General features: G+C 41.8%; 3 protein-coding genes across 4 annotated transcripts in view; all 3 read right to left on the bottom strand.

Moving 5' to 3' along the window:
* Positions 1-2,359, bottom strand: part of LOC116891345 (solute carrier family 22 member 27-like) — a 12,528-nt gene extending 10,169 nt beyond the window's left edge. The window contains exons 1-2 of the mRNA XM_032892337.1: positions 1,436-2,359; positions 299-402 (exon numbers count right to left, since the gene is read on the bottom strand). Coding sequence (XP_032748228.1) covers positions 299-402; positions 1,436-1,837 — 506 coding nt within the window. The 5' untranslated portion in view covers positions 1,838-2,359. The remainder of the gene's footprint in view (positions 1-298; positions 403-1,435) is intronic.
* Positions 2,360-38,722: 36,363 nt separating this feature from the next.
* LOC116893634 (solute carrier family 22 member 19-like) lies at positions 38,723-94,807 on the bottom strand. Of its 2 annotated transcripts, XM_032895346.1 has the most exons (10): positions 94,322-94,807; positions 93,239-93,342; positions 90,690-90,844; positions 90,364-90,532; positions 83,464-83,587; positions 67,983-68,098; positions 44,558-44,772; positions 42,475-42,583; positions 40,858-41,061; positions 38,723-39,627 (listed from the first exon to the last, which is right to left on the bottom strand). In XM_032895346.1, the coding sequence occupies exons 1-10, from the start codon at positions 94,721-94,723 to the stop codon at positions 39,567-39,569; spliced, it is 1,659 nt and encodes a 552-aa protein (XP_032751237.1). In that variant the 5' UTR covers positions 94,724-94,807; the 3' UTR covers positions 38,723-39,566. The 2 variants fall into 2 exon arrangements, with proteins under 2 accessions (XP_032751237.1, XP_032751238.1); XM_032895347.1 differs by lacking the exons at positions 90,364-90,532; positions 90,690-90,844 and having other exon boundaries at positions 39,439-39,627; positions 94,322-94,723.
* A 17,346-nt stretch (positions 94,808-112,153) lies between these two features.
* On the bottom strand, positions 112,154-131,363 carry LOC116891311. Its single transcript, XM_032892225.1, has 4 exons — positions 130,963-131,363; positions 129,824-129,827; positions 129,281-129,425; positions 112,154-112,380 (listed from the first exon to the last, which is right to left on the bottom strand). Exons 1-4 carry the CDS (start codon positions 131,361-131,363, stop codon positions 112,154-112,156), a joined length of 777 nt encoding a protein of 258 aa, XP_032748116.1.
* Between the last annotated feature and the right edge of the window lie 12,816 nt (positions 131,364-144,179).

Raw genomic sequence — 144,179 nt, 5'->3', positions numbered from 1 at the left:
TCTACTCAATTCAATGTTCTGGAGTAAGGGGTAAAAGTGCCTTGATGAAGAACATTTTTTATAATAAAAAATATGAATATGGGGAAATTAATGATATGACATTACTTAATCTTGATTCCATAGTTAACTTTTTCTCTGTTTCTAAACTGTCTTGTGTACCTGCCTCTTGAACACATGTTCATAGATTTTCTTATTGGTTCAGTGGAAGAAGTAGAACAGTATAAGTTACAATCATCTTCAATGAGTCACAGCTGCTAAAAGTACATGGAGTGGACAGGAGAACCCTAAATACACTCACCTGTCTGATAGAGGTCCATTTACAATACCTCCTATAAATGCACCAATCATAAATGAAAATTTAGTGACAGAATTCAGTACCTGAGATTCACACACCAGGTCCCACTAGAAAAAAAAAAGAAGAAGAAAATGGCCAACTCAGAGATTATAGCTACTCAGTATCATTTGCTGTAAGTCTTCACCATAACCTCTGGTTTAACCTTGAAGTCCTATCTTTCTCTTCAACATTTCTTTTGGATATAATAATATTTCTACTATCAGCTAAAGTTACATCTTTCTAAGGACATTCAGCTAACTCTTTGTAGCTTAGGTTAATGATTTGTAAAATGTGCTAAGAAGTACTCTAAACTAGGCCATAAAGTACAGTCATTTGAAATATTTAAAGCATTTTCTAGAATACACATATCAGTGTATAACTCTCACATTCTTCCCCCAGGTATAGATAGAGCCTAGAAATGACTGCATTCTCTTACCCCACCCCTTATTTCTTTCTTTTCTTTTCTTATTTTGCTAAAAGTGAGTATTTAACCAAGTAGGACAGTGTTCTAACAATGAGAAACATTCAAGCCTGTTATAGAGGTAAATATATATCCTTTTTTTTTTTTTTGGCAATGATGAGATTGTACCCTGCATTACTCTAACTTTGAGTAATAGCTTTAGATGGCCTCATGATTTTATATAATCACCCAGTTCTTTTTAAAATTTAAATAAAGACTGAATAACACTGTCTTTTTATAACACATTTAAGAAAGCACGTACGTATTTTCATAAAATAAGTAGTACATTCACTAAGTAGATTTAGGTTGAAGAGACACCAAAGAGAGCATTGAGTTCAGTTCTTAACATACACATAGTGGCTCACAAACTGCTGCAATTTCAGTTTCCTGGGCTAAAACACCCTATTTTTACTTCTTTGTGCATCAAGCACACATGTGGTACTCATACATATATTCTAGAAAACACTGATAAATAAATTAATAATAAACAGTGTTCATGCTTAGAATAAAATACTAGACGAATGAGAAATGTTTCACAGTTATCAATGTTGGCTAACAGTTGAAGACTGAGCTAAATGAATATCCATTATTTCTGCTATAGGTAAAGCCACATCATTACTTCATTTTGGGGAATGACTTACCTTAGTTACAGTGGTAGAATGAAAGTTACTCCTGTCATATACCCAGCCATCCACACAGGGCTCAGTGTCTGCTTCTGTGACACTGGAGAAAGTATCATTCAAATCAAGAAGATGCCACTGTGGCTGGGCAAAACGACGACACTTATCTAGTTTCAGATGGGAGTCCAAGGGGATGGAGATCTTCAGGAGTTTATCTTGGTTCAGGATTCTACTGTGATTATCAGAGACAGTGACATTGTCGAGGATCGGGACCCAGCAGCGATGACTGGGAATGGCTGCAGTAAAGTTCTCAATTGTACCATGAGGTACCACAATAACATTGATTAAAAAAACAAAAGCCATCTGAAAGATCTGGAATCTCCCTAGGCCTCCTACCTGATTCAGGAGTTCCTGAAAGGCCATTGAAGCTGAATAAATATCTCCAATGAGACACAAATAATACTTTCATGTAAATTAGTACAAAGTATTTTAAAAGAATATGTATTTCACAAAGACACCATAACAGGGTTGATCCTGTGCTGTTTGCCCCTCATTACTTCTCCATTGCAGTCAGAGAACCATTACCTTCTAGGGAGCTAAGGGTTCGGCATGGAGTTTCTTGTTTTAAAGTCACCAAGCATATTACTAATGTTTTTATTTCTGCAATAGGATTTGTTAAAGATTTATTTTTAAAGGAATTTTGCTTACACAATCCCCACGGTTAAATATGGACATTGATCTTCAAATCTCAGAAAATAATAAAAGAGTTAATCTATTACATATTATGTACTACAGAAGGTGTAATGAGAAAGTGGACCAGTCTCATCTCTGCCCAAACTAAGACTGTCCCACAGGCGTCCAAACCCAAAATCGGTCTGGAGAGACCTGGTCTCCCAGGAGCACTCTCACTCCTAAGCACACAGGTGAGAGGCCATTTCTGCTCCGTTAATTTTCCAAAGAAAGACCCACCGGGAGCTCACAGGGCACAGGAACCTTGGAGCAGCCTGGGACAGGAACTTTCCCGTCTCCCTCTGCACCAAGAGCTAAGGCTGCCCCACAGCTCCCTCAACTCAAAGCCTGCCCAGAGAGAGCTGGTGTCCCTGGAATGCTCTGATTCTTTTTTTTTTTTCTTTTCTATTTTTCGGAGCTGGGGACCAAACCCAGGGCCTTGCGCTTGGTAGGCAAGCGCTCTACCACTGAGCTAAATCCCCAACCCCAGAATGCTCTGATTCTTAAGATCACAGGCTCACAGGCACAGAGAAGGGACAAACTCCAGCCAGAAACATCAAGACCAACTAACATTAGAGATAACCAGATGGCAAGAGGTAAGTGCAAGAACCTAAGCAACAGAAACCCAGACTATTTGGCATCATCAAAACCCAGTTCTCCGACCACAGCAAATACCAGATACCCAAACACACAGGAAAAGCAAGAGTTGTATTTAAAATCATGTCTCTGATGTTGATAAAGGACTTTAAGAAGGACATAAATAATCCCTTAAAGAAATACAGAAGAACATATGTAAGCAAGTAGAAGACCTGAAAGAGGAAACACAAAAAATCCCTTAAAAACAGTTACAGGAAAACACAACCAAACAGGTAAAGGAATTGAAAATCCTAAAATCTAAAAATGGAAATAGAAAGAATAAAGAAATCACAAAGGGAGACAACACTGGAGATAGAAAACCTAGGGGAAGGATCAGGAGTCATAGATGCAAGCATCACCAACAAAACATGAGAGATTGAAGAAAGAATATCATGGACAAAAGATGCCGTTGAAAACATTGACATGGTAGTAAAAGAAAATGCAAATTGCAAAAAGCTCCTAACACAAAATATCCAGGAGACCCAGGACACAATAAAAAGTCCAGATTATAGGTATAGAAGAGAGTGAAGCTTCCCAACTTAAAGGGCCAGTAAATATCTTCAACAAAATTATAAGAGAAAAGTTCCTAACCTAAAGAAAGAGATGTCCATAAACATACAAGAAGCCTACAGAACTCAAATAGATTGGACCAAAAAGGAATTTCATCCATCACATAAGAGTTGTGATGGTTTTCATATGCTTGGCCCAGGGAGTGGCACTCTGAGAAGGTATGGCCTTGTTGTAGGAAGTGTGTCACTGTGGGCGTGGCCTTGCACACGTCTTCCTGGTTGCCTGCAGATGTTCAATCTATTCCTGGCTTCCTCTGTGAGAGGATGTAGAACCCAGCTCCTCCATGCTTGCCTGGATGCTGCCATGCTCCTGCCTTGATGATAATGGACTGAACCTCTGAACCTGTAAGCCAACCCCAATTAAATGTTGTCCTTTATAAAACTTGTATTGATCATGGTGTCTGTTCACAGCAATAAAATCCTAACTAAGACATTAGTCAAAACACAAAATGCACAAACTAAAGAAAGAATATCAAAAGCAGTAAGGGGAAAAGGCCAAGTAACATATAAAGGCGAACCTATCAGAATTACACCAGACTTCTCAACAGAGACTATGAAAGCCAGACAATCCTGGGCAGGTTTTATACAGACCCTAAAAGAACACAAATGCCAGCCCAGGTTACTAGATCCAGACAAACTCTCAATTATCATACATGGAGAAACCAGGATACTACATGACAGAACCAAATTTACACAATATCTTTACACAGATCCAGCCTTATGAAGGATAATAGATGGAAAACTCCAACACAAGGAGGGAAATTACAACCTAGAAAAAGCAAGAAAGTAATCTCTTTGCAACAAATCAAAAATAAGAGAGCCACACAAATATAATTCTACCTCTAACAATAAAAATATCAGGAAACAACACTCACTATTTCTCTTAACATCAATGGACTCAATTCCCCAATAAAAACATAGACTAATAGACTGGATATGTAAAGAGGACCCAGGATTTTTCTGCACACAGAAAACACACCTCAGGCCAAAATTGGGATACAGCTCAAGGGAAGGTCTCAAGACCTGACACAATTACTGAGGCTATGGGGCATTCATAAATTGGGACCTATCATGAGAGCTGTCCAAAAGACCCAACAAGCAGCTCAGAGTCAGATCCAGATAATTTGCACCCAACCAATGAAGAGAAGCTTATGACCCCTCTGGTTGAATTAGGGAAAAGCTGGATGCCCTGTCTTTTCTTCTTTACAATTTCTCTCTTGTCCCCCACCACAATTTTTCTTTCAAATTTCACATGTGTGCTATTTTTTAATCATTTTTCTTTATTGAATATTTTTATTTACATTTCAAATGTTATCCCCTTTCCTAGTATCCCTTACATAACCCCCTTATCCCATCCCCTCCCCCTTCTTCTATGAGTGTGTTCCCCTACCCAAAAACCCATCCCGCCCTGCATTCCTCTATTCTGGGGCGGGGGTGTCCAGCCTAGGCAGGGCTGAGGGTTTCTCTTCTCATTGGAGCCCAACAAGGCCATCCTCTGCTACATATGCAGCTGGAGCAATGGGTCTGTTCATGTGTACTCTTTGGATGGTGGTTTAGTCCGTGGGAGCTCTGGTTGTTTGGTATCATTGTTCTTATGGGGTTGCAAACTACTTCAGTCTTCAATCTTTCTTTAACTCCTCCAATGGGGACTGCATTCTCAGTTCAATGGTTGGCTGTGAGCATTCACCTCTGTATTTGTCATACTCTGGCAGAGCCTCTCAGGAGAAAGCTATATCAGACTCCTGTCAGCATGCACTTCGTGGCATCAGCAATATTGTCTTGGTTTGGTGGCTGTATGTATATGGGTTGGATCCAGAGGTGGGGCAAGCTCTGAGTAGCCATTCCTTTAGTCTCTGCTCCACAGGTGTTTGCTTCAGGAAATGTTCCCTGGTGCCAATGTGTCCAAGGATCTTTCTCACTTTCTCTTCAACTAGATTCAGCGTATCTGCTTTTATGTGAAGGTCATTGATCTACTTGGACTTCAGCTTTATACAGGGTGATTAAAAAAAACTGTATGGTATTGATACAGAGACAGGAAGACAGACAAGTTGAATAGAATTGAAGACCCAGAAATGAACCCACACACCTATAGTCACTTGATCTTTGACAAAGGAGCTAAAACCATCCAATGGAAAAAAGATAGCATTTTCAGCAAATGGTGCTGGTTCAACTGGAGGACAGCATGTAGAAGAGTGCAGATCGATCCATTCTTATCACCCTGTACAAAGCTTAAGTCCAAGTGGTTCAAGGACCTCCACATCAAAACAGATACACTCAAACTAATAGAAGAAAATGTGGGGAAGCATCTGGAACACATGGGCACTGGAGAAATTTTCCTGAACAAAACACCAATGGCTTATGCTATAAGATCAAGAATCAACATATAAGTTCTCATAAAACTACAAAGCTTCTGTAAGACAAAGGACACTGTTGTTAGGACAAAACAGCAACCAAAAGATTGGGAAAAGATCTTTACCAATCCTGCAACTGATAGAGAGTTCATATCCAAAATATACAAAGAACTCACGAAGTTAGACTGTTGCAGTTTCCTCTCCAACCCGAATCGGCCCGTACAAAGAAAACGCAACTCAATTAATGTGAAAACAATCCAGCGTCTAGATTTGGCAGATCCACCCTACACTGTCCTATTCCTAGCTCCCAAATCTCTCATCCCTTGCACCTTTTATTTGCCAAGTCTCCAGCTTCTTCTTCTGCCACGACGACTCTCTCCTCGCTTCTTCTCTTTCTCCTCCCCTGATTCCTCTAACTTTTCTCAGTTCCCCATCGTGTGCTCAACAGTCCCTTTTCCACCTATCTTCCTTACTCCTCTCCCAACTCTCTTTCTCTCTCAACTCTTCAATCCCCTCCCCCTTCCTCAGGTTCTACTGGCTCAACTGTCACCAACTGTCATCTCTCACCCTATTCTCTGATTCTAATCCCCCTCTCACTCCCGACTTTTCCCTCTGTCCAAATCTCATGCTCTTGCCTTTATTTAACAAATTCAAGGCAAACCACAACATTTCCCCCTTTTGTCCAATTAAAAAACCTTTTCCTAATACATATGTGAACTAAGTTTTATTATTACCATTCTGCAATTTATAAAACCAACAATACACTCATCACCCAGTCCATCAACTTTGTTCATTAACCATGTCATCTATACTAAAAACTATACTTGACTATATCCTGGTTCTAGATCCTATGCCACCCTAAAACTACTCTAACAGATTTATCATCTTTCTCAATACTAAACCGTTTGGGTTGTCTATGAGACTACTAGTCTCCAACCACATCGGAAATCCAAGAATGATTAATATTACCTGAAAATATAGGAAGCACAAAACATGGCTTCCAAGCTTAGCCAATTTATAGAGACTGCTGATCACCTGGACAGTCCCCTTATTCCTTAATATGCCGGAGCATCAGTCTTCAGCCTTCTGGCCCAGAATCATCTGACAGACCTTTGTAATGCAGATTATGAAGGGCTGATCACCCTGCCTTGGCAGAGATTATCAGTCGACTATTCTGCATAATTTGTCCCTTTCTGGACAGTGTCTTGTCTGTAGATGGATTGAAGCAATTTGCTCAGTGGCTGTGTCACCACGATTTGAGCAACTCCATTGATGCTCAATTTCTTCTTCGAGTCTAAGGGGTCCTGTCAGGGGCAGACAAGTCTCTAGTCAAATGATCTAGACGAAGAAATGTCCATAAACGGGTTATTCTTTGGACTTCTGATGCCCTTGAAGATTTCCTATCTACATAGGCGTTTCTGAACTGTTAAGCATAGAATACCGTTGGCCCTCTCTAATCGAAGTATTTACAAAACCCATCTAAACTGACTTAGAACCATGACTTTGCTATCTGACCCTTAGCTGGTACTGGTTAATCAACTAAAAATAATGTATAATAGCAGTTATAGGACTGGGTCCAAGACCTGCATTCCCAGATGCATAGTGGAGGCACAATGCCCATGTTAAAGTAGCAATATTAATCTCAATTATAAATCAATAAGAAAGTATACCAATGAAAACCTCGCATTTGTGTAAAATGCATTCTATACCAATGAAAAGATTGCAGCTTCAACTTTGTATCAATTACAAACATTTCTATCAATGTAAGATATAGCTGTAAAATTTTGTTTAAGAGTAAGTTTGCTAATCTATCCCTGTTTGTCTATTTCTCTAACTTCTATGTATTACTATATCACCCCCCCCTTTTTTTAACTAAGAAGGGTAAAAAAAAGGAAAGGAAAAGTAGCAATCCCTGAGTTTAAATTCTCTAGTTCCCCCTGCCCAAAGCTACATTTGTATTGTATCCCTTAAAAGAAAACATATCCACAGTTCTTAAAATAACCAGAACCATCCACCCCAACATAAGGAACTGGGACGATGGTCTTCCTTGTCTGCTTCCAGCTGAATTAGGGCGAAGAATTCCCTTCTGGGGCCCAAGGGGAATTAGGAAAAGTTGGCTTTGTCGAAGTAGAGCTAGCTGGGATTTGTCTGCCAGTCATTCTGTGCTGAGAAAGTTCATCGCTTAGCTGACCTCTTGACTATGACAGTCTGAAGGGCTGGATAAGTAAGATGGCCATTCTGGAAAAGTTCTGAAAGCAAGCCTTTAAATGAAGCAGCTTCAGTGTAATTGAGGGAGAATCGAACACGAAGTTGGACTGGAAGGTCCCGGAATCTCAGCATCCCAGAGTGTGGATCATTTCAGGGCTGTCTTTCTCTTCTTTCATCCTGCAGCACACAAAACTTTACAAGCATCATATAGTTCTGTAAGCGCATTCACATGGAGTAAGCAGGGTGCACAGTTTGGTAAATAAAGATCCACAAAGAAAGGTGACTACCTTTCTTCAGGTTAGGTTAATCATATAATCAAACTGTAACATAATTTTGTAATACACGTATGTATTACAAGTTATGAGAAATTCGTACTCAAAATGTTACTGGCTGTTTATAGACATTTTAGTCTCAGCCAGTTCATACACGGAGACCTAAACATCCTCATTTATACATTACCTATTTGTTAATTGTCTTAGTCTCCCTTTTCTTCTGTGTTGCCAAGGACTTCAGGAGGTCTCCCCTTGTCATTTCTGATTTTTATCAGCTTGGAAGGAACCCACAGCTTTTCTTCTCCTGTAGAAACATAGGCATAACCCCTTCCCCAGCGTAACACATTTCCCATTTTCCATTCTGACGTCAGAATATCCTTAACATAAGCAGGCTGGTTTAGTTCAGTAGTCTTTTCCACAATCCAATGTCTTTCAGCAGCTGTGCTGTTTTGTTCATCAGCATTTAAAAAATTTAAGGTTAATAAAGCACTATGTAGCCTATCTCTGGGAGTTTTTGTTGCCCCCTTTTGCCTGTTAAGCATCTCCTTTAGACTTCGATTAGTTCTCTCCACAATCGCTTGTCCTGTAGGATTGTGTGGTATACCTGTAACATGTTTTATATTATAATATTCAAAGAAGCGCTTAATCTTGTTAGAGATATATGCTGGACCATTGTCCGTTTTAATTTGTATGGGTATTCCCATTATAGCCATAACTTCTAACAAATGTGTAATTACAGAATCAGCCTTTTCTGACGCTAAGGCAGTTGCCCATTGAAATCCTGAATATTTATCTATAGTATGGTGTATGTATTTCCGCTTACCAAACTCTGTAAAATGGAGAACATCCATTTGCCAAATTTCATTTCTTTGGGTACCCTTAGGGTTAGTTCCTGTAGGCAATGGAGTTTGATTATATAAGAGCAAGTAGGACATTGCTTCACAATCTCCTTGGCTTGTTGCCAAGTGATAGAAAATTCTTTCTTTAAGCCTTTGCTGTTAACATGGTGTTTTTTATGGAATTCTGAAGCATCTAGTACACTTCCTATCAGTAGCTGGTCAATTTCATTATTACCTTGTGCCAGAGGGCCTGGCAGACCTGTATGGGATCTTATGTGTGTTATATATAGTGGGTAACTCCTATTTCTGATCTTTTGTTGTAGCTGAATAAATAGTGATGTCAATTCAGAATAATCCTGAATAAGTTCCGCAGTCTCTATGTGCAAAACAACCCTTTCTGCATATTGAGAGTCAGTTACTATATTAAGAGGCTCTTGAAAATCTGACAACACCATGAGTATTGCATACAGTTCAGATTTTTGAACTGACTTATAGGGACTCTCAGTCACCTTGCTTACATTTTCTGATTTATATCCTGCCTTTCCTGACTTACTGGCATCAGTGTAAAATGTAGGGGCTCCAGATATTGGAGTTCCCTTTATTATATGAAGGAGGATCCAGTTAGTTCGTTTTATGAACTGAAGTCGCTTGCTTTTAGGGTATTTGTTGTTAATGTCTCCTAAGAAGTTACTGCATGCTCTTTGCCAATGTTCATTTTGTACCCACAAAGAGGCAATTTCTGTATTAGTAAAAGGTACCACAATTTCAGCCGGATCCATTCCAACTAATTGTCGAAGTCTCAATTTTCCTTTAATTACCAATTCAGAGACCTTCTCAATGTAGGTTTTCAGTTTCTTACTCTGTTTATGTGCTAAAAATATCCATTCTGAGATATAATCTTCCCTCTGCATGAGAATTCCTGTAGGGGAATGAGTAGAGGGTAAGATGACTAATATGCAGGCCATCTTTGGATCAATACGATCTAGATGTGTGTCCTGCAATTTCCTTTCTACCAAAGCTAGCTCTTTCTCAGCCTCAGCTGATAGTTTCCTAGGGCTATTTAAATCTTTATCGCCTTGTAACGTTTGAAATAAATTGCTCAACTCTTGAGTGGTCAAGCCAATCACAGGCCTCAACCAGTTAATATCTCCCAGTAGTTTCTGAAAATCATTAAGTGTCCTTAATTGATTTCTTTTGATTTGCACCTTTTGTGGCCTAATCCTTTGTAGACTTATTTTATACCCTAGATAATTAATAGAATCCCCTCTTTGTATTTTCTCAGGGGTGATTCGTAATCCCCAGCATGGTAAGGTTTCTTTCACTTCATCAAACATTCTTTCCAGGATATTTATATCTGAATCAGACAATAAAATGTCATCCATGTAATGATAAATAATAGATTGGGGAAATTTTTTGCGAATTATCTCTAATGGCTGCTGTACAAAATATTGACACAAGGTAGGGCTATTTAACATTCCTTGTGGCAGGACTTTCCATTGATATCTTTTTATGGGGCGACCTCTATTAAGGGTAGGCACTGAAAAGGCAAACCTTTCCTTATCGCCTTCATGTAGAGGAATAGTGAAAAAACAATCTTTTAAGTCAATCACTATAATAGGCCACTCCTTAGGCAACAAAGAAGGCAGTGGGATCCCAGGCTGCAGGAACCCATCGGCTGAATAATCTTATTAATTGCTCTGAGATCTGTCAACACCCTCCATTTGCCAGACCGTTTTTTAATGACAAATACTGGAGAATTCCAAGGGCTGGTGGACTCCTCTATGTGCTGAGCCTCCAGCTGCTCCTGGACTAGCTGTTCTAATGCCTGTAGTTTTTCTTTTGCCATAGACCACTGATCAATCCAGATGGGTTGGTCAGTCAGCCACCTTAGTGGCAAGGCTGTTGTTGTCTTAACAGCAGTGGCTCCTTGGGGTAGCACTAAATTGTCAGCCTCTGCTGTATCTTGATTATGGACAGCTTGGACAGTCTCTAACTGTCCTTGATAACATTCCCTGACTGATTTAAAGTTTTTATTAGGAGCCTGATGAATTTCAGGGCCAGAACCTGAAACTGAGGGGATATTAATTTGAGTTTTCCACTGCTGTAGTAGATCTCTTCCCCATAAGTTAATGGCTATATCAGCCACGTATGGCCTTAATTTTCCTACCTGACCTTCTGGTCCTATACATTTAAGCCACCTGGTGCTTTGTTTTATTTGGGATAAAGTGCCAACACCTTGAAACTGCATATCCACTCCTTGAAGTGGCCAACTAGTGGGCCAAGATTTAGGAGAGATGATGGTAACATCTGCTCCAGTGTCAACCATTCCTTCAATTTCGATATTGTCTACCAGTATTTTTAGTTTTGGCCTTTGATCCTCTATAGACGTTAGCCAAAATATTCGTTTTTTGCTCCCCTTGAGGTTTTTGGAATTGTCCATAGGACTTCCCTCAGCCTCCTTTGGTTCTAGAGTATCTATTTTTGAAGTCTTGCTGTTTAATTGTTCTGAGGAGGAGAACTCTCCCTGCCTGGTTTTGGGGCCTGCAAGAGGCCCCCCTGGGAGTTTTTTGGCAAGATGCGGCCCCATCTGTCTGTTATTGCTTTACACTCCTTAGTCAAATGTCCACCTCTGCCACATCTTTGACACATTCTAGGAGGCACAGTCCCCCTTTTGGTGTTACTTTGGTTTTTCTTGCAGTAATATCTGAGATGACCCTGCTCACCACAATTAAAACATTTGAAATCTTGGGTCATCTCTAGCTGTCCAGTGGCAGCTTCTCCTATCACAGTAGTATCAGGAGAACAAGATCCAACATCAGCTGTATATCTAATCCACTCATCTATTGGTGCGGACCTTGCCTTTAGTGGTCTGATTACTTCCCTGCATTTGGTATTTGCATTTTCAAAGGCTAAAGACTCAATTATCGCCTTTCTTGCCGCTGAATCTGATACACTCCTTTCCACAGCTGAGGTAAGCCTTTGTAAAAAGTCAGGGAAGGTTTCTTTAGGACCTTGTATGACTTGAGTGAATGTTTCAAGTCTTTTCCCTGATTCTGCGACTTTGTCCCAGGCCTTTAAGGCTGATAATCGACACCATGACAGAGTTTCTTCATCATATATAGCCTGCACCTCTACTTCAGCAAAGCGTCTTTCACCAAGCAGTTGATCTGTGGAAATCTCTCTGCCCCTAGCTCTATTTTGTCTTGCTATCTCCCTCACTTCTTCTCTCCACCACGAAATCCATTGTAAATTTTCAGCAGGCTCTAGAATTGCTCTTACCATGTCTTTCCAGTCTTGGGGGATTACTCTATTTTTAATAGCCCAAGAAATCAAGATTTGTTTTACAAATGGTGAATGCATTCCAAAATTAGCTACACTTTCCTTAAATTTCCTCAATTCTAACACATCCATGGGTTGCCATTCAAATTCTTCATAACCCTGTGGATGATCATCGTTTGGAGGCCTTTGTTGTACACTAACTGGATAGACTAAAGTTTGTTTCCTAATAACCTTAGGTTAGCTTTCCCTAGTTTTATCTTCTGTCTCTACCTGAGTTTTTTCTTTAGTTGTAATTTTAAATTCCTCTCTTAAAGTCTGTACCCATGCTTCATATTTCTCCTTCTGTCTTTCCCCCTGTTCCTTGAGTTCCTGAATTCTCTGTTCAAGGCTTTGCTTCCACACTTTGAATTTTTCTTTATATTGTACTTCTAATAATTTGTTATCCATTATCTTTTGATTGATTAATTTTAAAAAGTTATTCTCTAAGTCTTGCTTCCAAATCTCATTACTTTCTCTCTGCTGTTCAGTATGATCTGTGAGCTGTTGTATGTTCTGTTCTAACATCCTTTCTAGTTCCTGTCTACCACTTTCATTTTCATCTTTCTGTCTCTTATTCTGATCTATAATTTCCTGTGTCTTCAATTCTAGTGTTCCTTCTAGGTTACATTGCCAAGATTTAATTTTCTCTTTCTGTTGTTCATGTTGTTCCACAATTACCTGTATCTTCTGTTCTAAGGTTAGAAATTTGCTATTTATGGCCCTGTCTTTTGAGAAGATAAAGTAAATCAGAAGAATGAATATTGCAATACTGGTAAATGATAAAGTGTCTTTTTCCTCAAAATTCACAACTGTCAGACCATTCAAAATATCATTCCATAAGGCCCAAAAGATATTCATTGTGTTTCTCATCTTTAAGTATCAAAAAGTTATATATCTCTCTTACATCAAAGTAGTACCTGATCTGAAGCCCCTTGTACCTTTTTCTCCCTCCGCTTCAGAATACACGTGCAGTCCTCTCGATTCTTCGTAGACCCCTCAGACCCAGTCAATTCCAATCCACCAGTACTCCTGCCTAGATCTCTATCAGAGCCCTATTCTGGGGTTGAGAGGGAAGTAAACTTTTATCTCAGGTTAGTTGAGTTCTAATGGATTCGTTGGGCGCCAATTGTTGCAGTTTCCTCTCCAACCCGAACCGGCCCGTACAAAGAAAACGCAACTCAATTAATGTGAAAATAATCCAGCGTCTAGATTTGGCAGATCCACCCTACACTGTCCTATTCCTAGTTCCCAAATCTCTCATCCCTTGCACCTTTTATTTGCCAAGTCTCCAGCTTCTTCTTCTGCCACGGCGACTCTCTCCTCGCTTCTTCTTTTCTCCTCCCTGATTCCTCTAACTTTTCTCAGTTCCCCATCGTGTGCTCAACAGTCCCTTTTCCACCTATCTTCCTTACTCCTCTCCCAACTCTCTCTCTCTCTCTCTCTCAACTCTTCAATCCCCTCCCCCTTCCTCAGGTTCTACTGGCTCAACTGTCACCAACTGTCATCTCTCACCCTATTCTCTGATTCTAATCCCCCTCTCACTTCCGACTTTTCCCTCTGTCCAAATCTCACGCTCTTGCCTTTATTTAACAAATTCAAGGCAAACCACAACATTAGACTGCAGAGAGACAAATAACCCTATTTAATAATGGGTTTCAGAGCTAAACAAAGAATTCACAGCTAAGGAATGCTGAATGGCTGAGAAGCACCTAAAGAAATGCTCAACATCTTTAGTCATAGGGAAATGCAAATCAAAACAACCCTGAGATTCCACCTCACACCAGTCAGAATGGCTAAAAATCAAAAACTCAGGTGACAGCAGATGCTGGCGAGGATGTGAAGAAAATCCTCCATTGTTGGTGGGATTGCAGCCTGGTACAACCATTCTGGAAATCAGTCTGGAGGTTCCTCAGTAAATTGGACTTTGCACTACCTGAGGACCCAGCTACACCTCTCTTGGGCATATACCCAAAAGATGCTTCAACAAATAATAAAGACACATGCTCCACTATGTTCATAGCAGGCTTATTTTTTTCCTCCATCTTTATTAAATTGGGTATTTATTATTTACATTTCAATTGTTATTCCCTTTCCCAATTTCCAAGTGAACATCCCCCTAACCCTCCCCCTCCCCTTCTACATGGGTGTTCCCCTCCCTATTCTACCACCATTACCGCCCTTCCCTCAACAATCCCGTTCACTGGGGTTCAGTCTTGGCAAGACCAAGGGCTTCCCCTTCCACTGGTCCTCTTAATAGGGTATTCATTGCTACCTATGCAGTTGGAACCCAGGGTCAGTCCATGTATAGTCTTTGGCTAATGGCTTAGTCCCTGGACACTCTGGTTGGTTGGCATTGTTGTTCATATGGGGCCTCAAGCCCCTTCAAGCTCTTTCAGTCCTTTCTAAGTTCCTTCAATGGGGGTCCCGTTCTCAGTTCAGTGGTTTGCTGCTGGCATTCACCTATGTATTTGCTGTATTCGGACTGTGTCTCTCAGAAGAGATCTACATCCGGTTCCTGTCAGCCTGCACTTCTTTGCTTCATCCATCTTATCTAGTTTGGTGGCTGTATATGTATGGGCCACATGTGGGGCAGGCTCTGAATGGGTGTTCCTTCTGCCTCTGCTCTAAACTTTGCCTCCCTGTTCCAGGGAATTCATGTTCCCCTTTTAAAGAAGGAGTGAAGCATTCACATTTTGGTCATCCTTGAGTTTCATGTGTTCTGTGTATCTAGGGTAATTTGAGCATTTGGACTAATATCCACTTAACAATGAGTGCATACCATGTGTGTTTTTCTGTGATTGGGTTACCTCACTCAGGATGATATTTTCCAGTTCCATCCATTTGCCTATGAATTTCAAAAAGTCATTGTTTTTGATAGCTAAGTAATATTCCACTGTGTAGATGTACCATCTCCATTATTAGAGTAACAATGAGACTCGGTTGCTAGGGAGGCAATTCGAGTCTCCAATCTTCCAAGGCTAGCCTCTGTGAGGACACTCAGGGTTAGGGCAGTTATAGGTTCTCTTTTCTCCCATACCAGTCCTGTAATTTTTTTCTATTTGTTCAAGGAATTCAAAGTTGTCATTGTACAAAAGCCGGGGCACTTAGTCTGACTAAGACGCAAAATCCCTGGGTCCTGCTTAGAACCTCCAGGTGCACACAGGGGGTTAGTCCAGTGGAACATGTCCACCAGGTGTCCTTGGGAGGGATTAGGTATCCGTCTCTATTGTTTTGGGTGCTATAGGTGTGATTGCATAGGAACTGTTTATCTGGGGGAACTGAACTCATGCATAATCCTTGATCTGGCACCTGCTGTATGGTGAGGGACGCCCAGGACCTCCATCTGCAGGCATCATCTTTGACAGTCTAGCTTACAGAGGTTGTGACAGCGATTCCTTCATAGTAGGGTGGACCAGTATCATAACAGAGCCAGCAAGAGCTGGTGAGGGTGGGCCTAGTAAAGTTTAGGACCAAGAAAGACTTTTCTATTAGGTTCAGAAGCAGGTGCCCTTTGCTCCGGAGGTCCCAATTAATGAGCAGACTCTCAGTTACCTCTTTGAGGGGCACCATGGGAGCAGGCAAAGTGGTTGGTCTGAGGGCCGGAAGTGGCAGGTCCAGAACTAGTTGGGCCCAATGGAGGCAGTCGGGGCCTCAATCCGCAGGCGGATGGTGAGGAGAAGCCCATCATCATAACCAGACTGGTGTAACCGCACTCCCCAAGTTTTCCCCTCTTCCCAACTATGTGCTCCTTTTCCTGCCTCAGTAAATTAGACAGAAAGGGGTTTCAGGACAAGTTAAGGCAAAGTAACTCCCCCTCCCAGGTTCCTGAAGGTTGCTGACTTCTCCAAGTGACAACGGGGCGAGTTCCAAAGGGTAAGGTGCCAGTGGGATTATTACATCCCCCACAGCTGCTGCGTATTAGTCCTTTGCCTGTGGAACCCCTCTTCACGGTTATCAAGTCCCATAAGGAGTGGGGCTTGCAATAGGTGTCATCTATGATTTCACAACCCCACGCACCATAAAAGTAGCTGTCAGCCCCTCCCCACCTGTGAGCCCAGGCCCTGTTTCATCCATTTCGGGGCATACATAAATTGGGGCAAGACGGAGTTCACTTCTCAACTGGTGGTGCCCGCATCCTAATCCTCATCCTAATCCTCCCAGACCACCCCCATGGCAGGACTTTGGAGAGCATGCATGTTTTCCTCTGCATTCAGGTAGTCCCTTCCCTGGTTCCTGGGTGGGGATATCCCACATGTCTAGTCCAGCAGCCAGTTTACAAAAGTGAGGAGTCAGAATTGGCCACCAGGCGTAAGGGGGAGCTTCCGTTGAGATAGACCATATGACATCCCCAGTGGCTGATGAAATCAACCAGGTGAGTCTAGTGGGGGTGTGGGGGTTGGATTTTTCTGTAGGAGATCTAACCAGAGAATAGAAGGTTATAGTCAGGAACCAAGATAGTCTCAACAGGTTCATGATTCTTTGACAATCTTGAGCTTCAAGGGGTTTTCAGTTTTCTGGAGACTCCAAGAAGGATCATTGCCAGGAGGGGATGATTTAGATGTCAGCTGCACATGGGATGCACGGATCCAGGCTGCAATCCCATCAACTTTTACCGCTATGGGAGTGGTGAGCAGCACTAAATATGATCCCTTCCAGTGAGGCTCCAAAGACTGTGCCGGGTACTATCCTGCACCGAACGTATACTGCATCACCCACTGGAAACTGGTGAGGGGTCTCTGGAGTTCCTGGAGTGTAAAGAGCAGAAGGTTTGGAGCAGATCTCCTGTTGCACAGATTGTAGGGCCAGGAGTCTCAAGTAGAGGTCGTGGTTGCCAAAGCAGGTGACTTCTATGTTGTCACCCATGGTTGTCAGAGGTGGTGAAGTGCCATATAGGATTTCAAACGGGGTTAGACTGAAGCAGGAGGGGGTGTTCCAAGCACAGAACAAGGCTAAGGTAAGGAGCACCACCCAGTCTGTGCCAGTCTCTAAGGTCAATTTGGTTAAGGTCTCTTTTAAAGTTCTACTCATCCTTTCTACCTGCCCTGAGCTCTGGGGATGATAGGAACAATGTAGTTTCCAATTGGTCCCCAGTATTTTTGCCGATCCTTGGCTTACCTGTGACACAAAGGCAGGGTTGTTGTCTGACCCAATTACCTTGGGAACCCCAAACCAGGGAAGATCTTCTAGGATCTTCTTTGCCACCACTGTAGCTGTTTCTTGTTTAATGGGGAAGGCTTCAACCCATCCTGAGAAAGTATCTATAAATACTAGAAGATACTTGTAGCCATATTTCCCAGGCTTAACCTTAGTGAAATTGACTTCCCAGTAAACTCCCAGTCTATTGCTCCTAGGTCTCTTTCCTTTTTCTATCTTAGTCTTGTAAGCATTTACTTTTTGACAAACTTCGCATTGTCCACTCTCTCCGTTAGAGCTCTAAAGTCCATAATATAAGTCTTTGACCCTTTTACTGCTTCTATTAATTTTTGCTCCCTAAATGTGTCCATTGGTGTATCTGATAAATCAAGTCCAAATTCTTGTCATAAGGAAGTATGAGTTTGCCTTCCCAGGTGTACCGTTGTCCTTTGTCTTTCAGGCAGTAATTGGTTGGAAGGCTAGAAATCTGGGCTACCTCCTCTTCACTGCAATAGAGGCGAAGCCATCCTTCCATCCAATCCCAAGCCTGTTTCATTACTGCCTCTTTTTGTACAAGGATGGGGCAACCTGTTCCCGGGCTACTTCCTTGGCTACTCGGTTGGCCATGTTATTCCCTCTAGCTACGGTCCATTCCCCTTCTGGTGAGCGGGGCAGTGGACAATACTCATTTTTCTCAGTTTGTGGAGTGCCAATAGGAGTGCTGTAATCTCAGGCTTGTTCTTAATTTCTTTTCCATCTGATGTCAGGAGCCCCCTTTGCTGGTATGTGGCCCCATGTACATGGGCTATAGCAAAGGCATACCTACTGTCTGTGCAGATGTTGACCTTTTTACCTGCCCCCAATTCTAATGCCTTGGTCAGGACAATCAGTTTTGCCCTTTGAGCAGTTGTCCCTGGGGGCAGTGACTCAGCCCACACAATGACCATCCACGACCATAGCCCCCGATCGTTGCTGGCCATCACCAGGTAGCTACTCCTGTCCGTGAACCAGGTAGCATCCACATCAGCTAACGGCTGATCAGACAAGTCTTTGTGCCATCCGTGGGCCTCTGCTAATATCTGCTGACAATCATGTAAAGGAGCATCCTGATTTGGGTCTGGTAGCAGGGTTGCCAGGTTGAGCCCTGCCGGCGGTGGGGTGAAGGTGATCCGATCTGAGTTCAGTAACAGAGTCTGATAGTGAGTCATATGGGCATTAGTCATCCATCTGACTGGGGGCTGCCAGATCATGCTTTCCAAGAAGTATGGTGCTGTTACTGTCAGATCCTGGCCCAAAGTCAGCTTATCTGCATCTTTGACCAGAGCGGCCACAGCTGCTACTATGCAGAGGCAGGCTGGCCATTCAGCCTCCACTAGGTCCAGTTTTTTGGACAAATAGGCCACAGGTCTTTTCCAGGGGCCCAATTTTTGGGTGAGTACCCCTTTTGCTATGCCCTTGTTCTTGTCCACAAACAGATGGAAAGGCTTCAAGATGTCCGGAAGCCCCAGCTCATGAGCTACCAGTTTGACAAGTGCCAGTTTGATAGCATCAAAGGCTTCTTGCTCCCTCTCCCCCCATGAGAATGGTCACCCATTTTTTTGTGATGGGGTAGAGGGGGGATGCTATCTCTGCAAAGCCAGGAATCCATAGCTGGCAGAACCCAGCAGTACCTAAGAATTCTCTCACCTGCTTAGGACTTGTCGGCAGGGGAATTTGGAAGATGGTTTCCTTTCAGGCCTCCAACAGCCACCGTTGGCCATCTTTTAGTAGATAGCCTAGGTAGCTTACCAGACGTTGCCAAATCTGGGCCTTCTTTGCCAAGACCCAGTAACCCAATCTCCCCAGCTCCACAAGTAGGCGCTTGTTGCCTTAAAGGTATCGTGCCTCCCTATCAACTGCTAACAATAGGTCATCTAAATATTGAACAAAAGTTGACTGCAGATTGGCTCCTGTGTAGATTTCCAGGTCTTGGTGAAGAGCCTCATCAAAGATGTTAGATGAATTTTTGAAACCCTGGGGCAGTCACGTCCAGGTTAACTGATCAGTTACCCCTAGTTTAGGCTCCTTCCATTTAAAGCAAATAACTCTTGGCTTTTGGGGACTAATGGCAAGCAGAAAAATGTATCTTTCAAGTCTAAGGCAGTGTACCACATACTAGAAGGTGGCAGAGAGATCAGTAGGGTGTAAGGGTTAGGGACCGTAGGATATAGATCGACCACATGTCAGTTGACCTCCCGGAGATCCTGTACTGGGCGATAATCCTGAGTGCCCAGTTTTTAACCAGCAAGAGGGGCATGTCCCAGGCTGACTGACATTTGCTCAGAATACCCAATTATAGGAATCTGTGGATATAGGGCTTTATGCTTTCCCAGGCCTCTTGGGACCTATGATATTGATGCACTGAGATTGGGGTAGCCTGGGCCTTGAGCTCTATAAGAATGGGGGGCCAGCGTATACCCTTACCCACTACTTGGGTGAAATCTTACAAAAATGGGGGCCCAAATTAATTTCCTCCCAGATGGACCACAATTGAAGGTACCAGAAGGCAAGCCCATCAAAGTCCTCATAGTTAGGTTAGAAGACGAGTACAAATTGTTTGAGTACCCCCTTGAAGGAGCAGTCCCCCTGGACATCGACTGGTGGCTAAAACCTTTTCCCCAGGCATGGGGAGAGACAGCAGGTGTCTCATTTCCAGGCTAATGCACCAAATGTAAGACTCAACCCAAGAGACTCCCTTGAATGAGACATGAGACCTGACACTGCTGTAATGGCATGAGGAATTTTTTTATTTCTAGCTAGCTGGGGTCCACCTACCTCTCGAGGAGAGGCGAACCATGAACAATCACTAAAGTACAGTCATATATATTTCATAAAGGGTGGGTTACAGCAACAGAAATTGGGTATATGAGGGGAGTGGTGAGCCTCAGGTAGATACAAACCAGGGCAGTATCAGGGTCCTTGAAAGTCATTCCTTTTTAGATACTGTTCACACAGTCCTGCTGTGAAGACAAGGCCCTTGGTCACTTCTGAAACTGACAGACCTGCCCTCCATCCTGGATGGGAGGTGTTGTCTGAGGCTGGTGCACTCCCTCCTGCATAGGAGGGGGCTGTGTGAGGTGGGGGGGGAAAATCCTGGCTCTCATAACACTATTTGCAGATGATATGACAGTATGCTTAAGTGACCCAAAAAGTTCCACCAGAGAACTACTAAACCTGATAAACAACTTCATCAAAGTGGCTGGGTATAAAATTAACTCAAATAAATCAGTAGCCTTCCTCTACTCACAGGATAAACAGGCTGAGAAAGAAATTAGGGAAATGACACCCTTCACAATAGTCACAAATAATATAAAATTCCTAGCTGTGACTTTACCCAAACAAGTGAAAGATCTGTGCGACAAGAACTTCAAGTCTCTGAAGAAAGAAATTGAAAAAGATCTCAGAAGATGGAAAGATCTCCCATGCTCATGGACTGGCAGGATTAATATAGTAAAAATGGCCATTTTATCAAAAGCAATCTACAGATTCAACACAATCCCCATCAAAATTCCAACTCAATTCTTCATAGAGATAGAAATAGCACTTTGCAAATTCATTTGGAATAACGAAAACACAGGATATCAAAAACTATACTCAACAATAGAAGAACTTCTGGGGGAATCACCATTCCTTACCTCAAGCAGTATTACAGAGCAATAGTAATAAAAAACAACTGTATGGTATTGGCACAGAGGAGGCAGATTGATCAGTGGAATAGAATTGAAGACCCAAAAATGAACCCACACACCTACAGTCACTTGATCTTTGACAAAGGAGCTAAAACCATCCAATTGGAACAAATAGTATTTTCAACAAATGGTGCTGGTTCTACTGGAAGTCAGCATGTAGAAGAATGCAAATCGATTCATTCTTATTGCCCTGTACAAAGCTTAAGTACAAGTGGATCAAGGACCTCTACATCAAACGAGATACACTCAAACTAATAGAAGAAAGAGTGGGGAAGAATCTCAAACACGTGGGCATTGGAGAAAATTTCCTGAACAAAACACCAATGGCTTATGCTCTAAGATCAAGAATCGACAAAAGGGACCTCATAAAACTGCAAAACTTCTGTAAGGCAAAAGACACTGTCATTAGGACAAAATGGCAACCAACAGATTGGGGAAAGATCTTTACCAATCCTACATCCAAGAGAGGACTAACATTCAAAATATACAAAGAACTAAAGAAGTTAGACTGCGGGGTTGGGGATTTAGCTCAGTGGTAGAGCGCTTGCCTAGTGAGCGCAAGGCCCTGAGTTCGGTCCCCAGCTCCAGAAAAAAAAAAAAAAAGAAGTTAGACTGCAGGGAGACAAATAACCCTATTAATAATGGGGTTCAGAGCTAAACAAAGAATCCACAGTTGAGGAATGCCTAATAGCTGAGAAACACCTAAAGAAATGTTCAACATCTTTAGTCATAAGGGAAATGCAAATCAAAACAACCCTGAGATTTCACCTCATACCAGTGAGAATGGCTAAGATCAAAAACTCAGGTGACAGCAAATGCTGGTGAGGATGTGGAGAAAGAGGAACACTCCTCCATTGTTGGTGGGATTGCAGACTGGTACAACCATTCTGGAAATCAGTCTGGAGGTTCCTCAGAAAATTGGACATTGAACTACCAGAAGACCCAGCTATACCTCCTATATCCAAAGATGCTCCAACATACAACAAAGACACATGCTTTACTATGTTCATAGCAGCCTTATTTATAATAGCCAGAAGCTGGAAAGAACCCAGATGCTCTTCAACAGAGGAATGGATACAGAAAATGTGGTATATCTGCACAATGAAGTACTACTCAGCTATCAGAAACAATGACTTGGAGACCTAACAGGAGACCCACTACACTGAAGATACCACAGCTTGAATGCATCCTAAGAGTTCCTCTGTACACTGGGCAACTGGGCAATTGACACCAAAGTCTGAAGACTTCCCAGGAGCTCTGTGGCATGCAGGGTAACTGACCCAAAAGACTGAAAGACTCCCTGGAGTGTGGATGCACACAAGGAATCAGAAAGCACAGTCCATTGACACTCCCCAAACCCCCACCAAGAAAACATCTTCACACAGGACAACTGTGTGACTGCTCCTCTGAAGACCCAAGAGTCTGAAGGCATCCCAGGAGATCTACTGCAGTCAGGGCAAAAAATCATTACCTTTTCCAGCTTTTGAATAAGCTCCAGTTGGAAGGCCCCACAGGATGTCTGCTACAGCCAGGGCTACAGGACTACCAGAAGACCTGTTACAGCCCAGGAACAAAAGAGGAAGACTCCAAACAGAGTCACCCAAACCAGCAAACACTCGAGATAACCAGATGGCAAGAGGCAAATGCAAGACCATAAGCAACAAAAGCCAATATACATGGGCATCATCAGAGCACAGTTCTCCCACCACAGCAAGTTCTGAATACAGCAACACGCCTGAAAATCAGGAAGCTGACCTAAAATCCTATCTCTATTTTTTTAGTGAGATATATATATATATATATATATATATTTATAAATGACCATTTGGTGGTAGATAACAAAGTAGGAGGCTCATCCTAGGGAAAACTAAGTCTCCCTTTTCAGAAGTCTTTAGTTGCCTATAATAAAATCCTATCTATTAAGTAGGATATAAATAATACACTGAAAGAAATATGGGTAAACACATAGAAGACTTTATAGAGATAACAAATGAATCCCTTAAAGAAATACAAGAAAACAAAATCAGACAGGGGGAGGAATTGCATAAATTATTCCAAGACGTAAGTGGAAGTAGAAGCAATAAAGAAAACACAAATGAAGGAAAATCAGGAAATGGAAAACCTAGGAAAGAGATCAATAATTACAGATGTAAATATTACCAACAGAATGCAAGAGATAGAAGAGAGAATCTCAGGTGTAGAAGATATGGTAGAAGAGATTGACACAACAGTCAAAGAAATTTCAAAACATAAAAAATTCCTAACCCAAGCATCCAGGAAATACTGGATAAATGAAAAGATCAACTATAAGAATAATTAGAATAGAGGAGAATGAAGATTTTCCGCTTGAAGGACCTGAAAATGTATTCAACAAAATCATAGAAGAAAACTTCCCCAACCTAAAGAAAGAGGTGGCCGTAAATGTATGAGAAGTGTTCAGAACACCAAAAAAATGAGACCAGAAAAGAAAATCCTATCATCATATAATAGCCAAAACATTAAACACAGAAAACAAAGAAAAATACTAAGATCTGCAAGGGAAAATGGCCAAGTAGCATAACAAGGCAAATATCTAAAAATTACACCAGACTTTTCAATAGAGACTGTGAAAGCCAGAAGAACCAGGTCAGAGCTCATGCAGACTCTGAACACAAAGGCCAGCCCAGGCTACTATGCCCAGCAAAACTATCAATCAACATAGATGGAGAAAACAAAATATTCTAGAACAAACCAAAAGAAGAGAGACATACAAACGTAATCCCACATCTAAATACGAAAATGACAGAACAATCACTATTCCTTAATATCTCTCAACATCAATGGACTCAATTCCCCAATAAAAAGACACAGATTAACAGACTGGATAAATAAACAGGGTCCAGCATTTTACTGCATACAGGAAACACGCCTCAGAGACAAAGACAAACACTACCTCAGAGTAAAAGGCTGGAAAACCATTTTCCAAGCAAATGGTCCAAAGAAGCAAGCTGGAGTAGCCATTCTAATATCAAATAAAATCAACTTTCAACCAAAAGTCATCAAAAAGATAAGGAAGGACACTTCATATTCATCAAATGAAAAATCCACCAAAATGAAATATCTTGATCAGAAATATCTATGCTCCAAATACAAGGGCAACTGCATTCATAAAAGAAACTGTACTAAAGCTCAAAGCACACATTGCATGTCACACAATAATAGTAGGAGATTTCAACACCCAACTCTCATTAATGGACAGATCATGAAAACATGATTTAAACAGAGACATAGAGAAACTAACAAAAGTTACAAACCAAGTGGACTTAACAGGTATTTATAGAACATTACATCCTAAAACAGAAGGATATAATTTTTTTCTCACCACCTCATGATACCTTCTCCAAAATTGACCATACAATTGGTCACAAAATAGGCCTCAACAGATGCAGGAAGATAGAAATAATCCCATGCATCCTATTAGATCACCAAGGACTAAAGCTGGTCTTCAATAACAATAAGGGAAGAACACCCACATATACATGGAAGTTGAACAATGCTCTACTCAGTGATAACCTGGCCAAGGAAGAAATAAAGAAAGAAATTAAAGACTTCTTAGAATTTAATGAAAATGAAGGTACAACATACCCAAACTTATGGGACACAATAAAAGCAGTGCTAAGAGGAAAACTCATAGCACTGAGCGCCTGTAGAAAGAAACAGGAAGGGCATACATCAGCAACTTGACAGCACACCTACAAGCTCTAGAACAAAAAGAAGCAAAAACACTCAAGAGGAGTAGAAGGCAGGAAATAATCAAACTCAGGGCTGAAATCATCCAAGTAGAAATAAAAAGGAATATACAAAAGAACAACAAAACTAGGAGCTGGTTCTTTGAGAAAATCAACAACATTGATAAAGCCTTAGACAGACCCACTAGAGGGCACAGAAAGTATGTCCAAATTAACAATATCAGTAATGAAAAGGAGACATAACATTAGAAACTGAGGAAATTCAAAAAATGTTCAGATCCTACTACAAAGGCCTATATTCAACAAAACTGGAAAATCTGGAGGAAATGGATAATTTTCTAGACAGATACCAGGTACCAAAGTTAAATCAGGAACAGATAAACCATCAAAACAACTCCATAAATCCTAAAGAAATAGAAGCAGTTACTAAAAGTCTCCCAACCAAAAAGAGCCCAGGACCAGATGGGTTCAGTGCAGAATTCTATCAGACCTTCATAGAAGACCTCATACCAATACTGTCCAAACTATTCCACAAAATAGAAACAGACGGAGCACTCCCAAATTCCTTCTATGAAGCCACAATTACTCTTTTACAGAAACCACACAAAAACCCAAAAAGAAAGAACTTCAGATCAATTTCCCTTATGAATATCAATGCAAAAATACTCAATAAAATTCTTGCAAACCAAATCCAAGAAAACATCAAAACAATCATCCATCATGATCAAGTAGGCTTCATCTCAGGTATGCAGGGATGGTTCAATATATGGAAATCCATCAACGTAACCCACTACATAAATAAACGCAAATAAAAATCACATGATCATTTCAGTAGATGCTGAGAAAGCATTTGACAAAATTCTACACTTTTTAATGATAAAAGTCTTGGAAAGATCAGGAATTCAAGGCCCATACCTGAACATAATAAAAGCCATATAGAGCAAATCAGTAGCTAATATTAAACTAAATGGAGAGACACTTGAAGCAATCCCACTAAAATCAGTGACTAGACGAGGCTGCCAACTCTCTCCCTACTTATTCAATATAATTCTCAAAGTCATAGCCAGAGAAATCAAACAACAAAAGGAGGTCAAAGGAATTCAAATTGGAAAGGAAGAAGTCAAAATATCACTACTTGCAGATGATATAATAGTATACTTATGTGAACCCAAAAGTTCCACCAGAGAACTAACTACTTCAGCAAAATGGCTTGGTATAAAATTAACTCAAACAAATCAGTACCCTTCCTCTACTAAAAGGATAAACAGGCTGAGAAAAAAAGATGAGAAATGATAACATAATAGTCACAATAATGAAATCATAATGAAATCATATAATATAATATAATATAATATAATATAATAATGAAATCATAATAGTCGCAAATAATATAAAATACCTCAGTGTGACATTACACAAGCAAGTGTAAGATCTGTATGACAAGAACTTCAAGTCTCTGAAGAACGAAATTGAAGAGGATCTCAGAAAATGGAAAGACCTCCCATGCTCATGAATTGCCAAGATTATTATAGTAAAAATGGCCATTTTACCAAAAGTGATCTATAGATTCAATGCAATCCTCATCAAAATTCCACCTCAATTCTTCATAGAAATAGAAAAAGCAATTTGCAAATTCATTTGGAATAGCAAAAAACCCAAGATAGTGAAAAATATACTCAGCAATAAAAGAACTTATGAAGGAATCACTATCCCTGACCTCAAGCAGTATTACAGAGCAATAGTTATTTTAAAAACAACTGTATGATATTGCCACAGAGACAGGCAGATAGATCAGTGGAATAGAATTGAAGACCCAGAAATGAACCCACACACTTATAGTCACTTGATCTTTGACAAAGAAGCCAAAACCATCCAATGGAAAAAAGATAGCATTTTCAAAAATTAGTGCTGGTTCAACTGGAGGTCAGCATGTAGAAGAATGCACATCTATCCATTCTTATCACCCTGTACGAAGCTTAAGTCCAAGTGGATCAAGGACTTCCACATCAAACCAGATACACTCAAACAAATAGAAGAAAAAGTGGGGAAGCATCTCAAACACATGGGCACTGGGGAAAATTTCCTGAACAGAACACCAATGACTCATACTCTAAGATCAAGAATAGACAAATGGGACCTCATAAAACTGCAAAGCTTCTGTGAAGCAAAGGACAATGTCATTAGGACAAAACGGCAACCAACACATTGGGAAAAGATCTTTACCAATCCTACATCTGATAGAGGGCCTATATCCAAAATATATGAAGAACTCACGAAGTTGGACTCCAGAGAGACAAATCACCCTATTAAAAATGGGGTACAGAGCTAAACATAGAATTCACACCTGAGGAATATCAAATCACTGAGAAGCAGCTAAAGAAATGTTCAACATCCTTAGTCATCAAGTAAATGCCAATCAAAACAACCCTGAGATTCCACCTCACACCAGTCAGAATGGCTAAGATCAAAAATTCAGGCAACAGCAGATGCTGGCAAGAATGTGGAGAAAGAGGCACACTCCTCCATTATATGTGGGATTCGAAACTGCTACAACCTCTCTGGAAATCAGTCTGGAGGTTCCTGAGAAAATTGGACATTGTACTACCTAAGGACCCAGCTATACCTCTCCTGGGTATATACCCAAAAGATGTTCCAACATACAACAAAGACACATGCTCCACTATGTTCATAGCAGCCTTATTTATAATGCCTAGAAGCTGGAAAGAACCCAGATGCTCTTTAACAGAGGAATGGATATAGAAAATGTGGTACATCTACACAATGGAGTACTATTCAGCTATCAAAAACAATGACTTCATGAAATTCTAGGCAAGTGAATTGAACTAGAAAATATCCTGAGTTAGGTAACACAGTCACAGAAAAACACACATGGTATGCACTCCTTGATAAGTGGATATTAGCCCAAAATGCTTTAATTACCCAAGATACAATCCACAGACCACATGAAACTCAAGAAGAAGGATGACCAAAATGTTTTCCTTCTTAAAAAGGAAAACAAAAATATCCATAGCAGGAAATAGGGAGGCAAAGTTTAGAGCAGAGACTGAAGGAATGGCCATTCAGAGCCTGCTCCACATGTGGCATATATATACCAAAACTAGATAAGATGGATGAAGCTAAGAAGGGCATACAGACCAGAACCGAATATAGATCTCTCCTAAGAGACACATCCAGAACTTGTCAAATACAGAGGTGAATGCTAGCAACAAACCCCTGAAGTGAGATCGGGATCTCCATTGGAGGAATTAGAGAAAGGACTGAAAGAGCTGAAGGGACTTGCTACCCCATAAGTACAACAATCCCAACCAACCAGAGCTTCCAAGGACTAAACCACTACCGAAAGACTATACATGGACTGGCCCTAGTCTCCAACTGGATATGTAGCAGTGAATAGCCTTGTTGGGGCACCAGTGGAAGGGGAAGCCCTTGGTCCTGCCAAGGTTGGACCCCCAGTGTAGGAGATTATGGTGGGGGGCAGTAAGTTGGGTTGGTTGTGGAGAGGAACATCCTCTTTAAGGGGAGAGGGATGGGTTATGGGGCTTATGGACAGGAAACCAGGAAAGGGAATAACACTTGAAATGTAAAAAAGAAATACCCAATTTTAAAAAATGGAAATCAAAAAAAAAAAAAAAAAAAAAGAGCAATGCCAACCACCCAGAGCTTCCAGGGACTAAACCACTACCCAAAGACTATACGGAGTGACCCAGGGCTCCAACTGCTTATGCACCATAGGATAGCATTGCTGTGCACCAATGGAAGGAGAAGCCCTTGGTTCTGCCAATGTTGGACCCCCATTAAAGGGTATTATGGGGGGTACAGTAAGTTGGGGTGGTTGGAGAAGGGAACACCCTTATAGAAGGGGAGAGGAAGGGGTTATGGGGCTTATGGACAGGAAACTGGGAAAGGGAATAACATTTGAAATGTAAATAAGAAATATCCAATTTTTAAAAAAAAAAAAAAGCCATAAGCCAATAAACTGGATAGGCGGATACACAAACAAGTCAGCATTTGGCAGCATACAAGAAACACTCCTCAGTAACAAAGACAGACGCTATCTCAGGTAAAAGAATAAAAAAAAAGACCTTCAAAGAAAACCCGATACCAATATTCCTCAAACTATTCCATAAAATAGAAACAGAAGGAACAGTACCTAATCCACTCTATGAAGACTAAACCTTACTCTGATATCTAAACCATACAAGGACCCTACCAAAAAACAGAACTTCAGACAAATCTCACTTAAAAATATCGATGCAAAAATACTCAATAAAATTTTCACAAACTGCAAAAACTCAGGTGACAACAAATGCTGGCGAGGATGTGGAGAAAGAGGAACACTCCATTGTTGGTGGGATTGGAGACTGATACAACCATTCTGGAAATCAGTCTGGAGGTTCCTCAGAAAATTGGACATTGAACTGCCTGAGGATCCAGCTATACCTCTCTTGGGCATATGCCCAAAAGATGCCCCAACATATAAAATAGACACGTGCTCCACTATGTTCATCGAGCCTTATTTATAATAGCCAGAAGCTGGAAAGAACCCAGATGCCCTTCAACAGAGGAATGGATACAGAAAATGTGGTACATCTACACAATGGAATATTACTCAGCTATCAAAAACAACGACTTTATGAAATTCATAGGCAAATGGTTGGAACTGGAAAATATCATCCTGAGTGAGCTAACCCAATCACAGAAAGACATACATGGTATGCACTCATTGATAAGTGGCTATTAGCCCAAATGCTTGAATTACCCTAGATGCCTAGAACACATGAAACTCAAGACGGATGATCAAAATGTGAATGCTTCACTCCTTCTTTAAAAGGGGAACAAGAATACCCTTGGCAGGGAAGAGAGAGGCAAAGATTAAAACAGAGACTGAAGGGACACCCATTCGGAGCCTGCCCCACATGTGGCCCATATATATACAGCCACCCAATTAGACAAGATGGATGAAGCAAAGAAGTGCCGGGTGACAGGAGCCGGATGTAGATCTCTCCTGAGAGACACAGCCAGAATACAGCAAATACAGAGGCAAATGCCAGCAGCAAACCACTGAACTGAGAATAGGACCCCCGTTGAAGGAATCAGAGAAAGAACTGGAAGAGCTTGAAGGGGCTCGAGACCCCATATGTACAACAATGCCAAGCAACCAGAGCTTCCAGGGACTAAGCCACTACCTAAAGACTATACATGGACTGACCCTGGACTCTGACCTCATAGGTAGCAATGAATATCCTAGTAAGATCACCAGTGGAAGGGGAAGCCCTTGGTCCTGCTAAGACTGAACCCCGTGAACGTGATTGTTGGGGGAGGCGGCAATGGGGAGGATGGGGAGGGAACACCCATAAAGAAGGGGGGGGAGGATTAGGGGATGTTTGCCGAAACCAGGAAAGGGAATAACATTCAAAATGTAAATAAGAAATACTCAAATTAATTTAAAAAAATTTTTTCACAAACTGAATCCAAGAACACATCAAAACCATCATTCATTATGATCAAGTAGGCTTTATCCCAGGGATGCAAGGTTGGTTCAGTATACTAAAATCCATTAACATAATCCACCATATAAACAAACTCAAAGAAAAAAATCACATGATCATCTCCTTAGATGCAGATACAACACCCCTTCATGTTAAAAGTGTTGGAAACATCAAGTATTCAAGGCCCATACGTAAACATAATAAAAGCAATTTACTGCAAACCAACAGTCAATATCAAATTAAAGGGAGAGATAAATGGTTCAATCCCCCAAAATCAGGGATGAGACAAGGATGCCCACTCTCCCCATATCTATTCAATATAGTGATTGAAGTGCTAACTACAATAAGAAATGAAAACAGATCAAGGGGATACAAAATTGGCAAAGAAGAAATAAAGGTATCACTATTTGCAGATGACATGATAGTATACATAAGTGACCCCAAAAATTCTACCAGAGAACTTCTCCAGCTGATAAACAACTTCAGCAAAGTGGCCAGATATAAAATTAACTCAAATAAATCAGTAGCCTTCCTTTATACAAATGATAAACATGCTAAGAAAGAAATTAGGGAAACAACTCCCTTCACAAAAGCCACAAATAATATAAAATATCTTAGGGTAACTCTAATCAAACAAGTGAAAGATCTTAATGATAAGAACTTCAAGTCTCTCAAGAAATAAATGGAAAAAGATCTCAGAAAAGGGAGAGATCCCCCATGCTCATGGATTGGCAGAATTAACATAGTACAAATGTCCATCCTCCCAAAGGTAATCTACAGATTCAATGCAATCCCCATCAAAATCCCAACACAATTCTTCAAATACACGGAAAGAGCAATTCTCAAATTCATCTGGAAAGGTAAAAAAAAAAAACAGAATAGGGAAAACAATTCTTAACAATAAAAGAAAGACTGGGGGAATCACCATCCCTGGCCTCTAGCTCTACTACAAAGGAATAATGATTTTAAAAAACATGCATGGTATTGGTACACAGACAGACAGGTTGATCAACGGAATAGAATTGAAGACCCAGAAATAAAATCACATAGTTACACATTTGATCTTTGACAAAGAATCCAAAAACATACAATGAAAAAGAGAAAGCATCTCTTATAAATGGTGTTGATCTAACTGGCTGTCTGTATGTAGAAAAATCAAAATAGACACATATTTGTCACCTTGCACTAAGCTCAAGTCCAAGTGGATTAAGGACCTCAACGTAAAACTAGATACACTGAATCTAATAGAAGAAAAACTAGGAAAGAGCTTAAACTAATTGGCACTGGCAGAAAATTCCTAAACAGAACTCCAATGGCTCATGCTCTAAGATCAAGAATTGATAAATGGGACCTCATGAAACTGGAAAGCTTCCATAAGGCAAAAGATGTAGTCAATAAGACAAATCAGCATCCTAGAGATTGGGAAAAATCTTCACTACCCCACATCTGATAGAGGGCTAGTATCCAAAATATAAAAAGAACTCAAGAAGCTAGCCACCAAAAAACCAAACAATCCGGTCAAAAAATGGAGTATAGAACTAATCCGAGAATTCACAACAGAGGAATCTCAAATGGCTGACACGCACCTAAAGAAATGCTCAAAGTCCTTAGTGATCAGAGAAACACAAATCAAAATGACCCTGAGATTCCACCTTATACAAGTCAGAATGGCTAAGATCAAAACCTCAGGAGACGAAACATGTTGGCAAGGATGTGGAGAAAGAGGAACACTCCTCTGTTGCTGGTAGGATTGCAAACTGGCACAAACATTTTGGAAATCAATCTGGAGGTTCCTCAGAAAATTGGAAATGGATCTACCCAAAGACCCCGCAATATCACTCTTGGGAATATACCCAAAAGATGCCCCACCGTGCCACAGGGAGACATGTTTCACTATATTCATAGTGGTCTTATTTGTGATAGCCAGAATCGAGAAACGACCCAGATGTCCCACAACAGAAGAATGGATACAGAAATGTGGTTCATATACACAATGAAATATTACTCATGTATTAAGAATGAGGACATCCTGAGTTTTGCAGGCTAATGGATGGAACTAGAAAATATCATCCTGAGTAAGGTAACTCAGACCCAAAAGGACATGCATGGTATGTACTCACTAATAAGTGGATATTATCTTTTTTTAAAAAAAGTACAGAATACCTAAGATACATTCCACAGAACTCAAAAGGTCATCAATCTGAAGGGCCCAGGTGAGAATGCCTCAGTTGGGAGGAAGAAGAAAGCAATCATGAGGGGGAAGGGAGGGAGAGTAATGAGAGGGAAATGGAATGGGGTGGGGAGAACATGATCTGGTACTGAGTGGGGGAAAAGGACTGAAGCCCTGAGGGCCAGCAGAAAGAATGGAAACAAGTGACCTCAGGAGGAAGGACCCTCTAGAATGTACCAGAGGCCTGAGAAGTGAGAGACTCTCAGGACTCAAAGGGGAGACCCTAGATGAAATGTCCTACAATGAGAAGAGGGAACTTGTAGACCCTCACCTCCAGCAGAAAGACAGGGCATCAAGTGAGGGATGGGGTTGATATCCCACAGTCAAAGCTCTGACCCATAATTCTTCCTGTCTGAAACAAATGCATGGATGGAAATGGAGAAGAGCCTGAGGAAAAGAAGGTCCAGTGGCAGGCCCAAAGTGGGATCAAGCTCAAAGGGAGGCCCCAAGACCTGACATTACTGAGGCTATGGGGCATTCACAAAAAGGGACCTCTCAGGACTGCTCTCCAAAAGACCCAACAAGAAGCTGAAAGTGTCAGCTGTAGATGTGTGCACCCAACCAATGAACAGAAGATGCTGACCCCTCTGGTTGAATTAGGTAAAAGGTTGAGGAAGCTGGGGAGGAGGGCAACCATGTAGAAGGACCAGCAGTTTCAATTAATCTGGACCCCTGAGATCTCTCAAACACTGGATCACCAACCAGGCAACATACACCAGCTGAGATGAGGCCTCCAACACATATACAGCAGAGGACTCTCGTTCTGGGTTCAGTCAGTGAAGATGTACCTAACCCTCAAGAGACTGGAGGCCCAAGGAAGATTAGAGGTCTGGTGGGGTGGGTGAGGTGGGGACATCCTTGTGGAGACACAGGGGCTAGGGGAGGTATAGAACGTGGAACTGTTGGGAGGGGTGGGGGTGGACTGGGAGGATAATAAAATCAGGAGGGTAAGAATAAATAATTTTTAAAAAGATCTTTTAATAATATAAGGTTTCTTGTGACAGCATCCTACTTCAAAGAAATTGATGGGCATTGAAGAACCTCCATATAGAGTTTGATTCAAATGTAACAAAGCTAGGCACTGGCCAAAAAAACTGCCCTTGCCTCAACTGCTGACAGCATACTGTCCAAATTGTGGACAGGCAGGACTTGGAGGAACTTGACTGCTGAACATTGCCAAGACAAGGTAGGACAGTTCCTACCATCACATAATTCTAGCTTCGCAAAAATCTGTCAAATATTCTGGCATGTAGGCCAAAGGTAGATGCTTCAAAGTTGCAGAGGAATCTTGGATGACAGCCAGCAGTCTCTGTCATTTCAATAAGACAGAAGCCAATTGCTCTACACTTCCTATTTACTCAGGTAATATTTAATCCTTCTCAGGTCTCTGACGAGGTTGAAGACTAGATAGTTATAGTCTCATACTAAGCTTAAGTTGTTTAGGATTTAATAAATAATTAAAGATCTAAAACTATGTTTCTAGTTTGATAAATACAAGACAGAATATAAAATTAATTATGTACAGAACTTTGAACTCCCCAAGATGGGAGAGATAGCAGTCTCTCCAAGGTTGCCAAATTAATATGGACTAGATATTGTAAATATGCTCTTACCTTATGCTACTCATAATTGTTCTTATTGTATATAGTTTATTGATGTTAAAGGAAGAGCCTTTTACTGGACTAAAAGAGTGAGATGTTGAGATAATCTTTTGTGTACTGTGTAAAGGTTGTCTTTGTCATCTCGGCATTTTGTAAACATTTTCTCCATCACCTTTTGATTGGCTTAACAAAGAGCTGAAAGGCCGGGAGCAAAGCAAGAGAGGATAGGTGGATCTTCCAGGCAGAGATGGGAATTCTGGGAAAGGGTCAGAGACAAGAGATTCTCCAGCCAGATGGTGGTACTGAAGGAAACATAACCATGTGGCAGAATTTAGAATAAACAGGTAATTAAGTTATATGAGCTAGGTTCAGATGTCCTGTCAATGTATATGAATCTATGTGATGGAGTGAACCAAAAACAGAGTAAAAGAAGACATACTGTCTGCCCTCAGAGTGTAGAGGCTTAAGGCCCTTTGGGCGAATGCCAAAGGCCAGGGGGCACTCACCCTTTCCTACTCAAACCAGAGGTCCTAAGGAATCCACACAAGTACCAGCTGTCATTCTGTATTCTGCTTCTTCCTTTGGGGTTTTCAGACAATGTTGCATACCATGCCGGACAGGAAAAAAACTGGAACAGGCAAGTTGGCATGGTCTCAGTCTGGTCAGGTGAGTGTGGGGAGGCCTTCTCCAAGACAGTTTTTAGTATTATAGTTTTACTTTATCAGGAAAAAGTTAATCAGCTCTTCTAGATGGTCTCAGTGAAAAAGTTCTTCTTTATTGGGGGTGAGCATGGGGCTATATAAACTTTAGGGAGTGGGTAAAGGTTTTGGGGTGAGTATATATCATCTACTGGGGCTGAGGAGCTGGAAATGCTTCATTTACATGAAGAAGAATTCCATGTGCTTAAACCTGAACTTCGGCCATGAGGCTCACCTCAGTGGTGGTGGAAGTGAGATTTGTAGTTACATGTCCCAGATCATGCAGGCCCACAACAGGGAGGGAGCAATCCTTACTCCTGCCAGTCTCAAGATGAGATTTTCCAGGTTTGGACATGTCTCAATCTCACTCTTGTTCCAGGACCATTGCCCCCACTCTCACTTGACCCAGAAAAATCTCCTTAACTTTGAAAATATCTACAGGAGGATAAATACACTTTTTTGCACTTTAAAAAAGTGATGCGATATTTACTCAAGTAATTGATGATGCAGAAAAATAGACCATAAGTGTGTGGGTTCATTTCTGAGTCTTCAATTCTATTCCACTGATCTATCTGCCTGTCTCTGTACCAATACCATATAGTTTTTATCACTATTGCTCTGTAATACTGCTTGAGGTCAGGGATGGTGATTCCCCCAGAAGTTCTTTTATTTTTGAGGATAGTTTTCACCATCCTGGTTTTTTGTTATTCCAAATGAATTTGCAATTTGCTCTAACTCTATGAAGAATCAAGCTGCCATTTTGATGCCGATTGCATTAGATATATAGATTGCTTTTGGCAAAATGGCCCAATCCATGAGCATGGGAGGTCTCCATCTTCTGAGATCTTCAATTTCTTTCTTCAAATACCTGAAGTTCTTGTCATACAGATCTTTCACTTGCTTGGTTAGGTCACACCAAGGTATTTTATGTTATTTGTGAAGACTGTGAAGGACGTTGTTTCCATAATTTCTTTCCACATCCCTAATTTGTTTCTCAGCCTGTTTATCCTTTGAGGAGAGGAAGGCTGCTGATTTGTTTGAGTGAATTTTATATCCAACCACTTTGATGAAGTTATTTACTGGGCTTAGTAGTTTTCTGGTGGAACTTTTGGGGTCACAAGTATACTATCATACCATCTGCAAATAGTGATATTTTGACTTCTTCCTTTCCAATTTGTATCCCTTTGACCTCCTTTTGTTGTCTGATTGCTCTGGCTAATACTTAGAGAACTATATTGAATAAGTAGGAAGAGAATGAGAGACACCACGGGCTAAAGCAGGTCTTCAATAACAGTAAGAAAAGAACACCCACATATACATGGAAGTTGAACAATGCTCTACTCAATGATAACCTGGTCAAGGAATAAAGAAAGAAAGAAATTAAAGACTTCTTAGAATTTAATGAAAATGAAGGTACAAAATACCCAAACTTATGGGACACAATGAAAGCTATGCTAAGAGGAAAACTCATAGCTCTGAGTGCCTGCAGAAAGAAACAGGAGAGGGCATATACACCCAGGAGGAGTAGAAGTCAGGAAATAATCAAACTCAGAGCTGAAATCAACCAAGCAGAAACAAAAAGGACCATACAAAGAATCAACAGAACCAAAAGTTGGTTCTTTGAGAAAACCAACAAGATATATAAACCCTTAGCCAGACTAACGACAGAACAGAGAGAGTGTCCAAATTAACAAAATCAGGAATGAAAAGGGAGACATAATTACAGAACGAGTGGAAATTCAAAAAATCATCAGATCCTACTACAAAAGCCTATATTCAACAAAACATAAAAATCTGCAGGAAATGGACAATTTCCTAGACAGATACTAGGTACCAAAGTTAAATCAGGAACAGATAAACCATTTAAACAACCCCATAACTCCTAAAGGAATAGAAGCAGTCATTAAAGGTCTCCCAACCAAAAAGAGCCCAGGTCCAGATAGGTTCAGTGCAGAATTCTATCAGACCTTCATAGACCTCATACCAATACTATCCAAACTATTCCACAAAGTTGAAACAGATGGAGTGCTACCAAATTCCTCCTATGAAGTCACAATTACTCTTATACCTAAACCACACAAAGATCCAACAAAGAAAGAGAACTTTAGACCAATTTCCCTTATGAATATCGATGCAAAAATACTCAATAAAATTCTGGCAAACCGAATCCAAGAGCACATCAAAACAATCATTCATCATGATCAAGTAGGCTTCATCTCAGGCATGCAGGGATGGTTTAATATATGGAAAACCATCAACATGATCTATTATATAAACAAACTGAGAGAACAAAACCACATGATCATTTCATTAGATGCTGAGAAAGCATTTGACAAAATTCAACACCACTTCATGATAAAAGTCCTGGAAAGAATAGGAATTCAAGGCCCATACCAAGACATAGCAAAAGCCAAATACAGCAAACCAGTAGCTAACATTAAACTAAATGGAGAGAATCTTGAAGCAATCCCACTCAAATCAGGGACCAGACAATGCTGCCCACTCTCTTCCTACTTATTCAATATAGTTCTTGAAGTTCTAGCCAGAGCAATCAGACAACAAAAGGAGATCAAGGGGATACAGATTGGAAAAGAAGAAGTCAAAATATCAACTATTTGCAGATGATATGATAGTATATTTAAGTGATCTCAAAAGTTCCACCAGAGAACTACTAAAGCTGATAAACACCTTCAGCAAAGTGGCTGGGTATAAAATTAACTCAAATAAATCGGTAGCCTTCCTCTACACAAAGGAGAAACAAGCCAAGAAAGAAATTAGGGAAACAACACCCTTCATAATAGTCCCAAATAATATAAAATAACTCTGCGTGACTTTAACCAAGCAAGAGAAAGATCTGTATGATAAGAACTTCAAGCCTCTGAAGAAAGAAATTGAAGAAGACCTCAGAAGATGGAAAGATCTCCAATGCTCATGGATTGGCAGGATTAATATGGTAAAAATAGCCATTTTACCAAAAGCAATCTACAGATTCAATGCAATCCCCATCAAAATACCAATCAAATTCTTCAGAGAGTTAGACAGAACAATTTGCAAATTCCTCTGGAATAACAAAAAGCCCAGGATAGCTAAAACTATCCTCAACAATGAAAGGGCTTCTGGGGGAATCACTATCCCTGAACTCAAGCAGTATTACAGAGCAATAGTGATAAAAGCTAACATTTATTAATACTGAAAGAATATACAGCTTTTTGTTTTCTGCTGAAACAAAGGTGTAGCCTCTCTCCCCATGTAACACATTTCCTGACTTCCATTTGGAAGTTAACACATCGTTAAAACATACAGACTGGTTTAATTCAGCAGGGTTTTTTCCCATAACCCAATGTCTTTAAGCAGCTGTTGTTTTTTGTTCATAAGCTTTAAAATTTTTAAAGGCAATAAAGTACTATGTAATATTTCTCTGGGGGTCTTTCTTACCCCTTTCTGTTTATTAAACATCCCTTTTAAAGTATGATTTGATCTTTCTATAATTGCTTGTCCTGTAGGATTATGTGGTGTGCATGTAATAAGCTTTATGTTGTAATATACAAAAAATACTTTCATTTTACTAGAGAAATATGCTGAAGCATTTTCAGTCTTAATTTGTAAAGGCATCCCCATAATAACCATAACTTATATTAAATGTGTAATTATAAAATCAGCCTTCTCAGAAAAATCAGTTGCCCATTTAAATCTTGACTATGTATCTATGGAATGGTGCACGTACTTTAATTTTTCTAAACTCTGCAAAATAAAACACATACACTTGTAAAATTTTATTTCTTTGGGTATCTTTTGGGTTACTTTCTGCAGGTGATGGTGTTAGGTTATACAAAGAACAAGTAGGACATTTCCTTATAATTTTCTGGGCTTGTTGCCCAGAACTTGGGCTTGTTAGAAAAATCTTTCTTCAAATCTTTGCTGTTAACATGGGTTTTTTTTACAAAATTCTAAGGTTTCTAGCACATTTCGCTGTTCAATTTCATCATCAACTCTTTCCCAGAGTTTCTATCTCTCAACAAATGAAATATCTACCTTTCCTCTCCTGCCCTGGCATAGGCCATTCGCCTTTTTATTATACCAATCAGAAGGTGATAGAGAAGATGTTTCCAGAATAATGAGACTGGTGATGCTTCATAAAAATAATAATACCAAAGTCCAGCTATACTTAAATCTCTGCTGATACTGAGATCAGCACTTGAATAATACAAAGACGGTCTTCTACACAGTACACAGGAGATTATCGCAACAGCAATGGGATGAAACTAATGGGAATTTCACAATAAATTTTCCACCTTTAATTTTCCCAAGCATTATGTCACAATAATGGGAAGAAGGTTCATCCACATCCTTTGTGGAAACTTCATAAATGTCTATTAAAACTCTGAAGGTTTATTTCACTGTGTTATGTTTTCCTTTAATTTTGTTATTGAGATAATTTAAGTATCAGTTGAATGTGGAAATTTTAAATGTAATACAAAGTTTTTGCTATATCGTTACTTGATAAGGAATCTTGCTATATCTAGAGTGAACCTGGGCCATCACAAATCTGAGTGGCAGTTTTCTTATCTTGCTCCTTTATCAGATTTCAGCTCTTGGAGTCCCTTAAAACCGTGTCACTTTGATGAGAGTATCATTCTGCTTTCCTTGTCTGGAGGCTCTTCCTCTGTAAAACATACAGCAAACATGGGAAACGCAATAAACTTAAGAGGACATAGAGAAAAATGGCATCCCTACATCCTCATCCTTCACCCAACTACTTTGAAAAACATCCATTGTTTCTGCCAAAAATTATTTGAGTATATTCTGTCAAGTAAAAGGCCAACCTCCTGGTAACTGCAGTGTGATTGGTTATCAATTTGACATACTTGAGAAGCAAGAATGTTGAGGAACTGATTGATCGGATTAGTCTGTGGCACATCTTTAGAGAATTTTCTTTATTGGTAATTGAGATAAGAGGGCCTAACTCATTATGGTGCCATACTTAGGCAGACAGCCTGAGCTGTATATGAAAGGTAACTGAACAAGCCAGAGGAAGCAAACAAGTAATCATTGCTTGGTTAGTTTCTGCTTGAAACTCCTGTCTGCTTCTCTCCGTGGTGTACTAACCTATAAACCAAAGTAAACCCTTCTCCCCTCGAGTTGTATTTGCTAAGTGTTTTATCACAGAAACAGAGAAGCAAACTAGGGCACTTTCTACCTTAGCTATCACAGTATTCTCCAAAGAGGTTTGGGTAGGGGAAGGCAATAGAAATGCCTCAAAAGTTTTGAAATTCTGCCCATTATTTCACATTCTATGACCCCTTTGTTGACAATTCCCTTCTTCTCTGTCATGAACACTTTCATTTCTAGTGTAACAAAAATCTGAATCTGAATCTGTAATCTGTAATCTGAATCTCATAGCAAAAGCAAGATTACTTCACTTAGATACAGTGTCACTTGTGGCATAGACTTATATGTAATTTCCGTTAAGTTGTTCAGTGACCATTGTACACTCAAGCATATAAGTACTGTGACTTTCAGGACAGATTACCAGTATTTAACAGCTATAGGGGATAAAATGACATTTGTGTTTGTGCATGATTGTGAAACATCATCAGGGATGTGTGCTTCACTCGAGGTCAGAGAATACAAAAGATACTCTTGTCCTATTTAATCTCTAAATCTCCCTATGCTGGTCTTTGTTATTTAGAGAATTTCAGGCACATCTGAAACCATTGTATAAAAAGATATGCGAATGGTTTCTAAACCAAATACAACTTCCCTGTGTAAACAAACAAACAAAACCCCACCTAGTTATCAGCCTACCTGACACAGATCAGTTTGGGAGACAAGGTTGTCTCACCTGCCTCATCACAGACCCTTAGCATACAAGTTCTCTGAGGGTTCTACTTACTCATTTTCCACATCCTGTATGGAGTCAGGCAGAGGCTGATTCTTGGTCTCAGGGAGGAGAAGGACAATAAGGCCACCAAGGAAGGAAAGGACTCCATAGATGATCCAGGGCAAGGAGTCAGAGTATGTCCTAAGGATCATAAACAGAGGAGACAGGGCTGCCCCAGTACCACCAGCAATTCCAATGACTCCTAAAGCAGTTGCCCTTGAGCACAAAACAAAATGCAAAAATGACCACATGAGAATGCACATTTGAAATTTGTGACTTATCCATTGCATTAATTTTGGAAATAAGCAGTGTATTTAGACAAGAGAATGCTGGTAGTTTTTACTACTGTGTTTCCCATTTCTGTTTTATTTGATAGCATCTTTTCTCAAGACCACATATTAAAACACTCATTTATCACTTACAAAACAAGATGTGGGGGGAAAACAAATGCTACACATTTTCTCTACTGGGAAGATCCTAGATTTTAGCTTTTATGTATATGTGTACATTGATAGAAACTAGGAAACTAGGGAGAGGACAATGAGGGGGAAAGAAAAGATCTTAAGTGAAAAAGAACTTAATGATACACACACACACACACACACACACACACACACACACACACACACATGACCTGAAAGGAGGAGGTAGTAATTAGAGGAATGGGGCTAAACTAGTAGAAGGGAATTAGAGGGACAAAAGAGCAACCAAAACAGGATATATGTGAAAATGTATAAGCCTATTATTCCTTATGCTAACTTTTTAGAATTGACTTTGAAAGGTAAAAAAAAAAAAAATAACACATAGTTCTTCCTATGTGGTTGCAAACCCCTTCAGCTCCTTCAATCCTTTTTCTAACACGTATCAACCAAGCAGACAACCCCCCTCCAGAACTCCCAGGGACTAAACCCAACCAAAGAGTACACATGGAGGGACCCATGGCTCCAGTCCCATATGTAGCGGAGGATAACATTGTCTGGCATCAATAGGAGGAGAAGCCCTTGGTCCTGTGAAGGATCTTTTCCCCTATGTAGGGGAAAACCAAGGTGTTGAGGTAGGAGTGGGTTGGGGGAGCATCCTCATAGAAGAAGGGGGAGGGGGAATGAGAGAGCGGGGACCAGGAAAGGGGATAACATTTGAAATGTAAATACATAAAATATCCAATAAAAAAATGTGAAAAAAACACACAGTAAAGTAGATTATTTCTCATGACTTTTGCCTTTTCTGAGTTTCTGAAATAGTACATGAGATTGAATTGGTGGTACATGTAGATTTAACTGACCGAAAGGTGACTGAAGAAACTTTGGACATACTTGTTGGTATCATCACAATCAATTGTTTTAGATAACTATCCAATCAATGAATGTAAATGAGCTAAGAAGCCAGCAAGATGACTCAGCAGGTGAACATGCTTGCCACCATGCTTGATGACTTTATTTCAATTCCTAAGACCAGAAGAAGAGAATCAACTCCTGAAAGTTGTCCTCTGCCCTCCATGGGCACATGATAGAAAGCACATATGTGCATAAACACCTATCATATATTCACATACATACTCACAGAAAAATGTGTTAATTAATTAATTCGAAAATTTGTTTTGAGCCTGACAGCGAACCTTGAGTGTTGTACCTGATTATAGTGGGAAGTAGCTCATTTGCATGCACAAGAGCACTGCTAGCAGAGACAAAAGAAAATACTCCTCCAAAAGTTGCCAAAACCATGCGCAGGATCTGCATTTCTAGAGAGAGGAAGACCAAGGAGAATCATGAAATCTGAGCTGTGGAATTTGTACTTCCCAAATCCCAAAAGGAAACCATTCTTACTAGGGATGAATAAAAGTGTAAAACATAGTGTAGAGAAAGTGTACAAAGGCAAAATTCCCTCAGTGGCTAATAAATTGAAGAATGTGACCTATCTGCATATATTTGTTTATGGGGGAATCAAAGCTTCTAAACAACAGGACTCATTTGCCTTAAATCTCTTGATATTTGATTAAGAAGTAAAAAACCTGGTGAGTTCAGGAGCTGACTTTTGTATTTTTTATCCAGTGTCTCAGCAATTTCTCATGGAGAATGTAGGCATGTTGTAGAGAAGTGACAAAGGACTACCTACTCATTTGGATACTCACAGACAATTGATTTGCAATACTGCACAATCATGCTATGAAAAGATAGACTCCCTACAATGGTGTGCAGTCTGCAGATTGGTTTCATTTGAAATAATGTCTCAAGACTCAAGAATAAGAACTGCTGTTAGGAAACATGTCAGATTTTTAAAAACCACTCAAGGAAAGTTATTCTCTACACAATTGGTTGTTATAGAAGATCCAAACTTTGCATTGAGCCTTCTTGTGAGGAAAAATAAATTACATCATTGCTGATATTCAAGAGTTATGACTACCTAGGTACTGCTATCTATTACTTAAGTATATTTAAACTCAGTGTAATCGGTTCTAAAGTCTTAATCTATTCATACTTTTATGTACTTCAATACAAGTGGTACCCATTTTCTTGATTTCCAAATGAGGGTTGTATTTGTGTCCTTATATCATAAGGCTCACACAGAGTTCAGAAAATAAATTCTTTCTGAAAATGAAGTAATAAGATAGAGCTGGACGTGGTCAGGCAGATTATAAGGTCTTATGTGAAATAACAAAACTTGGGAACAATTGGCACCAGTTTTCATGTAAATCTTGAATATAATAAACATTCATCAACTATAACCAAATATGAGTGACTTTTGGCTATGGGTACCTTAATGGAATAGTGTTCCCTAAACACCCAAATTAGTCACACACACACACACACACACACACACACACACACACACACACACACACACACACACACACACACACACACACACACACACACACACACACACACACACACACACATTCCTTAGAATGTGCTTTGTTCTGATTTTTTTCCATCTTTATTAAATTGGGTATTTCTTATTTACATTTCAATTGTGATTCCCTTTCCCGGTTTCTAGGCCAACATCCCCCTAACCCCTCTCCCTCCCCTTCTATGTGGGTGTTCCCCTCCCCATCCTCCCCCCATTACCATCCTCCCCTCAACAGTCACTTTCACTGGGGGTTCAGTCTTGGCAGGACCAAGGGCTTCCCCTTCCACTGGTGCTCTTACTAGGCTATTCATTGTTACCTATGAGGTTGGAACCCAGGGTCAGTCCATGTATAGTCTTTTGCTAGTGGTTTATTTGGTTGGCATTGCTGTTCTTATGGGGTTGCAAGTCCTTCAGCTCTTTGAATCCTTCCTCTAATTCCTTAAACAGGCGTCCTGTTCTCAGTTCAGTAGTTTGCTGCTGGCATTCACCTATGTATTTGCTGTATTCTGGCTGTGTCTCTCAGGAGATCTATATCCAGTTCCTTTCAGCCTGCACTTCTTTGCTTCATCCATCTTATCTAGTTTGGTGGCTGTATATGTATGGGCCACATGTGGGGCAGGCTCTGAATGGGTGTTCCTTCTGCCTCTGTTCTAAACTTTGCCTCCCTATTCCCTCCCAAGGGTATTCTTGTTCCCTTTTTAAAGAAGGAGTGAAGCATTCACATATTGGTCATCCTTCTTGATTTTCATGTGTTCTGTGCATCTAGGGTAATTCGAGCATTTTTTGTTCTGATTTTATAGGTTAGCCTAAAAGTCCCAAGGAAAGAGGAGACCATTTCTGTGCTCACCCTGTATCTTTTCCTTACCTTGAGGCACAAATATTATGGCCAAAATGGAAATTCCAAACAGGGATATGATAAATAGTTGACTTATTCTGCGACCCAAGTGATTCACCAAAAAAATTCCAACTAAATTGGCTGGAATGGTGATTATACCAAGAAGACACTGCAATAGGAAGACATTAATCCTTAGGTGCTGGAAGTTGATCAGTAAACCAACCACAGATAACCATACCACAAATCTGTAAAAAGCAAAGAAAATTATATCATGAGTCTGGAGTTGATATCAAAGCAGCCAGTTTTAGTTGTTAAAATATCAAGAAATACAATCCACAGAACTCAAGAAGGTTAACAAGCCAAAGGGCCCAAATGAGGATGCCTCAATCTCACTTGGGAGGGAGAAGAAAGCAATCACAGGAGGCAGGGAGAGGGAGGGATCTGGGTGGGAGAGGGGAGGAGAAGAGAAAAGGGGAGCAAGATCAGGTACTGGGGAGCAGGAACAGGAGAGAAACCCTGAGGGCCAGCAAAAAGAATGGAAATATGCAACTTCAGGAGGTGGGAGGTGGGGGGACTCTCTAGAATATACCAGAGACCTGGGAGGTGAGAGACCTTCAAGGCTCAAAGGGAGGGACCTTAGATGAAATACCAGTGGAGAAAGGGAACTTTTAGAGTCTACGTCCAATAGAAAGACAGGTCATTCCACAGTCAAAATACTCTGACCTAGAATTGCTCCTCTCTAAAAGAACTTCAGGGACAAAAATGGAGAGGAGAGTGAGGGAAAGGAGGTTCAGTGACAGGCCAACTTAGGATTCATCTCAAGGGGGAGGCTCCCAGGCCTGACACTGTCACTGATTGTATGGTGTGCTTACAGACAGGAGCCTAGAATAGCTGTTCTCCAAGAGCAGCTGACTGAGACAGAGACAGATACTTAGAGCCAACCACTGGACTAAAGTTGGGAACTCCTGTGGTTGAATTAGGGGGAAGAAGCTGAGGATGAGGAGGGCAATCCCATAGGAAGAGCAGCAGTCTCAATCAACCCTGAGATTTCTCAGACACTGAGCCACCAACCAGGCAGCAAATATCTGGTTCAAGGTCCCTGACACATATACAGCAGAGGACTACCTGGTCTGGTCTCAGTGAGAGAACACATGTCTAACCCTTGAGAGATTTGAGGTCCCAGGGAGTGGGAAGGCCTTGGAGGTGGGGGATGAGGAGGTGGGGACATCCTTTTGGAAACAGGGGGGAGGAGTAATGGGATGTGGAAGGATGGGAGGGCAGACAGGAGGTGGGTAACGACTGAACTGGACTGATATATATATACACACACATATCAAGGAATAGCTATATCTGTTAGGTCCCCAAAGTGGACTGCTGATGGTAATGACTTGACTTCCACCTGAACTGGGTTTTGCTAGTAAACAGAAACATTTCTCAGAAGTCCTTAAAGGCTCCCTGAGGAGGCTAGAAAGTTGACTCAGTAGTTAAGAGCACTGACTGCTCTTCCAGAGGTCACAAGTTCAATAACTAACCAGAAAGAGCTTCCAGGGACTAAACCACCAACCAAAGAGTGTACATGGAGAGACCCATGGTTCCAGCTGCATATGTAGCAGAGGAGGGGAGGTGCTTGGTCCTATGAAGGCTCGATGCCCGAGTGTAGGTAGCTGTTAGGGCTGTGAGGTAGGAGTGGGTGGGTGGGATAGCACCCTCATAGAGGCAGGGAGAGAGGGAATGGGAGGGGAAAACTGGGAAGGGGGACATTTGACATGTAAATAAATAACCAATGTTTAAAAAAAGGCTGTGTGAATGCTCCTAACTGCAACTGTCAGCACCTCATCTGTCTGACAGAGTCCCCATGTTAACCACTGGGGCTTTTCCAACTTCTGAGTAGTGACCTCCCCGCCATCACCAGTCTCTATCCACCCACACAAAACCCAACAAGCTTCTGCAGGTGCTACTGGCTGAGGCAGCTTGACAGAATTTTAAATCAAACTGCTCTTTGATCTACTGAAAACAGCTAGTTTTGGTTGTTTATTGCTACACCTGCTCACATTTGCTGCCAAAAAACCTGGAAGTGACACCTTCGGAGAATCAGTTCCCCCACTCGCTAAGCCAAAACTGGTGGCTGGGCTTCTCCATGGTACAGATCATTTGCTTCTGTCATATTTGACCACAGATCCTGAGTCTATCTCTCACCAGTTCTCTCTCCCGAATGCCTACTCACAGTCTGGGGCAAGTGCCCTTCTCTCTGGACGGTTTCAGATTTTCTCTCATCCTCACTGAAGCCTGCCACTAAAGTCTTGCTATACACCAGGCAGTTTCTCACACCCTCCTTGGCATCCTTCACTTGGTTTAGGACAAGCATCTCTCACAGTCTGGGAATTCACTTGAACTTCATTTCACTTAGGAAGCCAAGTCATTGCCATCAACAGTCCACTTTGGGGACACCCTCTGGATTGAGTTTCCATTCAGAGACACTTACTCTACCCCTCCACCAGCTTGCTGCTCCCTCCTTCTGTATACTTATGATCAATCTGTAATCCCTCCCCACTTACACTTCAATAAGCCATTGGCCTCTTCCTTCTGGCAGATCTTCTCCTTACAGTCCCCAGTGTCGGGACTCAGAAGGAAAGGCTTCCTAGCTGCTTCCTACCTGCTTTTCGTCCTGATACTGTGATTCCTTTTCTGTCCCTCCCTCCTTCGTTCTCCATCATCTCATCAGCCATAGACTCCTCCCACTATCAGTCAGATGTCACCACTCCTTTGCCTGCCTTCTCAAGTCTCTGTCCCTCTTCAGACTCAGATTTCATTAGCCCTTGCTGCCTTACTTTAACTACAAACTAGAAAATCAATCTCAATGGCCAGAAAATTGTGTATTCAACTTCCTGATTCACATAGATTGTAATAACCTCTGCCACAGAGAAGCAACTTATTCAAAATCATTTATTACTAAGCTTTCTGTACTCTCCACTCTAAAAATCCCTTATCTCTAAGACTTCTGTGCTCTCTGCTCATATCTCCCTCTGAGCACTGATTCAGTCTTATACTCAAATGTCTTTAGGGTTTGGATAATATTTGGATATTGTCACATGCTGTTCTACACTCCTTTTTATTGGATATTTTATGTATTTACATTTCAGATGTTATCCCCTTTCCAAGTTTCCCCTCCAGAACCCCCATCCTACATCCCTTCCCCCTGCTTCTATGAGGGTGCTCCCCTCCCACCCACCCACTCCCACTTCACTGGCATTCCCCTACACCGGGGCATCAAGCCTTTACAGGACCAAGGGCCTCTCCTCCTATTGATGTCAGACAAGGCCATCCTCTGTTACATATGCAGCTGGAGCCATGGGTCCCTCTATGTATACTCTTTGTTTGGTGGTTTAGTCCCTGGGAGCTGGGGGGGGGTCTGTTTGGTTAGTATTGTTGTTCTTCCTATGGGGTCACAAACCCCCTTCAACTCCTTCAGTCCTTTCTCTAACTCCTCCATTGGAGTCCCCAGACTCAGTCCACTGGTTGGCTGTGAGCATCCACCTCTGTATTTGTCAGGTTCTAGGAAAGCCTCTCAGGACACAGCTATAACTGGCTCCTGTCAGCAAGCACTTTTTGGCACACAATTGTGTCTGGGTTTGGTATTCGTAAATGGGATGGGGCACTATTAATAAGCTAAGTCTGGAGTTTGAATTTGACCTTTTCTAGACCCAAATGTGTTTGTCTAAAAGTTTTCTCCAACGTCTCTGTCCTGAGCCAGGCTGGCCACCTAAGTCTATAACAGAAAAAAATTCAAAACAGAACAGCCTGTGAAAAAGACACTATGTGCTTTAGAACAGTCAAAAGGTAAGCTATTTCTAATAGAGTTTACAAATGAGAAGCATAACTGCAGATATTGAACTTTCAGAATTACCCTCCTTTTCTTTCCCTTTGTTTTTCTAGCTTTGGTTCGTTTCTTAGAAATCCTTCACTAAAATTATTTTTTTTAATCTCAGGATGCGTAAGTTCATTGGGTATGGTTTAAAAATCTGCAACAAAAAGTTAATTTAAGTTCCATAACAGAGTTGAAAGCTAAACCATCTATACACCATTCTTAATTTTCTACAGCATACCATATGTGCAACATGAATTAAACTCCTATTTATGTAAAATAGGACTTACTAACAATATATGTTTGATAATTAAGGTTTATAGTTTTCTAAAGTTATACAGGTTTAGTCAGCTAACAAGAAATAATTTAAAGATTTTTGTCTTCCTGAGGTCTACTCAGGCTAACACAAACTAACTTAAAGATACATGTATAACTACTTCTACCTTAAAGATAAATGTCTAACCATGTATGTCTTTTTTTAGGCTTTAAATATTTGGATAAATTGAGTGAGTTCTTTGTGGTTTTTGTTTTGTTTTATTTTGTTTTGTTGAGTTGTTTTTATTTGGTTGGTTGGTTGGTTTTCAAGACAGGGTCTCATTGTGTGGCTCTGGATGTCCTAGAACTCATTCTGTAGACCAGGCTATCCTCAAACTCATAGAGATCTACCTGCCTCTGTCTCCTGAGTGCTAGTTTTAAAGGTACATGCCCACCTTTGTGATCACTTTTGTGATATTTTACAAAGAACACTATAAAAGTAATAGGAAAATGAGGTTCCAGTATTTCTGTGGACTTTATTTATGGTTGAAAGTTTATTTTAATACTAAAGAATCTTCTGTTTTAAAGTATAAATTATAAGGCTCAATCTTATAAAAGTTACTAATTTGTAAATTGTTAAAAAATAATTAAGACATGCAAGTCAAGTTACTGGTCAGTCAGCACATAAATGATCAAATTCACCCCTTTCTGCCCAGTCCTTTCTGCTGGGACAGGTTGCTAGCTGGTCTGCTCCCCCTGAAGACACCATATCCTGAGGCATCTCAGAAGATCTGATGCACTCAGAGCTTTTGGTAAGAACCCTCCCGAAGCCCCACAGCTGCCGCTAGAGCACAGGGAACTCAGGACCCATCATCTCCCCAAAATCCCCCACCCACCAAATATCATTTTCCTCATGGTCAGTTTGCTCTGCTGGGATAGACCGCTAGCTACTCTACTCTCCTGAAGATACCACATCCTGAGGTATCCCAGGAACTGTGCTGCACTGAGGGCATCTGACACTACAGCCTGAGATCCCAGGAGATCCACTGCACTCAGGGTAATTGACACCACTGCCTGAGACATCCCAAATCTGCTGCACATAGGGCAACTCACACCACAGCCTGAAGGAATCCCAGGAGTTCCTCTGTACACAGGGCAACTGAGCAACCAACACCAGAGTCTAAAGACCTCCTGGGGGCTCTGGGACATGCAGGGCAACTGACCCAACAGACTGAAAGCCTCCCTGGAGTTCTGCTGCACACAGAGAAACAGAAACCACAGTCTGTAGCCCACCCCTCACCCCACCCCTGGAGAACAGCTTCACACAGGACAACCATTTGACTACTCCTCTGAAGACTCAACAGTTGGAAGGCCTCCGGAAGATCTACTGAAGCCGGGGCAAGAGATCAGCAGCTTCTCTGCCCCTCTGAAGATCCCACAGTTGGAAGGCCCCACAGGAGGCATGTACAGCCAGGGCCACAGGCCTGCCAGAGGACCAGAAGCAACCCAAGGCCAAAAGAGGCAGGTTTGCAACCCCATCAGAACAACAATACCAATCAACCAGAACTCCCAGGGACTAAACCCCCATCCAAAGTGTATGTACACATTGACAGACCCATAACTCTAGCTGCATATATAGATGAGGATGGCCTTGTTAGGCACCAATGAGAGGAGAAGCCCATGGTCCTGCCAAAGCTGGACCCCCAGTGTAGGGGAACGTCAGGACACAGAGGCAGGAAGGGGTGGGTGGTTGGGTGGGGGAACACTCTTATAGAAGGGGGAAAGGGATAAGATATGGGGTTTATGGATGGGAACCCAGGAAAGGGGATAACATTTGAAATGTAAATTTTAAAAATATCCAATTTTCGAAGAAGAAGAAGAAGAAGAAGAAGAAGAAGAAGAAGAAGAAGAAGAAGAAGAAGAAGAAGAAGAAGAAGAAGAAGAAGGAAGAAGGAGAAGGAGAAGGAGAAGGAGAAAGAAGGAGAAGGAGAAGGAGAAGGAGAAGGAGAAAGAAGGAGAAGGAGAAGGAGAAGGAGAAGGAGAAGGAGAAGGAGAAGGAGAAGGAGAAGGAGAAGGAGAAGGAGAAGGAGAAGAAAGAAGAAGGAAGAAGAAGAAGAAGAAGAAGAAGAAGAAGAAGAAGAAGAAGAAGAAGAAGAAGAAGAAGAGGAAGACAAAGAGGAAGAAGAAGAAGAAGAAAGACGACTTCAGATAGAGTCACCAAGGCTAGCAAATACCAGGAATAACAGGGTGGTTAGAGGCAAGCTGAAGACCAAAAGCAACAGAAACCAACATACAGGGCATCATCAGAACCCAGTTCCCCTACCACAGCAAGCCCTGAATACAACAGCACATCTGAAAATCAGGAAGCTGACCTAAAATCCTATGTCATGAAGATCATAGAGTTCTTTAAGGAGGATATAAATAACTCACTGAAAAAAATACAGAGGAAAAAAAGATAAACAGTTAGAAGCCCTTAAAGAGAAAACAAATAAATCCCTTAAAGAAATACACAAAAGACACAATCAAACAGGTGAAGAAATTGAATAAACAGGTCCAAGACCTAAAAGTGAAAATACAAACAATAAAGAAAACACAAATGGAAGCACCTAGGAAATGTAAGATGTAAGTATCACCAACAGAATACAAGAGATAGAAAAGAGAATTTTAGGTGTATAAGATACCATAAAAGAGATTGACACAACTGTCAAAGAAAATTCAAGACATAAAAAAAAAATCCTAACCCAAAACATCCAGGAAATTCAGGACACAATGAAAAGACCAATCTAAGAATAATTGGGATACACTCTCTCCCTACTTATTCAATATAGTTCTTGAAGTTCTAGCCAGAGCAATCAGACAACAAAAGGAAATCAAGGGGATACAGATTGGTAAAGAAGAAGTCAAAATATCACTATTTGCAGATGATATGATAGTATATTTAAGTGATCCCAAAAGTTCCACCAGAGAATTACTAAAGCTGATAAACAACTTCAGCAAAGTGGCTGGGTATAAAATTAACTCAAATGAATCAGTAGCCTTCCTCTACACAAAAGAGAAACAAGCCGAGAAAGAAATTAAGGAAACCACACCCTTCATAATAGACCCAAATAATATAAAGTACCTCGGTGTGACTTTAACCAAGCAAGTAAAAGATCTGTACAATAAGAACTTCAAGACTCTGAAGAAAGAAATTGAAGAAGTCCTCAGAAGATGGAAAGATCTCCCATGCTCATGGATTGGCAGGATTAATATAGTAAAAATGGCCATTTTACCAAAAGCGATCTACAGATTCAATGCAATCCCCATCAAAATACCAATCCAATTCTTCAAAGAGTTAGACAGAACAATTTGCAAATTCATCTGAATAACAAAAACCCAGGATAGCTAAAACTATCCTCAACAATAAAAAAGGACTTCAGGGGGAATCACTATCCCAGAACTCAAGCAGTATTACAGAGCAATAGTGATAAAAACTGCATGGTATTGGTACAGAGATAGACAGATAGACCAATGGAACAGAATTGAAGACCCAGAAATGAACCCACACACCTATGGGCACTTGATTTTTGACAAAGGAGCCAAAACCATCAAATGGAAAAAAGATAGCATTTTCAGCAAATGGTGCTGGTTTAACTGGAGGTCAACATGTAGAAGAATGCAGATCGATCCATGCTTATCACCCTGTACAAAGCTTAAGTCCAAGTGGATCAAGGACCTCCACATCAAACCAGATACCTCAAACTAATAGAAGAAAAACTAGGAAGCATCTGGAACACATGGGCACTGGAAAAATTTCCTGAACAAAACACCAATGGCTTATGCTCTAAGATCAAGAATCGACAAATGGGATCTCATAAAACTGCAAAGCTTCTGTAAGGCAAAGGACACTGTGGTTAGGACAAAACAGCAACCAACAGATTCGGAAAAGATCTTTACCAATCCTACAACAGATAGAAGGCTTATATCCAAAATATACAAAGAACTCAAGAAGTTAGACTGCAGGGAGACAAATAACCCTATTAAAAAATGGGGTTCAGAGCTAAACAAAGAATTCACAGCTGAGGAATGCCGAATGGCTGAGAAACACCTAAAGAAATGTTCAACATCTTTAGTCATAAGGGAAATGCAAATCAAAAAAACCCTGAGATTTCACCTCACACCAGTGAGAATGGCTAAGATCAAAAACTCAGGTGACAGCAGATGCTGGCAAGGATGCGGAGAAAGAGGAACACTCCTCCATTGTTGGTGGGATTGCAGACTGGTACAACCATTCTGGAAATCAGTCTGGAGGTTCCTCAGAAAATTGGACATTGAACTGCCTGAGGATCCAGCTATACCTCTCTTGGGCATATACCCAAAAGATGCCCCAACATATAAAAAGACACGTGCTCCACTATGTTCATCGCAGCCTTATTTATAATAGCCAGAAGCTGGAAAGAACCCAGATGCCCTTCAACAGAGGAAAGGATCAGAAAATGTGGTACATCTACACAATGGAATATTACTCAGCTATCAAAAACAATGCCGCCGCTAGGACTAACGGACCATAGGGATAGGGAGAAGGAATGCGGGAACCAGCCCGAGTTGTCGGGACTGACCCAGACCGTCTGGCGGGAGGGCACCTCCCCCAGCTTACTCAGAGTCACACCTTGACCAGATGTCCTTCAGACCCTGATGCGCCCCTGGCTCCTAGAATCCTGTGTGCTCCAGTCAGTGCGTGCTCTCCAGCTGTGCTGTGGTCTCACTGCCATGTTTAGATGAGCCGATCGCCTGTGGCTGCGCCAGAGATTGGCCAGTTGTGTGTAGCCTCGCCGAACCCCCTGGCCTCCCCTATATAAACCCCCGAGTTTGGAGGCTCGGGGTCGATTCCTCTGTCTCCTGTGTGAGATACGTGTCGACCCGGGATCCCGCTAAGACCCGGGATCTCGTTGGTAAAGCTACCTCGTGCTTTAAAAAAAAAAAAAAAAAAAAAAAAAAAAAAAAAAAAAAAAAAAAAAAAAAAAAAACAAAAACAATGCCTTTATGAAATTCGTAGGCAAATGGTCAGAACTGGAAAATATCATCCTGAGTAAGGTAACCCAATCACAGAAAAACACACATGGTATGCACTCATTGATACGTGGCTATTAGTCCAAATGCTTGAATTACCCTAAATGCCTAGAACAAATGAAACTCAAGACGGATGATCAAAATGTGAATGCTTCACTCCTTCTTTAAAAGGGGAACAAGAATACCCTTGGCAGGGAAGAGAGAGGCAAAGATTAAAACAGACACAGAAGGAACACCCATTCAGAGCCTGCCCCACATGTGGCCCATGCATATACAGCCATCGAATTAGATAAGATGGATGAAGCTAAGAAGTGCAGGCTGACAGGAGCCGGATGTAGATCTCTCCCGAGAGACACAGCCAGAATACAGCAAACACAGAGTCGTATGCCAGCAGCAAACCACTGAATTGAGAATAGGACCCCCGTTGAAGGAATCAGAGAAAGAACTGGAAGAGCTTGAAGGGGCTCGAGACCCCATATGTACAACAATGCCAAGCAACCAGAGCTTCCAGGGACTAAGCCACTACCTAAAGACTATACATGGACTTACCCTGGACTCTGACCTCATAGGTAGCAATGAATATCCTAGTAAGAGCACCAGTGGAAGGGGAAGCCCTGGGTCCTGCTAAGACTGAACCCCAGTGAACTAGATTGTTGGGGGGGGCGGCAAGGGGGGGAGGATGGGAGGGGAACACCCATAAAGAAGGGGGGGGAGGGGATGCTTGCCCGAAACCGGAAAGGAATAACACTGAAATGTATATAAGAAATACTCAAGTTAATAAAAAAAAAAAGAATAATTGGGATAGAGGAGAACAAAAATTCCCAGCTCAAAGGACGTGAAAATGTCTTCAACAAAATCATAGAAGAAAACTTCCCCAACCTAAAGAAAGAAAGAGGTGGCCATAAAGGTACATGAAGCCTACAGAACATCAAACAAATGGGACCAAAAAAGAAAATTATCTCATCAGATAATAATCAAAACACTAATCACAGAGAACAAAGAATATTAAAAGCTGCAAGAGAAAAGGGCCAAGTAACAGACAAAGGCAGATACATCAGAATTACACCAGACTTCTCAACAGAGACTATGAAAGCCAGAAGAGCCTATTTAGAGGCCATGCAGACTCTAAGAGAACAGAAATGCCAGCCCAGGCTACTATAACCAGCAAAACTCTCAATCAACATGGATGGAGAAACCAAAATATTCGAGGACAAAACCAAATTCAAACAATATCTACCAATCCAGCCCTACAGCAGATCCTAGAAGAAAACTCTAAGACAAGGAAGGTACCTACACAAAAGAAGATGCAAGATATTAAGAATCTCACAAGAAAACCAAAAGGAGAGAACCACAAGCACATAAAGGTACCTACAAAAACAAACATAACAGTAACCAACAGTCATCTTCTTTAATATTTCTCAATATTAATGGACTCAACTCATCTATAAATAGACATAAGCTAACAGACTGGACACACAAACAAGATCTAGCATTTTGCTGCATAGACGAAACACACCTCAATAACAAAGACAGACAAATAATATCTCAGAGGAAAAGGATGGAAAAAAGTTCTTCCAAACAAATGGTTCAAAGAAACAAGCAGGAATTGCCATCCAAATATTCAATAAAATTAACTATCAACCAAAAAGTTATCGAGGATGATGAGAAAGGACACTTCATAATCATCAAAGGGCAAATCCACCAAGAGAAAGTCTCAATTCAACATCTATGCACCAAACGCAAGGGTGACCACATTCATAAAAAAAAAAAAAAAAACCTTTACTAAAGCTCAAAATAGACTTCCGGTGTTTGGCCAGAGTCCGGGGCCGGCGGATTCCTGCCCTCAGCAGCTCTCTGCTCCCAGACCCCCTGGAGGGGAGTTCTCGCCGCCTGGTCGGGCGGGCACTCCTGAGGCAGCAGAGCGGAGGAGACCACCAACGCTGCCCACCCCTGCCCACATCCCTGGCCCAGGAGGAAACTGTTTACGGCCTCTGGGTACCCGTAGAGGAGGGCCCAGGAGCAGCAGGTCCACTGCGTCTGAGACACCGCACCTGAAGGGACCGACCGGATAAACAGTTCTCTGCACCCAAATCCTGTGGGAGGGAGAGCTAAACCTTCAGAGAGGCGGACACGCCTGCGAAACCAGAAGAGACTGCACGCTGCACACAGTACTGATCCCAGAGAAAAACACCAAAAGATATCTGGAACCCTGGTGCACGGAACCTCCCGGAAGGGGCGGCGCAGATCTTCCTGGTTGCTGAGACCGCGGAGAGCTCATAGGCAACACCCCGCGAGCAAACTTGAGCCCCGGGTCCACAGGTAAGACCAACTTTTCTGCTACAAACGACTTGCCTGGTGAACTCAGGTCTCACAGAGGCGGAGTTCCTCTGGGACCGGACACTTCCGTGTTTGGCCAGAGTCCGGGCATGGATCCCTGCCTCAGCAGCTTCCTGCTCCCAGACCCCTGGAGGGGAGTTCTCCACCGCCTGGTCGGGCGGGCACTCCTGAGGCAGCAGAGCGGAGGAGACCACCAACGCTGCCCACCCCTGCCCACATCCCTGGCCCGGGAGGAAACTGTATACAGCCTCTGGGTACCCGTAGAGGAGGGCCCAGGAGCAGCAGGTCCACTGCGTCTGAGACACCGCACCTGAAGGGACCGACCGGATAAACAGTTCTCTGCACCCAAATCCCGTGGGAGGGAGAGCTAAACCTTCAGAGAGGCAGACACGCCTGCGAAACCAGAAGAGACTGCTCTCTGCACACATTACTGATTCCGGAGGAAAACACCAAACTCCATCTGGAACCCTGGTGCACGGAGGCTCCCGGAACGGGCGGCACAGATCTTCCTGGTTGCTGCCACAGAGAGCCCGTGGGCAGCACCCCGTGAGCTTGAACTTGAGCCTCAGGACCACAGGTAAGACCAACTTTTCTGCTGCAAGTGACCTGCCTGGTGAACTCAAGACACAGGTCCACAGGAACAGCTGAAGACCTGTAGAGAGGAAAAACTACACACCCGAAAGCAGAACACTCTGTCCCCATAACTGACTGAAAGAGAGGAAAACAGGTCTACAGCACTCCTGACACACAGGCTTATAGGACAGTTTAGCCACTGTCAGAAATAGCAGAACAAAGTAACACTAGAGATAATCTGATGGCGAGAGGCAAGCACAGGAACCCAAGCAACAGAAACCAAGACTACATGGCACCATCGGAGCCCAATTCTCCCATCAAAACAAACATGGAATATCCAAACACACCAGAAAAGCAAGATCTAGATTCAAAATCATATTTGACCATGATGCTGGAGGACTTCAAGAAAGACGTGAAGAACTCCCTTAGAGAACAAGTAGAAGCCTACAGAGAGGAATCGCAAAAATGCCTGAAAGAATTCCAGGAAAACATAAATAAACAAGTAGAAGCCCATAGGGAGCAGACACAAAAATCCCTGAAAGAATTCCAGGAAAACACAATCAAACAGTTGAAGGAATTAAAAATGGAAATAGAAGCAATCAAGAAAGAACACATGGAAACAACCCTGGATATAGAAACCAAAAGAAGAGACAAGGAGCTGTAGATACAAGCTTCACCAACAGAATACAAGAGATGGAAGAGAGAATCTCCAGAGCAGAAGATTCCATAGAAATCATTGACTCAACTGTCAAAGATAATGTAAAAGCGGAAAAAAAAGCTACTGGTCCAAAACATACAGGAAATCCAGGACTCAATGAGAAGATCAAACCTAAGGATAATAGGTATAGAAGAGAGTGAAGACTCCCAGCTCAAAGGACCAGTAAATATCTTCAACAAAATCATAGAAGAAAACTTCCTAACCTAAAAAAAGAGATACCCATAGGCATACAAGAAGCCTACAGAACTCCAAATAGATTGACCAGAAAAGAAACACCTCCCACATAATAGTCAAAACACCAAACGCACAAAATAAAGAAAGAATATTGAAAGCAGTAAGGGAAAAAGGCCAAGTAACATATAAAGGCAGACCTATCAGAATCACACCAGACTTTTCGCCAGAAACTATGAAGGCCAGAAGATCCTGGACTGATGTCATACAGACCCTAAGAGAACACAAATGCCAGCCCAGGTTACTGTATCCTGCAAAACTCTCAATCAACATAGATGGAGAAACCAAGATATTCCATGACAAAACCAAATTTACACAATATCTTTCTACAAATCCAGCACTACAAATGATAATAAATGGTAAAGCCCAACATAAGGAGTCAAGCTATACCCTAGAAGAAGCAAGAAACTAATCGTCTTGGCAACAAAACAAAGAGAAGAAAAGCACACAAACATAACCTCACATCCAAATATGAATACAACCGGAAGCAATAATCACTATTCCTTAATATCTCTCAACATCAATGGCCTCAACTCCCCAATAAAAAGACATAAATTAACAAACTGGATACGCAACGAGGACCCTGCATTCTGCTGCCTACAGGAAACACACCTCAGAGACAAAGACAGACACTACCTCAGAGTGAAAGGCTGGAAAACAACTTTCCAAGCAAATGGTCAGAAGAAGCAAGCTGGAGTAGCCATTCTAATATCAGATAAAATCAATTTTCAACTAAAAGTCATCAAAAAAGATAAGGAAGGACACTTCATATTCAGGAAAAATCCACCAAGATGAACTCTCAATCCTAAATATCTATGCCCCAAATACAAGGGCACCTACATACGTAAAAGAAACCTTACTAAAGCTCAAAACACACATTGCACCTCACACAATAATAGTGGGAGATTTCAACACCCCACTCTCATCAATGGACAGATCATGGAAACAGAAATTAAACAGAGATGTAGACAGACTAAGAGAAGTCATGAGCCAAATGGACTTAACGGATATTTATAGAACATTCTATCCTAAAGTAAAAGGATATACCTTCTTCTCAGCTCCTCATGGCACTTTCTCCAAAATTGACCATATAATTGGTCAAAAAACGGGCCTTAACAGGTACAGAAAGATAGAAATAATCCCATGCGTTCTATCGGACCACCACGGCCTAAAGCTGGTCTTCAATAACAATAAGGGAAGAATGCCCACATATACGTGGAAATTGAACAATGCTCTACTCAATGATAACCTGGTCAAGGAAGAAATAAAGAAAGAAATTAAAAACTTTTTAGAATTTAATGAAAATGAAGATACAACATACCCAAACTTATGGGACACAATGAAAGCTGTGCTAAGAGGAAAACTCATAGCGCTGAGTGCCTGTAGAAAGAAACAGGAAAGAGCATATGTCAGCAGCTTGACAGCACACCTAAAAGCTCTAGAACAAAAAGAAGCAAATACACCCAGGAGGAGTAGAAGGCAGGAAATAATCAAACTCAGAGCCGAAATCAACCAAGTAGAAACAAAAAGAACCATAGAAAGAATCAACAGAACCAAAAGTTGGTTCTTTGAGAAAATCAACAAGATAGATAAACCCTTATCCAGACTAACGAGAGGACACAGAGAGTGTGTCCAAATTAACAAAATCAGAAATGAAAAGGGAGACATAACTACAGATTCAGAGGAAATTCAAAAAATCATCAGATCTTACTATAAAAGCCTATATTCAACAAAAACTTGAAAATCTCCAGGAAATGGACAATTTCCTAGTCAGATACCAGGTACCGAAGTTAAATCAGGAACAGATAAACCAGTTAAACAACCCCATAACTCCTAAACAAATAGAAGCAGTCATTAAAGGTCTCCCAACCAAAAAGAGCCCAGGTCCAGACGGGTTTAGTGCAGAATTCTATCAGACCTTCATAGAAGACCTCGTACCAATATTATCCAAACTATTCCACAAAATTGAAACAGATGGAGCACTACCGAATTCATTCTATGAAGCCACAATTACTCTTATACCTAAACCACACAAAGACCCAACAAAGAAAGAGAACTTCAGACCAATTTCCCTTATGAACATCGACGCAAAAATACTCAACAAAATTCGCAAACCGAATCCAAGAGCACATCAAAACAATCATCCATCATGATCAAGTAGGCTTCATCCCAGGCATGCAGGGATGGTTTAATATAACGGAAAACCATCAACGGATCCATTATATAAACAAACTGAAAGAACAAAACCACATGATCATTTCATTAGATGCTGAGAAAGCATTTGACAAAATTCAACACCCCTTCATGATAAAAAAAAGTCCTGGAAAGAATAGGAATTCAAGGCCCATACCTAAACATAGTAAAAGCCATATACAGCAAACCAGTTGCTAACATTAAACTAAATGGAGAGAAACTTGAAGCAATCCCACTAAAATCAGGGACTAGACAAGGCTGCCCACTCTCTCCCTACTTATTCAATATAGTTCTTGAAGTTCTAGCCAGAGCAATCAGACAACAAAAGGAAATCAAGGGGATACAGATTGGTAAAGAAGAAGTCAAAATATCACTATTTGCAGATGATATAATACTATATTTAAGTGATCCCAAAAGTTCCACCAGAGAACTACTAAAGCTGATAAACAACTTCAGCAAAGTGGCTGGGTATAAAATTAACTCAAATAAATCAGTAGCCTTCCTCTACACAAAAGAGAAACAGGCCGAGAAAGAAATTAGGGAAATGACACCCTTCATAATAGATCCAAATAATATAAAGTACCTCGGTGTGACTTTAACCAAGCAAGTAAAAGATCTGTATAATAAGAACTTCAAAACTCTGAAGAAAGAAATTGAAGAAGATCTCAGAAGATGGAAAGATCTCCCATGCTCATGGATTGGCAGGATTAATATAGTAAAATGGCCATTCTACCAAAAAGCGATCTACAGATTCAATGCAATCCCCATCAAAATACCAATCCAATTCTTCAAAGAGTTAGACAGAACAATTTGCAAATTCATCTGAATAACAAAAAACCCAGGATAGCTAAAACTATCCTCAACAATAAAAAAAAAGGACTTCAGGGGAATCACTATCCCAGAACTCAAGCAGTATTACAGAGCAATAGTGATAAAACTGCATGGTATTGGTACAGAGACAGACAGATAGACCAATGGAACAGAATTGAAGACCCAGAAATGAACCCACACACCTATGGGCACTTGATTTTTGACAAAGGAGCCAAAACCATCCAATGGAAAAAGATAGCATTTTCAGCAAATGGTGCTGGTTCAACTGAGGTCAACATGTAGAAGAATGCAGATCGATCCATGCTTATCACCCTGTACAAAGCTTAAGTCCAAGTGGATAAAAAGACCTCCACATCAAACCAGATACACTCAAACTAATAGAAGAAAAACTAGGAAGCATTTGGAACACATGGGCACTGGAAAAAATTTCCTGAACAAAACACCAATGGCTTATGCTCTAAGATCAAGAATCGACAAATGGGATCTCATAAAACTGCAAAGCTTCTGTAAGGCAAAAGGACACTGTGGTTAGGACAAAACGGCAACCAACAGATTGGGAAAAAGATCTTTACCAATCCTACAACAGATAGAGGCCTTATATCCAAAATATACAAAGAACTCAAGAAGTTAGACCAAGAGGGAGACAAATAACCCTATTAAAAAAATGGAGTTCAGAGCTAAACAAAGAATTCACAGCTGAGGAATACCGAATGGCTGAGAAACACCTAAAGAAATGTTCAACATCTTTAGTCATAAGGGAAATGCAAATCAAAACAACCCTGAGATTTCACCTCACACCAGTGAGAATGGCTAAGATCAAAAACTCAGGTGACAGCAGATGCTGGCAAGGATGCGGAGAAAGAGGAACACTCCTCCATTGTTGGTGGGATTGCAGACTGGTACAACCATTCTGGAAATCAGTCTGGAGGTTCCTCAGAAAATTGGACATTGAACTGCCTGAGGATCCAGCTATACCTCTCTTGGGCATATACCCAAAAGATGCCCCAACATATAAAAAAGACACGTGCTCCACTATGTTCATCGCAGCCTTATTTATAATAGCCAGAAGCTGGAAAGAACCCAGATGCCCTTCAACAGAGGAATGGATACAGAAAATGTGGTACATCTACACAATGGAATATTACTCAGCTATCAAAAACAATGACTTTGTGAAATTCGTAGGCAAGTGGATGGAACTGGAAAATATCATCCTGAGTGAGCTAACCCAATCACAGAAAGACATACATGGTATGCACTCACTGATAAGTGGCTATTAGCCCAAATGCTTGAATTACCCTAGATGCCTAGAACAAATGAAACTCAAGACGGATGATCAAAATGTGAATGCTTCACCCTTCTTTAAAAGGGGAACAAGAATACCCTTGGCAGGGAAGAGAGAGGCAAAAGATTAAAACAGAGACTGAAGGAACACCCATTCAGAGCCTGCCCCACATGTGGTCCATACATATACAGCCACCCAATTAGATAAGATGGATGAAGCAAAGAAGTGCAGGCCGACAGGAACTGGATGTAGATCTCTCCTGAGAGACACAGCCAGAATACAGCAAATACATAGGCGAATGCCATCATTAAACCGCTGAACTGAGAACGGGACCCCCGTTGAAGGAATCAAAGAAAGGACTGAAAGAGTTTGAAGGGGCTCGAGACCCCATATGAACAACAATGCCAACCAACCAGAGCTTCCAGAGACTAAGCCACTACCCGAAGACTATACATGGACTGACCCTGGGCTCCAACTTCATAGGTAGCAATGAATAGCCTAGTAAGAGCACCAGTGGAAGGGGAAGCCCTTGGTCCTGCCAAGACTGAACCCCCAGTGAACATGATTGTTGGGGGGAGGGCAGTAATAGGGGGGAGGATGGGGAGAGAAACATCCATATAGAAGGGGAGGGGAAGGGGTTAGGAGGATGTTGGCCCGGAAACCGGGAAAGGGAATAACAATCAAAATGTAAATAAGAAATGCCCAAGTTAAAAAAGATGAAAAAAAAATGCCCATCCTACCAAAGGCAAATCTACAGATTCAATGCAATCCCAACACAATTCTTCAAAGACATAGAAAGAGCAAGAGCAATTCTCAAATTCATCTGGAAATGCAAAAAAAAAAAAAAATAGAATAGGGAAAACAATTCTTTTTTTTTTTCATTATTTCTTTATATTTTTCTTTTTTTCTTTTATTGGATATTTTCTTTTTTTTTTTTACATTTCAAATGTTATCCCCTTTCCCCTCCAGAAAAACCCTATCCCATCCCCCTCCCCCTGCTTCTATGAGAATGTTCACCCACCCACCCACTCCTTACTGCCTCCCTGATCTGACATTCCCCTAAACTGGGACATCTAATCTTCACAAGACCAAAGATCTCTCCTCCCATTGATGCCCAACAAGGCCATCCTCTGCTACATATGCTGTTGAGTCATGAGTCACACCAGGTGTACTCTTTGGTTGGTGGTTTAGTCCCAGGGAGCTCTGGGGAGTTGGGTTAGTTGATATTGATGTTCTTTCTATGGGTTTGCAAAGCCTTTCAGCTCCTTCAGTCCTTTCTCTAACTCCTCCATTGGAGACCTCTTTCTCAGTCAAATGGTTGGCTGCCAGCATCTGGCTCTGTATTGATAAGGCTCTGGCAGAGCCTCTCAGGAGACATGCATATCAGGCTCCTGTCAGCAAGCACTTCTTGGCATCAGCATTAGTGACTGGGTTTGGTGACTGTATATGGGATGGATCCCCAGGTGTAGCAGTCTCTGGATGGCCAGAAAACAATTCTTAACAATAAAAGAACAGCTGGGAGAATCACCATCCCTGACCTCAATCTCTACTACAGAGGAATAGTGATAAAAACTGCATGTTATTGGTACAAAGACAGACAGGTTGATCAATGGAATAGAATTGAAGACCCAGAAATAAAACCACACACTTACACACACTTGATCTTTGACAAAATCAAAAATATACAATGGAAAGCATCTTCAATAAATGGTGCTGGTCTAACTGGCTGTCTGTATGTAGAAAAATGAAAATAGACCCATATTTGTCACCTGCACAAAGCTCAAGTCCAAGTAGATCAAGGACCTCAACATAAAACCAGATACACTGAATCTAATAGAAGAAAAACTAGGAAAGAGCCTTAAACTAATTGGCAAAGATAGATATGCTTAAATTACCCTAGATGCACAGAACACATGAAACTCAAGGCAGATGATCAAAATGAGATCTTCTTTAAAAGGGGAACAAGAATACCCTTGGCAGGGAATAGGGAGGCAAAGTTTAGAACAGAGGCAGAAGGAACACCCATTCAGAGCCTGCCCCACATATGACCCATACATATACAGCCACCAGACTAGATAAGATGGATGAAGCAAAGAAGTGCAGGCTGACAGGAACTGGGTGTCAATCTCTCCTGAGAGACACAGCCAGAATACAGCAAATACATAGGCGAATGCCAGTCAGAACCTACTGAACTGAGAATGGGACCCCCGTTGAAGGAATCAGAGAAAGGACTGAAAGAGCTTGAAGGGGCTTGAGACCCCATATGAACAACAATGCCAACCAACCAGAGTTTCCAGGAACTAAGCCACTACCCAAAGACTATGCATGGACTAACCCTGGGCTCTGACCTCATAGGTAGCAATGAATATCCTAGTAAGAGCACCAGTGGAAGGGGAAGCCCTTGGTCCTGCCAAGACTGAACCCCCAGTGAATGGGATTGTTGGGGGGAGGGCGGTAATGGGGGGAGGATGGGGAGGGGAACACCCACATTGAAGGGGAGGGGGAGGAGTTAGAGGGATGTTGGCCCAGAAAACGGGAAAGGGAATAACAATCGAAATGTATATAAGAAATACCCAAGTTAGTAAAGATGGGGAAAAAAAGAAATGATGTAAGAATGAAATAAACAATACTTTTTATATAATGTCAAAAAAAAGAAAAGAAAAAAGAAAGTATCTGAAAGCAAGTAAAGTTTGCTTAATGTAAAAATATTCAAACGCTGCTTCCTAATGGTGCCCTTTAAACTTCTCAGAGAGATCTGCTGAATATAGCACTTAAGATATTTAATGGAAGGAAGAAGGCGTAACAGGCTTCTTGTGGCAGGCATAAATAGCATCTTCTGGCCCTGAGGCCACTACCACCAAAGAAGACAGGGCCCAACAGATTCCACGAGGGACCTGCTTCAAGTGTAGCAACACTGGCTCCTGAACAAAGACCTGCTCCAAGCCTCACCCACCACTGGGGCCCTGCCCAAACTCTGGACAAGCAGGAGACTGTACAGTTGATTGAACCATCCTGTCTTGCCAAAGTAGATCAGTTCTCCAAGTTCCTCCTCCACAGGAAAATCTCTCAGATCTTCAGGACCTGGCATCCAAAAGCTAATGCTGCCCTGAGACTTCTGCCTCCAACAAAGTGGCAAACTCACCATGGAGGAGCCTAGGCTGACTGTCCAGGTAGCAGGTAAATCTTTGTCACTTTTAATTTATACAGAGGCCACTTGGACTATATTCCCTGCAGGCTCTGATAAAACATGTTTCTTAGATCTCTGTGATGGGTGTTGATAGCCAGCCCCTCCGACCTAGGGCTCTAGGGACTGTATTCTGTATTCTGTGCTCTGTGCTCTGTACTCTCTGGGGCCACCTGATCGGTCACTCCTTCATCATTCTGTCTAATTGCCCAGGCCACTGGTTGGACAGGACCTATCATGTCTAAATTATGCTTTAAGTTTTTTTTCATCCAACTCCTTCCTGAATGTTCCTTCTTCTCCCAACCTCTGAGGACAAGCCCCTGTGGTTTAGCTTTCTTTTAAATACAAACTGAATATGTTTTTTCTATTTTATATTAAATAATTAAATTGTGCCTATCATGGGGAAAAACAGATGCTAAGACAAATACCACCTTTTGGTGCTTCATCTATTCAAAGTTTAAAAGCCTGCTTTCACCACTAAAACATTCTCACTTTACAATAACGTTGGGTAGAAAAGATGTTGCCTAATGATGAGATGGGTTCTAATAAGATATATTAATCTAGTCTTAGTACAGTTATATGTACTGGCTACTAAAACTTTTTTAAAAATAATTAAAATTATTAATAGTCATGGGCTGAAAAAATTTTAATTTCCTTTGCTTGTTTTCTTTTCTAAATATAGAATTTTAAAAGGACTTCTCTTTGTGCCGGAGACATCTCTGTTGTTCAGTCTTTACCCACTGTTTCTTCTTCCAGTGGTGATGTAAGGACAATTGGGCCAAGGAAAGAGTGTTCGTGTTTCTATCTCAGAACCGTCTTTCAGGCCCTCAAGCTCTTCCTCCCCTTTGTCCTTTTTCCTTCCAGAAGTTTTTGTCTTATTACAGATGCATGTTCGTGTTTATGTTGATAAATCTTCAGGGTTTGATTTTGCTATGACTTGAAAGAGTGCACCTGCTTGAGATGTATGCAGACACTTATTAATGGCTTACCCTATGGTGAAGATTTCAATGCAGATTAAAATGGCAGAGGTATTACTGACCTCTTCTCGTCAACTTTAAAACTTTCATGTAAGCTTCAGGGAGCCATGACTTGGTTCCATCTGCCACAGTTCAAACTGGACAAAGAACCCTTGTCCAATAAGTACTCCTGTCAGTCAGAAGCTTAAACTTTCCTGCCTACCACCTGTTCCTAAGGGTGACTCCTTTCTTTCCCCTGGTCTTTAGGCTCTTTTACATCCTCCCAATTACAAGGACTATGGGTCAGGACTGAAAGTTTCAAATACATGTCCAAGATCTGCCTAAGTTCCTTAACTTTATCTTCTACCCATAGTCTATATCTATCCCAGAAGATTTCCACCTAACTGGCATATTCCATCCAGAAATCAACATTGGCTCTACTATTGCTCCAAAACAAGTTCGACTATCTAGCTTCAGTGATACTACAAAACCAGAGGCCCCTCGATTTGCTGTTCCTCAATAAAAAAAAAAAAATGTTGTTACTATGGGAACTAATCTGGCCAGCTCAACAAGAGTATTAAGAACCTTCAGGAGCTGACATGCAGAACTGGACCCCTGGGAGCAGACTTCAGTACAGAACTTTCACTATGGTATCCTTTGGGCTCTTGACTCATGCCTTTCCTCAGCCCTCTGACTTCTGTTTTCCCCAGAGTAAAAATTGCCCCCTATCTCTTCAGGTATTTTCAGGGAAGAATGAGCTGACCCGTTATTTAGTGAACCCGATGCTTCTGACAGAATTCACTCAGCTTTCATACCACTGCCTGCTAAATCGATCCTCTGCTTTGGCAGACCCCCTTTCTGACATTCCTACTCAGCCAGCGTAGTCAGAAGGCCACCATCACCCCTTATCAGCAACAAATGGCAATGTCAAAGTGCCAGAGCTGATGGCAGTGACTTGACCCTGACCTGAACTGGGTTTTGCTAGGAAATAGAAACCTCAAGTGTTTCTCAGAAGCTCTTAAAAGCTGCCTGAATACTCCTGACCACAACTATCAGCACCACATTTATCTTTTTTTTAAAAAAGCCCCCAATCTAACGACCTGGTTCCCCCTGGCAAGCCACTTGAGCAACCTCCTCTTGCCATCTTCCCATTTAAAAAAAAACTGAACAAGCTTTTGCAGCTGCTGCTGTACTATATTGGCCAAAGCAGTTGGATAGATTTTTTTTTAATTAACTGTTCTTTCTCTCCACAGAGAAGGTAGTTGTTAGGTTTTGTTGGTGGTGGTGCGTTCTTACATTCTGTTCTCTGGGATATTTTTGTAAATAAGAATCTTATAATTTATCTTTATTTTATGTACATTGATGTTTTGCCTGCATGTGTGCTGTGTAAGGATGTCAGATCCTGGAGTTATAGACCATTGCGAGCCACCATGTGAGTGCTGGGAATTGAACCCCGGTCCTCTGGAACAGCAGTAAGTAATCTTAACTACTAAGCCATTTCTCCAGCCCCTAATTTTATAATAATAATAATAAAATCATTGTATGGAGATGGGACATATCTTTGCTATTGAATTTCTGAAAGCATAGTAGAGTTTGAAGGATATATGATGAGTCCTTGAAGAGTTTTAGAATTTTCACTGTATCTTGATCTGGTTGAGGGTTGCACAATGTATGTATTCATTGAGTTGTACGTATTCATGCACCTTAACTTTGTGATTTTATCTCTTTTGAAATTAAAACAGACAAATGGAGATGCTCAGAGCCCAAGGTTGTACCGTGATTGGGCTTCTGAGCATCGCTCTCTAATGATAAATCCAGGAAATGGTTGAATAAATACACTCCTCGCTGAACCATTAGTCTGCATCTCTATATCAAAACCCTTTGACTACCTCTAGCCCCATAAATTCCTCATCATTTATTACCAAATGCATCAGTGAGAAAATTTATCTTTAAACCATTTTAATAGGAACAGTAGGAAACCTACCTCACAAGGGACAGGAGGCATATCCGCTTACGCAAGTTAGGTGTACGGAACAAGTCCCATAGGGAAGATTTTGTCTGTGAGGCCTCCAGCTCCTCCTTCATGATTGTTCTCACAACCTTCAACAGCATTAATGAACTGTTTAGTTGTCACAAAGTGATGAGCACTGAGGGTATACTGGGCACCTGCAAAGAACTAGATCAATAGTTTCTGTTTCCGCTAGTGAAAAATATAAACATCAAAGAAATAATGTCAGCTATAAAAGGGGTAAGCAATATGAAACCAAGAGAGTTTTTAAAAATCTGCAGTAAAGATATGTTAAGCAAGGACGTATAGACAGATTCAGAATATTGAAGGTAGAGTACAGAAAGATACAGATTAGGAGGAAAAAACAAGTGAAGACTCATTTAGATTGTAGTCTATAGAGGTTTGACCGGGAGGGTTCCCCATAGGCTCATGTATTTGAACACTGTTTAACAGATACAATGGCACAAGTAACCTCCCATAACCTATAACCTGTGTACCTCCCAGGAGATCTGTAGTAACCAAGACACAGGTGAGAATCTTGCCCAAATGTCCATGCCAGTTGGGACATCTACAGAACCCAGCTGACAGGGGTTCTACCTGCCCTCCTAGCTCCAACTTCCTTTGAGTCCACTTCTCTACTCAGGCCAGATCATCTGGTCTGATACCTCCCACACCCTACAGCCTGTCTGCCTCCTAGGATGTACACAGTAACCAGGGACACAGGAGGCCTATTCTAACAAGAGACACGGGAGTCCCACCCTGACCAGAGACAGCACTGCCTGCCTAAAAGGAAATGAACATTAACCCAGGATCTAAGAGCTCTACCTGACTCCAAGGAATCTTGCTCCAGTCAGAGATACCCAGGCCAGTTAACATCAGAATAATCGGATGGCATGCGCAAGACTAGAAATGACAGAACTTAATGTAATTTAGCACCATCAGAACCCAGTTATCCCACAACCTGGTTACATTAACATGACTGAAAAGCAAGATAATGACCTAAAATTCCATCTCATGAAGATGGTAGAGGCCTTCAATGAGGATATAAATAACTCCATTAAAGAAATACAGGGTTAGACCGCAGGGAGACAAATAACCCTATTAAAAAATGGGGTTCAGAGCTAAACAAAGAATTCACAGCTGAGGAATGCCGAATGGCTGAGAAACACCTAAAGAAATGTTCAACATCTTTAGTCATCAGGGAAATGCAAATCAAAACAACCCTGAGATTTCACCTCACACCAGTGAGAATGGCTAAGATCAAAAACTCAGGTGACAGCAAATGCTGGCAAGGATGCGGAGAAAGAGGAACACTCCTCCATTGTTGGTGGGGTTGCAGACTGGTACAACCATTCTGGAAATCAGTCTGGAGGATCCTCAGAAAATTGGACATTGAACTGCCTGAGGATCCAGCTATACCTCTCTTGGGCATATACCCAAAAGATGCCCCAACATATAAAAAAGACACGTGCTCCACTATGTTCATCGCAGACTTATTTATAATAGCCAGAAGCTGGAAAGAACCCAGATGCCCTTCAACAGAGGAATGGATACAGAAAATGTGGTACATCTACACAATGGAATATTACTCAGCTATCAAAAACAATGACTTTATGAAATTCATAGGCAAATGGTTGAACTGAAAATATCATCCTGAGTGAGCTAACCCAATCACAGAAAGACATACATGGTATGCACTCATTGATAAGTGGCTATAGCCCAAATGCTTGAATTACCCTAGATGCCTAGAACAAATGAAATTCAAGACGGATGATCAAAATGTGAATGCTTCACTCCTTCTTTAAAAAGGGGAATAAGAATACCCTTGGCAGGGAAGAGAGAGGCAAAAGATTAAAACAGAGACTGAAGGAACACCCATTCAGAGCCTGCCCCACATGTGGCCCATATATATACAGCCACCCAATTAGACAAGATGGATGAAGCAAAGAAGTGCAGAAGTGTAGATCGCTCCTGAGAGACACAGCCAGAATACAGCAAATTCAGAGGCCTATGCCAGCAGCAAACCACTGAACTGAGAATAGGACCCCCGCTGAAGGAATCAGAGAAAGAACTGGAAGAGCTTGAAGGGGCTCGAGACCCCATATGTACAACAATGCCAAGCAACCAGAGCTTCAGGACTAAGCCACTACCTAAAGACTATACATGGACTGACCCTGGACTCTGACCTCATAGGTAGCAATGAATATCCTAGTAAGAGCACCAGTGGAAGGGGAAGCCCTGGGTCCTGCTAAGACTGAACCCCCAGTGAACTAGACTGTTGGGGGAGGGGAGGCAATGGGGGAGGGTGGGGAGGGGAACACCCATAAGGAAGGGGGGGGGGATGTTTGCCCGAAACTGGGAAAGGAATAACACTCGAAATGTATATAAGAAATATTCAAGTTAATAAAAAAAAAAAAGAAATACAGGAAAACAGAGGCAGACGGGTAGAAAGTCTTAAAGAAGAAACAAATCCCTTAAAGAAATACAGGAAAATAAATCAAACAAGTGAGGGAATTGAACGAGATGGCCTGAGAACCAAAAATAGAAACAATTATGAAAACACAAAAGGAGGCAACCCTGGAGATGGACAATTTAGGAAAGTGGTCAGGAGCTACAGGTGCAAGTATTACCAACAAAATACAAGACATAGAAGAGAGAGTCTCAGGTGTAGAAGATACCATAGAAGATATTGACACAATGGTTAAAGAAAATACACAGTGCAAAAAGCTCCTATCTCAAAATATTCAGGAAATTTAGGACACAATGAAAAGACCAAACCTAAGGATAATAGGTGTAGAAGAGAATGAAGATTCTCAACTCAAAGGATCATTAAATATCTTCAACAAAATCATAGATGAAAACTTTCCTAGAAAGAGATGAGATGGCCAAAAATGTACAAGAAGCATACAGAATACCAAGTAGATTGGACCAGAAAAGAAATTTCTCCCACCACATAAGAATCGAAACATTAAATACTCAGAACAAAGACCAAATATTAAAAGCCATAACGGAAAAAGGTCAAGTAACTTATAAAGGCAGGCCTATCAGAATTATACCAGACTTCTAAACTGAGACTCTAAAAGACAGAAGAACCTAGACAAATGTCATCTAGACCCTAAGAGAACACAAATGCCAGCCTAGGATACTATACCCAACAAAACTCTCAATCACCATAGATGGAGAAACCAAGATATTTTGTGACAAAACCAAATTTAGACAATATTTTCCATTAATCCAGCCCTACGGAGGATACTGGAAGGAAATCTCCAACACAAGGAAGGAAACTGCATCTAAGAAAACACATCTTACAACAAACCCAGAAGAGAATCATACATACATACATACTATCACTTCCAGCAACAAAAATAATAGGAACTAGCAATCATCTATCTGTAACAGCTCTCAACATCAATGGACTCAACTACCCAGTAAAAAGGCACAGACTAACAGACTGGATACAGAAACAGGATCTAGCATTTTGCTGCATACAAGAAACATATCTCAGCGACAACGGCAGACACTACCTCAGAATAAAAACTTTTCCAAGCAAATGATCCCAAGGAACAAGCTAGTGTTGCCATTCTAATATCCAATAAAATAGATTTTCAACCAAAAGTTATCAAACAGTATGAGGAAGGATGCTTCATATTCATCAAAGGAAAAATCCACCAAGAGGAATTCTCAATTCTGAACATCTAGGCCCCAAATGCAAGGGTACCCACATTCATAAAGGAAACTTTACTAAAGTCAAAGCACACATTGAAACTCACAAAACTCCAATACCCCGTTCTCACCAATGGACTGGTCACTGAAACAGAAACTAAGCAGACACAAAGAAACTGAAGTTATGAACCAAATGAACTTAACAGATATCTACAGAACATTTCAACCCAAACCAAGAGAATATACCTTCTTCTCAGAACCTCATGGAAACTTCTCCAAAACTGACCATATAATCGAACACGAAACAAAACTCAACAGATTCAAGAAGATTGAAATAACCTCGTGCTTTCTATCAGATCACCACAGACTAAGGCTAGACTTCAACAACAACAAAAACAACAGAAAGCCATGGAAACGGAACAACTCTCTGCTCTATGATAACTCTGTCAGGAAAGGAATAAAGAAGGAAATCAAAGACTTTATAGAATTCAATGAAAATGAAGAAGCATCATACCTGAAATTATGAGACACAATGAAAGCTGTGTTAAGAGGAAAAGTCACAGTACTAAGTGCCTCCATGAAGAAATCTGAGAACTATCATACAAGCAACTTAACAGCACATCTGAAAGCTCTATAAAGGAAAGAAGCAAACACACCCATGAGGAGTGGACAGCAGGAAATAATCAAACTCAGGACTGAAATCAACCATGTAGAAACAAAAAGAACCATACAAAAAATCAACAAAACCAGGAACTGATTCTTTGAGAAAAATCTACAAGATAGATAAACCCTTAACCAAACTAAAGGGCCCAGAGGCAGTATCTAAATTAACAAAATCAGAAATGAAAAGGGAGTCCTAACAACAGAAACTGAGGAAATTCAAAAAAATCATCAGAACCTACTACAAAAGCCTATACCCAACATAACTGGAAAATCTAGATGAAATGGATGATTTTCTAGACAGATACCACATACAAAGTTAAATCAAGATCAGGTAAACTGTCTAAACAATCCCATCACCCCTAAAGAAATACAGTCATTAAAAACCTCCCAACCAAAAAGAGCCTGCGGCAAGCTGCTTTTAGTGCAGAATTCTACCAGACCTTTAAAGAAGAGCTAATACCAATATTCCCCAAACTATTTCACAAGATAGAAACAGAAGAGCACTACCTAGCTCATTCTATGAAGCCACAGTTACTCTAATACCTAAACCACACAAAGACCCAAAAAGGAAGAAAATTTTAGACCAATTTTGCTTATGAATATCAATGCAAAATTACTCAATGAAATTCGTGCAAACCAAATCCAAGAACACATCAAAACGAACCTTCATCAAGATCAAGTAGGCTTCATCCCCAGGGAATGCTGGGATGGTTCAATAAATGAAAATTCATCAGCATAATATACTATGTAAACATACATAGCTTCATTAGATGCTAAAAATGCCTTCTACAAAATACAACACCCCTTCATGCTAAAAAGTCCTAGAGAGATCAGGAATTCATGGCACATACTTAACTGTAATAAAAGCAATATATAGCAAACTAACAGCCAACATCAAATTAAATGGAGAGAAACTTGACTCAATCCACTAAACTCCAGGACAAGACAAGGTTGCCCACTCTCTCCCTATCTAATCAATATTGTACTTAAAGTTCTAGCTAGAGCAATTAGAAAACAGGATATCAAACGGATACAAATTGAAAAGGAAAAAGTCCAAGTACCACTATTTGCAGATGATATGATTGTATACATAACTGACCCCCAAAATTCCACCAAAGAATTACTACAGGTGATTAAAAAACTACAGCAAAGTAAAGGGTTATAAAATTAACTCAAGCAAATCAGTAGCCTTCCTTTACACAAATGATAAACAGGCTTAGAAAGAAATTAGGGAAACATTACCCTTCACAATAGCCATAAATAATATAAAATATCTTGGGATAACTTGAACCAAGCAAGCGAAATATCTATATGACAAGAAGTTCAAATACCTGAAAAAAGAAACTGAAGAAGATCTCAGAAGATGGAAAGATCTCCCATGCTCATAGATTTGGAGGATTAACATAGTGAAAACAGCCATTTTACCAAAAGTAGTCTACAGATTCAATCCCCATCAAAATTCTAACACCGGTGATGCCAAGCATTCTGAAGACACTATTTGACAAAGTTCCAGATGGATATTCGCTGCACACCTTTTGCTACACTTATGCTTCTTACTGTGAAGGCCTCTCTCCAAAAGCTAGAGCTGAGATAACAAAAGGCAAGTGTGAACAACAATGAAATTAATTTGAAGGTCCCCCTGGGAAAAAAGTTATGCAGAAAATTGAGTCTTTCCTAAGAACTTATGACTTAAATAAATATTCAGATCACTAATGAGTGTTGTTAGTAAGCATGAACAAGAGGATTTGAGGAGAGTTATTAAAGAAGAAAAACTTAGGGAAATTTTAGAAGCTGACAAGCTTTAATTGAATTGCTGCATTTTTAATGTTCAAATTTAGAAACAAGGAATTTGTTTGCATAGGAAGATATTTTGATCATGTAAGTTTATGACAAGCCTTAGTAACTTCCTGGAGGCAAAAGTAAGGAGTTTTAGGAACCCTAATGTTCTTCTGTTCTTTACAGAATTGTAATAAAGTTAGGAATTGTACTGAAACAAGGGTTCAAGACACAGACACAGAGGAAGGCATCCAGGCTCAGTGAACTGCCTGCCTTCTGAACAGACTTGTCAGACCAGAACTTTACTGATAGATCACCCTTGCTTAAGCAAAGGGGCTGAACAATATTTTAAGAATAAAAGAAAAAGGACGGTGGCCTTATGCCAAATATAAAAGAAATATAGAGGAAGGAAAGGAAGATTAAGTAAGGGTTAAAGGTTGAAGTTCTATAGAAAGTCAAGGCTGATCTATTAATCATATGCCAAAATGAAACAAAACCAAATTCAAATAGAGTCATCCTATCTATCATTCCTGTAACCACAAGGCTTTATGACACCAATCTTAAGGAAGAAAGATAATGAGTTTAAAGAAAATTGATTTTATCATAATGTTAATTTTTGTTCTTATAAAATTGCTGTTTGCTCACTTTGTTCCTCCTTCAATATTCTTATGTAATCAAGGAAGACTTTAGAAAAAAATGTATTTTGAAAAGCTGTGTAACCAATGCATAAAAATTCTGAGGAAACGATTTTATGTATAAACAAAGCTTAAAAGAGACAAAAATTGTCAGAGTAGGAAAAGCCATACCAAGATGTGCTTCCTCTCTGTCCTCTGGTGAAGCAAATGATGTTCTGTGTCTGATCCTTCACTGGGGACTCTGGATGCTACTGCCTTCCAGGTAGCCTTCTTGCAGACACCTCAGGGTTGATCTGTGCACCTATGCCCCAGGAAGCCTTACAGTGCTACTTCCTGGTATATAACACCCCCCACGCCACCCCCTCTATCCCCCATGTCTAAACAGGACATGGGACAGTCAACCTGCTCTCCCAACTGCTAGCACTGCAGGCTGCCTGAGACTAGCGCACACAATGATGGCTGCAACACAAACAAAAGACAGAGAGCTATCTCAGAAGCACAAAAGCTCTAGGACTTTACTGGCCCCTCCTGTGAATAGGAGAGGACTGCAGTGTCCTGAATGGAACAGCAGAGGGAGACAAAGGTATGAAAAGCTCTGGATCAGGTACTAAGAATTATAAATTAATTGGGATTTGGGTTTTTATGGGATATTTTGAAAGGATTGGCAAGGTTGTATTTAAAGAAAATTGATAGGTTGTCAATTATTATTACAATGGTTACTTTCTTGGTTTGTCATGTCTTCTCAAAAGACAGGGCACTATACAAAAAATTATGAGCCTTAGATAAGGGATTAGAGGAAGTGAGGTTACAGGACTTTTTAGGTCAAGATAAGTGACAGAGAGATGAAAATGAAGGTGGCAGACAGGAACTGGAAAAGATGCTAGAACAGAAGATGCAGAAATTCATAGATCAGACTGAACAGCAAAGAGATAGTGATAAAATTTGGAAGCAGAGTCTAGGGAATAATTTACTAAAGCTAGTATATCAAAATAAGGTAGATGCTACAATATCAGAATCACAACATAAAGAGAAGTTAAAATTATGGAAACGGGGCCTAGAACAGAAGATACAGGAATTTGTAGAGCAGCATGAACAACCGAATGAGAAATTTAAGACTTGACAACATGGCTGAGAGGAGACATTAGCATTAAAGGCACAGGAATCAATAGGTCATAATAAGTGACAGAGAGAAGAAGATGAAGGTTGGAGGAGCTAGAACAAAGAATACTACAGCTCACAGATCAGACTGAGTGTCAGAAAGTAATGGGGATTGGAGGCAAGACTTGGAGGAGAACCTTTTTAAATTAATCAAAGTAAAGTACACAGCAAAATATCAGAATTACAATTAAAGAAAAAATTAAAATGTGGAAACAGAACCTTGAACAGAGAATACAGGAACTTAAGGAACAGGAGGATCAACAAAAGTAGAGATATATAACATGGGCCCAGACCTTAAGGGAAGAACTTAAAATATCAATTAGGGGAGGTGCTCAGGTGAGATACTGGGGGCAGCATACCATGACAGGGACTGCCCAGAGTAGGCCAGGGTGGAGACATCTCAGAAGCCCATGGCAGCTCTTTGTAAGAAACAGTTGTTCCCCAATGCCAACCAACCAGAGCTTCCAGGGACTAAGCCACTACCCAAAGACTATACATGGACTAACCCTGGACTCTGACCTCATAGGTAGCAATGAATAGCCTAGTAAGAGCACCAGTGGAAGGGGAAGCCCTTGGTCCTGCCAAGACTGAACCCCCAGTGAACGTGATTGTTAGCAGGAGGGCAGTAATTGGGGGAGGATGGGGAGGGGAACACCCATAGAGAAGGGGAGGGGGAGGGGTTAGAGGGATGTTGGCCCAGAAACCAGGAAGGAGAATAACAATTGAAATGTAAATAAGAAATACTCAAGTTAATAAAGATGAAAAAAAAAGAAAGAGAGAAAACAGTTGTTCCCATTTCTCCTAATCTTAACCCTAGACAACAGCTATATAGATTCCATATGTGTGTGACTGCTTTTCAGTTGGCCTTGGGGTGCATAATTATTCTATTACATCTGACTTTCATATTTCTTTCTCCTTTTGCTCTGGTGAATTCTGTGAAACTAGATGTTCCTTGATGTAATGATTCTTAAACAATTAAAATTTGAGACATAGGGACATGGCACCACAAAATCCTAATGGCCCAGGTGCATGTTGTGGGCTCTTTTTAGAAACAATGTAATAACCGCACAATGGTAGTTCCAGATTAATGCTTGACTTGCAAAGAATGTTTGAAGAAATTATTAGAAAATAAAACAGAACCAACATTGGGACCCCAAAAAAGAAAAAAATCTATTGAAGTTATGAAATAAGTTTTGCACAACATTTGAGGGTAGTTCCTGAAAAAGCAAGTATAGAATACATAAAATTTTATACCAGTAAAACTGAGTCAAAAACACTTGGACTCTGAGGAGAGTCATTGTGTACAATGTGCAGAAGCAGAAAGCTAGCAGAACCACTGAGTTAAGGGTTAACTTGATTCTTTCTGGCCACTGCCTGGCAGCTTTGCCTGTGTCATTTATCATTAGAGCTTCACAAGAAAACGCAGGTAGCTGACCTTGGAGCTCTGAGCTCTGAAGTATAATAAGTTAAAAGTTAAAGTTTAAATAATGGTAAGGTTGCAATTATTATAATTTTGGCCAAAGGCCTGGGCATAGGAAAAGCTTGAAACTTTGGATAGCCCCACTTTGTGTCAATATTTTGTACAACAACCACTGGAGATGATTCAAAAACAATGTCCTCAGTTCATTATTTGACATTATATGAATGATATCCTATTGGCTGATTCAGATGTAAATATTCTAGAAAGAATGTTTGATGAAGAAATAAATAAATAAATGTATAAAATAAAACCTTGCCTTGCTGAGGATTGCAAATCACCCCTTTAAAAAAATACTAAGAGGATCATCCCACAGTTCCCTACACCCAAATCCTGTGGGAAAGAGAGCTAAACACCTAGAAGTGCAGACACCCTGAGACCGCAGGACAGACTGCAACTTCTGCACATCTCTGCCTACATTCCTGCTCCATGGAGAAACTTCACAGTGCATCTGGACACAGGAATATAGGAATAGTCAGCTGCCAGTACCTGTGGTTCTGGTCTGTACCCAGGACTGAACTGAACCAGTCAAACAGCTCCCTGCACCCAAATCCTGTGGGGGAGAGAGTTGGACCCTAAGAAGTATGGACACTCCTGAGAAGTCAGAGGAGACTACCCTCTGCCCACAGTCCAGAGCCAAGAGGGAATTGCCTAGTGCCAAGGACATAGGAGCAATCAGAGGCAGGACTATTCTGATTCGTGTCCGTGCCTAGAGCTGAAAGACAGTCACCAGGAGTGCATACACACCTGAAATCAGAGTACCTGCTCTCAGGAAAGGCTGAAAGAAAACAGGAAAACCGTTCTACAGGAGTGCTGACACAGAGGCCTAGAGCAGGTTCAAGTCATTCTCAGAAACAGCAAGACAAGCAAACACCAGAGACAACCCAATGGCTAGAGGCAAGCACAGGAACCTAAGCAACAGAAACCAAGACCACTTGGCATCATCAGAGCTCAGTTCTCCCATCAAAGAAAATACTGGATATCCAAACACACCAGAAAAACAAGATTTATATTTAAAGTGACATTTTATGATAATGATGGAGGACTTTGAGAAGGACATAAAGAACTCCCTTAAAGAAATGCAGGGGACTGGAGAGATGGCTCAGCAGTTAAGAGCACTGAATGCTCTTCCAGAGGTCCTGAGTTCAAATCCCAGCAACCACATGGTGGATCACAACAATCTGTAATGAGATCTGGTGTCCTTTTATGGTGTGTCTGAAGACAGCTACAGTGTACTTACAATAAATGAATAAATAAATCTTTCTTTAAGAAAAGAAATGCATGGAAAAAAGTAAACAAGTAGAAGCACTTAGAGAGGAAACAAAAAAAAAAAACCCTGAAAGAATTACAGGAAAACACAACAAAACATGTGAAGGAATTGAACAAAACTGTTCAGGATTTAAAAATGGAAACAATAAAGAAAGCACAAAGGGAGACAACCCTAGACATAAAAAACCTCAGGAAGAGACAAGAAGTCGTAGATACAAGCATTACCAATAGAATACAAGAAATAGAAGAGAGACTCTCAGGTGCAGAAGATACCATAGAAAACATTGAAACAACTGTGAAAGATAATGTAAAACACAAAAAGCTCCTAGCCCAAAACATCCAAGAAATCCAGGACACAATGAGAAGATCAAACCTAAGGTAAATAGGTGTAAAAGAAAGTGAAGACTCCCAACTTAAAGGACCAGTAAATATCTTCAACAAAATTATAGAAGAAACTTCCCTAACCCAAAGAGATGCCCATAAATGTACAAGAACCCTGCAGAACTCCAAACATATAGGACCAGAAGAGAAATCCTCTCAGAAGAGAAATCAGTCTGAGGTTCCTCAGAAAATTGGACATTGAACTACCTGAGGACCCAGCTATACCTCTCTTGGGCATATACCCAAAAGATGCCCCAACATATAACAAAGACACGTGCTCCACTATGTTCATCGCAGCCTTATTTATAATAGCCAGAAGCTGGAAAGAACCCAGATGTCCTTCAACAGAAGAATGGATACAGAAAATATGGTACATCTACACAATGGAATATTACTCAGCTATCAAAAACAATGACTTTATGAAATTCATAGGCAAGTGGATGGAACTGGAAAATATCATCCTGAGTGAGGTAACCCAACCACAGAAAAACACATGGTATGCACTCATTGATAAGTGGCTATTAGCCCAAATGCTTGAATTACCCTAGATGCCTAGAACAAATGAAACTCAAGACGGATGATCAAAATGTGAATGCTTCACCCTTCTTTAAAAGGGGAACAAGAATACCCTTGGCAGGGAATAGAGAGGCAAAGATTAAAACAGAGGCGGAAGGAATACCCATACAGAGCCTGCCCCACATGTGGCCCATACATATACAGCCATCCAATTAGACAAGATGGATGAAGCAAAGAAGTGCAGGCCGGGGGTTGGGGATTTAGCTCAGTGGTAGAGCACTTGCCTAGGAAGCGCAAGGCCCTAGGTTCGGTCCCCAGCTCCGAAAAAAAGAACCAAAAAAAAAAGAAGTGCAGGCCGACAGGAACCGGATGTAGATCTGTCCCGAGAAACACAGCCAGAATATGGCAAATACATAGGCAAATGCCATCATTAAACCACTGAACTGAGAACGGGACCCCCATTGAAGGAATCAGAGAAAGGACTGAAAGAGCTTGAAGGGGCTTGAGATCTCGTATGAACAACAATGCCAACCAACCAGAGCTTCCAGGGACTAAGCCACTACCCAAAGACTATACATGGACTGACCCATAGTTTTAGCTGCATATGTAGCAGAGGATGGCCTTGTTGGCCACCAATGAAAGGAGAAGCCCCTGATCCTGCCAAGACTGGAAACCCAGTGTTAGGGAATGTCAGAGGGTGCTGGAAGGGGAGGTGGATGGGGAGGGGAACACCCTCATAGAAGAAAGGGGATTGGGAAGGGATAGGGGGTTTATGTCCAGGAAACCGGGAAAGGGAATAACATTTGAAATGTTTTGGAAATAAAAGAATCCAATAAAAGTAAAATAAATAAATAAATAAATAGGTTCCATTAAGGAAAGGCTTCATGCTCTTCATTGAAACAATGGGAAATGTGTTAAAGAGCAAGACCCCACCACCTAAGCTTTCAGCTTGTGAAAAAAGAAAGCCTAAGAAAAAACATGGTTTTTCAACATAAAATGTTGCAATAGTAGAAGTGAGCCAGGCACAACCCAGTTTGGTAGCATCGTGCAAGTAGCACTGACTTTGGAACCATTAAAAACGCAAGAATGAGGAGACCATGAATTCTCCCTTTGTAGTTTCAGAGAGCCTAGTGTCAGTCAAATGTATGTCAGCACTGGAGTCACTACAAGAAGTCCCTTGTAGTCCAGGAGGCCTCCAGAGTTCATTGTATAAAGCCGTAAAAGGGAAGCCTGGGTTTCAGTGGAAACCCCAAGATGTGGGAGATGCCAGGGCCATGGGACATCTGCCAAGAAGAACTGAATGCAGTGAAGATATGTGTTGCAAGCATGAAGTCCAAAGGCATAGAGCCCATCTAAGCCCTTTCCAACTTCAGATCTAGACACTTGACATGGGTTTACAGAAGTTAATGTTAGTCCTGTTGGATTTTGGTTCAGTGTTTTTTTTCCACTGTGCTTCTATTTGGATAGGAATTCATATTCTGTACCATTGTACATTAGAAGTATGCTGGTATTGGTTTTGGTTTTTTACAGTGAATTTCAGTTAAGAGGTTGTCTTAAGACTCAAAAGAGATTTGACCTTAAGACTTTTGAACGGTATTGAGACTTGAAAGACTATGGGGACTTTTCAAGTTAGGCTAAATGCATTTCACATTATGTTATGTCCAGAAAGTAGAATGTGATAATTTCAATGGGAAATGTCCACCATAAGCTCATATACCTGAACACTTGGTCCCTGGCTATGAAACCATTTGGGGATGATATCCGACATTTAGGAAGTGGATCTTTGGTGAAAGAAGTACATTACTGCGAGTAGGCTTTGGAAGTTTATAGCTTTACCCTACTCTCAGTTCACTCTCTCTGTTTCCTGCTGCTATGCCTGCCCACTGTCATGACTCCCCCATCATTATGAACCCTTTCTCTAGACCCATAAACCAAATAAATTCTTTACTTTATCACAGCAACTAAAAGTAAGAAAAACATTCCACCAGCTCCCTTATTTTTATCTTGACCAGAGACCAATCCCAGAGGGTGCTGCTGGCCTTTTTAAAGTCTTCCTTGGACAATGTAATCAAGATGATCCTTCACATTTATGCTCAGAAACTAAACTAATATAAACAACCCCTCACAGGTATGACTGGAAACTTGAATTCTAGGTGACTCTAGATCTTGTCAAGTTCACCATACCATTGCTAATGGTTTCCTACTAGAACTACAATGTGAATAGATTGCTAAATATATCGCATGCTTTGCTAGCGGGATATAGAAAAATCAAGCTAAACTTGAACCAGAAACTTCCTCCCTGATGGCTAGCTTTCACAATCCTGGGAAGTGCTATGAAGGATGTTGCAGAAGGATTTCCATCAACAGTTTGCTCAGATGTAAATACTTGTGCTACACTATAGCATGCCAGAGAAAGTTTGTCTTGTACAGTACCAGCATCATTGCCATGGGGTTAACAAACCACTTTCTGACTGAACTTAAGGCCTGTATCACAAGTGATAACTTGTATTTGGCACATCAAACCTAAATGAAAACCCATAGCTGTGTACATCATAGACCTTAGTAGAGAGAGTATGGTAGTCTGAATAGTAGTCCCCATATGATCATGTTTTTGAATGCTTGTCCCCCACTGAGTGGAATTATTTGAGAAGGATTAGGATGTGTGGTCTTGTTGGAGGAGATGTGTCGCTGGGTGTGAATTTTGAGATATCAAAATCTATGCCACTCCCAGTTAGCTCTCTTTCACTCTCCCTAGTCCCTTTCTTGCTCTCTTGTTCTCTCACTCTCCCTCCCTCCCCGCCCTACCTCGTGCTTGTAAATAGAGCATAATCTCTCTTCTACTGTTCCAGTATCATGCTTGCTGCCTTCTGCCATGCTCTCCACCATAGACTCTAACCCTCTGGAACTGTGAGCTCCCAAATTAAATGTTTTCTTTTCCAAGATGATTTGGTCATGGTGTTCTTGTCATGGCAATAGAAAAGTAACCAAGACAGGAAACAACTGCTGCTGTTTTTGGAGTTGTTTGGTTGTTTGGACTTTACCTGCCTGTTGAATTGACATCTGAATAGCTTTATTTATTCCTAGAGTACTGATGCTGTCAGTTATGGTCAGAGAAACTTCTTTTCACACTGGTTGCAGTTACTGCAAACTCAAAATGAGTCAAAGTGCTGGAAATACATGACTACTGAGTGCTAACTGGACATCTATATTACCCCTTCCAAGGCCCAAGGAACAAAATGAGGGGTTTAAAAGCCAGAGACTTTATATAGCCACTGTACACTTAAACTCTTAGCAGTTATGGTTACCTGCACAAGACCCACCCAGATAGTCCAGTCAACATTCCATCATGGGAAGTAGAGAGGTTTGTAAGGTCATTTCCTTCTTATTGCCCATTGCTAGATGAAAGGGCTTATAAAGGCCTATTGCTCCTAAAGATTGATAGTCAGTTGTTTATTTTTAGGAATTTTTTTCAATAGAATAGCTACTGGAAGTTGTCTGCCGTAAATAACCTCTCATTCATATTTTTACAGCCAATCCTAATGGAATTTTTTGCTTCACACACAAAAAAGACATTAAAGTACAAGGGGACTGTGTAAGAAGAAGAGGGGCACCAGTGGGGGTGAGAGAAGAGCAAGAGCAAGGAGTGATAAATATGATAAAATATAATATATATGGAAATGTTACAATAACACTCATTATTATATATAACTAATTTATGCTAAAAAATGTTTTAAAATGATTTAAATCCTGTGGATACATTTTTACAAATTAAATTCAGTAAGCAAAAGGAAGAACAACACCTTTTAGTCCCTTTTGAAAGAAACATGTATACATTATATTTAATAGTAGCATATTGCACCTTGACATCTAGACATGTATGTACCAAGCTTGTGTTTCCTTTATGCTCCCATATGCTTACCTCAATGGTTAGGACATCAGTTGAATTCTTCATTCCATTTATGTGTGCAACTTTAATAAGTTCCTTTAAACCTTTCTGGAGTTTGTTGGTCATAATCAGCCACCGAGCTGACTCTGACAACCACCTGCTCAAGAAGAGGTTGGAATTATGAACAATTCTTGTGAGGTCATTTTCTGTGCCAAATTTGCCCTTGCAAATCTAATTGTACAACTAATCTAATGGTACAACTCATTCTGTTGTAGCAGAAACCATAATCCTATGGTTTCTGATACCTTCACTAGGAAACAATTCATCCATACAGTACTCCTGTACTTTTGGAATGCAGGCCTGGAGTCATTGGTCTCCCTGCCATGACTTAGATGCAAACTTCATGGAGTTCACTGAACTGAAACATAAGGGACCCCTATATAGTACTTTTCCAGATTTCCTCGTTAGAGTGTAGAAAATATTTAATCATAAAACGTTTCCTAATTAAGGACCTCTGAAGAAATTTCACATACTAATTAAATCATCTGAATTGCATTCATTCCTATGCTGACAACCTGATGGCATCTAACCATGCATGACAGAAGCTGACTCAGTTTCTCATCTGTATAATGGGAGTATCAGTGCTATGGTGTTGGTTAATGTGTTATGAAGTTTTAAATTATATGAGTAAGTCTGACAGACGGTTTACACTTTTGTTGGTATGAACTCATTTCACTGTATCAAACCTCTTAGACTCAATTCTAACTAAGTATGTCTCCTCTGCTGATCCAATAGTGTAGCACTTTTTAAATAATTTTTAAAAGAAGAACGGGTGTAATTTTGGAAGCTAAGCTCACATGGTCTCTCGCACTCAGTAGAAGACTCCAAATCCCCCTGCTCAGTCCCATCCAGGCAACCAAGAAACTCACTGGAGTAATTTGAAGAGGAAAATTACATCTCAGCCATACTATGACTTAGTCCTATCCTGAACATTGTATCTGTAGTAAAAGGAAAAAGGCAACCTGAGCCAACAAAAGAAGAAGAGGGCTAGAGAGATAGCTCAGTGACTAAGAACATTGACTATTCTTCCAAAGGTCCTGAATTCAATTCCCAGAAACCACATGGTGGCTCATCACCATCTGCAATGGGATCCAACACCCTCTTCTGGTGTGTCTGAAGAGAACTACAGGGTACTTAAATAAATAAATAAATAAATAAATAAATAAATAAATAAATAAATAATCTTAGAAAAAGGACAGGAGGAAGAGGAAGAAATAAACACTCGATCAACTAAGTTTTCAAACTACCTCAGTTCCTGCCTAGAAACAAACACAAGGTAAACCAAGGCAAGATGACTCTTACAAAAATTTACTAATCCCACAGTAGTGACCCATAATGAAAATGACCAGGAAAAGCTCCAGATAAATGATTCAACAAAATGATTACAACTATGTCAAGCACCTCAAATAAGATGCGAATATGCTCCAAGATAGCAAAAACAAAGGAATAAAATAAAGAATTTGATACAAGATATGAAAACATAATCAAGGGTTGGGGATTTAGCTCAGTGGCAGAGCGTTTGCCTTTCAGCAAGCGCAAGGCCCTGGGTTCAGTCCTTGGCTCCGGAAAAAAAAAAAAAAAAAAAACATAATCAACAAAGAGAATTACTGAAAACCAACCTGAAATGATGCTAAAAATTAAAACCCCAGTAATCCAAATAAAAACCTCGGTGGAGCCCAGACTGGCCTCCAACTAGTGATCCTCCTACCACCATCTCCTTTAGCAGATCCTACCAGCATGTGCCACCATAACTGGCTGTTTAGTCTTGGGGGTTTTGTTAGATCCCTAACGGTGGGAGTGGACTGTCTCTGACTCTTTTGCCTGCTCCCAGAACCTTTTCTCACATACTGGGTTGCTGCAGTGGATTGTACATGCTCGGCCCAGGAGTGAGTGGCACCATTAGAGGGTGAGCCACTGTTGGAGTAGGTGTATCACTGTGGGTGTGGGCTTTAAGACTCTCATCCTAGCTGCCTGAAAGCCAGTCTTCTCCTAGCAGCCTTCAGATAAAGATGTAGACCTCTCAGCTCCTCCTGCACTGTGCCTGCCTGGATGCTGCCATGTTCCTGCCTTGATGACAATGGACCAAACCTCTGAACCTGTAAGGTGGTCCTAATTAAATGTTGTCTTTATAAGAGTTGCCCTGGTCATGGTGCCTGTTCACAGCAGTAAAACCCTAACTGAGACGGTCGCCTTGTCCAGACTTGAAATGAGGGTTTATGGCTAGGGTTTATTGCATCGTATTATGTTTAAGCTGACATCACTGGGTGGTCTGCTCTTTTCTGAAGGGAAATGAAGAAGCAGTAGATCTGGGGCAGAGTAGAGGTGGGGGAAGTCTGCAGTTGGGGTGTATTGTATGAGAGAAAAATATATTTTTTGAAAATTATGTTTTTAAAATACATAAATTAAAACAATGTTAGAAGAAAGCAAACAAAAAACTCACTTGAAAGCCTCATCAACAGAATGGAAGGCAAAGTAGAAGAAACATGCTTTAAAGGTCAACAATACATTTTTTTTAAAGTACAACCAACATCAGGAGAATTTCTATTCAAAGGATCTAATTTTAGACTCCTTTGATTTCCATCTTTATTAAATTGGGTATATCTTATTTACATTTCAAATGTTATTCCCAGTTTCCAGGCCAACATCCACCAACCCCTCCCCCTCCCCTTCTATATGGGTGTTCCCCTCCCCATCCTCCCCCTACTACTGCCCTCCCCACAAGAAACTCATTCACTGGGGGTCCAGCTTTGGCAGGACCAAGGGCTTCCCCTTCCACTGGTGCTCTTACTAGGATATTCATTGCTACCTATGCAGTTGGAGCCCAGGGTCAGTCCATGTATAGACTTTGGGTAGTGGCTTAGTCCCTGGAAACTCTGGTTGCTTGGCATTGTTCATATGGGGTCTCATGTTGTGGTTTGCCCTGGAGTTATCTGTATTTGATGCTAATTCCACTGTGCCAAGGACAGCTGCCTAGTCACATACTAAGGAATCAGGTGACTTCACCACAAACTTCTCCCCATTGAATTTGTAAAATACAGTAAGGGGCAGGTACAGGATAGAAGGAGGCCTGTCATTGGAGGAGAAGGAAGGATCGGCGGGAGAGAAGTTTGAAGGAAGAGGAGGAGACAGGAACCGAAAGGAAGACAGTGGGGTAGAGAGAGAGAAGCCATGGCAGGACTATGGAGGGAAGTTAAGATTCCGCTCTGGGGGTTGGGGATTTAGCTCAGCGGTAGAGCACTTGCCTAACAAGCGCAAGGCCCCGGGTTCGGTCCCCAGCTCCAGGAAAAAAAAAAAAAAAAAAAAGATTCTGCTCTGTGTATTTACAGGTTGTTATCAATGTTCTTAAGGGATGGATGGCACCAGGCTTTGCATGATTAAGTGGGCAATTATATCTTATCAATTGGGTCAAAGATTATTGTGTTGTGTGTTCTTTTATGTGATGGTTTGAGTGTAGGAAACTGTGTGGCGGCAGGAGACACTGGGCCGCCACGGAGTTGGGATGTGTTTCCACCAAGATATCTAGCAGATATCTTGGGGGCACCGCGGTGCTGGAACAAGCAAGGTAAAAGACAACAATACTTTTTTTTTATTTTTTTATATTTTACAAGAACAGTCCCAAGCCCCTTCAGCTCTTTTTTTTTTTTTTTTTCTTTTTTTCGGAGCTGGGGACCGAACCCAGGGCCTTGGGCTTGCTAGGGAAGCGCTCTACCACTGAGCTAAATCCCCAACCCCTGCCCCTTCAGCTCTTAAAGTCGTTTCTCTGATTCCTTCAACAGGGGACCTGTTCTCAGTTCAGTGGTTTGCTGCTGGCATTCGCCTATGTATTTCCTGTATTCTGGCTGTGTCTCTCAGGAGAGATCTACATCCGGTTCCTGTCGGCCTGCACTTCTTTACTTCATCCATCTTATCTAGTTTAGTGGCTGTATATGTATGGGCCACATGTGGGGCAGGCTCTGAATGGGTGTTCCTTCTGCCTCTGTTTTAATCTTTGCCTCTCTATTCCCTGCCAAGGGTATTCTTGTTCCCCTTATAAAGAAGGAGTGAAGCATTCGCATTTTGATCATCCGTCTTGAGTTTCATGTGTTCTGTGCTTCTAGGGCAATTTAAGCATTTGGGCTAATGACCACTTATCAATGAGTGCAAACCATGTGTGTTTTTCTGTGATTGGGTTACCTCACTCAGGATGATATTTTCCAATTCCATCCATTTGCCTATGAATTTCATAAAGTCATTGTTTTTGATAGCTGAGTAATATCCCATTGTGTAGATGTACCACATTTTCTGTATCCATCCCTCTGTTCAAGGAAATCTGGGTTCTTTCCAGCTTCTGGCTTTTATAAATAAGGCTGCTATAAACATAGAGGAGCATGTGTCTTTGTTATATGTTGGGGCATCTTTTGGGTATATGCCCAAGAGAGGTATAGCTGGGTCCTCAGGTAGTTCAATGTCCAATTTTCTGAGGAACCTCCAGACTGATTTCCAGAATGGTTTTACCAGTCTGCCATCCCACCAACAATGGAGGAGTGTTCCTCTTTCTCCACATCCTCGCCAGCATCTGCTGTCACCAGAGTTTTTGATCTCAGCCATTCTGACTGGTGTGAGGTGAAATCTCAGGGTTGTTTTGATTTGCATTTCCCTTATGACTAAAGATGTTGAACATTCCTTTAGGTGCTTCTCAGCCATTTGATATTCCTCAACTGTGAATTCTTTGTTTAGCTCTGAACCCCATTTTTTTTGGTTCTTTTTTTTCCGGAGCTGGGGACCAAACCCAGGGCCTTGCACTTCCTAGGCAAGCGCTCTACCACTGAGCTAAATCCCCAACCCCAGGGCCTTGCGCTTCCTAGGCAAGCGCTCTACCACTGAGCTAAATCCCCAACCCCGAACGCCATTTTTTTTAACTTGAGTATTTCTTATTTACATTTCGAATGTCATTCCCTTTCCCGGTTTCCGCAAACATCCCCTAATCCTCCCCCCCCTTCTTTATGTGTGTTCCCTCCCCATCCTCCCCCCCATTGCCGCCCCCCAACAATCACGTTCACTGGGGGTTCAGTCTTAGCAGGACCAAGGGCTTCCCTCCACTGGTGATCTTACTAGGATATTCATTGCTACCTATGAGGTCAGAGTCCAGGGTCAGTCCATGTATAGTCTTTGGGTAGTGGCTTAGTCCCTGGAAGCTCTGGTTGCTTGGCATTGTTGTTCATAAGGGGTCTCGAGCACCTTCAAGCTCTTCCAGTTCTTTCTCTGATATGCCCAAGAGAGGTATAGCTGGGTCCTCAGGTAGTTCAATGTCCAATTTTTTGAGGAACCTCCAGACTGATTTCCAGAATGGTTGTACCAGCCCAAATGCTTGAACTGTAAAAGAATTATTATTAAACCTATAATCCCAAATTGACTCCAATACAATGACAATGAATGACTTCAATATTCCACTCTCATCAGTAAATAGATTGGGGGAAGGAGAGACAGAGAGAGAGAGAGAGAGAGAGAGAGAGAGAGAGAGAGAGAGAGAGAGAGAGAGAGAGACTATTGCTAATGCCAAATGAGATGAATGGGTCAATCTGTTTACAGTTGTTGGGGTTTTCTGGTGTGTGTGTGTTTGTGTGTGTGTGCGTGTGTGTGTGTGTGTGTGTGTGTGTGTGTGTGTGTGTTTGTATATATGAGTATACTGTCACTTTCTTCAGACACACCAGAAGAGGGCATTTGATCCCATTACATTTGATTCCATTACAGATGGTTGTGAGCCACCATGTGGTTGCTGGGAGTTGAACTCAGGACCTCTGGAAGAGCAGTCAGTGCTCTTAACCGCTGAGCCATCTGTCCAGATTCCTGTTGTTTTTAAGATTTTATTTTTATTTATTTTACTCTTATGTAAAAGGGTGTCTTGCCCACATGCATTTCTGTGCACCCATACATGCCTGGTTCCCTTGGAGGTCATAAGGGAGCATCACATTTCCTGGAGCTGGACTTGTAAGTGGTCGTGAGCCACTGTGTGGTGCTGTGCCTCAAACCTGGGTCCTCTGGTAGAATAGCCAGAATTCTTAATCACTGAGCCATCTCTCTAGGCCCCTACCTACAATTTTAAACTAGAGAAACCATGTATGTTCTTCCTTCATTAAAGTGGGGATAAATTTACTTCTTGTCTTTTATCCATATTACCTGCAAAGATAAATGTCATAAAAGTTTCCAAACTGTTTTCCTTTTTAAATCCACTCCTACGAATACAAACTACAGTGGAAGCAATCTAATCTCTAAAGATTTTCCTGTAAGAAAGGAAATATTTTTGCAAAACTTCTATTGTAGTCTGGATAATGGATAATTAAAGCTTGTTAGGTAGCAAAGACACACAGAAAAACCAAGAACATTCTAGTAATGATTCATTGCTACTCTCTCTTTTTTAGGGTAGTTTTTCCTTAGTAAACAACTTGTGAGTAATAAAATTTAAATATCAAATAGTATATAGTTTTCTTAAGTATACCACATCTAATAAGAATAATATGTATGCATTGAATACACTTCCTCAGAAATTATTTATTTATCCATAGTATGAATATGATGGGATACATTTTATCCAGTTACTAGTAAAATTAAAACTTACAACTAGAATCTTTGGATAAATAATGAGTCCTCCTCAGTATAACTATATCTCTTATCATACATGTATATAATTTTATAAAACTAGTAATGGTCTTAAATTCAAGTTTAATTCAGTCTCCTTGGTCATCTGAGAGTCCTACTTGTCCTCATGACACAAAACTCAAAGAGGAGCACACCCTGCCCAGTGTCAACCAAGTATGAATGCATTTCTTTTGTCCTGATTCCACATGCATGGTCATTTCAGGGTTCCATAAGACAGAAGAGAAAGGAAGTTCATACCTTGTGGGTACAAGTAAGAAAAATATTGGTACAGACATTGCCAGATGGAGGTGGTGCCAGTTTCGCATAGTAAAAGCCAGGCCTGCCAATACTGTCTGTCCAATTGCTCCAGCACACACTAGCAGTCCTGTTGCCAAGGCTTGGAATTTAGGCCTTGTCCATTCTATAACTGAAAGAAAAGAAAGTGAATCTTGAATTCAAACTCTATTATAACCTGGATACTTAAACCTCATAGCAAAGACACACAGAAAAATCAAATTAAGATGGGAGGGACATGCAGGTCAAAACCAAGGCTTGGCAAATGTCCATTAAAAGTTTTGACTTACTGAGCAAGGCACTATTGGTCAAAACGGTTGAGAAGGAAATGCCTGCCAGGAATCGAAGTGAGCAGTAGATGAGGAAGGTGGGAGCGAAAGCTGCACAGGTTTCAGTGACGGCCAGTTGCAGTGAGGCACATATAAAGATTAACCTCCTCCCAAACCTGAGGGAAAGGAAGGATTAGACCATGGGAACAATGCACTTGACATACAAACTGAAGAAATTTTAAGATGATAAATAATTAAGAAACAACTAAAAGTGTGTATCCTGACAAGCAACTGTCTGTGTTTGAAAACAGTGTGAACCAAAGCTTTATCTCCAATTTGCCACTAGCATTTTTCCTAATAATTCAAGCTATAAGACACTGTAGAACATTCAATTTTTAACATAATATAAATACCTTCTTACTAAATTATTTACTTAACATCTATTAGTACCTCGTTTCACTGATACAACAAAAAGCTTAATTTTTATCAAATGAAAATTTTTTTAAGATTTATGTATTATGTATACAGCATTATGCCTGCAGCCCAGAAGAGGGCACCAGATCTCATGGTTCTGAGCCACCATGTGGTTGCTGGGAATTGAACTCAGGACCTCTTGAAGAGCATCCCGTGCTCTTAACCTCTGAGCCATCTCTCCAACTCCTCAAATGGAAATTTTTATCAAGCAGATTTTTAACAAAACAAATATTCAAAAAGTCAGGATTCAGAGTTTGAATGTTAACTAGAAGAGGAATTCTTTCCACTCTGCTGAACACTGGCATCCTCTATTTGCAGTCATCGACCCCCCATATCATACTTCTTTGGATACTTCAGGCAATACACTCAAATCTAAAGACTGGAACTAGGATCTACAATTAAGAGAAAACATGCAGTGTTTCCCTTTCTGGGTCTGGGTTACCTCAGCATACTTTCCAGTTCCATTTTACTTGCAAATTTCATGATTTCATTTTTCTTTACACCTGAATAGAATTCCATTGTATATGTGTACTCATTTTCCTTATTCACTCATAAAGGACATTTTGGATATCCCCATTTCCTAGATATTGTGAATATAGTAACTGAACCTAGTTGAGCAAGCATTTCTGGAACTGAATATTAAATATTTGTGTATATATAGCAAAGAATGATATAGTGCGTGGTATGACAGAAAAGCCTTTGAAAAAATCCAACATGAGTTCATGACAAAAGTCCTGAAGAGAACAGGGTTGTAGGGATCATACCTCAATATAATAAAGGCTATATATGACAATATCATAGCAAATATCACATTAAATGGGAAAAAATTCAAAGCAATCCACCTAAAATCGGGAGACAGGCCTGTCCACTATCCCCAATCCTTTTCAGTAAACTATTTAAATTGCTAGCTAGAGCAAGAAGATGAGAGAGGGAAACAAAAGAATACAAATAGGAAAAGAAGTCAAATTAGTCCTGTTTGCAGATGTTACAATTCTGTACATAAGTGGTCCCATAAATTCCACCTAAAAACTTCTAGAAATGATCAACATTTTTAGTAAACTAACAGGATACAAAATTAACTTTCAAAACAGTATTCTTCCTATACACCAATAACAAAAATTTTTAGAAAGAGATCATAGACACTCCCATTCACAATAGGTTCCAAGAAAATAGAATATCCAGGAATAACCTAACCAAGGATATAAAATAGCTTTACAATGAAATCTTTAAACCTCCAAAGAAAGATGTTGAGGAAGACACTAGAAACATACATGCTAACACACACACACATTATGTGCATATATACACAGTGATACTAAATATGTTTGAAGCTAAAATAAAAAAGGCACAATGGAACTACATGTATATGAGGGCTCAGGATAGTCCTCCTCTGCTACAGAAAAAGGTAATAACTTGCTTGGCAGAAATGGTTTTCTACTTAAAAAGAGGTGTTTTCAAGCACCAGATCTAAGTTATTAGATCACAAACTTTAACAACAATTGTCATTAGATTGTTTCATAACCTGAAAGTTATCCTTTGGAAATCATCTGTGGTAGAACCAAAAAAAAAAAGGTGACAGGCATAGCTTCCCAACACACCCATGGTGCCACAAGTGTCAAAGGACACACTACCATTGTGCTTGACCAGTAAGGACATGATGCCCCTTGTCTTTGCACCTATAGCTTCAATGCAATGTCCAGGAGAGAGAAAGCACAGTGCCCCTGACAAGGTCAATGCTATTTTCCATTTTTTAATTCAAATAGGATGAAAACCATATGTTGAAACATCTTTGTCTCATTCCTACAGTTGACTGTTTCTCATCTTTCCCAACTATGCTGTGACACTTTCTCTCTACTCCACATCCTGAAAAACCTCTATATTTCATGGAGAGGATATTCATGTGTCCACACAACATAGAGACTTCTATTCAAACAACACTCATGACACTGACTGAAATTTCCACTTGTATTTGTAGATCTCTAGGATCAAGGTACAGCTAGAATATAATTTGCAATGGCTTCTTGGATAATGATTGAATGACTCACAGTGACTAAAATACTCACACACAGGGTGAGCCATGAACCAGAGATACTCACCTGTCTGCTAAGGAGCCATATAGGATATTTCCTACTAACATACCAGTCAAGAATAGAAACTTAGCTATTGAATCCAGTGACTGAGATTCACACACCAGGTCCCACTGAAAGATATCAAAACCATCAAAGTAAGGCTAATAGCCTGTCAGACTATATCAAAATGCTTCAACATATTTCATTCTGGAAGACTCCTGAACTCTTGTCCCATTTCAACACCATCTGACTTCTACCATCCTGGTCTCAGATTAAACCCACCTGACTCCAGAAATCTTCCCTTAGTAACACTAGGGCCTAGTTCTTTAGGTTACACTACTGACTTGTAGACTTGTAGTCCATGCTTTAAAAATTCTCAAACTTGACCATATACTTGCAACAATTTAAAACCTTACAAAATGTTCTGGATCCTATACCCAAATACAGCCTCTCATAAGATAGATAGATAGATAGATAGATAGATAGATAGATAGATAGATAGATAGACAGACAGATAGTATAGACAGACAGACAGACATGATAGATAGATAGATAGATAGATAGATAGATAGATAGATAGATAGATAGATAAAGTTATATAGGCATAGCTATAGATATGTTGACAATACTGAAGTTCCAGTCCAGGACCTTGTGCACAGCCCCATTTTACCCTAACACAGAGGGTAAAGTATTGAGACTTTAAAGTGCTAGAGATGGAATCGTGGGCTCATACATGCCACACAACATTCTACCAGGGAGCCATACAACTCACTATGGTTTTGTTCAACCTCCTATTTCTCATTTGAAATCAAAACTGAAAAATAAATACCAACTTGTAATATTTATGACAGAGCACATGAATTATTTGCTTAAACTGATTTAATATACATAAGAATTACTTCTCAAACTGTGGTCATCCCCTAGAGTGAAATAATCAGAACAGGTTCCTATCCTTTATTAGTTGTTAGACTATTGAAACTGTGTTTCACATTTCTTAGATAAATAATCAATATTGGTTAAAAGGTGAAATCTAAGCTCAAAGCATGTGCACTATCCATGCTATTGCTAAACACCTGTCATGAATGTATAACAGAAAATGAAGTCACTTACCTCGGTAATAATGGTGGAAAGAAAGGTGCTTTGGTCATACACCCAGCCATCCACACAGGGCTCTGTGTCTGGCTCTGTCACACTGGAAAAGGTACCATTTAGATGAAGGAGATGCCACTGTGGTTGAACAAAGCGACGACACTTCTCTGGTCTCAGATCGGAGTCGAGGGGGATAGAGACCCTCAGGAGGTCATCTTGGCTCAGGTTCCTATTGTCATTACCAGAGACAGTGTCATTGTCGAGGATGGGGACCCAGCAGCGATGATTGGGAATGGCTGCTGTGAAGTTCTCCAATAGAGAATGAGGATAAATTATTATGTTGAAGATCAAAATGAAAGTCATCTGAAGGATCTGGAATCTCCCCAGGCTGCCAACTTGATTCAGGAGGTCCTGAAAGGCCATCTAGGACTAATTACTATGTCCAAAGGAAGGCACAAAAATAAATTGCTCTTATGTAAGCCCAAAGGATTTAACAAGTTCTCTTTCACTATAGACTAGATCCTGACCCCTTCTTAATATGTTCCCTTTCCCTTCTGCATCAAGGCCATAGAACAGCTTTCACCTAAAGACTCGGGTGTTAGATAAGGAAGCTACTTTCTTTAAGGCCATCAAGAGAAACATTCTGCTGAGTTGCTTTCTGTGCCGAGTCTGTTAAAGATCTACTTTGTGAGACGCTCTGTGCAGTGCCCCTTAATTACCTATGGACATTGACCTGCAAATTCTCTGAAAGCAGACTGTAGTTAATCTAGTATACAATATGCAGTCTTTACTAAATACATAACTTTCCAGTCTCAGCAGTTAGGTGTTTTTCACTTCTGTAATCCATGGAAGGGAGTGCTCAATATTCACCTCAGTTAATAGAGTTAACAAAAAGAATAAAATTAGTAGATTAATGCAAATGAGGTATGGCACAATTCTTGGCCCCTGCTACCTGTCCTGTTTCAAGTCTATTCGTGCCATGAATTCAGATTGTAAAGATATGTTAAGATGGTAGGAGGGTGAACAAGGGCAAAATGTTAGGTTTCAAAGAAACCTGGTGTACGTCTCACTCAGTACCTATGGCTCCTCCCAGCAGTTCTTACCCTGCCCCAATCTTAAACCTCTTCCTTCTTCCTTAGGCGTCCATTTCCCTTCCTCCAGCTTCTGATAACTATATAACTCAGGCATTTTGGACATGCAGTCTCTTGGTCTCTTGGTGTTCCCTGGTTCCCAAGTGTTCTCTTCCCCCCCCCCCTTCTCTACTCTCATAGTCTGGTTCGATCTGCTGAATGCTCAGTTTGGACATTTCCAGTGCCTCTGGCTACTCTCTCCCTCACATCTACAATAAACCTTTCTTCTCAACCATACCTTGCAGCTGTCATGTCCTCAGTCTTTTTATTCATCTGGTGCTAAAGTCGTGATGAACTCCTTTCCTAGGGACTCAGCCTCTCTGAACCAAGCTGCTGATTTGACTCTGCAAAGGTATGAATAGAACATTTGTTCTGCTGGCTTCTACCACCCACCATGCTTGACTCCAAATCTAGACTCCACTTCTTCAGCTGCTTCTTCCCACTACCTGTTTTAGCCATCCACAAGTCCTTCCCTACTGGGTAAATATCCTCCCTCCCCCTGCTGGAGCACATATGCCCTCCGAAGCACCCACCATGTGGGCATCTCAAGCTTTCTATACACTCTGGGGCCATACCACATGGGCACCTATCTAAGACACTTTACCAGTCTCCCCCTTTTAGAACCTTCCCCTTTGCCCCAAAAGGCTCTACCAGTCCACTTCAGTTGCTGTACAATCTTTAACAAAATTCACCTTAAAGTTTGTAACAGCCCAGTTTCTGCCTGTGCCCAGAGCTGACCCTGTGCCAGAGCTCTCTGTACCCAATCCTAAGAGCACAAGTGAGATCACCACTTCTGCTCACATTCCTGGGCCTAGTGGAACACGCCTAAAACCCTCTGGACACAGGGACCAAGGATCAGTCTGGGACAGGATCCTTTCAATTTCTGCCTGCACCTGGACCTGACAGTGTGCCACAGCTCTCTATACTCAAATCCTGCTGCCACAGCTCTCCAAAATCCTGCTGGAAAGAAAGTTGGTCCCCAGGAGTGCTGACACACAGGCTTACAGGAGGGTCAAGCCACTGTCACAGACAGAAAGACCAGCTAAAACCAACAGATTGGGAAAAGATCTTTACCAATCCTACAACAGATAGAAGGCTTATATCCAAAATATACAAAGAACTCAAGAAGTTAGACCACAGGGAGACAAATAACCCCATTAAAAAATGGGGTTCAGAGCTAAACAAAGAATTCACAGCTGAGGAATGCCGAATGGCTGAGAAACACCTAAAGAAATGTTCAACATCTTTAGTCATAAGGGAAATGCAAATCAAAAACAATCCTGAGATTTCACCTCACACCAGTGAGAATGGCTAAGATCAAAAACTCTGGGGACAGCAGATGCTGGCGAGGATGTGGAGAAAGAGGAACACTCCTCCATTGTTGATGTGATTGCAAGCTGGTACAACCGTTCTGGAAATCAGTCTGGAGGTTCGTCAGAAAATTGGACATTGAACTACCTGAGGACCCAGCTATACCTCTCTTGGGCATATCCCAAAAGATGCCCCAACATATAACAAAGACACGTGCTCTACTATGTTCATAACAGCCTTATTTATAATAGCCAGAAGCTGGAAAGAACCCAGATTTCCTTGAACAGAGGGATGGATACAGAAAATGTGGTACATCTACACAATGGAATATTACTCAGCTATCAAAACAATGACTTTATGAAATTCATAGGCAAATGGATGGAACTGGAAAATATCATCCTGAGTGAGGTAACCCAATCACAGAAAAAACACACATGGTATGCACTCATTGATAAGTGGATATTAGCCCAAATGCTTGAATCACCCTAGATGCACAGAACACATGAAACTCAAGAAGGATGATCAAAATGCGAATGCTTCACTCCTTCTTTAAAAGGGGAACAAGAATACCCTAGGCAGGGAATAGGGAGGCTAAGATTAAAACAGAGGCGGAAGGAATACCCATGCAGAGCCTGTCCCACATGTGGCCCATACATATACAGCTACCCAATTAGACAAGATGGATGAAGCAAAGAAGTGCAGGCCGACAGGAACCAGTTGTAGATCTCTCCTGAGAGACAGCCAGAATACAGCAAATACAGAGGCGAATGCCAGCAGCAAACCACTGAACTGAGAACGGGACCCCTGCTGAAGGAATCAGAGAAAGGACTGAAAGAGCTTGAAGGCTCGAGACCCCATGAAACAACAATGCCAACCAACCAGAGCTTCCAGGGACTAAGCCACTACCCAAAGACTATATATGGACTGACCCTGGACTCTAACCTCATAGGTAGCAATGAATAGCCTAGTAAGAGCACCAGTGGAAGGGGAAGCCCTTGGTCCTGCTAAGACTGAACCCCCAGTGAACGTGATTGTTGGGGAGAGGGTGGTAATGGGGGGAGGATGGGGAGGGGAACACCCATATATAGGGGAGGAGGAGGGGTTAGGGGGATGTTGGCCCAGAAACCGGGAAAGGGAATAACAATCGAAATGTAAATAAGAAATACTCGGGGACTAGAGAGATGGCTCAGCGGTTAAGAGCACTGACTGCTCTTCCAGAGGTCCTGAGTTCAAATCCCAGTAACCACATGGTGGCTCACAACCATCTGTAATGAAATCTGATGCCCTCTTCTGGTGTGTCTGAACAGTGTACTCACGTACATAAAATATATATATATATATATAAAGATTTATTTAAAAAAAGAAATACTCAAGTTAATAAAGAAAAAGAAAGAAAGAAAGAAAGAAAGAAAGAAAGAAAGAAAGAAAGAAAGAAAGAAAGACCAGCTAACACCACAGATAACCAGAGAGCAAGATGCAAGGGTGAGAACCTAAGCAACAGAAACCAAGGCCACTTGGCATCATCAAAACGCAGTTCCCCCACCACAGCAAGCCCTGAATACCCCAACACACCAGAAAAGGAAGATTCACCAGGATCAAGTAGGCTTCATCCCAGGAATACAGGGATGGTTCAATAAATGGAAATCCATCAAAGTAATCCACTATGTAAACTAACTCAAGAACAAAAACCACATGAGCATCTGAGAAATGCTGAGAAAGCATTTGACAAAATTCAATACCCCTTCAAGATAAAAGTCCTGGAAGATCAGGAATTCAAGGCTAATACCTAAACATAGTAAAAGCAATATACAGCAAACCCATAGCTAACATCAAACTAAAGAGAGAGAAAAATGAAGCAATCCCACTAAAATCAGGGACTAGACAAGGTGGCCCAATCTCTCCCTACTTATTCAATATAGTTCTCGAAGTCCTAGCCAGAGCAATCAGACAAAAGGAGGTCAAAGGATACAAATGGGAAAGGAAGAAGTCAAAATGTCACTATTTGAGATTGTATGATAATATACTTAAGTGACTCCAAAAGTTCCACCAGAGAACTACTAAACCTGATAAACAACTTTAGCAAAGTGGCTGGATAGGAAATTACCTCAAACAAATCAGTAGCCTTCCTCTACTCAAAGGATAAACAGAAAAAGAAGTTAAGGAAATGACACCCTTCGCAATAGTCCCAAATAACATAAAATACCTCAGGGTGATTTTAACAAGCAACTGAAAGATCTGTATGACAAGAACTTCAAATCAGAAACTGAAGAAGATCTCAGAAGATGGAAATACCTCCCATGCTCATGGGTTGGCAAGATTAATATAGTAAAAAAAAAAAATGGCCATTCTGCCAAAAGCAATCTACAGATTCAATGCAATCCCCATCAAAATTCCTACTCAATTCTTCATATAGTTAGAAAGACCAATTTGCAAATTCATTTGGAGTAACAAAAAAATTCAGGATAGAGAAAACTATACTCAACAATAAAAGAACTTCTGGGGGAATCACCATCCCTGCCTCAAGCAGTATTATAGAGCAATAGTCATAAAAACTATGGTATTGGTACAGAGACGGGAAGGTATATCAGTGGAATAGAATTGAAGACCCAGAAATGAACTTACACAACTATGGTCACTTGATCTTTGACAAAGGAGCTAAAACCATCCAATGGAAAAAAATAGCATTTTCAACAAATGGTGCTGGTTCAACTGGAGGTCAGCATGTAGAAGAATACAAATTCATCATTTTTATTGCCCTGTACAAAGCTGAAGACCAACTGGATCAAGGACCTCCACATCAAACAATATACACTCAAACTAATGGAAGAAAAAGTGGAAAGAGTCTCGATCACATGGGCACTGGGGAAATTTTCCTGAACAAAACACCAATGGCTCATGCTTTAAGATCAAGAATTGACAAATGGGAACTCAAAAAACTGCAAAGCTTCTGTAAGGCAAAGAACACTGCGGTTAGGACAAAACATCAACCAACAGATTGGGAAAAGATCTTTACCAATCCTACAGCTGATAGAGTGCTAATATTCAATATATACAAAGAACTAAAGAAGTTAGACTCCAGAGAGTCAAATAACCCTATTAAAAAATGGGGTACAGAGCTAAACAAAACATTCTCAGCTGAGGATTATCAAATGGCTAAAAAGCACCTAAAGAAATGTTCACCATCCTTAGTCATCGGGGAAATGCAAATCAAAACAACCCTGAGATTTCACCTCACACCAGTGAGAATGGCTAAGATAAAAAACTCAGGTGACAGCAGATGCTGGCGAGGATGCGGAGGAAGATGAACACTCCTCCATTGTTGGTGGGATTGCAAACTGGTACAACCACTCTGGAAATCAGTCTGGAGTTCCTCAGAAAATTGGACATTGTGCTACCTGAGGACGCAGCTATACCTCTCTTGGGCATATACCCACAAGATGCTCCACAACAAAGACACATGCTCTCCTATGTTCATAGCAGCCATATTTATAATATCCAGAAGCTGGAAAGAACCCAGATGCCCTTCAACAGAGGAATGGATATAGAAAATGTGGTATATCTACACAATGGAGTACTATTCAGCTATCAAAAACAATGACTTCATGAAATTCATAGGCAAATGGATTGAACTAGAAAATATCATCCTGAGTGAGGTAACCCAATCACAGAAAAACACACATGATATGTACTCATTGAAAAGTAGATATTAGCCCAAAAGCTGGAATTACCCAAGATGCAATACATAGACCACATGAAGCTCAAGAAGGACAACCAAAGTGCAGAAGCTTCACTTCTTCTTAAAAGGGGGAACAAAAATATTCATAGGAGGGGATACGGAGGCAAAGTTTGCAACAGAAACTGAAGGAATGGCCATTCAGAGCCTGCCCCACATGGGTATACAGCCCATATATATACAGCCACCAAAACTAGGTAAGATTGATAAAGCTAAGAAGTACTTGCTGACAGGAGCCAGATAGAGATGTTTTCTGAGAGGCACAGCCAGAGCATGTCAAATACAGAAGTGAATGCTAGCAGCCAACCATTGAACTGAGAATGGGATCCCCGTTGAAGGAATTAGAGAAAAGATTAAAAGAGCTGAATGGACTTGCAACCCCATAAGAACAACAATACCGACCAATCAGAGCTCTCAGGGACTAAGCCACTACCCATAGACTATAAATGAACTGACTCATGGCTTCAGCTGTATATGTAGCAGAGGATGGCCTTGTTGGGCACCAATGGAAGGAGAAGGCCTTGGTCCTGCCAAGGCTGGACCCCCAACCCCCAGTGTAGGGGAATGTCATTGAGCGTGAAGGGAGGTGAATGGGTAGGGGAACACCCTTATAAAAGAAGGGGAGGGGTAATGGGATAGGGAGCTTATGTCGGGGAAACAGGGAAAGGGAATAATAACATTTGAAATGTAAATTAAAAAATATCCAATAAAAGAAAAAAATGTAATGGATATCTGTCTTGAGCCTACATGACCTGTGGTCAGTCCTCCACCTGTGAAGGGGATTGGGGCAACTAATGGTCACAAATCTATAAAGAGCTGTGGGCTAGTGACTGGCCTGGTTTCCTAGGATTCAGGCAAAATGCCTACCATCCTTCAGGGTCACCAGGGTTTCAAACCTCCTCAACCGAGAACCAGAGTGTATTTCACTGTCCCACAGTGAAATCCTTCACCTCAATTCAGCAAGAAGCAATTATAATAAGTCTGTGATTCCAATCTCTTAAATTAGAGGTAGGTGGTCATTTTATGAGTTATAAATATGTTTTCTTTTTAGGAAATGATATACAAATAATCTTGGACAGGGATAAAACAAAATAGGGGACTTAGGCTCAGGTATGTCTATCTTTCATCCTCTCTATCATTCTTTCTTTTTAAATACAAGATAAGAGGTTGAAAAGAAAAAGGGGATATTCACATATGAGAATATTAGACAAATAGGGGTGGATTATTGAATATATTCTTAAACCAAAAAAATATTTTATAGCCATAATCTTACATTGGTAAAGATCTTTATATTTTGATGCAAAATTGAAGTTATAATTTGCTACATTGGTACAGAATTTTATACATTAATACAAAATAAGGTTATTTTGATTCATTGGTCTAGGTTATTATATATTAATACAAATTTAAGTGATTTTGAGACATATAATATATATGTATTTTTAATAATTTTTGAGGTATTATACTTATATAATTCTTAAAGATCCAATAGAAAATTCTAGTCCATTTGAAAGCTGCCATTACAAACTATTAAGGATGATTAAGAAATACAAATTAGGGGTTGAGGATTTAGCTCAATGGTAGAGCGGTTGCCTATGTTTAAGGCCCTGGTTCGGGTCCTCAGCTCAAAAAAAAAAAAAAAAAAAAAGAAATACAAATTAATAGATAATCAAAGTCATGGTCACGTTAGATATTAGTTTAGTTAATTACAGTAAAATGTTTTCAAGGTTATTCAGATAGTAAATAGCTAAGAATAAAAAAATATTTAACAATTTAGGTATACTGTAGATAAATAGGTGATATTCAATAACCTCGAGCGTCACAGAATATGATGTTTAAACATAATTTTATTAATTTAAGATCTTTTTTGATTTTTGAGACATACCAAATTCTGGCAGTAACCCATTTGACTTGGAAAGATGATAAGCATCAAAAAAAAACCTATATGGAATTATCTCAATTGTGGCAAGCTAGGTACTGAGCAGAGAAAATGACCTAACTTTATCTGCAGACAAATGCTGTCCAAAAGGGAAAAATGGACATAGGATAGTCATGGATATAGAATAGTCGGTTGCCAAGATCTGCAAAGACAGAGTAAATAAGTCCTTCATAATTCCTGCTTCACATAAGGTTTGTCTGATATTTTGGGCCAGAAGGCTGAAGATAGATGTTCTAACATTATAAAGAATATTTGGGACTGTCAAAGTGGTCAGTTGTCTCTATCATTTCTATAATTTTTGAGAGTTATGTTCCTGCACATCCTACATACTCAAATAATATTTATTCCTTGTAAGGTCTCAAATGATGTTGAAGACTAGATAGTCATAATCTTAATACAAGTTTAAATTCTTTAGGTCTAAAAATATGTTTTTACGTTAATATATAAATTAGGATAAAATCTTATTTAAATTCAGAACTCTGAACTCACCAAGATTAGGATAGATAACAAAATACCTTCTCCTGAATTGCTGAATACAAACTGGATTTTTGTATTAATTATTCATTTTATTTATTTAAACTCCAAATACTGCCCCCCTCCTGGTCCCACCTTGCAGAGTTCTTTCCCCCATCCACCCTCCCCTTCATCTCTAAGAGGGTAGTTCCTGTCTTTATCACACACACACACACACACACACACACACACACACACACACACCCTGCGGGAGGTGGGGTGGGAATAGGCATGCAAATCCATCTTGAATGCAGGTAGAAGTGCCAGAAGGAAGGTAGGTCTCTGAGATCCCAGCTGTCTTGGGGGCTGGTGTGGGGGTTTTCACCTGTGTCCCTAGTTAGAGCATGTAGAGGTGTGGACCAGACAACAAACTTGATTTTAAATGTATCTCTTAATATTTTTTATAATTGTCCTACTGAATGGTATTTATTATTATAAGAGAAAGAGTCATTTTATTTAGACAAAAAAAAGGGGGGGGTGTTGAGGTTTGGTCTTTTGCTATATGTTGTAATTCTAAATACTGGCTGCCAAGGACAAGAGAATCTGTACATAGATCCAAGTGAGACCATAACCTTGACCCCCTAATTCCTAATTGGTTATGCCTATAGCTGAGCAGAAGAGAGATAGGCAGGGTCTGTTGTTGTTGTTGTTGTTGTTGTTGTTGTTTCCAAGCTTGGGGTCTAAGAAGAACCATGAGGAGCAGAAGAGAGAAGAAAGTAGAGAGAAAAAGAGATGCTATAGGGTAGGTGAGTCATGAAAACACAGCCATGAGGGCTGGCCAATTGAACTTAAGATCAGTCCAAATGAAATATGACAAGATATAACTTGGGGGGGATCTCTAGAACATTCCAGAGACCTGAGATAGGGGAGGATCCCAGGAGTCTATAGGAGTATCTTTAGCTGAGACCCATAGCAGTGAAGATATGGATCCTGAAGTGGCCACTTCCTGTAGCCAAACATGACTCCCAGAGGAGGGATAAGGACAGCAACCAACCCACAAAACCTTCAGCCCAGAATGTGTCCTGTCTTCAAGAGATACAAGGGAAAAGATAGAGCAGAGACTAAAGAAATGGCTAACCAATAACCAGCCCAACTTGAGACCCATTGTATGGGCAAAATCCAATCCCTGACATTATTAATGGTACTCTGTTATGCTTTCAGACAAGAGCCTAATATAAATGTCCTCTGTGAGGCTCCGCCCAGCAGCCTATGGAAACAGATGCAGAGACCCACAGCCAAACATTAGATAAAGCTCAGGAAGTCTCACAGAAGAGCTGGGGAAAGGATTGAGGCTGCCAAAATGGATATAAACTTCACAGGAAGACCAACAGAGTGAACCACCCTAGAATCTTGGGGTCTCTCAGAATTTTAATCACCAACCAAAGAGCATAGAGGGCTTAGACCTAGCCCCCTCTGTTGTGGTAACTCTCCAACCCCAATAAGACCATGCAAGGAAAATGCAACTCGGTTGTATATTTATAAACTGCACACCTACATTGGGCAGATATGCTTCTACACCATTTTCTTCCCCAGCTATGAAATTCTTACTACTTGCAATTTCTCCAGGCCATGTGCTTCTGCTCCATATTCCTTCCAACAGCTCTCCCTCTGTCCTCTAGTCCCTATTTCCTGTCACTCCTCCTCCTCCCCTCCTCTTCCTGTCTTGCCCAGAAAAACCTACCTCCTCATTTTTGCCCAGTGATTGGCTATTTGTCATCTTTCTTATCCAGTCATATAATTAAGGAAAATTCCTCTACACCCCTCCCCATACATATGTAGCAGATGTACACTTGATCTTCATGTGAGTCCCTGAACAACTAAAGCTGGAGCTGTCCCTAAAGTGATTGCCTGTCTGTGGAATCTGTCCCTCTAACTGGGCTGACTTGTCTGGTCTCAATGGGAGAGTATGCACCTAGTCCTGCAGAGACTTAATGTGCCAGGGTTAGGGGATACCTGGGGTTGAGGGAAGGTGACTCCACCCTCTCAGAGGAGAAGGGAAGGAAGTAATAGGGTGAGGGATTTGTGAGATAGGAACTAGGAGGGGTGTCAGAGAACAGGATGTAAATAAATAAATAAATAAATAAATAAATAAATAAATAAATAAATAAATAGAAGTCAGTAGCTCTTTTTTATACAAATGATAAATGGGCTGAGAAAGAAATTAGGGATTCAATATCCTTCACAGTAGGCACAAATAATATAAAATATCTTGGTGTAACTCTAACCAAGTAAATGAAAGACCTGTATGGCAAGAACTTCAAGTTTGTGATGGACAAAATTAAGGATGATATCAGAAGATAGAAAGATCTCCCATGCTCATGGATTAACATAGTAAAAAAGAACATCTTAGCAAAAGCAATCTATAGATTGCAATGCAAACCCCATCAGAACTCCAACACAATTATTTACAGACCTTAAAAGAGCAATTCTCTACTTCATAGGAAAAAAGAAAAAGAAAACAGGATCGCCAAAACAATTCTGGGCAATAAAAGAACTTCTGAAGATATCACCATCCCTGACTTCAAGCTGTATTACAGAGCAATAGTAATAAAAACTACATGGTATTGGTATAGAAAGAGACAGATTAATTAGTGGAATAGAATCAAAGACCCAGAAATAAACCCACACACCTACAGACACTTGTTTTTGACAAAGAAGCCAAAACCATACAATGAAAAAGAGAGAGAGATCATCTTCAATAAATTGTGCTGGTCTAACTGGATGTCTACAAGTAGAAGAATGCAAATAGATCCATATTTATCACCCTGCACAAAGCAAGTCCAAGTGGATCAAAGACTTCAACATAAAAATATATGCACTAAATCTAATAGAACAGCAAGTGGGGAATAGCCTTGAACTCACTGGAACAGGAGACAACTTCCTGAACAGAACACCAAAGGCTCAGGCGTTAAGACCAACAATTAATAAGTGGAACCTCATGAAACTGAAATTCAAAGGACACTGTCAATAGGACAAAACAGAAGACTGCAGATTGGTAACTATAGGTTTGAATTTTTCAAGACCTACTTTAATAACTATCCTTAAATGCTTCAACCTCCCTTCTAGCCCACCATCCACCAGTGGAAGTGGAAAAGAAAGACTAATAGGAAATAGGGGTTGTGGACCTGTTTGGAAATAGTTCTTCGGGGTTATTCCAGTATGTCAGCAGTCCAGTCCTCTAGCAAAACATCAACATGAATCAGCATCGGCAGTCCAATCCACTCAGCAATCACCACTCACAAGTCAGCGATAGCAGTTCAATCCAGAAGAAACTTCGAGGCTCTGCCAGTTGGCCAGAGTCTGCAGAAGTGACTAGAAGCCACTGGAATATCACAAGAAGTTCTTTGGTGAGCTAGTGTCTATGCAGTCATGACAAGTGAAGAACAGCAACATGACATAAGACAAATCAATACAAGAGTCAGCAGTGAAGACTAGCAGGGTGGAGCAAGGCGAGCCGATGCCAGAGCCTCCCCCTGTCTGTGGGGTCATGTTTGTATTCTTTCTAAACATCACGTGTCCTCTCATGTGTCTGCTTCAGCAAAATATCCTCTCAGCTGTGTCTGCTTCAGCAAAACATCGTTTTATCTATCTGCCCCAATAAAACATATGACATAACTGAGTTTCCAAAGAAACCAGAAATTTCTACTTCAGAGAACCTTAGTTTTCTGATCCTTCTTATAATGTACCATGGCAGAATATTGCAGTTTTTCATGACCCAGTTCACCAAAATATCTAAAGCATAACAAAGTTAGCAAAGACAAGGCTAAACATATATCTTCAAGTCATTTATTGTTAACCTGAGTAGACCTTATTTATCAATGTCGTTTCTTATTTAAATTTTTTCAAAGCCAGTTGTTGAACAGAGTAGAAAAAGGAATAAGTAGTCAGACATACACATCTAAATCAGTTTCTGCTAAACAGACTATATCTCTTTAACCTTAGGAATTTATCATCATACAAAAATCTATTCTAATCTAAGATATTTTGTAGACTTGATGTTGTTTTCTTAGTCTAAAAAGGGGAAACAGAGGATTCAGTAGAACTAAGTCTTTTTTTTTTACTTTTTATTGATTCTTTGTGAGTTTCACATCATGCACCCCAGTCCCACTCATCTCCCCTTCTCATATCCACTCTTAGCCCTTGCAGCCTCCCTCCCAATAAAAAACATATAAACATATAAACAAACAAAAACAAAGGCATAGAAACATTTCATCATGGAAGCTGTAGTATACCATAGTGTGTCCCACAGTATATCCCTCTGTCCACATACCTTCACTTGCAAATTGTCATTGCAGTGAGTCTGGTTCAAGATTGCCAGATTCTGTGACATCATCAATATTGGATCCTCACTAGGTCTCCTCCTGGTTATCCTGTTGCTGCCCTGTGTCGTGAAGGGGCTGGGCCAGCTCTCCATCACACACTCAGAACCAGGCCACCAGCACCAGCCCTACTGTGCTGCTCAAGCAAGGTGCAGTCCCACTCTCCTGAATGCTGCCAACAAGGCCAGCTCTCCCACTCTCATGACTCCCAGCCAGCTCTCCTTACTGCTGTAGGTGATAAGGGATGGGGGAAGTGCATCACCCCCACACCCAGGCCATCTCACAGCAAATTAGTGGTGGGGCCAGCTCTCTTGCACTCTCACCCTCTGGGCCAGCTCACCTGCACCTCCACCACCAGGACCAGCTCTGCTTGCTTTCCAGGTGAGGTACAGGACCAGCTCTTCTGAGTGTTGCAGTTGATGATGGGCAGGACTAGCTCTCCCACACTCATGACACTGTGGGAAGGTTTCTTAACTGCTGGAGGTGGCAAGGCATGTGGGGGCAGAAGCAAAACCTCTTCTGCCACCCACAGTGCATGAGTCATTGGGTCAGCTCTCACACACTAACATCCTCAAAGTGGGCTCACCTGATGATGCCATACCAGAAGAGCTACAGTGGGCAAGTAAGATCCACAGAGATGGCCCACTGTCTTGCTCAGCTATGAAGAGGTGCATTCTGGAAAGGTCTGGATCCATAGACTTCATCCCAGGATTGCTGCTTACTACTAATGTGCTTCCTCATGCTCGTCTTTGCCACACTCCTCATTCATTTGTCTTGGTGTGAGTGGACACCAGGAGACCCTCACTGCCTGTAGCCTGGTGTGGTTACTTCCTGGGTGACAGCCCACTCTGTTGGGCAAGTTTCCTGCCATCAGCACGAAGATGAGAGTTCTTCAGATGGATTCATGATTTTATGGAATTCCTGATTTAAGTTTTAGGAAGTTAGCTTGATTTAAATAATTTGGGGAAGTTGGGAGAGTTGACAGAAAGTTTAGAGTTAGAGTGAAGAATAGAATGTGCCCCTTCTTCATAGGTTGGCAAGAGTTTCATGAGTTAGAGAAAGGATTAAGTGAGCATTCATGCATTACAAAGATGTGATTGTGGTGTCGAGAAAGATAGGCTGGGGACAAGTTAATGATCAGAGAAAGCATTCACTCCCGGTTGGACCTGAGCTCCTTGATCTCGTGATCTAGTGATATGATAAAAGGTTTTCTGTGTGCACCAGGAAATAAGAAGGTTATAAATAAAGAGTAAACAATTCTATTATGTATATAAAAATAGAGAAAGGGGGGTTGGGGATTTAGCTCAGTGGTAGAGTGCTTGCCTAGGAAGCGCAAGGCCCTGGGTTCGGTCCCCAGCTCCGGAAAAAAAAAAAAAAAAAACAGAGAACAGATGATTAGCCAGCCTAGCTAATCAAGACTTCAAAAGTAAGACGTGGGTGATTTTTAAAAATGTATAACTTGTAGCTACGAGGTAACTTTCTTTCTAAATAGAAAAACTGTCTTAAAGGGTATAAAATGGTTAAGAGAAAAAATAAAATGCTGGAGCCTGCTTTTGCTTCAATCAATCTCTCTCTCTCTCTCTCTCTCTCTCTCTCTCTCTCTCTCTCTCTCTCTCTCTCTGTGTGTGTGTGTGTGTGTGATTTTTCCCTTTTCTTTTCTCTAGTTACTGGCTCCATAGGCAGCAGCAGCAGCCGCATTGGTTACTACTATCTATACCGACTCTCATCAGCCTCTCTTGGTGCTGACCCCCATCAGCTGCTTTCATCAGTAACTCCAATCGTGGATGCCGCAACAAGCTGCCTGACTCGGCTTACCCTCTGGTGTCAAAGATGGTCTTTGACACTCACCCACCCCACCCCCCAACCCCAGGACCAATTCCACTGTGTTGCCTGGGCAAGGTGCAGAACCCACTTTCCCAAGTGTTGCCACCGGAGAGAAGTGGGGCCACCTCCCCAGAGCACCATAGCCAATGAGCCACCCCTGGACATCCAAGTGGTCCCTGACAGCTCCGACCTGGCAAGAAGGTCCCCACGATCCCTGGTAGTAATATGAGACACAGATATTGACACTGATCCCTACTGCTGTGTAGCCACAAACTCAGACATGGCCCTCAGTTGCAACTTGGGCTGGGACCTCATCATGGCCCCAGGCGGTAGGGCTGGCCACTCACAGCAGCTGTTCCTCTCCACCCTCTGGCCTCCAGTTCCATTTTTCTTCATAAAATGCTCAAACTGCTCCACTTCTCTTTCTCTCCCATCTGTCTACCTCAAACTCATACATTGTGGTGGCTCCCACTGAAGACTGGCCATGAAACTGGAGGGCCCCTGAGTGACATTGTCTGTCCTCACTGCGTGGCTTGGCAGCAAGTGGGTGTCCTGTGCCATGTGCTGGAGGTCAGATATGTAGGTAATATGGGGGTTCTCTGTGCCACCAGGACCATGTGCTCTGCTACACTACCCAGGCAAAGTGCAGAGCTCACTCTCCCAAGTACTGAAGCCAGCGAGGGTAGAGCCAGCTCTGCACAGCACTGGAACATCAATGCGGTCCTAGGTAGCAGCCCAGCCCAGGGACATCTGCATGGTCCTTAGTGATAACATGAACCACAGGCAATTGACACAGACCCTTGCTGCTGCATGGCCATGAACCTAGACAGGGGTATGAGTGTCCAAAGCCAACCATGAGAGAGGGGGCCCATCCTCAATGGCTACCAAAATTGATAATCGTTGCATCTAAATGGGAAAAAATGAGGACATGTGTGATGAAATTACAGGAAAACCATTATATCTAGGGTAAACATTAGAATGAACTGAACCCCGAAAAACCACACAGAAGCATATTTATTGATTGTTACACAAACGTAATGTTTGTAGTTCAATTCACTGAAGCTAGGCCTCCTTACTGCTTCAGAACCTGTCTAGAGCTCTTTGTTTGATCAACCCATACAACTCAGAACACTGACATTGGATGCCCAACACCATAGGCTCAGAGAAAAGAGGGGGAGACTTAGGCGGTGTGGCTCAGTAAAGAGGGCTTCTCTCCACGGCAGTTCTTGATTGAGAGAGACAGTCCTTGCCTGTCTAAACTGTTCATTGTGGGAAAAGGATGCATTCAACTTACTCAGGGTGGGCCAGAGATTAAAATACCTTCTGCAGGATGGGTGTCTGAGAAGGGAAGTTTATTGGCTAAATCCTCAGGGCGGCCCATCTAGGTACCTCATTAGCCTGGAGAACTCTGGGCTCAGTGGTACAAGACCAGTTGCCATGGTCCTCTTAATGGGGTGTAGTGCTGTAGGACAGGACAAGCAGATTCAAACGCCACTGTTCTCAATCACGAGAATTGCCAGGATTTCTTAATCTGCTGAACCTTACCAGTTTTTCTGTCTGGTAACATGGTAACACTTGCCCCACAGGAAAAAATCCCTTCCTGATGGAAAAAAACAGGAGTGTTTAATGAAGAACTACAAACGGAAAGGCTCCAAAAACTAAAGTGAGAGAAAGGAGAAAGGCTCTCCGAGGTGGAACAGAATGGGACTGATGGCATCTGGAACTCAGAGCTCTCTGGCTGCAAGCTGCATCTCAGTTCTTACCTGCCATTCAGAGGGGCAACACCTCAATTCCAGAGAATGGTGCATGAGCTAGCAAGAGCTAACACAGATGGCCCAGGACTTAGAATTTTGTTGTTGTTTGTTTGCTTAATTTTTGTTTAAATGTTTGGGGCAAGTTGTTGCTGTTTTGTTTTGCTTTTTTCCCTTATAGTAGGAATAACTCGATGTCAATAATTCCTTCATGGGGAAAAAAATTAAAATAATCCCAACTTCTAACATGAAAACAATCACAATCAGGGCATAAAGTACTAAACCAATCCTGTTTAAATTTCCAGAGGTATTAGTCATTCGTTATGTGGAGGATGTTCCCTCCTCTTGATGCTCTAATTAATGTTTAAAAGAAGACTTAATTCTTATAGTAAGTAAACTGAAAGAGCAAAATCTATAATTTTGAACTATATAATTGGATTCACTCTTACCTGTTTATCACTCCGAGGATTCAGCTCTGCTCTTTAAGTTGTTTTCTGGAAACTCTCAGTTAGGTTCTATAAAAAATGTAATACCTGAAACAGGACGGGTTATTAGCTTATTAAATCATGTGATCGCTAAGGCAGTCGCTCACAGAAATAATCTCTCACTAATAAAGAGCCTACAAAGGTTATTTGTTCAACACTGTTAATAATCGTCAGGTTGTATTAATATGCCATGTCCGTGTTCTGGGTTACCTGGGACAAATGATCAAAGGAAAAGAAACACTGCGGGATGAATTCAGACTTCTCAGCAGGGGGATCTGCCTCTCAAGGGCTGAACCCTGGCAGCTCTTTTTATTGTTACACAAAAGGCACTTTCAGCAAGTCAGTTTCCACACACCAAAACTTTATCTGACCTAGAGAAAGACCCATCACCTGAGCAATTCTCAGTCAGACTTCCTAGTTTGCCAAACCTTTCAACTAAGTTATGCAAAGTCTCTAGGAATTCTTCAAAAGAATAATCCCATAAAATCTCAGATAATAATCACTGACAAAAGAGTACTTCAAAGCTTAGATTCTGTGAAGCCCTGAATAGTTTTGACCCCATAAATTCATATGCTTCTATGCTTGGTCACAGGGAATGACACTATTTGGAGGTGTGCTTTTATTGGAATAGGTTTAGCCTTGTTGGAGGAATATGTCACTGTGAAGGAGGCTTTGAGGTCTCCTAAGCTCAGGCTCTACCCAATGGAAAGGACAGTCTCCTCCTGGTAGCCTGTGGGAGACAGTCCCATTCTACTGCCTGCAGATCAATATGTAGAGCTCTTGACTCCTCTAGCACTAAGTCGGCCTGCATGTTGCCATGTTTCCTGCCATAATAATAATGTGTAGGATTAATGGCATCCCGAGTCCGCTTCGCCACTGGGCTCGGCCTGTTTAGGGAAGCAGGATGCAAGAAGTTTGATCACGCCACCGGGCGGGTATTGGGCTATGAGAAGCCGCTGAGGGACACTGCTCTGGGTGTGGGGAAGTGTAGTATGAGCACAGGAGTACCCCGGCTTGCTAGGAGGCCGGGCTGTCAGATTCTCAGGCTGCTGGTGGTCCGGGCAATACTTGAGTGCTGCGGAAGAGCTGAGAACGGAGTGGGGACCTCCGGACTGGATCTAGCCTGGGGCGAAGGGGAAAGGAGGTGGAGCATGCTCCAGCTGGTCCCAGGGAGTCTTTGGCTAGATGTGAGGGCAGGCTTCGGTTTGGTGGCAGTGTGCCGCTGAGAGTGCAGGGAGGCCTTCAGCAGGAAATTAAGCCTTGGCTCTGTAGGCGAAGGTCTTCTCTACTGCTCCCTATAGCGGATCCCAGGAAAGTGGTAGCCCATGGTTTCAAGGCATTTATTGTCATGGCAGAAAGTGGATGAGTAAAACCGCCCCCACCTCTCATAGTCTGCTGGGGGGGAGGGGTGGGGGGCAGCCCCAGCAATAGTCTTCTTTCTTGTTGGTTCTTCTTGAGGCAGAGGAGGGGAAAGAGCATCAGCGGAGAGCAAGACTTTGATGAGATATTTAGGGTTGCTGTATAATAAGTTTACTTATCTAAGTCTTAGTTACTACGTTACTGTAGCTGATTTACTTATCTATGTCTAAGTCACTATGCTCTGGTACTGTAACTGACCCACCTTCTGTGTTCCTCTGAGGCCAGAAACTGCAGTCTCTGACACTTGGTACCTCATTCTAAAACAGCAGGAGATAAAGTAAAGGATTGATTGCTAGAGCTTTTCCCCTTTTGTCCCTATGCCTCTTGCTTGTCAGTCTAGGGGGAAGTTTGGAGCAATAAACTTCTGTTGAACCAAGAGAAATGAATAGCACTTGCAGAAGAAAAAGCTTTTACATTGGCAAATATGCATAAACTTATATAAGTTCATATTCAGGTTCATAAATGTGCATTTCTTTTTTTTTTTTTTCCTTTTTTTTTTTTTTTTTTTTTTTTTTTTTTTTTCGGAGCTGGGGACCGAACCCAGGGCCTTGCGCTCTACCACTGAGCTAAATCCCCAACCCCATAAATGTGCATTTCTACATTTCCACTCAACTCAGTTGGGCCCAACTTACACACACATTCTCACAATTACATTCACACACACACACACACACACACACACACACATTCTCACAATTATATACTTACACACACATACATACTTACATATGCATATGGAGCAAAAGACCAAGCACCAGTGCAGAAAGAACTCATTCACTCTGGATGAAAAATGGGCTCCAACTTTATTGCATAGAGAAGGAAAAGCTTCTACCCTTTTAATGCTAAATGAATTGGACCCAAGTTTGTAAGAAAAAAGCTTGTTCCTTTTAATAAGACTAATCCTGCCTTGTTATTAAGATGGGACCTGTTCTGTCCCACAGTAAAGAGAAGCCTGCCTGGTCCTTCTGCTCTCTGCAGCTTTTTCTTTTTCCTTTTTCCCTCTGCATTCAGCACATTGCTCTCTTATGTTACCTATAGCCTCTAAGTTATTCCACCCTGCATTTTTCCTCTAATCTTTCTCTCTTCCTGCTCTGATGTCCCAATAATGCTCTCTCTCAATGCCTTTTCTCCCAATGCTATGCCTATACTTCTAAGTTATTCTTGAGTTCAGTTCTGTCTAAAAAGTGTTCTGTCTAAAAACTTCTCAGCTCAGTTCCTCTCTTACCTCGGTTCTTCTCAGCCCAGATCTTCTTGCTCAGTTCTCCTTAGCTCTCTTCAGCTCAGTTCTCCTTAGTTAAGCCCTTCTTAGCTCAGTCCTAACTCTTCTCTTTGTCCTTAGCACTTAAACATCTTTCAGAATACATGATCACATGTTACAAAGTTCATCACAAGTTCATACAAAAATATCAAGTTGTAAATTGACATAAAAGTTTCCGAGGCAAGCCATCTCAGGATGATCACCTGCTAGTTATTAACTTGTTCTGTTATGGCTCCTGACAGTCTGGGAAGGAAAGTTCATTGGCTAAGCCTCCAGGCCTTTGGGTACCTCATTGTAATGGAGATCCATCCTGAGCCTTCATGACCTGTGGTCAGTCCTCTACCTGCGAAGGGGCTTGGGGGCGTTGTCCTTACATGACTGATGGTCACAAATCTATGGAGGGCTGTGAGCTATTGACTGACCTGGCTTCCTGAGAGTCAGGTGAAGTCCCTTTCAGAGCACCAGGGTTCAAACCTCCTCAACTGGGAACCAGGATATCTTTCACTGCTCCACAATAATGGACTAAACCTCTGAAACTATAACCCAGCCCCCAATTAAATATTTGCCTTTGTAAGAGTTGCCTTGGTCACAGTCTCTTCACAGCAATAAAACCCTAAGACAGAAGATGGTACCAGGGCCTGGAGTATTGCTGTGATAGGTCTGACCATGCTTTTGTTTGGAGGAATATGAATGTTGGGACTATGGTTAGAAAATCAGTTAACCATATGAAAAACAATGGCAACCAACCAGAGCTTCCAGGGACTAAGCCACTACCCAAAGACTATACATGGACTGACCCTGGGCTCCAACCTCATAGGTAGCAATGAATAGCCTAGTAAGAGCATCAGTGTAAGGGGAAGCCCTTGGTCCTGCCAAGACTGAACCCCCAGTGAATGTGATTGTTGGGGGGAGGGTGGTAATCGGGGGAGGATGGGGAGGGGAACAGCCATATAGAAGGGAAGGGGAGGGGTTAGGGGTTACCGGGAAAGGGAATAACAATCGAAATGTAAATAAGAAATACTCAAGTTAATAAAGAAAAAAAAAAGAAAGAAAAAGAAAATCAGTTGAACTGTTTAAATGGGGCTTAATAGGCCATCCTAGTGTGAACGTAGAAGACAGTGGTGCTGAGAGTGATTTGAACTGTGGGGGTCTGGCTCAAGAAGTTTCAGAAGAGAAACTTGTGATATTTTGGTGATGAATATTGCTGCTTTTTGCCCTTGTCTGGAGAGTCTGCCTGAGGCTCAGGTGAAGAGATTTAGACGAATTGTGTTTACAAAGGAAATTTCAAAAAACCCTAGCATAGACTCTGTTCTGCGGTTCACTCTTATAAAGAGCATTTTGATCAGACATAGCAAACTGAAAAAGGAAAATTACAAAACATATGATTCAAAAGAATTAAAGGGGCACCAGGAAGTGGAGTGGAGCTAAATCATATGCTCAAAGATATTAAATGAAATTCAAGTAGTGGTGACCTTGGGGCTTATCGTTTATGCATTTGCAGTTGAACAAGGGATAGGTATATCATATTAGGTGTCTTCACAACCTGGTTATTGTCTTCATTTGGACATAAGGAGATATGATTGAGTGTCAAATTGACAAGGAATGGATTGTGATGCCTATTCTTGATTGTCAACTTGATTGTATCTGGAATGAACTACAATCCAGAAAAAGAAAGCACACCTATGATCCAAATCTTGAGGCTGGAAGGGAGACACAGTCTTTAGATCTGGATCTTGACATGAAATAACCACCAAGAATAGCATCAGTGGAAGCTGTGTTATCTTGTGCTAGGAGGAAAAGTTGGTAATGTGTAAAGGCTACCCAAATGGTACTGGTTTTGAAGGCATGAAGGGGTCATGGAGAGCAGCTGAGGCTTGACACCGTGAGAGTCCAAGAGAGGCAATTGGAAAAGAAGTAGCCTCAGTGTCTATTGAAGGCCCAAGACTGAAGGTGTCATGCAAAGAAGTTAAGGCTTGGCACCATGGAAAGAGCCTATGAAAGCCTGTTGGTGCAAGTGCAGCCTAGTTACAGCAGAAGATCCCAGCATATTGGAGGCTCTAGTACCATGGGATGACCACTAAGAACATCAGTACCAGTGAAATGGAATCAACAGAGCCTGGAGTACTTCAGAGGGCAGAGCTGGAGAAGTGACCCCAAGCCCTTTGGAGGAACCCAGAAGGTCATGTGTGGATCCCAGACGCTGGAACAAAAACCTATGAAGTTGAAATTGCCTTGGAGATCCCAAGATGTTAGAGATGTCAGAGCCATGGGTAAGGAAAGCTGCTAGTAGGGAGGGGAACCAAAAGAAAGAATTGTGCTTCAGTCAACAAAGCTGGAAGGAGTTGGACATCAGACACAGAGTTTTTGGTCTTGCTTTGGTCCAGCATTTCATCATTGTGACATTTTAGAATAGTAATAAGTCTCCTGTGATGCTGGAAGTGTGCAGTCTGCTTTTTTATTTTGATTTTATAGGGGAATTACAATTAAGGAATTGTGTGAGTCTCTGAAGAGACTTTGAACTTTAGACTTTTAAACATTGTTGCAACTGTAATAGACTATTGGGACTTTTGAAGTTAGATTAAATGCGTTTTACATTATGTTATGGCCACAAGCCTATGAGGGCCAGAAAGTGGAACATGGTGGTTTGAATAGGTTTGTCCCATGTAAATTCATGTGTTTGAATGTTAGGCCATAGGGAATGGCACTATTAGGAGGTATGGCCTTATTGGAATAGATTTGGCCTTGTTGGAGAAAGTATATGTCACTGTTGAGGTGGGCTTTGAGACTCTTATGCTAAGTCTCCAAATGTGTGACTTTAAAAGAATTGCATTGGTCATGGTGTCTCTTCACAGAAATAAAACCCTAAGACAGAAGTCATCACTCCAGATTCATACCAAATATAAGGGTTCTGCTAAAATTCTGCTAAATGTGTCTTAGTTTGGGTTTTATTGCTGTGGAGAGACACCATGACCAAGGCAACTTTTATAGAAGCAATCATTTAATTAGGACTGGCTTACAGTTTCAGAGGTTCAGTCCAGTAACATCATGGTGGGAAGCATGGCAACATGCAGGCAGACAGGTGCTGGAGGAGTTGAGAGTTTGACATCCTAAACCAAAGGCGGCCAGGAGGAAAACTGTGTTCCACACTGGATGGGGCTTAAGTATATATATGAGACCTTGAAGCCCCACCTCCACAGTGACACACTTCCTCTAACAAGGTCATGCCTCCTCTAATAAGACCACACCTTCTAATAGTACCACTCCCTATGACCAAGAATTCAAACACATGACTCTATGGAGGCCATACCCAGTCTACCACACAATATTACTTGGGAGCGATAGATAGATAGATAGTTAGATAGATAGATAGATAGATAGATAGATAGATAGATAGATAGATAGACAGGCAGACAGATAAATGGCAGACAGACATATAAGGATCCTCTTTTTGAGATTTCATAATATTACTCCATGGCTAATGCCTTGTTACATCTTAAAATAGATTGCTTTTAATTCTTTTAAACATAGATTTTGGAAAAGACAAAAAGCACGTTTGCACACAAATCCCACACGCTCCACAAAAAAGATTGTACCTGCTCCAGGTTGTGCATCTCAACAGCCTGGACTCACTACAATCAATCAGCTTTTATTAGACGTTTCTCAGCCACTGAATGTTTTAAGTGACTCTGCTGTTTATTTAAATGTAGCTGATAGTTTTTTGGATGGAGTAAGAGGAATCAGAGTCTTATGGTCATAACGGATAGCTTTGAAACCCCAGTTTGAACCTCCTCATTCAAAACGAGTGTCCTTAAGGAATACTGAGGCTCAACATTAACTGACCTCGTATATAAATTAGCACATGAAGGATAGAGGTGCACTGAGAATGGAGATCAACCTAAGTTAAGAGAAATGAAATTTTGCAGAAGGATATTGAAAGGATGTAATGGGAGGAAACATTTGGAATGAGGAACTTAAGAATGAAGTCCGGTTAACGGAAACTTAGAATGGATGGAGCGTAATAATTTAGAGAAAGAAGTGAAATGGAGTCAAAAATGGAAAACTGGCTTACTGTGCTCCTTCAGCTTAGTTTCCTTACGATAGGTAGATAGATAGATAAGCAGGCAGACAGACAGACAGACAGACAGGTAGACAAACTGACTGACTGTTCCAATCTTATTGAAACATGACAGGCATGCTGAATTGCTGCACTTCTGCCTTTAGAAAGCTGTTGCAAGAAAAACCTGCATAGGAGGAACCCCGGGAGCAGCTGTGGCTGTTATTAGTAAAAGGCAGCACCTATAAAATTTCTTACTCCTAATGAACCCTTTGCTTATTATTATCTTGGGTTAGAGTGGATTTTTATGTAATGATAAACCCCTAAGGTTACTTTGAGAGTTATGGCTAAAACTATAAAATCCTAATCTTATAAGAGTACATGTAGCTTTTCGCTACCTGCCTTTGCTCTGGGAAGTGGCTGTGCTGCCAGCCCCTACCCTCTTCAGTGTCCCTTGAATCTTTGGATAAGAGGCACACACACACAGTTGTTCCTTTTTAACTCGCCTTCTTGGTACAGTTGCTGGGCGTTGCTGTCTCCCAACTGGAAAGCATGCCTTTATCAATACTCTTAGCTCCCTATCTACCGTCTGCCCTAAACTTCAGAGGCTGGTCCCATCCGGCTCCTGCCAAACGTCCCTGACCACCTGCCTGTAGTAGTGACCACAGCCCCAGCTCCTCCCAAGACCTCACATGGCTGCTGGGTGCTTCTTCCTCTCAGCATGGCAAACCCCCCTCTCTCCTTCTCTCCCTTTGTCCTTCAGGGACCTGGAAGTCCTGTCTGTGCAGTCCGCACAGCAGTTGTCTCATGAATGTCTTTTTTTAACAGATCAAGAACCAATTGGGAAACAGAACTTTGGCATCAAAAAAAGTCCCTACAATTAACTTTTTGTAAACTGCTAAAAAAAAAAAAAAAATTAAGACATGTAAATTAATGGTAAATCACCTTATAAATGGTCAGAATTAAGTAGCTATGCTAAGTGCAAATTTAATTCATTTACAAGAACAAGCCTTGGACTTCGATTTGTGTTTTCAAGGTTAAGCTTAGAAAAAGTAACGTTTTTGGTGCCTGTCTTGATTGTGCACACACCGTTCAACTTCTCTTTCTCTTCTATCTCTCCACCCATTACATGCTCATCTTACTGGCATCGGGGCCTCTGTGTGTCTTCTGACATTTTCAACTCATTATACTTTTTATCATGAATAATTTACCTGGCCCAGTAATCTGTATGTTTGGGTATGTCCTCTAGCTTGCCTCTTTGATATCTGTGCAGCCTTTGCTCCCAGCTTCCTTGTTTAGCGCTCACCATATTTCTGGCTGGGTTCTGTGTCCTGAGTGGGTACCATGACAAACTTTTCATCCCAGTAAGTTAAAAGCCTTACATTTCCCCCCATGCCTTGAATGGACCTTGACACCTCTCTTATTATGAAGTGATGGTTGTTAAATAAAGGAATGCAGCCTCAACTGCATTGGTGGCAACAGGTGGCAAAGCAAGCGGGTTCATAGACAGGTGCTGAGGTGTGCGTTGAGTAATTTTAAAACTCCCCGCTATCACCTTCTCGGGGCTGCACTTTCAGCCCGGCTCCGAGAACTTGCTGCTGCTGGTCCCACTCCCGACATTGCTCTTCCAACCCACAGCCAGTTGGTGTTTTCCGGAGAACACCACCCGTTTGCCAAGCTACAAACAACTGCTCTTCCCCCCAAAAAAACGCTGGGAGCTGCTGCTCCAGTGCTACTGGCTAACCCCCCAGCTGTCCACGCTCTTCTTCTGGCCCCTTTAACCATGAGGAAGGAAAAAAACTAGAGACTTTTTTTTTTAAAACTGACCAGCTAACTCAATGGCTGGGCGAAGAATTTCCCTTCCTAATCTTACAGGAGCCTTTTCCATCCTCCTTGCCCTCTGCTGGTGGCAGAGACTACGTACGATAGGTGCCCGGAGAGGCTTACATGTCTGCCGCTTCCGGTCTGCTCCACAGCCTGGTCCAAATTCCCAGTCCTCTCTGCGTCCCCTTCTCTTCCTGTCCCGCCTGGAAATCCCACCCTTATATCTTCACACAGCAATTAGCTTCTGCCGTCTTTATTGACATAATCAAGAAATAATTAGGGAACCAGATTTTAGTTATCAGTTCCTCCCCTTACATCGGCGAGATTCAGGTGGAGAAATAGTGTCTGTATTCACGTGTGTACTTCCACGTGGGAAGACTCCCAGCTCCCAGTGACCTTTCAGGGAGTTGTACACAATGGAGTCTCATCGGGGAAGGTGTTAGGGGAGACCTAATTTTTATAACATTTTCCCCAGGAGGTGGGTGCTCTAGGATAGTATAAGAACTAGCTACAAGCCACATGGTTTGAGAGCACACTGGGAGGCTGAATGAAATTCGGAGATGGATAGCAGGGACGGCAGAAGTTGCTTTCTCTTCTAGTCCTTCTTGCTGTTGGTTGGGGATTTGCCCAGTGGGAGGGGCTTATTTGCTCTTCCAGTGGAGACCTTAATATTCTTCCTGTCAGCTGTAGGAAAAAAGATGCAGATAGTCTTCATATTCTTCAGAAGGTGAACTCCCAGTTCAAAGGGACAAGTCTGAGAGCTGACGAAAATTGTGCATATGTTTTCTTCCAGTGACGAAGAAGGCATTATCCCGATTACAACCTATGGCAAAGTAGCACTGCTTCGATCCTACAGTACAGGAAAGATGTTCCTGCGAACATTGGCTTTTTCCACTCAAAAATAGTACACACTGCAAGTGACTGTTGAATGAGAATGGGTGCAGTAAAGAAATCAAAATAGCTGCTCTATGGGTGAAAAAAGGAAAAAGTGTATTCCAAACTGCCAGGGCTGTCTCCTGGGAAAGCAGGGAGAAGCAACAGGGGAAAGATTTTCAGGGTTAAATAGGACCAGGAGAAAGTGGGCTTGTGAGCTGGGACTAAGGAACCAGTTTGACCTTGGCAAGTTAAGTGATAACACAGTCTGTGTCAGTGGAAGGGCCACAAGCTCCTTTTGCCAAAGATATGGAGAATGACTCCCTTTTTAGCAAGCAGGAACTTTCTTCAAGCCCCTGACAGAATGGGGGTTTTTATCTAAATGCCCAACTTGGGAAAAGGACTTTCTTGGGGGATGAGACAATTTATCTCTATCTTTGTTTGTCATCTTCATGTCCTTGTCCTTGAAGTAAAGACAAATTCCATGTTCTGTCTACAGTGCAACCTACAGTGAAAACAGCAATGGTGAATCCTGACACTTGGGTTCTATACAATCCCTGGCCTCTCCTAAGCTATAATATCCATTAGCATCCATTCCTGCCAATGGACATACAAAACAATCAAATGACATTGCTTGAGAGGCTGTCACTTGACAGTCAGCATTTATGTATGTTGACAAATATACCAAATTATTCATAAAGAAAATGTCTTATTTCTTCAATTTCAGATAGCATTGCATGATGGAGGAGGTTTGGAAACATGTAAGAAGGACAAGATGGATTTATAAATGGAAGGATGGTAACTTTAAAAGCTGAGACAGGGGCTGGAGCAATGACTCAGCAGGTAAAAACACTGGCTGCTTTTCCCGAGGATCTGGGTTTAATTTTTCACCAACATGATGGCTCACTGCTATCTGTAACTCTGGTCCCAGTGGATCCAACACCCTCTTCTGACCTCCCCGAGCACTGGGCATGCACATACATACAGACAAAACATTCCATGCACACAAAGTAAATAACTTTTAATTTTCAAAAATGCTGAGTGTAAAAGCATTCCAAGAATTCACAATCACAAATGAAAATACACAAAGTATGCAAAAATGTGTGTTAAAACACACCAAAAAAAACTGTGAAGGATTGACTTCAGTTGATTTTGAAGCTTTTTGTTTATTTGGGGAGGTTGTTTGCTGGTTGGTTGATTGGTTGGTTGGTGAGACATGATCTCACTATGTAGCTTTGGCTGTCCTGGAACTCACTAGCCTCAGATTCATGGAGATCCAGCTGCCTCTGCCTCCTGGGTACTAGCATGACTGACCATTTTAGTTCATTTTAAAGAAATATCTATTTGAGCTTTTGCTCCATTTGTTAAGACATGTCAGTCTGGAAGAACATACATGCATCTGTATATGTGTATGTGTATGTGTATAAAGAGAACATGGGCTTCATAGCTGGAAAGACAGGAATATATGAAGAGAAGGAAACACAGAGCCCCTACAGTGTGAGCTGGCCGTTGTGGTCTCATAAAGCCACCAAGGAGAAGGGGCAGACATCAGCAATGTTTTCCAAGTGAGTGACTCATCAGTCCTATGTAACAAGGAGACAGCTGACCACCCAGACTTCTTCCTTCGTCTCCTAGCAGATGAAGCCTCCAGATGGCCCTGCTAAATATAATGAGATGATAATCAGGCAGGCAAAGACTTCTAATAATGCAACAGACAAATTCAGCATAAGCCTACTGATAGGACAACAGCCAGAGACAGCGCTAAGATAATGTCACCAGGGCAGGCATTAAGATGCACACTCCAAACAATGATGTCACCAATTAAGCTTAATTACAAACAAAGCATAAGGGTAATGGCCAGAGGCTTGAGTCTGGGTTGCCTTTGAAGTCTTTGCCTTCTTTAAAACAAAAGACAAATCAGTCCATTTCTAAGTCAGACTATCTAAACTTAGCTGCTTTGATGATTTGTGGCCAAAACCTTCCGGCTAATTCCCAAGACCTGGTTTTTGTTCTGTAACAGATTTCTGGCCACAGAGGTGGGGGCTGCGGTTCTCAGCCCGTCTTGCAGGAAAGTGTGGCCTAAGGGTCAGCAGCAGTGTTTTCTGGACAATGAGATGCAGGCAAATGTGTCGTGTGCAGCCTCCTCTCTTTTTCCTTTGAGCCCCAGTAAAAACTTCTTAATCATCACAGTACATTAATTCAGTTTGTTCTTCTGTCATCTCTAGGATACTGCCATCATCACTGTGGTCCAAAATGACTCACCCTTCAGCCTACACTCCACTGTTCTGAAAGAGAAGAGCAAATGCTCAGATCGCAAACTTTTCTTTTAAGATGATTCTTTTTAATCACTTGTCTATGTGGGAGGTAGCCGGTGTGCCCGTGAGTGTCGTGCCTGCAGAGGCCAGAGAGGGACACCAGGTCCCCTGGAACTGGAGTTCCAGGAAGTCGTGAGCTCCCTGATGTGGGTGCTGAAAACTGAGCTCAGGTCCTCTGCAAAAGCAACAAGCCCTCTTAACAGCTGAGCCACGTCTCCAGCCCCTAAACATTTGATTTGCGTGGTTGTGTGTGTGCACACATGACACATGCATACATATCTCAGAGCACATGTGGAGGTGAGAGGACCACTTGCAGGGGTCACGAGATACAAGCTTGCAAGTAAGTGTCCTTATCCCTGCAAACCTAACTCTCAAACTCTGAACGCTGTGCTCTGCTTCCCTCTGCTGAAATGATCTGCATTTTGCTCATTATGAATCTACTAGACAGAGTGTCATGTGTGAAAAGGGCCACCAGGGGTCAGCATGAGACAAGAACAACAGGAGGAGAGGACATCTTCATTCCTCCTGGCTAGAGAGAGACATTTCCTTAGTGAAAAGAACTGAAAGTCAATACAGAACAAGTGCCAATACAGAACAAGTGCAGAATGACCAAAGTTCCTTGTCTGAGTGTCTGCAGAGAGAGAGAGAGAGAGAGATTTGGAATCCCAGAATTTAACCAAGTCATGTGGTGCTCAGATCAAACCCAAAACCTCATGCATGCTAGGCAGGTACCCTACCCACCGAGCTACCTCCCAAACCCTGCTTGCAAACCTCTTGACTATCCACAGAGCACCAGCCAGGGATTTATCTGACACTGAGATCCAGACAAAGTCTTTTGCCATCAAAAAAGGAATCGTTATATTCTAACAAGGCGAAGACAAGCTCAGAGAATGGCATAAGGTAACAAATAAATGTATCAAAACATGGAGCAGAGCAAAGCTGAAGAGAGACAAGTAAAAACAAAGTAAAATTGTGTGTGTGTGTGTGTGTGTGTGTGTGTGTGTCATAAGGAAGCCCAGTATTCAGTACTAATTTCTGAAAAAAGAAATATATCAAAACACGAAGGTTGAGTGATAAACAGGAGCCAGATGGGACCCATTTTCAGTGCTGGGGAAAGCAATTGTGAGGAAAGCAATTGTGTTGTGCTTGATTTTGCTGTGCAACAATGTCTTTTTGCTAATACAGGGGAATAACAGTTGTTTTCTTAGTCTCTCCATACAGGGCAAAAATAATGTGCTGCTTAACATATTGGAACTTAAAACTGATTACTGCCTAATGAAGAGAAAAGTATCATAAAGCAGGCTTAGCCAGGGGCTGGGTCATCTTCCGGCCTCCAACAACACAGACCTGAATATGGCCAGCTGTTCCCCAACCTTCATTCACTGCCTGAGGTAAAGGCTCAGATCAGTAGAGCCTTTCAGACTTCTCATCTATGGAATGCCCAACAAGATTGCTAGAAAAAGTCAGTGCTACATCTTTCCTGGGTATTACAGAAAAATGCTGGTGCATATTTAATCATTTAATAAGATTTACTAATTTAATAATGCTAATTAATATTAAACTTAATAAAAATATTACATTTAATAATTTAATAATAAGCACAGCTGCCGTGGAGTTCACACCATGGTCATTCTCAACAATTTAGAAACATCTCACTGCCAGACAATAGTGACCCTGGCCTTTAGTCCCAGCACTTAGGAGGTAGAGGCAGGCAGATCTCTCTAAGTTTGAGGCCAACCTGGTCTACAGAGCAACTTCCAAACACCCAAGGCTACACAAAGAAACCCTAAAAAAATAAAATAAAAAAACCCTCACACTGAAGAGACAGAGGCAGAAATAGGCAGATAGATCTCTGTGCGTCTAAGGCCAGCCTAATCCTCATAGCAGGTTTCATAGGAGCCAGACCCTGTTTCCAAAAATAAATAAATAACTAGCTAGCTTAAAAATTATTTTGTGTCTATAACCCAAGGACTAGAGAGGCCGGGTGGAAGGATCACTAGCTTGAAGTCAGCCTGAGTTACATAGTGAAAGACAAAACACAGAGAAAGAGAAAAAGGAAAGGGAGGAGCAGTAGAGGGGAGGAAACAGGAAGAGGAAAAAAATGAAATACTGATTCTCCCTACAATCTCCAGAAGGACCAACACCCCACACATACTGAACCTAACCCTAACCCTTCATCTGAAATGAAAGGTCCTCCGCAATGTCGTTAACACTGTAACGTATTAAGTGACATTCAGGAAATAGCATTTACAAGGGAGTCTTGTCCCACACATATGCTTTCCAGTCTGCTGGTCAAGCTCCCTGTATCCTCCTTGTCTCCTAACTTTCTTCCCAGATGCAGCTATCCCAGGGTCGCGACTCCTTTGGCTCTCCTAACCAGTTAGAAAAGCCATAATTCCATGCTTCCACACGATGTCACTGTCGAGCTAGTCTGGCAGGGCTGTGCGGGCGCACCTAGCTGCTACCGGGCACAAAACTTGCTCTCTGGCCCTCTCCAGCGCCCAGCACAATGCAGGAAGCTATCTTCTCGGCTCTCACCAAGAGAGTCAGAAGTTGTGGAGCCGGAGGTGGGGGGCGTGTTATGCAGCCTCTTGAACTACTTGCCTCCCCTCGACTACCCAGAGAGTCAACCTCAATCCCTGTAAATCCTCACCTCAGCTTTTGTCCGGGAACTAACACCTCCCACCTCTTTCTGTGGGAGGCTGATCTGCTGATCGCCCTTCCCTGGAGGCCACATTAGACATAGTGGCCCATCGGGCTTTAACGGGTCTTGAAGGAAACTTGGAGCCATTTCTTTCTACAGAAAACATGACACAAAAGTACACATCTCTGGAAGGTGCACACACCACCTACCTAGGAAAAACAAATTAAAGACGCAATCTCTTGGCAACCAAGAAAGCCTCCTGAAAAAGTGGAAGGGAAAGAAATCCCAAATAACTTCTAAGCCAGAGTGTGACGTTCAGCGATCTACCAAGAGATTGCAAGGAGAAATAACTCTCCCCATTTCGTGTAGCCAAGCAGAAAGTTCCCCCGTTAGAAACACTGTAGATGGATGGGGGAGGGAGGAATACATGGATGGACGGACGGACGGACGGACAGACAGACAGAAAACAATGAAAGTCAATCCAAGCCTGGTGATTATGGTGGCCACCTATGTTTAATGTCCGTATTCAAATGAAAACCCCCTTTTCCCTGTGAATAAGACCGCCAAGTAGGTAGGAAGGTAACCTGTCGTTTTTTGGAGCCAGACCCAATTGAAGTTAGGCTAGGATGCTGTGGCAGAAACTGGGTCATAGGGCACTGACTCCTTGCTGGTTACATTTCAAAGAGATGCTTCAGGAGGTCTTATGAGAACACTTAGGGGGAGGGGTGGGAGGAAAACTGGTAAAAGGACTTAGTTGCCTCTGAAAGGATTTACAAGCAAGAGGTTGGTGAGACTCTGCAATACTAGGCTTCTACCGTAAGAGGGAGCTGCGGGAGGCTTTTCGATTCAACAGGGACAATTAAACTTTTCTGTATTGGTTTGGAACTGCCCGCACACAGCCTTCCCCTCCCCTTTCCTGAAAGACCAGGAGCATCTGCCTGCAAGGACAAAGGTGAACCCAGGGAGGAAACACACCAGCCACAGCACCATGCTCTCTGGAAATCTGTCCCCAAGAAAGCCAGGCCTCTGTCAAGCTGGCTGGAACTTGTTGGAGAAGAAACAAATATTTAAATATTTGTCAAGAGTGGTTTTTGTTTTCACTCAACTGTTTTTTTTTTTAAGTTTCCAAAAATACAGAAAATTTGAAAGAATATATAAGATTCAAACTTTAAGGACAAAGGCTGCCTTAGGCAAACACCAGGTGGCTGGGACTTTAACACAGGGGCCAAAGAATTTAGGATAACACCCTGTTCCAGGAAATGAGCTAACCGCCCTTAGCAGTCCCCATCTACATGAATGAACTAACCGGGAAAAGGGAAGGGCTAGTTGCGAAAAGGGAAGGGCCCTTAGCATCCCGATTCCGCATGCCAAAAATATCTCACCATTGATGAATGTAAGGGTCAAGGCTGTCCTCCACACGTGTATAAAAGATGTGTGCTTTTGTCATTCGGGGTCGCCTCTGTCCCCATTACAGGGCCACCCCAGTGCACTGGATCATTAAACCTCTTGCTTATTGCATCGATCTCCGTCTCCGTGTTTTTGTGAGTGGGACCTCCCAGACATAGGGCTGGTCGGGTCCTACAAATAGTCTGATGAACACCGCATTTAGTCACCACTTAGACTCAGGAAAAAGACATTAGCAGAGTTCAGGCTCCAGAGTACTCACCACTGCATGACAAATCATGGAGAAGCCAGACATGAAGGACTTGGAGGAGGAGAGGAAGAGTGGGAATGATGTAGGTGCAGGTGCAGTGTGTGTGTGTGTATCCACGTGCATGTGGCCCCATGACACCCTCAGATATTAAATGGGTGTGCAACCGTTAGAGTGACATTTGCACAGACCCCATTCAGCATACCTTCCCATATGCTTCAAATCATCTTTGAATTATATAATATAATGTAAATACTATGTTAACTTTTTTTTAAGAGAGAGGGTCTCATTACATATCCTTCAGTAGACTGAAACTCTAAAGGCAAGCACCACTGTGGCCAATTTTCATAATTTTTTTAAGACGTCTCTACACGGCACTGGCAGTCCTGGTACTCACTATGTAGAACAGGCTAGCTTCAAACTCACAGAGATCCACCTGCCTCTGGACAGCCACGCCTGGCTCAGTGCAATTTGTTAAGATATTTTTGAAGTTAGGCTAGCACAGTGTTTCTCAACCCGTGAGTCGCAACCCCTTTGGAGTCAAAGGACCCTTTCACAGGGGTCACATAACAGATATCCTGCGTATCAGACAGTTTCATTATCATTCGTAACAATAGCAAAATTACGGATCTGAAATAAGAACAAAAGTAGTTTTATGAGGGGGGAGTCACGACATGATGAACTGTATTAAAGGGCCGTAGCACTAGGAAGGCTGAGAACCACTGGGTTAGCAGAACAGAGGCTGCAGAAGCTGCAGGTGCAGAGAGCCGGCCGCAGCACTTGAAAGCTGGCCAAAATAAGCCCAACTCAGGAAGACAAAGATCAAATGTCTCGCCTCATACATGGAAACGAGACTAAAAAAAGATATAAAAGAAGAAGGGCTGTTTGTGAAGAGGAAGGGAACCAGTGGGAAGTGGGGCTAGGGCCTGAGAGGTTACTGAGGGCATGAATGACCACAGTACACTACAGACATGTGTGAGAGTGTCATGATGAAAACATTTTGTAAAACTATCATGCTAACAAGGCTGGGTGTGGTAGCACAGGCCTACAATCCCAGGATTTGGGGAAGTCAAGGCAGCAGGATTAAGGTCAAGGCCAACCTAATCTGTATAGTAAGAGCCTATCTCAAAACAGCCGTGGAGACCTGGTGTGGTAGTTTAAGTGAGGATGGGCTCCCATCGGCCATAGGCTCATAAATTGGAATGTTTGTTCACTGTTGGTGGAACTCTTTGGGAAGAATTAGAAGGTAAGGCATTGTTGGAGGAAGTGTTTCACGGAGGTAGGCTTTGAGGACATAAAGCCTAGGCCATTTCTAGTCAGCTCATGCTCTCCACCTCCCATCTCTTCCTCCCTCCCTCCTGCCTTGTGCTTATGGATCAGATGTGAGCCCTCGGCTACCGCTCAGTGCCATACCTGCCTGCTGCCATCCTCCCTGACATGATGGTCATGAACGCACCCTCTCAAACCGTAAGCAAGCTCCCAACTGCTTTCTCTTACCAGTTGCCTCGGTCCTGGTATCTGTTCACAGCAAAAGAACAATGATGAAGACACCTGGCACAGAAGTTCAGTGAGTAAAGGGACTTCATGCCAAACGTGAGGTTCATTACCTGGTACCCATAAGGCGGAGGGGGAGAACTGACTCTCACAAGTTGTCCTCTGACCTCCACATCATGCAGTGTAATGCGTGCACACACACACACACACACACACACACACACGCACGCACACACACATACACAAACAAGTAAATAACTGATAAATAAATTTAAGTATAGAAACTAATAAAAATAATAAAACTAAAATCAGCCAATTGGAAAACAACAGAAATATACTAAATTCTGGAAGACATACAATTAAAAACAAAACATTGTGACCTTTAAACCCATCAGTGTGCACCTCTGAAATGCCTGAACTCTTTAATGCATGGAATCACATACCTGAGGCAATAAAGCTGCCCTCCTGGAATGTTTTCAAGGAAGGGAGAAGCAACAGAGAAAATGCCAGGGTGGGTAGGGTCCAGGGAGGTGGCTGATTTCCTGCTTCGTGCTCTACAAAGTCCAAGCAGTCCAAAGGACAATGGCTCTGAAAAAGAAAAAACAGAACACAGGGAGAAGAAGAGGAGGTGAAGCAGCAGGGGACTGACCAGGAATGAAGTCCCAGGCACGATTGGTGCTGTCTGAGCTCACTTAACTACAGAGAGAATCAGAGAACACATCAAGAGAGTGTCCTGTGAGCTCCAAACCCTGGAGGCAGAGCAGAGCTCAGAAAGATGGGGGAGTGTACTAGAAGGTGCTGAGAGAGGAGGCGACCACAGCCAAGGAAGGAGTGCAGCAGGGAGGATTGTAAACAGAGAAGTAACTCAACCTGATTTCCTTTCTTAGATACCCTGGCTGCCAGTTGAAAAAGACAAAGGACCCTCAAAGCTGATGAACGCTTTTGGTAAGGCGGCAGGATGCAAAATTAGCCCAAAATTGAGTTACCTTCCTGCACCCCAACAACAAACCAAGCTGTAAAAGACATCAGGAAAAGAACTCCATTCACAATAATCACAAACGTGAAATAAAATACCTAGGAAAAAGCCTAACCGAGGAAAACAACGGCCGCTGCGGTGGAAGACTTAAGGTGAACGAGAAAGAAATTGAAAAGGACACTTGAAGGTGAAAAGATCTACGGTGCTCAGGGACCTGCAGAATCAACACTGAGAAAATGGCTGACCTACCAGAAGCCATCAGAGTCAATGAAATCACATTCAAAATCCTGGGGCTATTCTTCTCAGACACGTAAAAAACAATCTTAGAATTTATACGGACACTCAGAAGACCAAGGCTATCCTGGATGATAACAAAAACTGCTGGTGGTGTCGCCCATACCCGATTTCAGGTTCTAGAGAGCTGTATAACCAAAACAGTACAGAGCTGGCAATCAAAACAGCATGTAATCATCAGACTAGAATAGGTACAGGACCCAGGTGAGTCTATACAACTACGGCTGCCTGGCTTCTGACAGATATTCCAGAAATACACATTAGAGAGAAAACAGCCTCTTCAGCAAACAGTACGGGGAAAACTGGATATCTCTGTGTGAATGCTAAAACCAGATGCTTACTTCCCACCCAGACCAAAACTCAATGCAAAGGACTGGAGAGACGGCTCAGTGGTTAAGAGCTGTTCTTGCAGAGGTCCTGAGTTCACGTCCCAGTACACCCACAGCAGCTCACAACAGTCTGTAACTCCAGTTCCAGGGGGCCTGATTCCCTCTTCTGGTCTTCATGGGTACCAGGCCTGCATGTAGTGCACATACATACATGCAGGCAAACATGGGTACACATAAAATTTTAAAATAAATATATAAATTAAAACACCCTCATAGAAGAAAAGGGAGGGGTGGGATAGAGGGTTTATGAATGGGAAACTGGAAAGGGGGATAACATTTGAAGTGTAAATAAAAAAAATCCAATCACAAAATAATAATTTAAAACCTGAACTCCAAGTGGAGCCATATAAACTCTGAAGCTCCACAGAGGAAAAGGCCGCAAGCACACTTTCAGCCTACGGCACAGGCAAGGGCTGGCTTGCTTGCTTGCGTGCTTTCTTCCTTTCTTTCTTTCTTTTTATAAGGCAAAATTTTATTTATCCATTTCTTGTATTTGAAGTACTCCTCGATGACATCCTGAGATTCTTTGTCACAGTCCTTAACTACCATGCAACAGCAACCAACCACTTTCGGTGGTTTCCCCTCTCGGTGGATTTTACAGAGGCCTACCCCTGGTTTCTTGTTGCCGTCAACCTTTATCAGGTTGATCTGGTGCTCAGCACAAAGCGCCTCCACCCGCTTGACATACATGAGCTCATCACTGTCGGATGCAAGCACACAGAGAAGGGCGTGGCGCTTGTCTAAGGCTTTGGCAGCTTCGCGTATGCCACGTGCTAGGCCATCGTGGATGAGGGCGGTCTTCAGCACCTCTTGTAGAGCAGTGTTGACGTCCACTTCACCTCCAGCACCTTTGCCTTCCTCGGCCATGGCGGTGGATTATAGGTGACGCCAAATCTTGAACGCACCCGAGCTTCCGCCTCCGCTCAACTTGGTGGCGGCCAGGGAAAAGAGGCAAGGGCTTTCTGAATAGGACTCCAGTAGCACAGAAAATAAAAGCAACAAACAACAAAAGTAACCTCGTATCGTTAAAAAGCTCCTATACATCAAAGGAACCTCTCAGCTGAATGAAGAGGCAGTCCACAGAATGGAAGAAAATCTTTGCCAACTATATATCTGATGATTATAGCTAGGTAGGTAGATAGGTAGGTAGATAGGAGGGTAGGTAGGTAGGTAGATAGATAGATGGATGGATGGATGGATGGATGGATGGATGGATACTATATGAGTCATGTCTTGGAATTAACGAAGACCTCAAAAACTAAACGTCAAGAAAATAACCAGAGGCTGGAGAGATGGCTGCTCTTCCAGAGGACCAGGGTTCAATTCCCAGCACCCACATGGAGATTCATGACTGTCTATAACTCTAGTTCCAGAGGATCTGACAGATATACACACAGGTAAAACACCAATACAGATGAAATAAAAATAAGTAAATATTTTTTTAGAAAGAAAATAACCAAGCCAACTGAAAAATGGACAATGGAACTGAAAAGAGAGTCCTCAAAAGAAGAAATAAAAACTGTTGGGGGTGGGGGTTGATTACCTGCCTGTATGCTGTGTGTCAGAAGAGGGCATCCGTAGATCCCCTGGAACTGGACTTACAGACGGTTGTCAGCTGCCACGTGGGTGCTGAGAGTGGAACCCAGGTCCTCGGGAAGAGCAGCCAGTGCTCTGAACTGCCAAGCCATCTCTTCAGTCCCTAATGAACACTTTTAAAAGTGTCCAGAGTCCTTACCCATCAGAAAAACACAGATTAAACTACTTTAAGGCTGCAGCTCACACAGGTCAGGATGGCCATCCTCAAGAACTCAAATGACTACAAAGGCTGGCATGGACGTGAGGAAAGGACAAACCTCCACACACTGTTGGTGGGGGTGTAAACTGGGGCCGCCACAGTGCCAATCCGTCTGGGTGTTTCTCAAAAGACCAAAAGGACAGCCACCACAGGACACAGCTGCACCACTCCTAGACAATACCGGAAGAACTCCATATTCCACTGCAGAGAATCTCATCCACCCAGGTTCATTGCTGTTCTAGTCACAGCGATCGAAACAGCCTAGATGACCTCCCACTGAGGAACGGACAGTGAAATGCAGCACATACACACAGTGGCGTGTTACTCAGCTATAAAGGAAAATGAATCACAAAAACTGTAGGTAAATGAATAGTACTGGAAAAAAAAACAGTATACTGAGTGAGGTGACCCAGGCCAGAAAAACAGTCACGTATTCCCTCTCATATGTAAATCCCAGCTTCTCCTCGTTTGCTGTGTTTGCTTAATCTGGAGGACATATGGAAGCCAGGAAACCACAGACAGGCCACTGGGGACGGTGCAGTAAGGGGCTTTGGGTGGGGGGCAGAGAAAGGAACGTAAAAATGGCTACTACTGGGAGCAGAAAGGTTGAAGCATAGAGGTAGGTTGGGGTAGGAAATGAGAAGATGGCCAGAGGCTTAGCCAAAATGAAGGATGCTTGAAAACTGTGGAAGCCTATGGTTTTCCAACCAAAGAAACAAACTTGGTTAGCAGAGACAGTAGAACACAGGCCACTTGAAAGGAGACAAGAGGAAGGCTTGCGGTTAAAGGTTTAGGTGGATTTAGAGCTATTGGGGAGAGAACAGGGTAGGGGTAGGTTATTCAAAACTCAGGATACATAAAGAAACCTGATGGAAAGCCACAAGTTTGTAAGCTAGTTTTTAAAAAAAACATAGTACATTTAAAGAAAAAAGGAATTTGAATAGGAGTAACCAGTGTAGGTAGACAACATTGTTCCCAAAGGCATGAGTTATTCAATGAAAATCGCAGTGCCAGGCACACGGTATCTCCCTGTGAGTCGCTAGTCAGCCAGGCTGCAGAGATGCCCAGAACAACACAAGCTATTGCCATTCCTTCAGCATTGCAGTAGAACTAGATGGTAAGGTAGTACAGACATGGGGCGGGGATCTGTTACTGAACACACTGCTCATGTTTGTGGGAAATGTAAAAAGTATTATCTTTTCCACCAAAGGGTTAAGCAAGATAAAACTTCTCTTTAAGAACATTGTAAAGAAAACACTTAGAAAATTTTAAATTCCTCTGGGTCAGCACTTCTTGAAATCAAAATATATGCTCAAGTTTCATTTCTCCCTAGGATACGTGCTGTTCTGTATGCTAGAATGTTAGTTCCAGTTCAGACCACTCAGAGTAAGGCAAGGAACCCCTTACATTAGGAATAAAACCCAGAAGAAGCCCCCTACACACACACACACACACACACACACACACACACACACACACACACACACACTGGGTGCATGTGTCGGCCATTAGTAAAATGTTTGAGGGCTTTGGTTTGGATCCTCAGGACCCATGGATTGTAAAATCAGAGTGCAGTGGCATCTATGTGTAAACCAGCATCGAGGATTGAGAGATGGAGACCAGCAGACTCCTGGAGCTCACTGGCCAGTCAGTCTAACTGCTTCGAGAGACCCTATTTCAAGGTAGATAGCCCAAGGAAGATAATCAACACTGACCTCTGTCTGGTCTGTGTATGTGTGTGTGTGTGTGTGTGTGTGTGTGTGTGTGTGTATATATATATATACATGAACATACAAACACACATAAAACTGCCCATGATTGAAATGGCAAACCTTATTCTAATTTTATTCTAAATGTATTCTATATTTATTAGTTTTAATAGCATTTTAATTTATTCTTTAAGTTTTTATACATTCACACAGTACATATTTATCATATCCATCTACCTGTACCACTCTAAAATTTCTCCTAGTGTCCCCCACCCAGTCTCTTTCCCAACTTCATGTCATTGTTTACTGTAATCAATAATTCCAAGTCCAATCAGTTCTGCCCATATGATCTTGGAGTGGGGAGCTCCTTCAGGGCATGAGCAATCTTCCAGAAGAAAGAAAAGTGACTTTCTTTCCCTCAACAGCTATCAACTGCCAACTATTCGTCTACTGGGATCCCTCCCGTCCATGCTAGAATTTTGGTTGGCTTGATTTTGTGCAAGTTTTGAGCAGGTAACCACAACTGTTATGAGTTCCAGGAATCTGCTTTCTGGAGCAGATCCTGTGAAATCAACACCCTGATTTTACAAATCCCAGTGTGCTGGAGATCCAAATCCAAACCCTCAAGTACTTTACTGAGCCATCTCCCAGCCCTATTTTGTTTTCTGAGACAGTGTCTTATGTATCCTCCAGCCTTAAGTTCTAGAGTGCTGGGATTGCAAGCATGCACAGACACCACGCATCTCTGTGAGAAAATCTCTGTGGCCTTCTGCATTTCTACAGTACTGAGCAATGACCACCACTGCCCACCTCCAGATTGTCATGGGAAACAGAATTCTGAACTTATTAAGCAAACTCCCCTTCCAAACCCCTCTCATCATATGCAAACCTCTATTCTAATTCCTGCACGTTTTAATTTTCCCTTTCTAGTGCTCCTTATATGCAAAATTATAGTTATCTGATTTTGTGTCTTGTTTCACTAAGAAAAATATGTAGAGGGCTCATTAATGTTGTAGTATGTGACGACGTTTCAACCCTTTTTAATTCTTAGTACATGATTCGATTGTATACACAGGTATTACTTTCCCCCATTCATCCGGTGTTGATGGAGGGCCTGATTTCACCAACATGTCTGATTCTAATTCCTAAAGTCAGTGCAGTGACTCCCTGAGGCCGCCAGAGGACGCATAGGGACCACAAGGCCGGCGCTTTAGCAAACGCTGTTTATGGAAAAAGAACCAGAAGCCTGGTTTTGCGCATATTAAGTAAGGACAGACTCCCGCATGTGAAAGGGAAGCTGGCCGGGCCTGGATGTGGGCCAGAGAGGTAACCGTTCTTTCAAATCGGTTAATTGGATTCAATTGGAGGAAAAGAAGCACGGAGATCCACTCGGGAGAAGCTATCCCTGTAACCCTGATCCAGTACCACACCCCACCCCCAAAATGGAAAGATTCCACCGACCACCCACAGCTTTCCTGCAAGCTGTTCTCCAGTGTGAGCCGCCCCCAGTGGGAGCTCGGAGAGGAGGATGGGAGAGTAAATCCAGCAAGGATTGAGCTTGGTTCCTGCCTTTTCCCCAACAAACATGATGTGCTCAACCTGTGGCTTGAACGTTTCACAGAGAAGGAAACTGAAGCATGGTGCTGTTACTGCAGTGTCCAGAGCAAATGCAAGAGGCAAGGTCTGAATGCCACCCAGGGGCTCAGGCGAACTTCTCCAAGCCCACTGACTGGATTTCTCTGTAATGAGGGTCTGGGGCTTCATTCCACACTTCATCACAGAATGGGATTTGGCCCCAGAGTCTGGTCCACAGGGCCTCTGTTATGATGCCCTGGCTTGGCTCTTTGGTAGCCACCTCACACTGGCCAGAATTTCCACCGGCGTAAACCCCTCCACTTTTCTCACATGTACTGGGACTGAGACAGCTCCCCCCCCACTGCAGCCCTTGCAGCTGGGTCTTTGGATCTGAGTGCAGGAACTGACATTTATCCCTGTCAGATTCATCTTGTTCACTCATCTGACAAACATTTGTTCAGTGCCTACGCAGTACCAGGTGCTGGTACTGAAATGAGAGACACGTCCCCTGCCCTTAAGAAGCTCTCACTGACATCAATCCTGTCAGTAGCCACCAGTTGCTAAGTACCTACTCTATGCCAGGCACACGAGGCTAGTGTCATAGCCATGAGTCGTCTCATGACCCCTCACAGCTCTGCCGTGTGGGTGGCATTGTCTGAATTTTGCAGATGGGAAAGACAAAATTCAGAAGGCTTATGTGGGCTGGGGAGACTGCTAACTTGGTAAGATGCCGACTGTGCAAGCATGAGGCCCTGGGTTCAGGTCTCCAACACCCACATAAAAAGCCAAGCACAGTTTCTGTGGAAGCAGATAAGTAGAGTCCTGAAACTCATTGGCCAGCAGGCCTAGCTGAATCTCTGATCTTCAGGTTCAGAGAGAGAGAGAGAGAGAGAGAGAGAGAGAGAGAGAGAGAGAGAAAGGAAGGTGGGGGCTGGAGAGATGGCCTATCAGTTAAGAACACTTTCTCTTCCAGGGGACCCAGGTTCAAGTCCCAGTATCCATGTGGCAGCCCACAACTATCCATGGTAACACGGTGACTTACAGATACACATAGGGGCAAAATGTTCATAAATAAATTTTAACTTTTTTCAAATAAATCAAGATGAACAGTGGTTGAAGAAAGATACCTGTGCTGATCAGTAATTTTGTCAACTTGACACAAGTGGGAGAGAATCTCATCTGAGAAAATGCCTCTATAAGACTGGTCTACAGCCAGGTCTGTTGGGCATTTTCTTAGTTGATAGATGTGGGAAATCCTAGTAAACTAGGTGTGGGTCTGCCCGTGGGAAAGTAGTCCTGGGTTAAATAGGAAAGCAGGCTGAGCAAGCCATGGGAAGTAAGCCAGAAAGCAGCACTCTCCATGACGTCTGCTTCAGCTCCTGCCTCCAGGTGTCCTGCCTTGGATTCCTGTTCTGACTTCTCTTAAGTCATGGACTCCAACCCCAAGGAGAAATAAACCTTTTCCTCCCCAAGATGCTTTTAGTTGCTGTTTATCACATCAATAGAAAACAAACTAAAACAATACACCATACATGCACACACACACACACACACACACACACACACACACACACACACGCACCCAGGCACTTGTGTATATGACAGGCAGGCAGCAGGTGAGCCCCAGCTCAGTTGTCATCTCTAAAAGAGAAAAATGTTAACTGACTTGTGGGAAGTGATCTTGCTACAAAGAAGCAGCACCCAACACTCCCATTGCTCTGGATTCTGAGTCTCTCCTCCCACTTAGACTTCCTCTATTCCAGCTTTGGAGTCTCATCAAACTCTGATGAAGTTTACTTACCTGAATTTCATCAACCGTGTTGTAGAAACTGGGCTGAGCAGAGCCCTGAGGTGGGACAGCAGGCTCTGATACCCCATTAATGGTGAAAGACCCTGTGTCTTCAGCTATGTGAACTCACCGACTGGATGCCACGTGATCCTACCACCCTCAGCCCCAGTCTCAGACGCTCTGCCTTGATCAAGGAGCTGTGTACCTGGACCCGACTGCCAAGTCCTCCCCATGTAGGCTCCAAGCTTTGCCTGGCCCTTGCCTTCATCATAGTCAAATTGCATCTGCCAATCTCCCTCACAAGGACCAAAAGAAAAGCCTGAGGCCTGGGGACAATCGATTTGGTTTGGGGCATCTCCCCTAGCGTCCGTGGCGTCTTCTCTACGGTACCATCTGCTCCTGACAACTCAGCCCACCTTGACCACTCAGATCTTCTGCCACCGACCTCACTGAGGGAGACCCATGACAAAGCAAGCTGTGCACCAGCCTTGGGCAAACTACAAGACAGGCTAGGAACGTGCACTGTTTGGTGGGAGAGACTTCTCAATAAACTTCAAGCTTCCAGTCAGTACCCAAAGATGCAAACCTCCATAGGATTGCTGCCTCGAGGCGCTCACAGACGTGTCCGCCCTTCTCACAGCACCCATGAGACCATTGTGCTCATTTTACAACTAGGGACGTGAAGACCCAATAAGCAAGACCCAGAGCTGATCTCTGCCTCTGCTAAGCTTGCATTTTTTTGAAAACAACCCAGCTTCCAGGCCCCCAAAAGGATAACAGAGAGTTGAGCTCTACTGTAAATATACCCCACAGGCAAGGGAGGTAACTTCAATCCTTTTACATATTTTTTTAATTTATTTGTTTATTTTATGTATATGAGTACCCTTTCCCTGTCCTCAGACACACCAGAAGAGGGCATGGGATCCCATTACAGATGGCTGTGAGCCACCATGTGGTTGCTGGGAATTGAACTCAGGACCTCTGGAAGAGCAGTCAGTGCTCTTAACCACTGAGCCATGTCTCCAGCCCCATGTTTAATCTTAAAACGACTCTCGAAAGGTTGTTTAAAAGCCTCCCATTTATACTTTTGTCCCTGAGGTATGTCTATTAAACATGAAACTACCGGATTCCTGTCACGAGGCTGAAGAGTGACACTCATGCCACAGCCAGGCCTTGCTGTCACAGCCTTATAATCCACTGGAGAAGACCAGTAGCAAACAAGCATGCGACTTCGAGCATCTGAGAGTGCTATAAAGACCGTATTGTAGCACACAGGAAGATGGAGGTAAGAGCTGTGCCAGCCCGAGTGGTCTGTGTGACCTCTCTGAGGAAGTGGCATTTGAGAAGCTAAAAAGGAGCTGGCCTTAGGACCAAGAAACACAAAGGAGTGCAGTCCAGTGCCAAATCCACCCACCCCTACTGTGGATATCACCCTAGGGAGGGTTAGAGACCCCTAGGATGCCTGCCACCTGGCAGGCTCTATGGTTCCTGTTCTTTCTGTCTTCCTTCTGTGAGTCTGTGAGCCTCCAAGGTGTTGTGGTATCTTCTTTATTCTTCTGCCTATTCCTTCAGAAAGCCCAGCCCAAGTGCTGGATAAATATTTAACCAGGTCCTAATTACACCTAACAAGATAAAACTATACCGTGTACAATCACAAACACACTATTTAGCCAAGTCATAATTAAGCCTGACACAATATAAGTATCCCTCCTCCAACCACAAACATATTATAAATTATATGAAGATGGCAATATCCCTCGGAGGACATTCCTTTAGTATCTCAAACACAAATGTGACAACCACTGAGATTCTCCTAACTGGCATTGCATTGCTTAGTAAAGGAACTGAGGAGTTGGAGAGAGGACTACAGCCATTAAGGCTCAATTCCCAGCATCCACATGGTGACTCACAGTCATCCTAACTCACGTTCTAGGGGGTCTAAAACTTCTTCTGACCTCTGTGGGCAGTGTACACAGAATGTACACATACATACATACAGGGGAAACACTCATACACATACAATAAAAATAAATTTAAAAAAAAAAGAAGTTGGGGCTGGGGATTTAGCTCAGTGGTAGAGCGCTTACCTAGGAAGCGCAAGGCCCTGAGTTCGGTCCCCAGCTCCAAAAAAAGAACCAAAAAAAAAAAAAAAAAAAAAGTTGAGGAAAGAAAACACAAATAATCTGTACAAAAACAGTCCTAACAAAATATGACAGAAACACTTATATCAATTATAATCTTCATTTCTGCAACTGGTTGTGTGGCCTTAGCTTGTATTTATAACTACCTTCCTCTATTACTCACTCTCTATTTCCTCCACCCTTAGTAAGCACCTCAGTAGGTCTTGGTTCTGTTCATGGAGGTGTAAGATTCAAACTTTAAGGACAAAGGCTGCCTTAGGGAAATACCAGGTGGCTGGGACTTTAATACACTGTCCAAAGAATTTAGGATAACACCCTGTTCTGGGAAATGAGCTGACCGCCCTTAGCAGTCCCCCATCCGTGTGAATGAGCTAGCAACGAAAAGGGAAGGGCTAACCTCGAAAAGAGAAGGTCCCTTAGGAGTCCCCCATCTGCATGCCAAAAATATCTCACCATTGATGAATGTAAGGGTCAAGGCTGTCCTCCACACATGTATAAAAAGGGTGTGCTTTTGTCATTCAGAGTTGCCTCTGCCCCAATTACAGGGCCATCCCAGTGCGCTGGATCATTAAATCTCTTGCTTATTGCATCAATCTCCGTCTTCGTGTTTTCGTGAGTGGGACCTCCTGGACATAGGGCCGATCATAGGTCCTACAGAGGAGTGACCCATACCTTCATTTATGAAGGATCTAAGCTCTTTGTCATCCTGCTTGGATTTGGCTGTTGTAGTTTCCCATTGACTTTAATCACAAGGTCATCGTAGCACCAAGAGAATCCCCAAATGATCTCCCGGGCTCCAGACATACATTTTCTTACCTCCATTGTGGAGAGGCAATCCAATTTCCCCTTGGTAATCTGGATCAATTACCCTTCCTAACACTGTTATTCCTTTCTTAGACTGTTGGCTTACGGGCATCAGAAGTCCAAAGTGGCCAGGGGAAGTCTGAACTTCCCGCTCTAGAACTAAATTTATAGACCAGCAGAACTTAACATTGTGGGAACAGGAAGCATACTTTTTCCAAGTGGGTCATTAAGGGTGATAGTGTATGGCACTATTTCCTTTTCCACCTCAGAAGCAATACAATATGGAATACCATGAAAGTGGATACAACATTCTATAAGTCTGTGACTGGTAGTTTTGTCAGAAGCATTACATGCAGGGAAGGTATGGTGGTTTAAATATGCTTGGCCCAAGGAGTGGCACTATTAGAAAGTGTGGTTGGTTGGAATAAATGTAGCCTTGTTAAAGGAAGTGTGTCATTGTGAGGGTGGGCTTTGAGACCTTCCTCCTAGTTGCCTGGAAGTCAGTAGACTTCTCCTAGCTGCCTTCTGATCAAGATGTAAAACTCTCAGCTCCTCCAGCACCATGCCTGCCTGGATGCTGCCATGCTCCTGTCTTGATAATACTGGACTGAACCTTTGAACCTGTAAGCCAGCCTCAATTAAATTGTTGTCCTTTATAGGAGTTGCCATGGTCATGATGTCTCTTCACAGCAATGAAAACCCTAAGACAAAAGGCACATCATTGAGCGGAATAAATAAATACTTCAATGGAGGAAGTAGTCCAATGTAGTCAACCAGCCACCAGGTAACTGGCTGGTCACCCAGGGAAATGGTGCCATATCTGGGGCTCAGTGTTGGTCTCTGCTGTTGACAGATCTGGCACTCAGCAGCAGCTGTAGCCAGGGCAACCTTTGTGAGTGGCAGGTTCATGTTGCCAAGCCCACAAATAACCCCATCTCTACCTCTACTGTGGCAACTTTATTCATGGGATCATGACAAAGCGATGACAGGAATGGCTGGGGAAAGAGCTGGACAAACAGAGCAGGTCATCCTGTCTACTTGATAACTGATTCATCTGCTAAATTCACCCTTTAGTGAGCATTTACATTACAAGTACCTTCACATCCTTTGCCCATTTGGAGAGATCTCTCCACATACTTCTTCCCAGATGTCATTCTCATCAATTTTCCAGTCATGCTTTTTCCAAAGTCCCTGACGATCCATCCAATCCATTGGTTACAGCCCATGAATCTATTTCCTGTCCGCAAACACCACGACTGATTAGCCAGTACCAGAGGTCCATATGTGACATGCCTAAATAAAATTCACTTTGCCCGTGCTGCCCATTACAGGTTAGACAATTGGGGACATTGTTTTGTCTGCACTGCCCATAACAATAACTACAATAACCTTGCTTTAGGCAATTCAGTGCTGCTTCCTGGTCCCTGATACCTTGAGATCCAGTTAAACCAACTGGGCAGCAGTGTCTCTAACCCTGAGGTCTGGCACGAGGAAAAAGGCGACAACGAAACTCTTTAAACGCGCTGGTGCCCCTCTCACCAGTTTGCATTTAGAGGGTTCTTGAAGGGTGTGTCTTCTGGGCCTTCCCACTGTGGATTATGTTTTACACAGCGTATCCACTCCAGCACTGCAATTTCCCTGAGCCTTAACATCATTAACATGAAGCCAAAGGGCACCAGGCACCTCCACCTCCTTTTCAGTAGTCCATCTTGTGATAAATGCCTCAGCCAACCATTCAAACATTTGACCCTTTCAAAATCGTATGAGCTTCCATATTAAACCTAGAATCTCCATTCACAGGGCCCGTGTCAATAAACTCAGCCTGATCCAGTTTTACGTTCCTACCTCCATTATCCCACCCCCTTAAAATCAATTCCCACACATATTCCCCGGATTTCTGCTTGAATGAACGAGCAAACTCATTAAGCTCTTTAGTAGTGTACTTCACCTCTTCATGGACTGTACCTTCTATCTCCCCTCCAGGATCCTGTTTAACCTTAATTCTGATGGTAGGTCTAACGGTAACTATGGGTGGGCCCTGAGGGACATAGTAAATGTCTGGCCTGCCTTTTTTTTTTTTTTCAGAGAAAGTCAGTGCTAATTTAGCAGACAATGAAGGATTAATTACCTCAATTAAGGATGGAAAAGGCAATGTTTGAAGGGATGGAGGTGGGAACACATCTTCTGTTGAAGGTGAAGAGACTACTTTCTCAGGTGAGAGGAATTCTTGAAAATCTGATGTTCAAAGTTCTCAGCCTCAATAGGGTCCTCCTACACACCGCCATCCCAAGTTACAGGATTTCATTCTGTACCAGTTAATGTCCTTACTTTTGCTGCCAACACCATCTGAGGACGGGATTTGAATTTTCACTGGAATTCAGCAAACCTTAAAATGAAGGTTTTGGTTTGATTTTCTGCACCTTGAGCTCCATGGCTGCTGGACAGAAATTGTCCTCCAGGGCACACTTAGAAACCTGTAAGCCATTTATGTGCATCTGGAGCTGTCAGTCTTCTCATGGAGCTCCCTGTCCCTCCCCGTAGATGCTGGAAGTTGGTTAATCTTATCATGAAGCTCATTCTTTTCCTGTCAGTTTCTCCAGAGATATTAGGAGCAACCAACCAGCACCAGAACTTACATTATTTTTCCACAAACTGTCAAAAGTGATGTGTGTAACGTCACCAAACCTGTTGCCTCTAACAATTGATGGATCAGGATAATCAAATGTCTTTGTTTCCTTCATTTTGTAAAATAGTTCACCCCGTGGCCTTTCAGCACTCTCCCAGCTTCAAGAAGAGGCTTCAGTAACGGTAGGTGTTGGGACAATGTAAAGCCTATTCCAGATACTTTTTTTTTCTTTTTCTTTTTTTCGGAGCTGGGGACCGAACCCAGGGCCTTGCATTTGCTAGGCAAGCGCTCTACCACTGAGCTAAATCCCCAACTCTATTCCAGATACTTTTAAAAGTTATCCTTATACCTCTTGTTGCTCCAGAATTAATTCTGGTACCAAAAGTTGTAGTAGTTGGGGTTCTCTAGAGAAACAGAACTTATGGATAGAGTTGTGTAGAGAGGTTCAGTGTGTGTGTGTGTGTGTGTGTGTGTGTCTTATTAGAATGGCTTACAGGCTGTGGTTCATCTAGTCCAACAATGACTGTCTACCAACAAAAGATCAAAGAATCTAGTAGTTGTTCTGTCTGTGAAGCCGCATGTCAGACAGTCTTCAGTATATGGAGGAATCCCAAAGAAGTTGGCCCTAACGCCAGAGAAGGAATGAACTTCCCGTCAATAGCAAGCAGGCAAAGAGAGCAAGCTTCCTTCTTCCGTGTCCTTTATATAGGCTGCCAGCAGAAGGTGTGAACAAAATTAAAGGTGAATCTTCCCACCTCAGGAGATCCAATCAAAAGTGGGTCTTCCCACTTCAAGTGATTTAATTAAGAAAAAAAAATCCCTCACAGATGTACCTAACTGATTGGGTTTTAATTCATTCCAGATATAGTCAAGTCGACAACAAAAATGGCCTTCACGGCCAGCAAGAAGGAAGCTCAGGAACAAGGCTATCTCTCCAAGCAATCACTCCACAGAGCCTGTGGCCTGCATGAGTGGTAGAAACAGAGAAGGCGATGGATTCCAGAAGGTAGGAGGAAGGGTCGCCTACACAATTGGAAATTTTTCACACACAAAAAAAAGTCCGGATTTCTAGCTATTTTTAAAATATCTGAGGATCTGGCAACTCAAAGCCCGCATATCCCCATGGCAACAGCAGCTGGTGTGGAGCAGCAGCTCCCTCCCCCCCCTTTAAACTGGACGTGTGCTTTACAGCTCTTCGAGGACATAAATGCACACGCAGACACACACACTTTCTCAGCTCTTTG

This window comes from Rattus rattus, chromosome 2 (genome assembly GCF_011064425.1).
Source record: "Rattus rattus isolate New Zealand chromosome 2, Rrattus_CSIRO_v1, whole genome shotgun sequence".
In the NCBI taxonomy this organism is placed as follows: domain Eukaryota; kingdom Metazoa; phylum Chordata; class Mammalia; order Rodentia; family Muridae; genus Rattus; species Rattus rattus.
This window is presented reverse-complemented; position numbering and strand designations above follow the sequence as displayed.

Bases quoted from the DNA above. Each gene is read 5' to 3' on its own strand.
- LOC116893634 (XM_032895346.1), bottom strand. From the start codon at position 94,723: ATGGCCTTTCAGGACCTCCTGAATCAAGTTGGCAGCCTGGGGAGATTC. The intron at 83,588-90,363 runs GTATGAACTTCC...CTTCTTGAGCAG, and splicing joins TTCTTACTTGTACCCACAAG to GTGGTTGTCAGAGTCAGCTC. The intron at 42,584-44,557 runs GTAAGGAAAAGA...TCCTCTCTCTAG, and splicing joins CATAATATTTGTGCCTCAAG to AAATGCAGATCCTGCGCATG.
- LOC116891311 (XM_032892225.1), bottom strand. From the start codon at position 131,363: ATGGCCGAGGAAGGCAAAGGTGCTGGAGGTGAAGTGGACGTCAACACT. The intron at 112,381-129,280 runs GTATGTGATTCC...GCTCTTCCGCAG, and splicing joins GGGCAGCTTTATTGCCTCAG to CACTCAAGTATTGCCCGGAC.